General features: G+C 37.7%; 1 protein-coding gene and 1 pseudogene across 1 annotated transcript; one reads left to right on the top strand and one right to left on the bottom strand.

The window, feature by feature from the left end:
* The first annotated feature begins 54,914 nt into the window (after positions 1-54,914).
* Positions 54,915-127,799, top strand: CEP162 (centrosomal protein 162). The gene is made up of 27 exons (XM_033103468.1): positions 54,915-55,336; positions 56,226-56,341; positions 60,605-60,719; positions 63,868-64,014; positions 64,334-64,517; positions 66,512-66,576; positions 69,054-69,169; positions 70,813-70,843; positions 71,788-71,901; positions 76,568-76,759; positions 77,493-77,577; positions 81,610-81,892; positions 82,811-83,072; positions 90,223-90,356; positions 90,626-90,853; positions 91,381-91,521; positions 93,551-93,663; positions 94,825-94,924; positions 99,868-99,994; positions 101,222-101,385; positions 102,130-102,234; positions 105,722-105,937; positions 106,996-107,639; positions 110,240-110,381; positions 112,270-112,368; positions 117,550-117,684; positions 126,319-127,799. The coding sequence occupies exons 2-27, from the start codon at positions 56,285-56,287 to the stop codon at positions 126,526-126,528; spliced, it is 4,209 nt and encodes a 1,402-aa protein (XP_032959359.1). The 5' UTR covers positions 54,915-55,336; positions 56,226-56,284; the 3' UTR covers positions 126,529-127,799.
* A 1,783-nt stretch (positions 127,800-129,582) lies between these two features.
* LOC117020663 (SERTA domain-containing protein 3-like) lies at positions 129,583-130,400 on the bottom strand (annotated as a pseudogene).
* Between the last annotated feature and the right edge of the window lie 13,779 nt (positions 130,401-144,179).

Genomic DNA, 144,179 nt, shown 5'->3' with positions numbered 1-144,179 from the left:
GAGCTGTAGACACAGATTTGAGAATTCGGGGAGATCAAGGCAGCTAGAATTCAGAAGGTAGAGTACTAAAGAGGAGAGAGCTTCATGGAGAGGAGTGAGTTTCATGGAAAGGAGAGAGCTACGCAGAGAGAGAAAGCCAGAGAACTGTACAGAGTTCCCCTGGATTTTTAGCTGAATTTTGATCAGCTCGTGTGAGAAAACTTCCTGATACTGAAGAAAGAACTGCAGGAAAGAAATAGGCAGGAAGAGTTTGTGTTCCCATCAGCCATAGAAAAACTTCATAATGCACAACGAATCAGGCAGAGTACTCAGAAAAGTTTTGCTTCAGTAGTGGGTAAAAATTAGCTCTAGACTAAATGCTATTCCTTTCCCACCTAACAAAGCATAACAGTATGCCTTGAAAGGATTAAACTGTTTCCAAGTAATTTAACTCATCCTTGAGCAAAGCTCAAGAATATTTAAAGAAATAGAAAATATCCAGCACACAATAAGGTAACATTCATAATATCTGGCATGCAATAAAAAATTACCAAAGAAGCAAAAGAATATAGCTCAAAGAAAAATCGGTCAACAAAAATAGACTCAAAAAGTACATAGATGACAGAATTAGTAGGCAAGAAAAATTAATATCATTATTATAAATATATTCTGTATTTTAAAAAAGATAGAGGAAAACATAAACATGATAAGGATAGACATAGACGATTAAAAAAAAAATTGAAATTCCAGAATTGAAAATGACTATATGGGACTAACAGTAAAGTGTACAGTGTAGAAGAAAAGGTCAGTAAACTTGAAAAGAGAGCAATAGAAACTATCCAAAATGGGACTCACAGAGCAGAGAGACAAAAAAAATAAAATAAAATAAAAAATAGAGCATCAGGATGCCAACTTCAAACAGCCTTACATGTAATTGGAGTCCTCAAGGAAGAGGACAGAGAAATATTTGCAATAATAATAGCTGAAATATTTCCAAATTTGATGAAATCTATAAATCACAGATTCAAAAAGCTCAATGAACCCCAAGTATAAGAACAGTGAAGAAAACTATAACAAGGCAAATAATAATCTAATTGCTTAACTAGTAATAAAGAGAACACCGTAAAAGCATCCAGAGGAAAAGTCATGTTATATACAGAGCAACAAAAATGATGGCCAACTTCTCATCAGATGAATTCAAACTAGAAAATAATGGATCAATATCTTTAAAGTGCTAAAAAAAAATGACTGTCAACCGAGAATTCTAGACAGAGCAAAATATCTTTCAGAAATAAAGGTAAAATAAGGATTCTTTTCAGACATACAAGAGCTTAAACAGTTCACCAGAAGACGTTAAACACATTAAAAAATAAAAAAGGAAAAGAAGTCCTTCAGGCAGAGGAAATTGAGAGAAAATGGAAATCTGAGTCTATACAGAGGAATGAAGAACATTGGCAGTGGTAAACATACCAGTAATTTTTTTTTTTTAATTTATAAGATATCAAATATTTGTGACAGTTTAGAATACTTTAATCAGTTATTGGTGAACTTATTCTGCCAGAGACACACAGATAAAAGCTGTGGCTGCTCAGCAATCACCAGTGAGCTTCACTTTATAGGACTGCCTACCTTCCCCTGCGTCTTTGCAATGAAGCAAGTGTATATTGGCTCCACACACCTTCTGTCTCTGGTGTCCTCACCCTCAGTTTTGGTCCTTGTAACCACACATCAGGGAAGGCTGATACTGCAAAAAGACAGGCACACCCTAGGATTCGGGTAATGAGGTCCTTGTAACCCAATGGATCCTATCCTAAATGTGTTAACTCAGCCCATTTCTTGCCCCTTTGTTTCTTTGCTATAGGATTTAAATTGATTCAATATACTATGTGATTTATGAATCTTCATTGGTTGGTCTGTCTGTGTCTGTTTGGTGACTCTACTGTGACTTTAAGGTATTTCTCACTGCAACATGTCAGAGGCTCCTTGGAGGGCGTACATCGAAAGAGCACGGTTTTTCTCCCTTTATTAATTAATTTTGCCTCTGACCCATGAGTATTAAAATCTTTTTCTTTCTTTCTTTTTTTTTTTTTTTTTTTTTTATGTCAAGGTAGTCAACTTCTTTCCAAAGATGTTCTGTGTGCTATGTTGGATGAATTCCTCACTGGGAAGAAATTTTCTGTGAACTGCTTTTCCATGGGCTATACTTAAATCATTGGCTTCGAAAACAGGAATTCTTGGTTCAAATCTTACCTGTTCTTTTGCTCCAATTACTAAAGTTCTCCAAAACTCATTATCTAGAAATCTGTTAGAAATCTAGATTTCTCAGATATGGAAATCAATGGAATGGGAATTAAAATTCCTTCTTGTCAAGTTGTTATGATTAAATGACTTAACATTTTTCTAGTGCCTGGTATGGAGCTTAACACATAATAAGTGTCTAACAAATGCACAGTCTATCTTTCTTCTTTCCCTTTCCCTTGACTTCACAACATTTGTGCTGAGGAGCTATTCCCTCCCTTTCATTGCAGCTCCACAAGTGGGGTACAGCAGCCCCAGCCTGCATGCTATCTATGTCATCTTCTGTCTCCAGTTAGCTCCCTCCTCCACTCTGGAAAACTTCCACTGGTGGGCTACACCCTGAACAGCCTCTGCCCAGGCAAGAAGCCATTTCTGTGGTTCACACATTTGTTTACTAAGAACACTAAGAAAACGCCAAGGCCCACACTCTCTGCTCTTTCTGGCTTCATTCTCATCCTCTTCTCCCTACGGAAACGGTTACAACTTGCCTAAGGCAGGAATCAAAGGTCTGTTACAGGCCCTGGCCAGACGAACAACTGTAAGTAAGAATGATTTCCTGGTAGATTCTAAAACTTCAGGTATCTTGGCCACTCCCATCCGATTTCCATGACAAGAAACTTCTTTCCCTGTTTCCATTTTAGTGAAAGACTTACAAGAAATGTTGTAATCCTATCCAGAGAGGGAAAATGGCTTAGAGAAGGTAAGAGCCACCTTGTGATTCAGTGAGCCAAAACTCAAATTCATGAAGGCTTCCCCGTTTTACCAATTGGACTTGTCACCCCTGGTATGGCATTTTATTTCTCCTGCGTCCATTTAGTCCCACTCTTGCTCCTCTGCAGAAGTGCCTCCCATTTTTTAATTTGGTCTCCTACTTCAGTGAAACAAAGAGCTCATTCGAATCGATTTTTATGTTGAAGTCCTTCACTTCTGTCATTGTACTTTCACACTTGCTTTTGTATTTTACAGGATATTCATTTCTGAGGCAAGCAGACTTATGATGTGTGATGATGCTCTTGGGCCTCAATAGAAAGGAAGTTACAGGAATAATGCTCTTCCCCACAATTCTTACACACCTACCCAGCTCTCTATCCTTCCTTTCCTGAGCAGGGAGGAGGCAGGATTACAGTATGAAAACAAAGATGAGACAAAGCATGGGACCTTTCGCAATTATCTTTACCCATTTTAATGGCGATACGGGACCCCAGCCAGGCTGTATAAATTAGCTGTAGAATCAGATGATTGTCTTGGCAAAGTAAATCGCTTGAACTCCTAATACCGATTTCAGAGAGCCAACCAATTCCAGGCCGTCATGGCAATAATGACATTGTTATCGGTTTTAGCCCATTAGAGCTGATATCTATATGTGTTTTTTAATAGGAAGAGACTGCAGTTTTCAAACTCTTAAAAATTAGTACTCATGACTTTTCTTTTAAGGTGAAGATACATCATTGTTGGAAAGATAGGATTAAAAGTGAGGAATTCATTTTGTAAGTGCGTCCTTTGTGTTTGGTAGCCAGGCCACCAGCGAACTGCTTTTAGTTGCTTATTTGTTTCTTTTTCCTGGGTAAAGTACAGGGAAAGAATAAAGATAAATAAAAGTATGATTGAGGAGCACAAGAATTCATTCTTCTGGTTTGTATTATTAGAAGGAAAAAAATACCAAAAGTGAGAAAACATCTTATAACTGTAAAGCTAAAATAAGATCAAGATTCTTCCTTCATCATTGTGTACACTCCATTTTCCCGTTTTATACACCAGAGCAGCTTTCTCAGCTTCCAAGAATTGAAGGACAAGTTGAGAGAGATGAGTATAGCTCTAGCAAACATGACAAAGGACAGTGAAGTATTTTGAGGGAAAACTCTTATAAGACAAATGAAAAACTGCAATAAGCCTTTCAAAAGTAATTATTTGAATAAGATAATTCAAAGGTTGAAACATGCAAACATGCATGGCTCAGGGGTTTCCTTTTTCCTTTTTCAAAGAATGTTCACTTTCCTTAAGTTCCTTGATATTTGAATAAAATTCTCAAAGCTAAGAAGGACTTATTGGTAGATCCTTGAAAATCATATAAAACGAGTATTCTGGCTGCTTGGAGGTATTTAATGGAAAGATTGAAAACATAAGTCTTTGTTCAACATATTGATTTTTTATTTAGTATGTCTCTATACTACTTGTCAACACAAATGAAAGTACTCTTATGCTTTCTCTTTTCTTTGAGGTAATTCACAGTTTTTAACACTTTAGCTTACTTTTAGGCATATTTTATTTTAAAGCTCAATTTCTACGAGAATTTTAGAGGTTTTAAAATGTTAAGCTTTTTAAAGTTGTTCATGCTTAGAAACAATATTGATGAGAAAAGTAATTTTCACAAAATACAGTTAATCTCAGGCTTCTTTTGAGGGCTTGGAAGAAAGGCATAAGTGTGTAATAGGACTGACAATTTTTTATTATTTCTAACCACTTCTGGGGTCTTATATAGCTAGTAGTATCCATTCTTTCGACACTATTCCAATTCATTTTAAAGAAATTTTGATTTGGAATCCAAGACACATTTCCTGAGGAAAAGGTTCCATTTTGCTCAACATACTGCACATCTCTTCTCTTGGTTTTCATCCTACACTTTTCTGAGCGATTTCTCTCTATTGGGAGCAAGATTATGGTAAATCTAATTACTCAAACAGTGTCTTAAATGGCCTTCTCTTAAAGAATATGTAAATTTTCAAATTTAAAGGAAAACCAAATTCAAGTTTTCAAATTCTACTGTGATATTTCATCTTAAAAGATAAAACGTGGTATTCCTTTTCTTCTAATGAGAAAAAAGTTACTGAAAAAGAACATAAGTAAAAGCAAGACAATTACAGCCACTTAAAAATAACTAACTACACATCTATAATCAACAGAAGTGTCAGCTATACTTGAGTTTATGGGTAGATTTTCATTTTTAACTTGATTCTGATTTCCAAATTGTTTTCAATATGCTTATATTACTTATATAATGAAAAACACCCATAAAGCTTTCAAATAAACATTCACCTAATGAGTCAACTGGTAAACTTCCTTAAGTTTTTGTTATAATCTTTTGTTCATCATTCAGATGCTGTAAAATATACCAATTTATACGAACAAATGTGGAATTCCTTAAAGGTCTTTCAGGCTTTTAAGGCTAAAAACTTTATTTCACAGAAACAGGAATACTAGCCTCTTGATATCATTGAGGAAAGAAAGCACTGTGCTAGGAAGAAAATATCCAGGGGCATCTGCAGAGCAGGGCCAGATACCAGAAATGCTCCCCCAGCTTCCATAGGAACAACATTCTCCCAAGAACATAAGTTGGACAGGCATTGTTACAAGTCACTCTAGCTGCCTCCTAACCTATTATTGTTAGAAATATCAGAAGCAGCCCAGACATTTTCCCCATTTTCCTCAGTGGTCTCCTCTAAGGGGAGGAATACAATATCCCTTGTCCATGAGGACACAAGCTCCATGACTGCTGTGCCTCTAATGACCAGAAGAGCCTGACATTGGTGATACCCTATACATAATGTTTTTAATGGATAAATGATGCTGAATAAACATGCAGTATTTCATTCAGGGTTCTTTGGTTTTTGTTTTATTTGCGTATCTGTTTGTTTTATTTGTTGTCTCTTTGTTCCCATTACAAAGCAAACTCTCCTAGGGGCAAGAACATTATCTTCTTAGTATCTAATAGAGTATTGGTACATAACTACTTTCAAGGAATGTCCAAAGTTCTTATATTACAGGATGACACTATGGAAATACACAGTACAGTATAGTGGTTAAAAGTTTAGACCCAGGGACCCACACTGTCCTCTTTCAAATGCTAGCTCCACCCTTACAAGTTGTCTAACCTTTAGGCAGGTAACTTCTCTTTTAAAATAGAGATAGTAACAGTACCTACCTTACATGGTAGTTGCAAAAATTAAATAAGTTAAAACATCAAAATGCTTAGAACAAACCAAGCACATAGTAAGTATAAGTGTCTTCAATATTATTAATTTTAACATTTCGCCTAGGTTTGAAGTCTTCTAACTAACTCTAAGCTCTAAGTTTTTTTAGTTCATTTTCCCTCAGAAAAACACAACTTCCTGTTCCTCAGGAGGGACAAAAAATCTTTTAAAAGTTATAAAAAGTCTCGAAGCCTTCTTGGACATCAAATAGATCTTACACAACAACATTTTGATGAGTTAAGTGTAAAGGAATCAAAAACATAAGGATTAAATTTCCTTTATAATACAAATGGGCTTAAAATGAAGAGAAAAGTGCTTAGCAAAACACACTTTGGGTTTGCCAAACCCAAAACATTGAAAAACAGTTCAAGACATTCTGCAGGCCTACAACAGAACCAGGTCCCCCTCATCTGCAGTGAAAATCCCCACTTGTCTGGACCACTGAGCTCCAAACTGGTCCACAGCTTCTTATCTTTTGATCCATCTTCTCAAAGGATAACCTTACCCCAATTTATGAGGCACTATGCCACATCTCAGAAGCAGTACAAAAGCAGTTTATAAATTAGAAGACACAAATAGGTTATCGTCAGCATATGATTTTCATTTTAATATTTCATTGAAGATGTTTAACTATGCATGTGAATGAATAATATGTTGAATATACTAAAACAAAGGTGTAGACTGATGTCTCATAATAAGTTGGTATTATATTTTTCTGTTTACAACATAACTATGAGTAAGAGGCAACTTGGATATTTGAAAGTATTATTCAGGATCAAGTAATAGCCTAAAAATTGTTTTCTATATTAAAACAAGTGTTTCTAAGATGATTTTACTTTGAGAGTCTTGATACCAGGCTGTCTGCGTGCTATCAGGATTAGCAAACATGTAATTGCCTGACTTGGACACTCTTTCCCTCATATATTAAGTCTATGAGCTATTCTGTAGCTCTAATTTAAGAAAACAAATGTTTCAGGTTTTAGATTTCTTCTGAAATAAATAATTTTCTACACTAAACCCCTTTACAGTCTTTCATAGAAGAGCAAAGAAAAGCAGACTGAAAAACTGATACCCCAGAAAAGCAGACAGGAATCAAAAACCAATGTTAATATTAATGACCTGGTCACATCTAAAGAAGCAATGTTTTAATAACACAGGCAGATATAATAACCTATTATTTTTTTTCTGTTAAGCCCTGCTACATTTGAGTATTTCCTGTAGTAACTTGGATCCAATATCATAGGACTTAATGCATCAATTAATAAGTCTCTCCGTAAATAAAATATTAGGATAAAACAGCAAAAGAATTTAGTGTTTCTGAATATACCTCAAATTGAGATTAGAGAGAGGCAAAACTAACTTAAAATATATTTCTCCATTTTAAAATGTATTAGTTTTAATTGTTTTTCTTTTTTTTTCTTAATGACTTAAGTAAAAAGATACTTAAAAGTATTTTTCCCTGTTTAAGAGCAATGTGGGTGGCCCCTTCCTTTAGGGACTGTCAAATTCTCTTTGAGTAGGAAGTTTGCCACTAAAAGAACAATCTTAAGAACAAAATGTTGATCTGATATGCATATATAGTCTCATTTTTAGAACAAATTAAAATTTTGATGAATATAAACACTAGTTTGCATTTCATTAATTTTGTAAAAATGTCACCAAAGAAGTCAGTACAGGACTTACTATAAATCCCACCAATCCCTTACCCTACCCACTGTTCAGGTTTGCCTAAATATCTTCCTTCTGATGAATTCAGAATAAGATTTTCTGCAGATAGGTTATCTTGGCTCACGAGAGACTTGGAGGCCCTTGATCAATAACAGAAAGTATTTCAGTTATAAAGCAAAAATAACCACTGTAAAAGTAAATTTTTATGATGACCCATTGTACTATATTTACATTTTGATTTCTCATGATCAAAAAAAAACCTATCTCTGATGGCTACAATTTTTGCTGTAGTAGAATATGTCATAGCTCATGAACTGGATCAGCTTTTAAAATCAACAACTATAAGAACATCTGTGTCTCTGACTACTTATTGTCACTCAGATATGCAAGTATAATGGCTATTTGATCACATAGAGATATTTAAAACGCATAATAGCAGTTGTCAAAATAAAATCTGTGGGTTTAGCCTATGTGTTGACAAAGACTCTAATTAACTTTTTCTCTTGTGGAAGCTGATAAAAAGGACTCTAAGTTCACTTAGTATTCATTAAACATGTACTGAAGATCTGGTAGATGCTAGCCACCCAGGAATCCAAGAAAAGTAACGTACCACAGTTTAACCATAGGTTATAATTTATTTGAAATTAAGACTTAAAGCCTGAAAAATTATAGTCGAAGGAGTCCTTAGAGATCATCTAATCCAACCCTCTCGTTTTAAGCCCCAGAGAGAGGTCGAAAGAGTTGTCCAAATTAAGTGCCATTTGATGTGTTTAAAAATTGAAAAAGAATGATGCATAATTCATGCTCTTGACACGTATGTGAAGTCTAGTGCATTCGTTTATGTAGCCATCATTTATAATTTTAATGCCTCATAGTTATCTATGCCATTCTTTGGATCAAAACTGATTTGTTTGCTTTTTCTCTTAAACAAAAATCTCTGTTTGAGGATCCATTTTGAAATAGTGCTAATTAAATCAAGGCTATTCCTTTTGTGCTGATTCCTTTGTTTTTTACCTATTTTTAGTTTATTTTTTTTATTAATTTCAGGTGTACAAAGCAACGTAATAGTTAGACATTTAAACCCCTCATAAAATGACAACCCACCCCCCAAGCTACTATCCTTCTGACATCTCATATAGCTGTTACAATACTATCGATGATCTTCCCCATGTTGTACCCCACATCCTGTGACTATATACACCTATATATTTAGTTATAGTTGACATTCGATATTATTATACTTCAGCTTCAGGTGTATAGCACATTGGTCAGGCATCTACCCAGTCTATGACGTGATGCCCCTGATAAGTCCAGTGCCCATGTGGCACCTTACGTGATCTTTACAACATTGTTGATTATATTCCCCATACTGTATTAACTATCAATTTATATTTCTTAATGCCTTCACCTTTTTCACCCTGATCCCTACCCCATTCCCATCTATCACCCCGATAGATCTAGTACCTATCTAGCACCATACCTAGTTATTACAATATTATTGAGTCTATTCCTTATGCTGTACCCTACATCCCCAAGATTACTGTATACCAACCAATTTGTACTTCTTAATCCTTTCACCTTTCACCCATCCTTAACCGCCCTCACATCTTAAAGAAGTCCCTCTAAGAGTCCTTATAATACTGGTTTGGTGGTGATGAACTCCTTCAGCTTTTTCTTGTCTAGGAAGCTCCCTTTCTGTCCTTCAATTCTAAATGACAGCCTTGCTGGGTAGAGCAATCTTGGTTGTATGTCGTTGCTTTCAATCACTTGGAATATTTCCTGCCACTCACTTTTTGCCTGCAAAGTTTCTGTTGAGAAACCAGCTGACAGTCTTATGGGGGCTCCCTTGTAGGTAACTAACTGCTTTTCTCTTGCTGCTTTTAAGATTTTCTCTTTATATTTAACCTTGGGAAAGCATCTCCTTATAAAATTATGCCAACTAATAAATGAAAAAAGTGATATAATTAAATATTACCTTTTTGCAACCCTAATAAATTAATACATCTAAGCTTTGAACATCGATTGCTATAAACATTTAAAAAGAGCAAAGATCAGACATTATGTGCCTCCTGATGAAAACCATAGTACTTTCAAAGAGATTGAGCCTGAATCTAATTGAGTGTCTGGATCCAGCTGCCAATCTGCAGAGAATACAAAGGACAGAGGAAATGTTGAACTGTACCATGAGTATGCCGTCAGCCAAATCCAGATTGTTGACTCTGACAGGTCCAATAATCTGGCTTCTTCACAGATATGTTGTAAGAAAAATAAAGGAATGGCTAAGGAACCTATAGACTAAAGGAGGCATAAAGGATGTATCAAGTTTTACAAAATGGGCAAGACTGAACTACAGTGTCTAAAGATTCTCATTAGGTGATAAAATCATTAAAACATGCAAGGCGTTGCTTACTACGTACAGCAGGATCATGGATACTTTTGGAAGAAGGGAGGTACTGTAATTGGGACAGATCCATGAAGGCCTTTCTGGAGAGGCTGCCGTATTAGTCAGGGTTCTCCAGAGAAACAGAACCAGTAGGATATGTAGATAGATAAATACAGATGACAGCTATAGATATAGATAATACAGATATATAGGCTCCTGCAATTATGAAGCCTGAGAAGCCCCACTATCAGCCATCTGCAGGCTGGAGACCTAGGAAAGCCAATAGTGTAATTCAGTCCCAAGTCCAGAGGCCTGAAAACCATGGGAGCTGATGGTGTAAATCCCAGTGGGAGAAGATCATACAAGATGTCCCAGTTCAATCAGTGAGACAGGAGAAAAGGGATAAATATCTCCTTCCTCCGTTTTTGTTCTATTCAGACTCTCAGTAGAATGGATGATGCTCCCCCGCGTTGGAGGAAGCAGTCTACTTTACTGAGACCATAGATTCAAATATAATTTCATTGGAAAACACCCTCGTAGACATGCCCAAAAGTAATGTTTCATCTGGGCACCCTTTGGCCAGTCAAGTTTACACATAAAATTAACCATCTGTGTTCTACTTCTTAAAATGAGTGGTGGTTTCACACTGTTTGCCTTATAATAATTTTCTCAGCTATACATTTTGTGTGTGTGTTTTTCTGTACCTGTGTTTGATTTTACAATAAAAGGTAATAAATTAATAAAATACAAGTCTATCTCCTATCAAATATAAGTTACATATCTACATGAAAAGTATATTTTATGGGCAGGAATATTTTTTAAATGAATCACATGTAATGTTTCAACCTACTGCACAGAGCTCAGGGTTCTCAATATAATAGAGAAAATATTATTAATATTATAGCCTCTTTAAAAAGTAAGCAGTGTCTTAAACATCTTATGTTATCCTATGGGCCTAGCACAATGGTGGGAATAGCTACTATTTATTGAGAGTTCCCCATATGGTGGGCACTATGTCGGTTGCTTTGCATGAATTATCCCATTTCATCCTCCTACAACCTTAACAATAGTGATTGTAATTCTCTTAAAGAATAGTCCACTAGGAGATTGAGGCTTAGAGAGCTTCAGTACCGTGACTGAGGACTCCCAGCTCTAAGTGGCACAACTGGAATTTAAACCCTAGCAGTCTGACTCGAGAGCAAGTTCTACCTCCAAAGCAGATGTTCCACGCATACTTGTCTATTGAATTTTTTACAAAACATTAAGTACATTTTATCTTTCTACTTTCTGTTCATTGCATCATTGTGGACATTTTTTTAAAATCAGATAATTATATTTGTCTTTGCGTTAAATGAATTATACCAAATTGATGTAAACAACACATTATATCAAATTAGTAAAACACAATATATCAAACAATATTTGGTAACTTTCACAAAGCATAGAATTCTATGTACAGTAAGGGTACACGCTTAGTAATTTTTTTAAAAGACAATAAAGAAAAGAAACCCATCCTCGGATTTACAATCCTTAGGAAAATCAATCTCTCAGGATCTGCTTCCTCATTAGTTTTCTTTAATTTCCCAGTGCTTCTCTTAAACAACACTAAATAAGCAAAGTGAAATGGATGCAAAGGGTGCTTATAAGAATCAATGATTGTGTTGATAATTTTTTCAATTTTCTTATCAATGAGCATGTTGATCATTTTTTCAATTTTTTTAAGTGCTTAAAACATTAAAAATAAAATATTGTTCTGTTTTGGCTATCTTGTATACATTGTTTCAGTGTCAATACAAATCTTTGATACAGGTGATTTTCATAACTTTAACTGTCTATTTATGTAAATACAGGAAATCAATATTATATAGAAAAATAATATAATTATTTTTATCAAATTAATAAACATGAAACTTTTGAGTGTGAGCATCTTAAAAAGTTGTTCTACTCAAAACAGCATTTATATCATCCAGTTCACCCTTAGGTGTCCCAAGAGCAAATCATCCAGCTAGATTATTGGATAATGAACTATCCAGAAGAATGAAGATTCTTGAAATATCCTCATTTTGCAGTTGTTTGAAGATGAGGAAAGTTGGTACTTTTACTAAGAAAGGTAACCCAAGGAATTATGAATGTAAATACCTGAATTAACCTCTTCAACTAATAAATATCTGATGCTTTGTTAACAGAGGAAGGGAGAGAGAAAAGGAGAAGACAGTGATAAAAAAAAAAATTCCATTAAAATAGGAGCCACAATTGGAATTTTGAGTTGATGTTGCAATATCTGAATTTCAGTAGGATATGTGATTTTAATAAAATTCTACTTGGAAAACTACATTCCAGAACCTCACAACTTTTAAGGACACTTTTATATTATGCAATTAAGCTTTGGACTTTACGTAAATATCAGATGGTCTTCATTTCACAATGAGGTGGCTATGGTCACATTACATATTTGCTATGACAAATATTATTATTAACCTCATTAGATACAAATTGCTTTCTGTTATCATTTGTATTGGGTTATACCCAGTAACGTTTTGTGTGAATTTTGTTACTGTTGTTATTGCCAGATTCTGGATCAGTTTAAAAATTCACTTACCCTATAATATCTGTCTACCACTCTGTGACACCCTTTTGTTTAAACCAGCTTTCCTTTCTTTCTGTCATGCATTGAACAGATAATTATTGACCAAACCTCATGCTAGACAAATACAGTATGATCTTGCCCTCATGTTGCTTAACCTAAAAGGGTGTATAAACAAATACACCAGTAAATATTGCAAATTGTGATATTTGCAAAATAGAAATAACTAGATTGTTTGGGAGCATAAGGAAGAAGGACTGAGCTCAGACTGGTAAGGGAGGTGGAGAATGACAACCTCTTTAACATCACCACTATCAACAATAAGGGGAACTGTTCAAAAACCAGTAGATAGAATCAAAAATTTTCCCACAGGCTTGTCTGCAACCAGACCCTCTATCTTCCACAGCTCCCCACTCATTGCTCTCTTGAGCTCATCTCCCCTATTTAAAGCACCACTTTAAAAATCTTGCCCTTACAGGTCTAAGACCAGGAAACTGACAGTTCACAAAGCTGTCGGCTGGCACCGAGTCTCAAAAGAACAGCCCCTCAAAGCAGAGGCTCCACTCTTTAGCCCAAACACTAGTTGCTATAATCCCTTCTGCCTTCTGTGCTTATATACTACAGGCCTTCTTCGATTACCAGACACTTTGAAGATCTCACCTTCTCCCATTACTTGTCTTCTACATAAAATGCCCACAGATGTGAGTCTGTTAGAATGTGTGAGAACTGCAGTTGATAATTTATAAACCAATACTCTCTCAGGTTTGAAATTTGTTAGAATCCAATGGCGTTGAAAGAGGGCATGTTGCTGCAGGAGCACCCCCTGCTGGCCGCAAGGAGAGATGTTGTAAAACTGGAAGTGGAAGCTGACAGGCCTGGAAATAATATTCAACACTTCCTATCTAATAACAAGTATTTATGAAGTGATAGTCTGTGATACAAGAGGACTGAGATTATACGTCCTTGGCAAATGGCCAACATGATTATCTTTTTAAAAAATTTTTACAACTAATACATTTAATAATTTGACCTCTTCTAGAACAACAATCACAAAAGGAACTTGTGGTTTATCTAAATTCAAGCATCATGGAGGTGTTTTGTTTTTGTTTTGTTTCTTCTCTAAATGTAGTCAAATCAGGTTATGCACCAACTGAGCAAGAACAGAATGACACAAAGGAACACCTAAATAGACCATGTTCTTGCACAGGGAGATTCAATAGTATGAAATTGCCAATTGTCCCAGATACAGCTACAAATGCAACATCATCTTAACCAGAACCTAAATGGGATTCATTAATAAATGTGACAAATTGCTTCTAAGTCTCATCTCTAAAGTAATAGACAGAGTTTTTTATTGTGACATATCAACTATCAGAACACAACAGAAAGCTATGGTAAATGAAACATTATGGTATTGGCGAAGTCGATGCACCAGAAATAGATCCAGGTGTGGAAAATTTAGAATTTGATAAAGGTAACTTGTAAACTAATTGGAAAAGGATTCAAAGACTAATGTTGAAACAATCAGACACAATGCCTGTCTTAAGACAGATAGAAGAATGTATTAGAGCCCGGTTAACAATCAGAGCAAAAACGATATTTTTATAATACTAGGAGGAGTAAGTTTTTCGTAAACGAAACATAAAGCGAGCTATAACTTTAAGCTCCAAGAAATATGTGTTATCTTAACAACATACACAATATCGAACATATGCATAGTTTATTTTCCCACTTCTCAGTTCCGAGTCCCCTATCCTGATCCTTCCTCTTAACAGGTATTTTGTTGTTGTTACTGATTGAGGACTTTTTCTTTGTTTGTTTGAGGAAGGAAAATGAAGCACAATGGGATGAATTTGATTGGCCAATAAGTGTGGAGTCATGGACATGGTTTCAAGAATTCAAAGGCATTAATTTCAAATACTGGGACTTCTTCAAACTAGTTCAAAACTCATAGATGCTACAGTACCTAGGTGTGTGGGGCTTGTTTTGAATACTCTATTGACCCCCTCCAAAAAAAAAAACTTAAGTCCCAGCCTAGAAAACAAACAAACAAACAAAAAAAGTAAACAGTACATAAATCCTTTTCACTTCTGGAGAGAGAACAGGTGAGAGGTAAAGCATTGGCTGCCAGAACACTCACTGTAAAGCTAATGTGAGTGGGCACAGTAACGACCATGCTAATCTGTGGAAGAAGACCATTTAAAATGCCACTGTCAGAATCTGGGTAAGGAATCTGTTGAAGAAGCCACTACCCGCAATTTAACATTCCAATAATCGCTCCATAAAAGACCCTTGAGCCACTGTGTGAAGGAAATGGTCTAGACAGCCACGCTCCAAGAATGTGCCATTGTGTGTGTAGCAGATTGACTTTACACTCTAGTCCTGATTCACAAAGGGGAACAAGTGTGCCAATGGGCCACGGGCCAGGGCGTGGGTGGTTACATAAGTGCTCTTGGAGAGAGCTATTTCTTCTGGGAACAGCATCAGCATACCAGCTGATCAACTAATGCAGAAGTTTTGAATGAAGTTAGACAACGAGGTAAATTGGATATACTCTTTCCAATGTGTAAAGGGGTGGGGCATCCACCAAATTTCAAAATTTTTCCGGACGATCAAATTTCCAGGCAGTTCTAAGTAAGAATCAATGTTTCTCTGTGAGATTCACATGAGGAAGAGTTATCTATGCCAATTACATATGGGAATTCTATGATTATCTCTGTACTACTATACTTTCAAAACTAACATATAATTTGATTGCACATGCAAAACTATGACTACATTCCACTTACATTCATATCGGAGGATTGAAAATGGGGCAGGAATAAATCTAGATGTTTCTAGTGGATTTGCAATACATTGGAAAGTAACATTTGGCCTCCGCCCAAAACAAATTTGTTCCTTAATTCATTAGGAAAGAACCTAAATCCCATCTCTTTCACGAAGAATTTCATTGCTTAATGAAAAAGAGGTGGTCATTTCTCCAAGACCCTAAGTTGTTCAAATTCATTTCCTGTGATTATCTTAATACATAAAGGAATATGTTATTTGCCTATGATTAACATAAATTATTTTATATTCAAGATGTTCAATCTCATACTATCCCCTGTATTTTTTCATATTGCGGAATGGATTTTAAAGAAGAAAATCATGAAAAAAAAAAGTTTACATAAAAACGTCCTCGCAATGTACCTTTTTTTCAGCTTTGACAAATATAATGCTGCTATCACAGGATTCCCTGATGCAAAGTTCTTTTCCCCATCAAAACAAACACGGGATTAAATAACAGACCTTTATTCCAGGGGGACGCATGTCACACATCTAACATACAGAACTGTAAGATAAATTATTTTAAGCTACTATGTTTGTGGTAATTTGTTACAGTAGTGATGAAAACAAATGCAAGTATCCTCCAGAAACAAGACCCTTTAGTCACAGGGCTAAACACACACACCAGGGCCAGGAGTCAGAGAAGCTAAAGGAGGATCCAAAGGGAGGTTGTTCCATATCAAGGTGAGTCACCAGATCAGCCATCATGTGTTTGAGCTACAGAATAGCGCCTGCTTCCCTTCCACTTCCAAATCTCCCAAGAATCTCCTCTGTGGCTAATGCTATACAAGAAAAAGGATTCTGGGAAATTTGGCCTAACTCAGCCAATTAACACATTACCAAGGCATCATACAGGCAGGCTTTCCATACCATCGACTTTACCTCTCATCTCTGATTTTTCTTCCTACCTTTCCCTTCAGGAAATTAATATCAAACTGATTGATTTTGAAATTTAATCTTAAAATGTCTAAATGCATGCAAGGTGTTTTCTTTTGAAGCAGTAAAATAGCGAAAGAAAAATATTCCCTGTGACTCTAAGGTACCATGAATAAATATTCATATGTGTTTTACATACAGATTTACTTGTTTAATGACTTACAACATAGATCTCCTAATTGAGATCCACGCAGTTTCATAACGAACATTTTATGAAAATGCATGGTTTCCTATATATTGTCACCATTATAATTTTTTTTTAACCAAAGATGCAATACATCTGTATTACATGAGAAAATAAGTAAAGTTATCAAAGGCAAGTATATTTAGGTTCTAGCCCCCACTTCACTCTGTCTGAGCTAGATGGGCTCATAAAAAAATTACCTTATTTCTCTGAAATGTAATTGCCTCATCAATAAACAGAAATGATCTCTTTAGTTGCCTTCAATTCCATGAAACCCAATTTTGAATTATCTATGATTTTCTGGAGTTTAAGGGAATCTAATGGAAAGGGTTATTGCTATGAGGTGGTTCTTCTGAACAGGTTTCTTAACTGCTCGATACATAAGCAGTCTCTATCCATGAAGAAAACAGCAACAAGAGTCACTGGATAGATAGCCATCAAAACCTGTTTTTCGTTGTTTTGTTTTATTTTGTTTTGTTTTTAAAGAACTTAACAGGGAAGAAACAGTAAAATCCCTAGACATGGTAAGGTTGTACCATGTTTCCCCGAAAATAAGACTAGCCGAACAATCAGCTCTAATGCATCAGTTGGAATGAAAATTAATATAAGACTCGGTCTTATTTTACTATAATATAAGACCCGGTCTTATATTAATTTTTGCTCTAAAAGACACATTAGAGCTGATTGTCCGGCTAGGTCTTATTTTCAGGGAAACATGGTAGTCTCTCTATCTGGGGCAATCATAAACCTTTGAAACACATGGGAAGGAAACTGACTTTATCTTACCCTGAGAAACACCTTACTCTATAAAGTAACATAACAGTATTGAAAGAACCACAGGTCCATAATAGATCAAGGGAGTGAACCCTCTGAATCTCCATTGTTTTGCAATGAGCCCTAGCGACCTCAGTCAGGTAGAGGCCTTTTTGATTCACAACTCAGAGAAAATTTTGGCTGTAAAATGTATTAAGAATTTAACTTATTTTCCATATGTGTTATCCGAAAGAGAAAAAAAAACACAAAACCCTGCTGTGAAAACATTAAAACAAAGTTTGACCACATTAAAAGAGTAAAGCACAAAAGGACAAAAGGATAGTGATTTTTTTTTCCCCTAAACTCCTGGCCTGAACATAAGTCCTTCAAAAGTCCTCCTTACCAGATGGTTAACCCAGCAAGGGAAGACAGCCAACTTGATTTCAAATGTGAGAGTGATTTTTTATTTAAATGAAAGATAGAAACTGTCTCAATTTCATTATATCTAAGAGGAGAGCTCAAATGTTCAGCATGTGGGTCTGGTTTGAGTAAAAGTTTGTCCTTTTTTGAATAGAAATCACATGTAATCCCAGGCAGTGGCCTGAGCCATTTGCTAATACTAATTGTTGTTGGTTGAAAGTGGAGTAGGAGATTGCTAAAGTCTTCCCTGGCAGAAACCTGATCTGTGGAAATGCACTTCACAGGAACTGTGATGAGGTTTGCAGCTGGCAGGAGAGTATGACAATGTGGCCACATGCGTCTCCATCTTCCCTTTGGCAACAGAATGGAGACACATGAAACAACTCTGGGAGTTAGCTGATGGCCCGAAAGGCAGACTGTCATTCTTTTCCTCCCCACCCCTCCTCGGCCCATGATTTGACAACAAAAACTGAAGCGGGTGTATGGACCATTTCTAAGAACATATATTTTCAAAAAAAATATTATTTAATGATGTGGCTACTTTGAACTATGATTAATATAAGTACGCTTAAGATATAACATTGGCAAGTTAGAAAACCACCAAGTAAGGCCAGATGTATAAACTGACTTGATATTTTAATTTAAAACACCAGCATCAAGTTGAAAGGTCTTTTATTATATGAGGCAAGTCACAGAGAATTCACACACAAATTAGGCTTACCTGTTATTCTCAGCATCTAGAAATAATTGCCTTAAACTTATAAACTAATGTATACATCAAGATAAGTGGATTTCATTAGTTAAAACATTAATTTATATGTGTGCTCTTTTGATTTTGTGTTAGTCACGACAATATCTGAGAATCCAATTACGTTCTAAAAGCTATAATATAAATTATCTTATGATTTAAATTATTGTGGGACATGTTAAATTGTTGTTATATTACTGTTACATTCTTTTCTGATTTAGCGTTTGGTTCCTCATACCAAAAATTTCTCTCTCTCCGCTGCCCGTTAATATTGTAGTTACTCTGTATGCATCTGTCATTTCAGTGATATTGGACATGATCATGACTTCTTCCAGATAATGGAGAAAGGTACCAAAGCAAAGTTCATTAGGGAGAATCAATACATAATATCAACTCGAAATTCTGAATGTACTTGACATAATAAAGAGTGGCAGATGTCCCCACTCATACATGTATTAGTATTTATTTAATAAGTATAAAAACCTGCATGTGGTTCTTTCACATTCGTTAGAGTTAATACTCTAGGTCAGGGGTGTCCAAACTTTTTTCAACGTTTTTCACCAAGGGCCATATTCAGTAAAATACACAAACAGCCGGGCCACTCACTCGAGGTGAAGTACGTATTGCCTTACCTGGTTTATTTAAGTAAACTAAATATATTTTTGGAATTTGCTGCGGGCCAATTAACAATGGATTGCGGACCGAAGTTGGCCCGCGGGCTGCAGTTTGGACACCCCTGCTCTAGGTTTTCAACCAGACATTTACTATCAGCATTTTACACTCAAGGAAACACAGCCCCAGATCCTGAGCAGAACTGGGGCTCAACACCCACGCTTTTTACATGACATCTACTTATCTAATAAAAAGACAAGAAAGCACAATTATAGATCCTAGTTTGGGAAAGGTCTAGAGTAGTCTAACCCAGGAAGAAAATGTAAAATAAAGAAATAAGAATCAATACGGTTTACCAGTCATTCATCAGATGTTGGTCAAATGTATCTTACTATCTTGGTCATGTTACAGATCATAACCCTTTGAGAATGTTGCCATCGGCTTATAAAATAAAAACCTTGTCCTGCTGCCTGGCAAAAGCTCTTTAGTTCTAAACATGTAAAAGAAAATGGTTGTCTTTTCAGTTAGTGGTGTTTTTTTTTTTATAGTATTTTTAAACAAACTATATTGTATAAATTTTATCTAGAAATGTATTGTTTTTAAACAATTCTACTAAAAAAGCTGCTTGATTTTTAGGGGTGGGGGTTGTTTTTAAATCCTTAGCAGATTCTGGAGTAGACAGGCTAATGTAGCGATCTACTATACACAAGAATGGAAGCCAGTTTCCTTGGCTTCTAATCCCCAAGTAATAGGAAATCTGTCATCTAGTGAGACCTTCTAGATTTATATTCGAGTTTCTCCAGCCACCAAGCATGACTGTTAGCGAATACTTACCATGATGTTCCCTCTTCGTTTCACGGATGCTTGTCTGACAATGTTCCACACCCGGTCTATCGTTCCTCCCCATTTCCCCATCCCCTGGTCCCGCTCGGCCCAGCCTTTCTCCTAGAGCAGGAGGGTCTATGTCTTAGCCCCCAGGACCAAGTTCAGTGTCTGGCACGTGACTGAAATGAATGGAGTTGATTAATTGAAACTTGCTGTTTCCACAGAACAGGTAATCCTAGGCAATAGACCCATGCTTCTCAAACTGGGCTGTGAATTGAAATCACTTGGGGAGTTTAAGAAATGCTGGTGCCTGGGTCCCACTGCCTGAGATTCTGATTTAATTTTTCTGGGGTGTGACCTGAGCATCAGAAGGTCTTAAAGCTCCCAGATGATTCTCATGAGGAGACAAGGGTGAGAATCACTATAATAGCCATATGCTTCACAAACTGAGAAACACTCCCAGTGATCCCATGTTATAGGCTGGCAGTGTCATAGGTTATAATGTACAGACGTTTATTTCCCCTCTCTCTGTGGTCCCATTCACTGCTCTTTTGGAATAAGCAAAGTGACTGCTTCTTAGTTATTGGTTTCTAAACCAGTATTGAAATCAATACAACTTGGAATGCCCCCCAAACTTTCAATGGGATACATTTATATTGCATTTTAAGTTGTTTTGCAGCAACTTTTCTTCTATAAAAAAACAATTTTACAAACTCAGGCCCAGGGAATACAGGAAACATAATTTGCAACTCTCACTTACTGTCTTTGGTATATAGAGGTCTTCCATACCCATAATTTGAAAAATATTAGTATGCTCTAGAAAACACACACACACACACACACACACACACACACACACACTGTGCTAATATAATTTAATAGAGTAAGACCACAGCGAGATGTTTTGGGAAGCCATTTTTACAAATACAGGAGCATGAATCTTGAATCAATAGATAATAGTTTTCTGTGCTGTCATGCAGAGCGGCCTGCGGGTTCTCTGCTGCCACTCCCCACATAACAGCGCAGGACATGGGAAGGCCAAAAAGGAACACCCACAGAGCCACAGATAGGGGAGTCATACTACTATATTCTCCCTGGCGGCTGGGCTGGAGACATAGAAAGCAGGATCCACACAATCTGCAACCCGCCGTTCTAACTGCAATCCACGCTTGCCAGCCACCATCTTCTTGCTAGCTTGCCATCTTTCCATTTTTCTGCTAGCTTAGCCACGGCAGTTATATTAGTGGCCAATGGCTCACTGGTTACAGCTGACGGCCAACTAGCCACAGCTGATGGCCATCCAATCACAGTTGATGGCCATTTACTACCCGAGCCAGCACCTTTCCACGTGAGGCAGAGAGCCTAGAAACTGCACTCCTGGCTCTGTCCCCACAGTGCTCAGCAGGCCTTGTGTACCAGATTGAAAGTAGCCCCTAGTCAGCTATAGGATAACAGCCGGGCCCATTGGGCACGACCTATAAGCTCCTTTGTGTTCTGGCTGCTCGTGCCTACCCTGATCTCTGTTCCCAGCTCCTAACCAACCCCCTCACTTTCCCTTTCTCCCCTCACCCTCCACTCTCAGAACTTCTTGCTCTGCAATGCCCACGAACATGCAACCAGTGCTGCACTAATCCCACTGTGCTGCCATATATTCTTGTCTCCATCACTAGACTGTAAGTCTGTTGTGGGCCGATCGCATGTCCTAGGTACCTCTTTATCTCTAGCACCTGGAACAGTGTAGCGGCCTGGAAACCCTTTGACCTGTTAAAGGGGTGAGACTCCAAAATCCATGTTCTTTCTAGTATTTTTACAAGACCAGAGAAGGTTTGAATGTAGATAACCGTCCTAATCAACCACAGCTATGGGTGTGACTTGAATATCCAGACCTTGAGTCAGCGTGTTACATCATTCAAAAAAAGGAGAAGAACAACATTGAACGGGACTATTTGTGTCTTCAGACAGCACCTGTGTATTAAAATAGCTGACGTTAATTTACATTATTAAGTTGGGTATTGTTTTAAACACTTTCTTGGTGGAGGAACTTTAAAGGGTCATTGTCTTTATGTTTTAATTTACTTTGGAAACTATTTAAGATTGATCTGTTTCATCACTTTCATTTCTTCCAGAGAAGGAAAACTAGCAAACATGTCAAAGTTTACCCCCAAAGTATTCAGGCTTTTATCTTATTCTGATTTCTCTGGTATTCATTCAGTGTGACTTACTCGTCTTGGATTGCAGTCAGGTGTTCTTTTTTTTAACTTATAATTACTCACTTGCAAACAGTTTGTACCAACCAGCAGTTACTTGGTACTCTTACCCCCATCTGTGGCAGAGACTGCTAGCTGACGGTCAAAATTGTCTTCTTCCTGGGCAAGCAGCAAGACTACACTTTCCGATCCTTTGCAGTTGATGTGGTCACATGGCTCTAGCCAATGTTATACGTGAGTGATGTGGGCCCTTTCAGGACTGACCCATAAACATCTCCAACGCACATCCTAAAATGGCACTTTTTCTTTCCAATGCCGCCAGCTTGATGCCAAGTTGTGAAGACAAGCAGAGCCACAAGATGGAAAGAACTTGCATTAGTGAAACACCATTTGGAGGAAAACTGCCTGCAGGGCATCATGTGAGCATGAGTAAGCACTAACATCCACAATGTTAAGTGACTGAGATTTGGGGTATATCAGTTGCAGTGATAAAATACAACCTGGCCCTGGTTCCCCTTCTGATAGAGCTCCACACAATATTGATGCAGAAACAGATGACACAGCTGCCACTGGTGTCTGCGGGAATCAGCACCCTTGAACCCTTACCCTCTGGGAACTGATTACTCACCAGGGTGACACCCCTACCAGAGCCTCTCTCAAGTTCCTGATGCCTGGTCCTGCCCCTTGAGCAGAGCTGGTTGTTGCAGGAACTCGTTACCCATCCCGTTTCAGAGTTTAGTGGTGGTGGGTGGCTGGGGAAGAGGATAAGCAGAACATTTTTGAGCATCCACTGTGTATGAGGTGCTGTGCTGTGTGTATTCCTTCATACATTATCTCAACTTAAACATCACAAATCCCATGAGGTAAGCATCATTATCCCCAGTCTGCCGTCAAAGAAAACTGGACACTCACACAAGGTTATCAGCTGGTAGCAGCAGAATCTAGATGCAAACTGACTCTTCTGATGAGAAAGCCACTGTTGGCTCCCCTAACTACAGAGCCCTCCTGCACTGATATGCACCCATCCTACTTCCCAGTCTTGGGGTCTCCTTTGGAGCCAGTGCCTCTGGGAAGAGCAGTGTGGGAGCCTTTCTGTGGAAGCCAAGTCATTTCACAGACATCAGAGTGGGTGGAGGATGTGTTACTGGCCTCCTCATTTAAAACTTGGAACACATTTTTCCATGGAAAAAAATATTATGCAGAGATGTTCTATTTTTTTAAATGTACGCAAAAGCACTTTGCAAACCATCAAGAAGTATATAATATGCCTATAAGGAATTATTACTCTACAGTACATTAGCACTGTAATTCCAACACTTTGTGGATTAAATAGCCTTTTGTGAAGTAGTTGGAGAATTTAACCACTGACTGTTACATTGTCTCAAAGGAAAAATACATTCCAATAGCCAAACAACTGACTTACAACAGACATTTGGAACCTAACCCATTCATAAACTGAGAACTGCCTGGATTAGCATGAAGAGGACACATCATCACCATCTTCATCAAGTTTTATTTATTAAGAACAGTGCATGGGGTGAAGGCTTCAGGGTAAAGGAAAAAAAGAAAGGAAGTGTTAATCTAATTTTTAATGGCTACAATTTCACATCCCCAGTTGTGAATGAACTCAAGCTGTTCCAAAACAACCTTCTCATCTTTCTCTTCCTTCCCCTCATGTTGCACTTATCTTTTACTTTCCTTTCTTTTTTATTTTCCTCTTGCCTTTCTTCCTTTCTTTGTTTCTTTCTTTGTTTCTTTCTTTTTTCTTTTTCTTTTTCTTTTTTTTTGTCTCTCTTACACATTTGTTCAACGTTTCTTCTTGCACTAAAACTCTTTGCAAGGGCTGACTATACTTTCAGATTCCATGATAGTCTGGAAATATCAAGATGAGTGAAATATGATTCTCAGCAAACTCCCCGACCAGTACGGGAGGTGAGCCTGTAAAGAAATAAAATTTTGTCTAGTGTGATAAATACAAAGAGACATGTAGGTAGTAAAGAATGTTGTCAAGGCAGAAGTTAAAGGAACAATTCCAGTTCCCTTTTTGCTCATCTCACAGCTGCGTGCCCTTTGCCCCTGCCACCCAGTTGAAACCTTCATTACTTCTCTTCTGACCTACAGTCTCCTGGCCTCTGCCTCTCCCCGCTGTAATCCAATGAATATATTGCTGCCAGATTAGCATTCCTTTAGGACAACTCCAATTACGTAGTGCCCCCCTACCCCTACTTACATCACCAATGTTTTTGCTCTCAGAATTTATAATATTCCTCATGTTGCATTTGGAAGCCCTCCATGGCTATATCTGTAACCATCCCTACACAGTGCTTCCTTTTTAGTTAAATTGAACTACATGTTATCCCCCAAATATGCTGCCTTTCTTATGCTATTCTGTCTTCCTACACAGTTCTCTTCAAACCACTGCCATGAGATTCTATGCATCCTTCAGTACTCCACTCAAGTGTGGAGCATTCCTCAATCCCCTCAGCTATGGATCCTTTATTGCTTGTTTGGAGGAAGGATCCAGTGTTTGTTGAGCATCTTTTATATAGCAGGCAGTGCTGGGCAGTTTTCAAGGACTTTCCTATTTAGCATTCACAACATCCCTGGGGAGTAACTGTCAGTTTCCCTACTTCTCAGACAAGGAAACTAAGTCTCTGAGACGTAAAGTAGTGTGTTCTAGGTAAGGAATTGGCAGAGCCAAATTTCAACCCACGTACATTCCGACTGCAAGACCTATGTTTGTCTCTTTCCATCAAGCCTGATTGCCTCCTTCATTATTTCTCTTAGAGCAACAGACTTGAAAAGCGGTATGTGTACTCATCAATGTCTCCATAATATTATGGATAATTTTATGTTAGAAATTTGGTCTTAAAAATCTTTGCATGCCAAACTGCCTATGTCTATGCATAGGATAGTAGTAACTTAAACAATGTGACATTAATGTGAAAGTGCCCCTTAGGTATGACATTGATGGGGTTGGATCAACAAGCCCCTATCTTGTTGCCATAGGCAACTTAACTCATCAGAAAACAACCATGGAATCATATGTCCATAGACACATTAACACAAAGAATCAGATATGGGAATCTCACCACTGTAATTCCCTAAAGAGATTTTGAACAGAACAGCAACTGGAGAAATTAGTGCTTGGTGTTTGCATCTGGCAATATTTGAGAAGGAAAGGATGGTGAGTGTCAGCAAATAATGAAAATGCTTTGTTTATTTGCTTAGATAGTCAAAGTGAGCCATTTGTCAAATTTGCAGACCCAAGTACAAGACTGAGACACAAACAAGTGTTTCTTCTCAGCCAATAATAGCTTCTAATACCATCTGGAAACCTACACCAGTTAAGAAAGAACAAATCTGCCCTTTTTTCTTTCCTTCGAAGACCTCAAAGCTTGTAAATCTGGGATCTGCTGGGAAGGGAAAAGAAGAGAGTTCCAAAAATGGGAGACCTCCATAAAACTCAAGTGCCCTGGCCACCAAGACTTCAGACCATAGAGGCAGTCAGAGATCATGTTTATTCAGATCTCAGTGGCTCATGAACAAAATAGAGGTTGCTGCTATCTCTGTTCACACTAAAAGAGCTTCATTGTGACCCAATTTAGAGTTCAGTCCAACCCTGTAAATTACTACGATATTTTTATTGATACCATGAAAATGTACCCTCATTTCTCTATTGTCACAAAAGCATGTTGTTGAAACACTAAAAACATCTTGGCACACTTTAAAAGTGCTTTTTACAAAAGAGACATGAAATTAATGGTGCATTTCAGTCAACACGTCCCTCACAGGGCTTTCTTTCCCCTTCCTCAAAGCCACAGAATAAAACAAAGTGGGTCCAAACAAGACCTCTGAACATTTTTTTTATGGTAATAACATCTGGGTAGTCAGGAATGGAAATCAGTGTCACAAGCTCTTCTCATACCCTAATGTACACACGAACAGCATTAAGCTGGTTTTATCATCAGATTGCACTTTTCAGTGAAGTTTTAATTACCAACCCTTACAATGTCATTTTTGTAGGGGAGTTTTCTAGTTCACCTCCCATTTTCTTGCTTCCCAAATCTTTCTCTTGGTGGGCTGCAGCTCATTCCGTTCCACGTCCCCATTCAGAAAGCTTCAGATCCAATGTGACTGCTCACCACTTCATCGGCATAATTTTTTTGATCCCTATATTATCCTAACCACACAAGTTCCAGCCAACAGGCACATAATCTTAGTTGTGCATGAGCCTGGAAATGGGCTTTTCCCCCATTTGGTTATCTTATCCACACATGTGCACGTATTACCTCATCTGTCCTTGTGCTGCTTCCAGAGATTAACCCCAGAACTGTCGTGATAAATGTACAATTTAAAAAATAGTCAGTTTCCTCAAACTTTATATTGTCAGTCTTGTTTTAAATTTCATCTCCTGTTATGACGTGGCTACTAGAACTTGTCATCTTCTATACTGTTTCATTTCCAAATGTTGGAGCCAAATATGAGGTCATATGTTCTAGTAGCATAGCACTTATCTTAAGGGAAAAGCATACACCATGCTTTTTCTAATTTTGTATTTGTTATAATAACATACATAGCACAAGTTAGAAAACATATTTTTAAGGGAAACCAATGAGACAAGCTTTAGCCTTTAACCATGAGCAGGATTCCTTAAATATTTCAAAGGAAATACAAATTCTATTCTTTAGACAGATTAGGCATTGACTGGCAGAGTTTTATTATCAGCATTCAATACTAGCAAAATCACTGCACTTATTAATTAGTTAAGCAGCAATTTTGTCGTAAGCATCATGTAGGTGTTATGAAAAACGTTAAGAAGTGAGAGATTGTGTTCATGTCCAAAGGAATTTAGTATTTTTATCTTTTTAAAAAAGGAAAATAAACAACACTAAGATTCTCCCATTTTCTAATTAGCACCAGTGGTGTCCTATTTAAACAGCATCAATGGGAGATGGTGTCATGCCAAACAGAAGACAAGGGCGTGGACCTAGTAAAATGATATTAGGCAAGTCTTTTACTTTTCCTCATTTATTAGAGATATGTTCTATCTCAAAGTGCTTGAGGAAGATTATATGGTATCATCTCTGCCCATTTTTAGTCCCCACTCTCATGTTTTTGAATTATCAGAGTTGACACTCTACTCCACTTGCACATTGTACATCCTTCTCTCCCAGTATTGACGACACCGTACCTGAATCATTTCTATGTGGTTGTTCCTGCTGCTAGCCTACAAGCTTCTTCAATTCATATTTCTAGGTGCCAAGGGCAGTCTTGGTACATGTCTGTTGAATGATTTATTTGCTAAATGAGTACTTTTACAGGGCTCCACATTTTTCATTAATTCATTTTTCGTTTACTTTTTTTCATTAAAACCTAAAACTCTTGTCTTTGCCCCATTAAACAGAATAATGTTAATTTCTGTTCTGCCTCCCAAACGTTCTTCTACTGTCACTTCTCTGTAGAATTTTCTCTGTGGTCAGGAAGAGAGAATCGGTATCATAACTGAAGCCACCACAAGCAAGAAATGTCTTTGAATTTATGGAAATATTTACTGGAAATCCATACTATAACTGAATTTATCTTAGTAAAAATAATATTTTTCTTCTAAATATTTGCGTAAAATTGGTGCTCCAGAAAAATGGGTCTGTTTATTCAAAGAACCAATGGTTCTCAATCTTGGCTGCACAAAGGCACAGGAATAATTTGTATTAAAAGTTTTATTAATATATTAAGATTAAGGAGAAAATTTGATCTCATAAGTAAAAGTAATTTAATTCTGAGATTCTGAGCACCAGTACCATTAAATAAGTTAATTAAAAAGTCCAGAGAACGTAAGTAAGTAAATTGATTTTTTACAAATAACCCAGATAGGTATTTGTGTGTTTGTTTAATAGAATATATAATCCTACTATTGCATTCTCCTTTAATTGGTCTGCTAAGCCTTAAGAAAGTAATTTTTTAAGCATCCAAGCTGTTTCTACTGGGCAGCCAGGGTGGAGAATTTCTGAAATGCACTCAGAATTGAGAAGCACAAGAGACAGTATAACCTAAGAACCGAAGAATAAGGAACAAACACCTCCAAGGAGTTAAACTACAAAATAGGAATCTGAAGTTGCGGAGAGCAGATAGGTCCTCAGATTTCTCACTAATGAAATGAGGATAACAAGGGTTTGGGATGGATTAAATAAAGCAGTAAATATGAAAGTACTTTGCAAACTACAAAGCAGGGTTAGGTTTTGTTTATTCAGTACATTTAAAATACGTATTGTGTGTCTACTACATGCAGTCACTGTTCTAGGCATCACGCAGTAAATGAAACAGAGCTGCCCTTGCCCTCACTCTGATGTGAAGAGACTAATAAAAAACAAATAAGTAGATCATTGTAGTGTGACGATAAAAGTGCTGTGAAGAAAAATGAAGCAAGTTAAGAGGGATATAGAGTGATGAAGTGGGAAGGCTGTGTAAAGAGATCATTGGATCAGGGACTCGGAAGGAGTGAGTCAAGCAGATAACGCAGATAGATAAAGAGTCAAAGGAAAAGGTAAGTGCAAATGCCATGAGGTGTCAGGGAGTACTGGGTGTCAGCATTCTTGTTAATTATGCGTCTTTCTAAGACAAAACTGAAGCAAGATTCACCTATATTCAAGGGAAAAACTGATATAATCTTGAGCATTTTATGGCTGTAGGGCCCTCTAGAAGAGAGCAGGAAGAGGACTGAGAAGGTGATAAGGGGACACATGGGCTCGCAGTGTAGCGATGACACTGGCACTGGGGAAGCAGCCACAGTTGGAGAAGAGATGCACACAGGGCAAAACAACAAGCTTTTATATTAATCTCTCTTTTCCTTTCTTCACATCAATGTCACCCCTGCCCCAGATACCAGTAGATACTAATCCTGGGAGGTCAACACTGGAATGTCAGGAGAGTGGTGCCAGTGGTCTCGGGCAGAAGAGAAGGAGGGAAGGGAGAGCACAAAAGGATGGAAATACCACCTGATGTCACAGAGAGAAAAGAGAATTCTTGGCTAACAGGCTGCACACAGTTGCTGCTCCTGAGTGGATGTTCATTTTATTTTTTTTAATTGGGGAATATTGGGAAACAGTGTGTTTCTTTCCAGGGCTCATCAGCTCCAAGTCTTTGCCCTTCAACCTGGTTGTGGAGGGCACAGCTCAGCTCCAAGTCTAGTCACCATTTTCAATCTTTTAGTTGCAGGGGGCACAGCCCACCATCCCAGGCGGGAATTGAACAGGCAACCTTGTTGTTAAGAGCTCGCGCTTTAACCAACTGAGCCATCCAGCCACCCCCAGATGTTCATTTTTAACACATGTAAGTTGCACACTATCTGAATTATAATTTTTGCAGGTATTTTTTCTGCCAGCCCACATGCCCACTTGTATTAACTCTTTACTTGTCTTATCAACATCCTTATTTTATGTATTGTTTACAGAATTTTGTGTTAACCTTCATACATCAAAAGGAAGTGGACATCTCCATATTGATTACACAACAGCCCCTGAATGCAAAAAGAATAATAAAATTATCCACGAGGAAACATTTTTTTTTAAAGTTGCCTGTATGTGTATTTTTTTTATTGTTGTTTTGTTGTTTTCATCATCTTTCATTCTGACTGAGAGAAAGAAGGTAATGCTAGTGGGATTCCCATGTATCTCTCAGTCAGCCCTTTTGTGGGTCATAAGCCCTTTGTAAACGCTGATGGCCCCTTTGTAAACCTATGGCCCCTTTCTTCCACAATTAACAGATATAAAATTTTGCATTCAGTTTCAGGGGTTTTGAGACCTACTGAAGTCTATCTATGTCTTACAAACCCAAGGTTAAGAACTTATGCTCCAAAAGATTTTAGAATCTGGCCATGATGGGTTCACTACCTCCATCACAGTAGAGCCAGATTCATGACTTAACTTATTTACAGATTCAATTTGTAGATGAAATACATTAATCTCTACCTTGTAAGACAGGGCAGGCTGGGCACTAAAGACATGAACTGATTCCTCCTAAGGAAGACAATTGTGAGCACATACCCTATGGTTCCCATGAGTTTGCAAGATCATGTAAACTAGAAGGAATCACATTGGCACTGTGTACATTTATAGGCACAAAACAATTTGAATACTAGTTCTAATGGGTATGTTATTATATTTTATTATTGTAATCCCCCAAAATGATAGGAAGCCCCATAATATAAAATTAGTACAAGATAGGCAGTTGTTGAAACAATTTCTATATGACTTGAACATAAAGAGCCTAGAATATACTGCCTTTTCTCTTTCACCCACTGCCATAGGAAGAGTGTGATGCTTTCTGCACTGGTCCCTACTTGTAGCCTCTTATCTTATAAGTAGCTAGGTCTGAAGACATATAGTTGGAACTAAAGGAAAGAATATTTCTGAGTGTATGGATTTTTACTTCCTGCCAAGCATTCTATTCTCATACACCCTTGTGACCCTATGGAAATGGGAACCATGAAAATATTTTCTGGCTTGGAGGTTAATCTATAGTTCACTTTTTCCAATGTGCTCCGCCGAAGACCAGATGGGATACTAAAATGAACTAGGTTCTAACTACAAAGCACCCTTGTAGCCTGAGGCAGGGGAAGGCATTACAAATATGTATGCTATGTGGAAGTCCCAGCGGGATTTCCACAAAGAGGCTGTCTGAAGGCGCATGTCCGCTCTGGGAAGCAAACCACTCTAAAATTCCCAATTCACTCTGAGCACTGACCCTGCAGCATGGGTAAGGAGGCCAATTGGAACCATGTGTATGGGCTGCAGCTTTGGGCAGACTGTAGTGTCCTTGCCACGTTATCTTATGGTCAGGGTCCCAGAGCCCTCCTATATACACGCTGGTAGAACAAGCTCTCTAAAGGCGTTGACTTAGCCTTCCAGTAAAAGCATACCTCTTGTGTTAGGGAAACACAAGCTTGGCCATCACTCAGTCCTGGGTTGAATTCTGATTCTACCACTTTCTAGCTGTATGATTTGGGGCAAGTGACTAAATCTCTGAGCTTCATCTATCTATATGTCTGTCTATCTATATCTATCTGTCTATCTATGTATCTATCTAATAATTATGCCTATATTTCAGGTTATTACAAATATTGAGTAAGAGAACAGATTAGTCTAGAGAAGCAAGCTAGCAAAATGGTTAAGAGCTCTACATTCTATCAGTTTCAGTTTCCTTATCTGCAAAATGCAAATAACAAAATGCCTAAGAGGGTTCCTGGTAAGGATTCAGTAAGTTAATATATAAGGCCTTCAGCTAGAGTTTAACACATATTAAATGCTCAGTAAGTGTTCATATTGTTAGGTGATGTGCATATAATAGTTAAAAGAATGCTATGGTAAAGTAGGAGCTCAAAATGACATGATTATAGTCTTATTTTCTCCCTAAACGTAGTATGAAGGGAAACTCATTTTTGTTTCTGTTGCCCTACAGACAAATTTAGTATGCTAATGTCCTCAAAACCACCTCCTTTAAAACTCCCTAAAACTTTGTATATCATATCCAGATTGTGTCTACCAAACTCAGTCTCTGTCAATTCCCCAAATTTTCTGAGAATATAAAGCATAGGCTGAGTTAAATGGATTCAGTGAAAGCTAAAGAAAAATGCACAGGGAAAGAATGTTGGTCTGGGATCAAAGATGTATGACAGAAGAATTTGTTAATCTCTACCAAAAATACTCTGATACTTCTTGAAAATCTCAACAAGAAAAAAAAATGTTGTTTAAAAAAAAAAAATCTCTTTCTGGTGGCCAAATGAAAGATTTGTATAGTATTTTACTCAAAACAGCAATTTTCATTCTGAGGCCAGGATACTTGAAAGAGGAGAAAGCCCAATTGTATGCACTGCCATAAAAATGATTCCAGGTGCAACAAGACCTCAAGATTTATATAACTCAACTCTTAATTTATTTCCTTTAATCCACACGATATTTCCCAGCTTCTCAATTGTCAGCCACATGTTTCTCAATAAAAGCCAAGGTGGCACCAAACTTCCAAGTTAGATGCTGTGTGTTTCCTGAGTGCCCAATATAAAAGTAGTTGGTGTTTTTAATCATTTCTCTTGTGATACTTTCAGAGGGAAAAGTTCATGTTTAATGCCAAACCTTGGTCTTATGCATACCGTGTTTCCCCAAAAATAAGACCTAGCCGGACAATCAACTTTAATGTATCTTTTGGAGCAAAAATTAACATAAGACCAGGTCTTATTTTACTATAAGACCAGGTATAATATAATATAATATAATATAATATAATATAATATAATATAATATAATATAATATAATATAATATAATATTAGTGTAAGACCGGGTCGTATATTAATTTTTGCTCCAAAAGACACATTAGAGCTGATTGTCTGGCTGGGTCTTATTTTCAGGAAAACAGGGTAGTACAGGTCAATGAGCATGTAGTTACTAGAAAACCAGATTTTTCAAACTGATGTTAATTATACTCCCTGAGTTTCAGACCCCAGCAAGGAGCAGCACTGGAATTAATAAGCAGCTATCTCATGGGTATAATGCAGGGAACATGGAAAGAAGGCAGCTAATTAAAATAAAAATCCATTGCAATCTCAATATAGACAGATTCTTTGAAAAAAATTATATTATAGAAATACTACACGATGGGCAGGCAATATGCTCTTATTAGCTGTATAATGAGGGAAAATCATGTAAATCTGTGTCGATAACCACAGAGACAAGAAGGTCTGTAATATAACACGTTTTAGTGAACAGAAGTGCAAACTGTTATTAAAATAAGTCTTCTGACAAATAGAAATAAGCTTTTATCTATCAGAAATTCTGTTTTTACACCTCCCTTCTTGTACTTCTTTGCATGCAAAAACAATTTCTTGCAGCGAATTAAGTAAGTAGAGATGATTATGCAAATAAAAAAAATTCTATTACATTTGTTCTAAACTATATTCCCCCAAAAAACTATCTTAGTTTAATCAGATTGATACTATTAATGCTTTTCTCTATGAGGCCTGAGTAAGAATTTGTTAGATTGGAAAGGTAGTTTCTGAAGGTTTCATATGAAAAACAATGACATAAATTCCCCCATTTAAAATGAAACTTTAATTTATAATATCTGCCTTAAAATAGTGAAATCTATTCTGCGCCATCAGTTACCATTGAAAATTACAAAAGAAGCCATTGTGTTACCTTCTTTGTGGTATGTTAGAGCCTTTGGAAATATAAGCAGCAGTCATTTCTCGTTGTGCAACTTGTGATGATAATTTATTTTTTAGGATGAAACATCCATCTGAGCAACTTTTCACACGCAATGTACGTGGTGATCATGTCAACATCAGGCAGAACAAACATGGCTTATGAGCAGAGGTTAAATGATAGATAAATCATTTCATGAGCAACATACGTAAAACTTTCTACTCTTCGTGTATGTTAGTGCTTTGGTGCTATCTTTATCTTCGCTACAGACTGTGTTCTTTGTTTTTTTTTTTTCTTTTTAATATGATTCCCAGCATTTTGATGTCATATGTTTTGCCTTATTCAACCATTTGGAGTACAGGTGTGCCACTGTGTTTTTGATGGAGTGTTGCTATTCCAGAAAGCTCCATCCAAAACACAACTCCACACATGTAATCCAAACCCGAAGATGAGTCAGCCATTGTGCCTTTGCTCTGGTACTTAAGAGAACTCCTCACATAACTTGACAGGATACAGAATTAGTAACATGCACACTAGCTAAGGAATAATCCTAAACTTTAAAAGACCTCAATTTTCCTCTATGAATTTTCGAGGAAGAAATTTGTTTTTAAATTCTGTGAGCACTCTACGAGAATTACAGTCAATGTTTTCAGATTGCAAAAGTCTTTCCTTAGTAAGTAAACCTCCATATGCTTGCTTATACCACCTCAAAATTGGGAATGTTCCACAACACTGATTAAGTGATATTCCAAATTAGAACGAGAAGCTTAGGAGAATTTCTTCCAATAGAAATATTCCCTGAAGTTCTGGTTAAGCCTCTATGGATCCTGACAAACACATAACCAAATTCTTACTGCTTTGGAAATGTTTCAGTTTCTTATCACATTAAGGAAATGACCACTTTCAAAAAACTTGCAACAACAAAGAGAACAGCTTGTTTTTTAGGCTTAATCTGGGTATTATTTTCAAGACACACTTTGGAGAGAGACTTTGAGTGCTCTGCTGGAGGCTTGTCTCTGCCAGTGTTTATTTCTCATACTGATGCAGTTCAGAGGTGATTAGTGGAAAAGATGCTGAAAGAAAGGGAATCAGCGAGTGGACAGGTGTCATATTCTTTGTGCTCTCATTCAGAGCTTGCATAGCCAATTCCATGGTGGCAAATTTGGCACTATGTGGGTGGCTGCCCGACTTCAAATGCTCAGCTGCTTTGGCTCCCAGGGCACTGACAGACCGTCTCCTCCACTTCAGAAGCCCCAGATGATGAGTCTCTGACCCTTTAAACAAAACGCCTGAGCACCATATGGTGATTTTAAAAAGTGCTATGTAAAGATACGAGGACTTTATGAAGAGTATTCGTAAGTCACTCCACTGCATGGGATCGGTTCATTCTATTGTTTTTCTTGTTAGAAACCACTTTCCAGTCTGTAGCCTTTAATAGAAGTATAGCCACAGACTAATAGAAGTTTAAAGCCAGGGGAGACGTATAAACCATCCAGCCCAAACTTTTTAGAGGATCAAAAAGATAACATGTGTGAAAATACTTGGCAAACTGAATATTTCTCCATAAAAGTAATGCATTTTATTTGGAAGATGGAGAAACCAATCACTAGAAAGTTATGACTTATCTACTATACCTGAGGCTGATAAATAATTGCATAATCAATTTTTACATTTTCATATGAAGTATTCATAACAAAGTTTAAAATTAGGTCATGAGCTCCATGACTTCTATTTTGAACATATATTCTGAATGAGGAATTCTGGACTTTTTAGTACCTATAGTCTATCTTGCAAGCAATACATGTCACTTCAAACAAAGACACTGTCATCCATAGCCAGAGCACTTCTGTAGAGGTGATCAGAGTCTGGCCTAATTAACAGAAGTGCAAGTGAGAAGCCAGATTGTATGTATTTCAGAGGACAGATGGATATACTTTGTCAAGGTGTTTTCTTTGGGTCAAAATGAGAGTATGATATACAGTATTGTGTAATATTTTAATACCCCGTGCCTTTGTCTAGGAGTATTTGCAATCCAAAAAGCAGAAAGGCATAAGTGGATGCCCAGAGAGGTGTCATCAGATTTCTAAGTCAAACTCCAAGGAACCCTAGACTAACAAAGCCACAGTAAGACTGAGAAGCAGGTTCCAGGTACCGTTCCCAATGGCATTGTACAAGGAGGCACAGGAAAGAGACAGACCTGAGCGACATGGTTTCAGACCAAGCAGACCAAATGGTTAATCTCAGACCAAGGGCTCAATGCCATGGTTGCAGGGAATGTAGGAGCCCCTCTACCCCTACACTTTGGGTTTATCAGTGCTGCTCTCAGGTGTGAAGGGATTGAGGTGAATAATTGTTCATTTACTTGTGGATGTCCATAGCATCTGTAACTGTCATGGAACCTGGGACTGTACACGAAAAACCTGTGTGTCTATAGAGAACAGCTCAGAGGCCTAACAGTGGCATCTGGTAGAGCTATGGTCCACTATCCTGTTACGTCACCCTCTTAGATGCCCTGAATGCCTCTCAGCCTCTGCACAGACTGTGGGATTCCCTGCCCGAATACACTCCAGTTCCTCCACTGAAACCCTCTCCGACTCTGCCATGGTGACTCTTAGCTGCTCATACGCATTAAACAAGAATCAGGGTATTAATATGTGAAGAGAGAAGTTGAGAAACATGGAGAGAAAATGGAAGGAAGTGTAGCAGGGTTGACTTTACTCATAGCTAAGAAACAAATCAAATGCCTTACTATAATTTGACTCTTTTTAGCTTCTCCACCATTTTAACCATGGACATCAGCAATATAGAAGGACATGGATATGAATTTGGAGTGATTTTCAAGTCGTCAGATGAATGTGACATGTAAGATTCCCCCATCTTAAACAGTGAGACTGAAATACATCTAAACAGAGTGACTTCCAGAGCCCAGGAGATGCCAGATGTCCACTATCTTGTACTTCAGTACCCAGTCCCCTTTTATTTGTTTTCTTTTACAAAGTGGGGGTGCTGGGGATGGGCACGCAGACGTTGCTTATTCAGTAGGTCTGTCAAAGCTACTGATGACAACTGTCAACACATCAGCCACCCCCAGCTCCCTGGTTGGACTCTGCTTCCTATTCACCAGGCTAAAATCTGGCAAAGCCAGGAATCCAGTAACAGAATTGGGGAGAGAATTTCCACCCACCCTTACTTGGTCCCGTTATTCTCTTCCATTTTAATAACTGAAGGAAAAGTCTGCGTTAAATTACCCCAATATTATATTGGGAAGTTTAAAATAAATGTTCAGTTTTGTAACTTAAGTTGTGTCCTGATTTAGCTTCTAAGTTAGTAAGGGGGACGAAAACTGGTTAATATAGAGCACAAACATTACCAGAGAGCAAATATCTCTCTCAGTGTGGTGCTTAGGATAAACATACATTCACATACTGTTTATTATACTTCAAAAATTAAAAAAAAAAAGTTTAGTATGGGGAAAATTTTTCTAGCTGTATTTAGAGAGTGACCTGAGATGTGGGAAAGTTGTCTATTGCTTATGTTATTTTTTTCACCCACTTTTGAATTCTTTGAGGCTACATTTCCCCTGAGTTAAGCAGAGATTGCCACCCACCTTGGCTCTTCCTGCCTCTGCCCCGACAGAACCTCTTTGTTGTTTTATCTAATCAGATTCAGAGGCCCTGCTATGGTTGGCTCACTTGGATTTTTCAAGGAGGTTATATTTCTTATTTCCCAGGCTTCAGAAGAACTAAAAATAACTGGGTGAAAATCTGAAAGGCAAAGCTGCTCTATCTGCCAGCATTATAAGGAGATAGGATCAGGCTTAACCAAAAGAGAACATATCTTTGTATTTCTGTGACGATTTAAGCAAATGTGTATCTGATAGCAGTTTTGGAGCTAGAACCTCTGGTTTGTTTTTTTGTCTGAGTTTAATAAGTTGTTTTTTTCTTATTTGTCCATTCAAAATATCTATATGAGCACCTATGCTTTCATGACCATCTTAAAATGAAACTGTCTCTAAGGCACGCTTGGCCTTCTCCTTTGTGCTTCTGATATTTAAAAGTCCAGTAAAGTACATTGAAAATGGCACCAGTAGACCATGTTCTATCTGAGCGACCATTTGTATACGTTCAGCCACTTTCTAGATTTTAGTCCCGTGTTAATTCTTTTACCACTCAATGTAGAATCTCATCCAGAAACCTGAATAGTGTGTGGCCCTAAGACTCATTATGAAGGATTTGCTAATCAAGACAAGCAGGCCTCTTTTCATGAGGCTTTACTGGCAGAAACATCCATCTCTATGTTTTCTAAAGACGGATTATGCCCATGAAACATGGGTGAGGGAACATCTGTCATACATGAAAGATAAAATATATCTGGCTTTGCCTTTTCATGTTTTATTTTTTAGAGCCATAAAAAATTAAGAGACTAAGTCAGGGGAAAAAGTTCAAAAAAGGAGTTTGTACCATTAACTCTGCTAGGGCGTCAGAGGAGATATAGGATTTCAGTTCTGAACTTACAAATATGTGAAACTAGAGATTATGAAAATAAATATTTAGCCATATTCCTAGTTGTCTTTTTGTAAAGGTTAACAGTTTCATACTGAATTAAAAGCAAACAAATAGTGGTGAATTAAGAACTTTGTTCAAACTGCTTTCTTTGTCGTGTTCACAGCGATAATCCTTCCTTACAAAACTAAGCAATAGAAAAAGACAAAGACTCTTTAAGATAACCCTAAAAAATAACATTGTTATAAGAAAGCATTTATATGAAACATAGAAATTGTAATAAGTAATTCATCTGAAATATAACATATGATTATGTAACATAAATAGCTAGGTTGAATTATCAGGTTTGCCAGACAGATAGTTTCATGTATCCGAGCTGAGTCCCAATTGATACATCAGAATAACAAAACTGACTTAAGGAGCAGAGAAGGGAGTGATCAGTAAGACCATCAGGATATGAGAACAGGAAGTGTATTGTTCCCAATGTCTTGAGTTTTCCATACTGGCTGGATCCAAAAAATGATTGGAGATTCTGGGATTCTACGTGATTTTTGCCAAAATTTTCCCAATTCTGACTATTTTTAAGCTCTGTTTAAAGCAAGGACGATCTCTACCCCATTTACAGCTCTTTCCTAGTCATTGGTACTCACAAAATATTTGTTGAATAAATGAATATAAGAATGAATGTATGAATAGCTTGAATAGAGATGGCCTCATTTCTGGTGATATATTCTGGAGAAACACACAAAACTTTTTGTTAGCATTGATGATAACGTTTTACTTTCCCTCTCACTCTAAACTATTTCTCCAATCTAAAACTTTGCAAACAATGAAATAGAAAATTTAAGCCATTATCTGCAAAACTGAAGCCTCTGTTACTAAATAGTTATTCCATGTGAGATTTTAAGAGAAAATATGGATGAATCAATTGGCAAGAAGTAGGAAATCTCTTTGAGGAAATTGCTATGTCTGACATAAAGTGGGACAAAGGGAAGAATGTAGGGAGCAAAAAGGCCACAAGCAGATGACAAAATATAATTTTACCAAAATGAAAATGGTCAGCCTCTGCATTAGTTTGCCTTGTCCAATAGCCCTTGTGCTTATTTTCATTCCAAAAGCTTGTTTTGCTGAGAAATGCTTTTAAAACACATATGTTTGTTTCAACCATGCCAGGTGTTTGGAAGCAAAAGGCACAAATGCTTTGGCACAATATTAAAATAGGTCCACCCTTGCTCACAGACTGTTAGTTGGGAATATCTTGAAAATATTTCTGCAGTTCAAGTCATTTTGCACATACAAAGTGTTTTAAAAGAAACATTTTTCTCCATAATAAAGAGAAAATATACTTCCCCATACATATTAAATGATTTCACACATTCAACATCTCTCTCATCTGTGTATAAGTACATATCTCTTCTGTAATACATATGTGCACACATACAGGAGAAGTCAATTTCGAATGAAAAAGACAAAGAGAACAAAGTGGAAGCCCACTTCAAAGGACATATGCTAAGTATATCCATTTTAAATATCTAGGAAAATAGATCAGACCCATTTTCTTAATTATTTGCCAAGCACTTACCAGTGCCAAATATATTACTAAACACTATCGTGTACCTTAACAGTCCTGAGAAATAAGTTTCATTGTTATTCCCATCTTCCTGATAAAGAAATTAATGCTCAAGGAGATGAAGTAATTTAAAACCAAAGCCACACAGCACTAAATAGCATGAATAACATTTTGGCCTTGTTCTGGTGATAAAGCCATTGTTCTTACCAAAATAGTCCAGTGATTTTTAAGCTGTGTTCCATGTGTAGTGGGGCATTTTTGACTGGATGCTGATGGTTTAGACATCCCCCTTACTCTCCCTGCACGCAAACACTCACTCATATGCATATACACACAAGCACTCCTTTATAAACATATCTGTTTGACTTCATGTATTTGCTTTTGTTCTTTATCAAGGTGAGGGAGAATAAAACAAGGTGTAAATGGAAGGGATGGTCAGTATCTGTTCCCATCTGGACCAGCAGACTAGATTTATTTAAAAAGCAATGGCTATAGGTAGATGAAAATGTTCGTATGTGCTTTGGGCTGTGAGAGCATGGGGGAGAAAGCCCTTATGACCACCTGTTTTGGACACTCAGCATTGTTCTGGCACCCACATTACGGAGCTTTGAGAGGTCCCTGAGACGGTACCCTTGTTGTGGGCATTGGTGTTTTCACGGTAGCAGTGACAGTGTGTAGCTCCTCCACATGGCGTTGCAAGAAGTTACCAGAGACAAACAGGAGCCAGGGCAGCAGCAGAGAAGCAAGGCAAGCCCACTGCTGAGCACAGGTAAGGCGCTGAGGGTCACTGCCCGGGGATCTCTACTGTTAGCGATCCACATATATATACATACAGATGTGTGTTACCCTTGGAGCCTTGGGATTCTGAGGAGGTGCCTCAAGGGCCCTCTTGGGGATTGGCGAGGAGGCCCAGCAGCTGGGACTTCTGGTTTCCGTGCCCGTTTCAACCAGAGCCTCTCTATTTTCAAATATTTCATATATTGCGGTTCCATGCAATAAGTCACTTGAAAAAAAATGTGCCGCTGCTTTAAAAATGTAAATTACCAAATTAAATCACAGACCTCTCTTTTTCCAATTAAAATTGAATTTGAATACCCTTTCAAAAGTTATACAACAAAATAACTGGTAACGGATTAAAAAAAACAAAAACAGAAAAACCTTTTAAGACAGCTTTGGAGTGGCTACAGTTGGTATTCCTGAGGTTATTTTCTTTAGACACCTTTTACTTATCTATAGCTCTCAAAGGTACTTCATCTAATCTAACCACCTACTAGGTCATCCGTATTTTTTCATCCCTCTCTTCCCTGCTCAAATTCAGTTCTGCGTGCATACCTGCCTACTAGGTATCTCCAACTGCCCCTTAAATTCAGTAATTCAACATATGCAAAACCTCTTTAGCTTACTTAGTCAATGGCCCGTCGCCTGTGTATCTGTCTACTCATCCAAGCTAGAAGCCTCATATCCATCATCAAAACTTCTCCTTCTACTCCACCCCATAAGTCAACCACACCGATATATTTAGCTTCTGGGAAAATCTCTCAAAAACCTCTTTCTCTCTCTCTTCCTCACTGCCCCCTTCTTTTCAAGTTCTCATTGTCTCTTGCCTGACCATCACAACACTCTTCTGCTGGACTCTGTACTCATTCTCCTCCTTACCAATCTCAACATAGACAACAGAATTATCATTTAAAAACACAAATATAATCAGATCATCCCCCATTTGAAAGCCTTCAATGTAAAGAGAATACTTAGCTTGGAATATGAGACCTTTCACACACTGCCCTCACTTTCTCAACTCAGATATGAACACTCTAGACCTCCACAGGGTCATTAGTTGTAAGAGTTATGGCTGATAAAACAGGAAAGGAATTTATGACAGCATATATTGAATAGCTCACAGATATCTTGGGAAGGTTGAAGAACCAGACAGGAAAGGCAAGGAAGGAGAAAGGCAGGCTAAGCAGAAAACCCACAGCCGAAAGCAGACTGTACCAAGACAGTACTGCCACCACAGAACAACGGTCCTGTGCTTTGTAACACCACTGTCACTCTCTCTGGATGCTGAATGTGGCCCTGGCCCCACAGCCACTGCCCCGGGAAACTGCAGCCCTAATGATGCTGTTAACACAAAAGGATTCTCCATTCAGTGTGTTTTTCTGCTTCCCTTGCTTCGTTCATCTGACTGGCAGAGCCATTCCTTGCCAAGAGAGGGGGAGGTAGTAAAGATTGCAAAAACAGGAGGCAGACTTTTTATCTTCATAGGAAGAGGCTGGCCATAAAACGTGGAATCAGATGCTGGACAACAAAAAGTCGACAGAGGTACAATCTATAATTCAGCTTCTCAGGCTATGCAACATTCTCCAAAGGAGACCTATACTCGCTTTTGCCTCTTTAAAAATGCTGTTCTCAACGCTTCCTATTTTCTAATAAAGAAGCACCTGTCTACCCAAAGTCTAAAGTTATCTCCTCTGTGAAGCATTGGTTGGTGCCTCCAGACAGAGCTGGTGCTTCTTTTGTTTGTGGTCACCATACTCTATTGCAGCACTTCTCACAGGGTGTTGTAATTATGGTGTCATTTCACAGTTCATTTCCCATATGAACAGTGAGTTCCTCTTGGCAGGGATGATGTCTTTTATCTCTGTGCCTTCAGAGCTAGGCATCACGCCTGTGACAAAATATGTCCTCGGTAAAGTGTGTTGAATAACTTTTGTGTTTCCCCTAGGGAGAATGTTTTGGAGTCTATGGGTGACCCCTAGAAGGCACTGGCCTCTACTGTCAGTAGTGGAGGCACCATCTTCCTCTTGCCCAGTGACAGGAAATGACAGTTCCCAGAACTTTGCAAGACAATTGGAAGCTGGGAGGAGCTCCTGGCATGAACACTGGCCATCAGCCTCATAAACAGCACCTCTCAATTCCATTCTCAGTTCTAACACTTACTGTGGTGTGGTCTTTGGCATACTGATAGGGTTACATCTATACCAAAAATTACGTGGGGTTGTTTTTTTTACCTAAACTAGTGATAAGCTGGGAAATATAGAAATCTGGTGACAGTTTTTCATTATTTTATAGATGAAGGTTAAAGCAATTTCAATAGTATTCAAATCCTGATGGGTAATACTCATGCACACTAAAATTTATATCATCCTCTCTGTGCTATGAAGACAGTAAAGAGCCCATTGCCTCTAAGTGCAAATGAGATAAAATCCTTTAAACTCTTTAATGTACAACATGAGTATAACAATATAAAATTTGATAATTTTCAGTATGTGTTATAGTTATGAAATTTCTAAAGGCTTGCTAAGTATTAAATTTTTTTATAACACAATAGAAAACATTCTTTATACTATTAATATTAACTGAGCGGGAATAGAAAGCATTGGTGAATAATGTTTATTTGTTTTAAGGGTGAGATTTTCTTCTTGGTATTCACTGAGATGCTGGCAGAAAAGCAATATGATTCTTCAACAAACACCATTGTCAGTTGTCAGCTGGATGCCTATTGGAGACACAGAGAACTATTGTTCCTCAGGCATGTGAGAGATAGTGGTCAAAAAACATGGTAATCATTCCACCAGCATGCACCAAAACAAACTGAAATAGCTAACTTTGGAAAGAGGAATGATGCAATAGTTGAAACGGGAAAATTGTGTGAGGAATAAATATGCATAAATTCAGGAGAATGTAATTATTTTATTGTTGTAAGAGTCAGTGATATATTGTTTTTACATATATGTAAACTTACTATTTCATTACACAGTTACAGCTTTCATCAGGGTGCCTGGGAGGCTTTGACATGCCAGCAGACCTCAGAAATTTATTCTGATAAAATTTTTTAACCTGGGTTTTTGAGAACTTTCAATTCCATATAGCGTTACTCAGGTTCTGTGATTATATGTTCTGCCAGTGCAAATGTGCACAGTATTTTTATGAAACTATTCAGGTATTATTTGTCCTTCCCCTACTTCTGTCTCTAAATTGCATGCCCATCTTCACCTTGGGCCCTTGCATTTGGTCCAGTATGGCAAGAAATCAAAGAATGCAAGTTTTCAGCCTTAGGAAAAAATATTTTGATTCACCATGACTTAGCGCAGGGGTATCCAAACTGCGGCCCATGGGCCAACTGCGGCCCACAATCCATTTTTAATTGGCCTGCAGCGAATTCCAAAAATATATTTAGTTTACTTAAATAAACCAGGTGAGGCAATACGTACTTCACCTTGAGTGAGTGGCCCGGCTGTTTGTGTATTTTACCGCATATGGCCCTTGGTGAAAAACGTTGAAAAAAGTTTGGACACCCCTGATAGATAAAGAAGAAATAACAATGGGGGTGGCCAGTTAGCTCAGTTGGTTAGAGCGTGGTGCTAATAACACCAAGGTTGCCTGGTTTGATCCCCACATGGGCCACCAGTGAGCTGTGCCCTCCTTAAAAAAAAAAAAAAAATAGAAAAAGAAAAAGAAAGAAAGAAAAAAGAAATAACAATGGAAGGAGGGAGTTTTGTTGCAAGTTTCAACTTGCATATCTATTATTCCTATTTTAGTATTTATTTACTTTATTATTAGAGCATTGTTACTTTAGACCCCTCCCACAACATGAAATATTTGTTATAAATATACAATAACTTACTTTATTTTCATTTAAGCTATAAGTATCCATAAAAGTACACTGATTTTTCTATATTCTGGTGGATTTCTTAAAACATCAAACTGTCACATTAGGAACTGCCCATGAAATAGGCATAATATGTGAAATGCAACCATATTAACAATAACTTCTCAGACAATTAAAGGTTTTATTGCTTTTTTAAAATTATTATAAGTATACTTTTAAATTGAAATAGAGAATTTTAATTTTATCTCTAATTTATTTCTTCCAAAAAAAATCTCAATCAAAAATTTTAAAAACATAAGCTAGGGTAGTACATAATTTCATGTTTCATATATTACTTTGTACTTTCCTTTTTTTCAAACTTCTTAAAAGACTACACGTCTAATGCTGATAATTGGAAAAATATAATAAAGTATAAACAAAATAAAGTAAATAGAGCCCCCCAGGCCCAATAATTTTCATGTATGGCTCATGCAATTTCTTGCTATGAGATTAAACGCGTATGTTTTTAACAAAATTTGAATTACAATTCTTGTACTATTTGAAATTCTACCATGTCCTACTATTTCATTCTTTAAATACTAAGGAACTTTTCAAAATTAAAAAAAAAAATTGAAAAGAAAGTAGTCTTTTGTTCTTGAAGAGATGCTAGAATTAAAAATGTAAAACAAACTCAGATCAGCAGTATATTCTGGTTGTGTAATTCAGACATTAAAAGGCTTTTGATCTAAGCCAAAAGTATACAATTCTCTTCTAATGTTCAGATGTTACCTTCTCAGTACCTGTCCATCATTGTTTTTCATTCCGTGTCCTGCTAGCCCTGGGAGCCCTGCCTCCCTACCCTCATGATTCACAGGGCTATGGATCTACTGCAAAGAGCCGGGAGTTCACAGATGGTCCAACTTAATCTTTCCATGAAGGTCGTTATCTCATCCTTCTGCCATTTTCCTAGTGTCAAAACAAACCCACTCTATGTTTTGGTTCAAACAAACTATATTCGTGATGGTGACATTTCCAAGAAAAGTATGTTTTAAAAGCCCAAGATTAATGTTAATAATATTAATATTTGTATGTGACTTTATTTCTTCTTTATTTCTTGCAGTATTCGTTTTACATATTTTTAAATAAAAAACTCAATTTCAACTAAAATGAAATCAAATTTATCTCCTTTAAGAGAGTATCAAGAACTCAAACAACCTTGAAATTTGGAAGTCATAATCTCATGGGTTTTATTCTCTTTTTTAAGAAAAACAAAGCATTAACACCTTTCTCTTCCCTGGAGGGGAAATGAAGAGGGAGCTTAAATCCTGCATCTTTACCTATGTATTACAAAGTACCTTTTCAGAGTAGGTGAACAGCCTAAATGTGTTTATTGTTATAAAGGAAGGAAATGAAACCACTGAAGAAAGTGACTTTAAGTTATTAATTAATGAGAAAAATGTGGTAAATATAGCAGGGCTTCTTCATGCTTCTCAAAGACTCTAGGACAGGTAACTTATCTCGAAGATCATCACTAAGTCTTTCTCATTCTAACAACCGTGAGGAACCCTCTTCTGGATTAGTAAACAATTAATCAACATATTTTATTTGTTCTGAGCCCTTCAGAATTAAGACACAAAATGAAAGCATTTTATCATTGATGCAATAGTTATTTACATTAAAGGAAGCAATTTATTCCTCCATTTTTACTAGCCCCTGGGAGGGTAGAGAACTTGTGGATTGACTCTGAGCAACTGCTGAGCTGATAGAGGAGATTCTACAACTCCCTGTCTCTCATTACACACTACAGCTAGACCTTTGGTTATCATTGAAATCAGAGCGATAATGGATCACCGCATTTTTATTGTCATTTTAATTAGCTCTGCCTATAATCATGTGCTTGCCCACCCCCAGATCTAAGGATACTCTCTCTAATACACAGGGGTGGGCCATTAGGTGGTGGTGGGGAGTGACCATTACCCCCGTACCTATGGCAACCACTCAGGAAATATTAACACTTAGAAAAGTGTTAAACTATAACTTAAACCATCAGATAATAAAATGGCAGCAAGAGACAATTAAGCCAATATTTTCAACAACCGCTAATTTAACACCTACTTTATGCAAAACATTGGTGTCATACAAATACTAATAACACAACACCCACCTACAAAGAGTTTATGATTTGGTAGGAGAAAGGAGAAAGAGAAAGAGCAGGCATTAAAATAATGAATTAATAAATTCATTAATTAATTAACTTTAAAACATAGATAAATAACTTTTCTGCTAGAGAGATAAGCAAAAAAGAACTGTTTTTTCCAACTTGAAGTATCAGAAGGTCACTGAAGGCTTGGGTGTGAGCATGAAATAAGTCTGAATTCCATGTTCTTTTGCTCCTTATGCAGTTTTCACAAAGTTAAATGGATTTCTTTAATAAGGCAATGGTGTGAGAGAACCAATGTTACTCTTAATATCTTTTATTATTGAATGTGGAATAATGCAGATGGTGGATTTTTCTGCATTTTTCTTTCTTTGGCTTTCACCATGAGAACCAGTTCATTGCTCATTAAAACCTCCTTCAAGGGGCAAACAATTGAGGGGATGGAGATGAAATTCATTTTGGAACTTGTTAGAAGTATTGGTGAAAGGTTTGGTGGAATTGTAGAAAGAGTCTCTTTATATTTTATTTTTCTTTCATAGAAACCTTGTTTTCCATCAATAAGATTTATATGGTGACTAGGAAATGGTATGTGTGCTTTGACTTTCTGGATAAAAAAGTTCTTCAAATAAGGACTTCAAGAAAAATATAGAATTTTTCTCCCATTTCATATCAAATATTAATTTACATTTTCCTTTAAAATTGATTACATTACCGAAAACAAAAAATGAGTAAAATATTTCTCAACTAACAGAACACATCAGTATTTTGCACAGGTAGCAGATCTGTTTTCACATCCAAATGCCTGTTTTCATGTTAAAATTGATGAACCTTAAATTTACTAATTAATCAAGTAGGTGTGAGCAACAAAATGTCTAAAATTAATTTTTGAAAAACCCAAAGAATTACTTTAGAATAGTTACTATTATCAAAAAAGGAAGATGAATTAAAATAATAAAATCTGTGGTGAAGCTTCAGATTAGATCGGTGCTCAGTGGCCTCCTGCCAACCAGCACACACCTGTAAAGAAAGTGATTTGGGGTAGGAGCAGCCTGCACATATGAGCAGCATGGAGGCTTCCAGAACTTGGGAGCCGCTGGAACATTAGATAGTAAATCCGGTAAGATAGAACTGACTCAAAACAGAGGCTAGAAGTAAGGGGAAGGACAATTGCAGGGTCATGAGTGAAGGCTAAGGTTTGGTTGTTTAAATAATCCACAAAAATGGATTCCTCTAGTTAGTCACAGAGTTCTGCTTTCATTATTTTTAAGGCTTTTTGATAGCTGTGATGACTATGGGGCTCCAAGAGATAGAAACAAAATAATGTCTTCTTATATTCTAGATTGGAAAAATTGAACAAATAATAATGATGATAAGAATAGGTATCAAATCACTGTTTACCACATACACTATATGAATGCTCCAAAAATTAAAAACACAATAGTTAACATGGATTGCTATGATGTACAAGTTACCATTCAAAATTTTTATATACTTTTACTCATGTATTCTTCAAAACAGTGTGGTATAGGTGATATCATTGTGCCTGTTGAATCAATGAGGAATTTGGGATGGATGGTGCTACATTCTAATCTAAACTTCTAGTATAAATCAATTATATAATAACTTCTCTCAACCAGGCCCTCGTCATATAGGGGTTCCTTTGCCCATTGATGGCTCCTTTGATTGGCCAGATCCAGATCACACAGGTGACCACAGGTGCTGGTAACATTGGATTCCAGCTTCAGTGGAAAGGATTTTGATTGCCCAATGTCAACTCATGTGCTATAGCACCTTTATATCCCCGTTGTCTATTTTTTTAAATTGTCGTAAAATACACATAACATAAAATTTACCATATTAACCATTTTAAATGTCCAGTTGAATAATGTAAGTACATTCATACTGTTGTGCAACCAAGCTCCAGGACTCTTTTCAAATCCTGCAAAGCTGAAACTCTGTACCCATTAAATAACCTACAAATCCACCATTTTACTTTCTATCTCTATGAATTTAACTACTCCAGATACCTTATATAACTGGAGTCACATAGTATTTGTCCTTTTGTGACTCACTTATTGAACGTGCTACAGAATTTTTGAAAACATAAAACACTATGCTAATACAAAAATATTCACAATCACATTATAAGGAAGATTTTTTTATTATTATTACAAAACAGGGGCAATGACAACTGATAACTTGTGTGTTTTTAAACCCAAATGCAAATTATTTTAACTTATTGGTTTTTTGCATTTCTTTTTTACCTAGAGCCAAAAATGTTTTAAATCAACACACACTATGACAACCAAAATACATATCAATAGTAGATATTTCAAATAAAATGCATTATTGTCCTGAGATAGTTGATATATTTTTCATTGTCAGTTTTTCAGACGCAAAGTTTATGAGACATACTTGACTATGCTTTATGAAGTATATGTTGCATTCACTAAAAAATGTATTCCTGACACTTCTAAATTTTAATTTTACTTACTTCCTTTTTTTATTTCCGTCAGTTATAGACCCCAGAAACTCAAATGAAATGAAATCTTATATATTTCCAAGACAAGTAGTCATCAAACTTTGCATTTAAATTTTATTCTTAAACTAAAAATTGAGAGCACCAAAGTTAGATAATAGCCTGATGCTCTTGTAAGCCACCAGATAATTTTATTCTTAAAAATTATTTTTCTTCCGTTACAAATGACGTTAAGTAGATTATGATTTTTTTTCTTAAAATGCCTTCTCAGAAAGTGACAGTTCAAATTTCAAAGTTATTTTCAGTGAAGCTCAAATTCTCTGTTCTACATTGTCCTTTCATGACCTCTGATGGTGAAAGTGTAAACTGACATTACAAATACCAACAGAAATAATGCCCCAAATTCCATTTACTTTGTTATTGAAGAATCTTCCCCTTCTCTCCACACTTATTTGCCTTGAGAATGTAATAATATCAACTACTCAACAATATAGAAAAAATATTGGACAATTTCATACTACTTTAAAGCACAAAAAAGCCCTCCTTCACAGCCTAAATCTCTAAATATATGTGTACATTTTATATAACATGAACATTTGAATGACATAGCAACTTGCAACTGTGACTACTTGCTCTCAAATGTAAATTGAATAAAGTATAAACTTCAGAAAGTTGAAACAATTATTTTAATTTACAAAATCATCACTCTTCCTAAATCTCTGTACATATAAATAATGAATATATGCATAATTAAAATTATAAATTAAGATTTGAATTATTTGTATTTATTTATTATTTCAACTTCATAAGAGTATTGTCTTGACATTTCATAGAACATCTTTATGGTTTACTATATTGATGGCATCATAGTAATTGTACTTGGTGAGCGGGAAGTATAAATTATTCCTAAATGCCCTACTTAGGTATATGCAAACCATAGGGTGGGAGATAAACCTCATAAAATTTTAAGATACTGCCATATTGGTGAAGTTTTAGGGGACCTATTGTTTGAGACATGGTGGAACCAAAATGATAAAGGTGGAGAACAAATTGTTACACACTGGAACCTACCACCAATAAAGAGGCATAGTGCTTGGTGGGCCTCTTTAGGTTTTAGAGGCAGCATATACTGTACGTAGGAATCCTGTACCAATCCACTTATTGGATTTGAATGTTACCCAGAGCAATAGAAGAGCCTGCAGCAGGTCCAGGCAGTTGTGTAAGCTTGCTGGAAGCTTAAGCCATGTGACCCAGCAGATCTGATGGTGGCTAGAAATATCTGTGCCAACTGATGAAAGAGAAAGAAAACTCTGGCCTCCTTCGCATATGGGTTAGCGTGATATATTGATAGCAGCCATAAATGGACTGTTGTCACACCATTGCTGCACTCAGAGGTATCCCTAAAGGAATGTGGTGAGTTCCTCACAAAAAGGCTTCCTCATAGGTTATTTTTGTAGGAATATGATCCCACAGAGCAGGAATAATGAGCCGGGGAGTAAACACAGGGAAGAAGGAAAAAGTGAAATAAGGATGGTTTATCAAAATGACAATGGCTATGGCCAACTCGTGCTGGATATTATATGCCTTCTGAGAAGCCTTGATGAAATTCATGAAAGAAAAAGGAGAATGATTTTTCTATGGTCTTCCCTCCCCCGTGGGTGGGGGTGGCCCCTTGGACTTTGACTACTGCATACCCATTTGTAGGTTGCTCATGTGAGGCGATGCAATGGTCATCCCACACTTCTATGCCAGAAAATTTCCAGGGAAGGCAGAAAGCAGTGGGGTCCCCAGAGGTTAAGGAGAGAGTATAGCTCACATCCACAGGACAAACTAACCTGTCTACTTGGTTGTTGAGTATTCAGAGAATGCTCTTCCTGTGAGCACTAACATGAGACACAATTACAATGCGCCCACTCCCACAGATCCATCCCCACGGCTCTGTCCCCAGATTTCCTCACCTCTGTTTTTTTTCTCTCTTGCTTTATCAAGGTCCCTGACCAAAAAGTCAACTCACTTGTCACTGCCCAGTAGTCTATGTATATTTATACCTCAGGCTACTTCTACTTCCATATAAAGTAACTGATAAAGTGTTCTGCGTGGAGCTCTGCCCCCTGGGAGGATTTCTCTTCACCACATTCCTTTAGGGATACCTCTGAGTGCAGCAATGGTGTGACAACAGTCCATTTATGGCTGCTATCAATATATCACGCTAACCCATATGCGAAGGAGGCCAGAGTTTTCTTTCTCTTTCATCAGTTGGCACAGATATTTCTAGCCACCATCAGATCTGCTGGGTCACATGGCTTAAGCTTCCAGCAAGCTTACACAACTGCCTGGACCTGCTGCAGGCTCTTCTATTGCTCTGGGTAACATTCAAATCCAATAAGTGGATTGGTACAGGATTCCTACGTACAGTATATGCTGCCTCTAAAACCTAAAGAGGCCCACCAAGCACTATGCCTCTTTATTGGTGGTAGGTTCCAGTGTGTAACAATTTGTTCTCCACCTTTATCATTTTGGTTCCACCATGTCTCAAACAATAGGTCCCCTAAAACTTCATCAATATGGCAGTATCTTAAAATTTTATGAGGTTTATCTCCCACCCTACGGTTTGCATATACCTAAGTAGGGCATTTAGGGATAATTTATACTTCCCGCTCACCAAGTACAATTACTATGATGCCATCAATATAGTAAACCATAATGATGTTCTATGAAATGTCAAGACAATCCAGGTTCCTACAGATTACATTCTGGTAGATTTCATGAGAGTTAGTACAACCTTGGGGGAAACAGTAAATGTCCTCCCTAGGTGCATGCCAACTGCTTTTGATGCTTTTCTTCCTAAGAGAATTTAAATGACCAAATTTGCAAGATAAGTAATGGCATGCCAAATGCTAAGAATTGTATTAATCTCTTCCAGTTAAGAAAATATATCTGACATGGCAGCTGAAATTGGTTTTAGCACTTGATTAAAGTTTACTGTAGTCCATTGTCATCCAAGATCTTTTTTTTCCCCCAAGAGCCAAACAGATTGAAGAGTTATATGCAGTGTTCAGTACTCCCGCATGCTTTAAGTCTTTAAGTAGTGGTCTAATCTTTGCCATTCCTTCCAGGAATTGTTTCTTATTTACTGACTTGGATGGGGGTAAGGTATTTTTAGGGGCTTCCACTTGGCTTTTCCTACCACAATGGCTCCACAGATCAGAGAACCAACATAACAGTTTTTCCAGTTACAAAGTATACTTGGGAATTTTATGTATCCTAATTATTCATTTGGGGACTGGGAAAACAATCACAGGGTGGGCCACAGACCCATTGTACCCTGTGTGACACTTGGGCTGGAGCTCTAACTTTTACCTGGCCTCCATATGCCCCTACTCTAACTGGAAGACCATGATGGCATTTCAGGGCCCCTGGCATCAGTGTCACCTTAAACCTTTTATCCAACAGTCCTTGAAAAGTCTAAGTATCCTCCTTTCTAATTTTCACCTGGCCTCCACATGCCCCTATTCCAACTAGAGGACCATGGTGGCTTTTCTGGTCCTCTAGCATTACCCTTTATCTAAAGTCCCCCAGTAGCCTAACTATTCTTTTTTCTTCAGTGTAATGTTACTCTGGTAAATCCCATAGAGCCCTTTGTGGACGGATAGGGAGAATGCTTACAATTATTCTTGTGATATTACAGAGTCCTTCCTCAAGGGCACTCAGCCTCTCTTTTAATCACTAAGATCTGGGTCTGTGAAATTATATAACTCTAAAAATTGGATGAAGGACCTGGATTTTCCATTAGAACAGCTGATGATAGTGTTCTGCTCACCAGGTCTCTCTCTCTCTCTCTCTCTCTCTCTCTCTCTCTGTCTCTCTGTCTCTCTGTCTCTTTTGGTTACAAACACATACACACACATGCACACACACTCATATATTAGTCAAGTAATCACCCAATCAGCTGTTCATTTGTCTCATTCCTTAAAACATTGTGATTTATTAGCCATTGCCACAGATTCCTGCAGTCAAGGCAAGCTGATTGCTACTACAGCCTTCTGCCCATTTCAATAATCACAACCACCTCATATCTGATAGTTAAGTATTGTTACATGGGCTCTGCATTCAGAAATCCCAAATCCCCACTGATACTAGGGAGACTAGTTCCGTAGCATCCTCTACTCGTAATAACTCCGACCTGTGGAGGACAGACATCGCCAAATTTATTCAAAGATGTTGATGTCCCCCTCACCAGTGAATTCATTATTAACTGACTGAAGGGAATGTCCTATGAATCCTCCCAGGGAACAAAGTCAGATGTTAGGTTCTAGATGTCACATAACAAATCCACTCAAACATTCCCATCTCCATGAGCCTTCTGACATCTTCCTTTATATTATGCCAATGCAATTTCAGCATCCCTACCTATTTTTTCTATTGACGATTATCACATTCAGCAGCTGTGGCTTACAGTAAAATATGAGGCCAAGAAGATCTGAGGCTAATGCAAACGTGTAAATTAATGTGAAGGAAGCCTGATTTGCAAGAAGCTTACTACCCTGTTTCCCCGAAAATAAGACCTAGCTGGACAATCAGCTATTATGCATCTTTTGGAGCAAAAATTAATATAAGACCCGGTCTTATTTTGACATAAGACCGGGTCTTATCTAATGTAATATAAAACCCGGTCTTATATTAATTTTTGTTCCAAAAGATGCATTAGAGCTGATTGTCCGGCTAGGTCTTATTTTCAGGGAAACACAGTAGTAGAGATGGGTGGGAAAGGAAACTACTGGGCTATAGAATTGGAACCTATCATTATCTTGTACCTATGTATATCAACCAAAATATAAACTGAATTGATTTGTAGATTGTAAGGATTAGGTGAAATACTGCATGTGAAGCTCCTATCAACTTAGGTGCTGTGGGAACAGAGTCCCAGAGAGCAGTTTCCAGGCTCTCAGCCTTACGTGTAGGGATGCTGGCTCAGGTAGTAGATGGCCATCAGGTGTGACTGGTTGGCCATCAGCTGTAACCAGTTAGCCAATTAGCCACTAATATAACTGCCGTGGCTGGGTTGGTTGGTTGGCAGGGAGAGAAGCAGGCCACAGATTGCAGATCTTTTTGTGGGTCCTACTTCCTGTGTCTTGCCGGGCTGGCCCCCAGGGAGACTGGGGGTCAGGAAGACCCCTTATTGGGGTACTGGCGGATGTTTGCTTTTGTATCTCCAACCCAGTCGCCAACGAGAATGTAGTGGTATTACTCCGCTATCTATGGCTCCGTTGGTGTTCCTTTTTGGACTCACCATGTCCTGTGTTCTTATGCAGGGAGTGGGACTAGAGTCCAGGCATAACAGGTGCTCAATAAATAGTAGCTTTGAAAAAATCTCTATCATTTAAATCTTTATCTTAGGACTCAGCTCCTGGCATTTATTTGCATTACAATAAACACATGCTGAATTAAAATTTCAGGCTGGAGATGATGAGGTCCTTATCCTGTGTCTGCCGGCAGCAATCCTTTCAACTGCTGTCGATTTTACGTTCACTACCCTAAATGCTGTCCTCTAAAACTCCAATTTGTGTTCTTTTTTTGAGGAAGAAATAGCAAAAGTAAAATAAAATAAAAATCCAATAAAGTAATTGTAAGATGCCACTATAGATGCGGGGTGGAAAAGAGGTGTAGAGAGTTGGTATGTGTATTTTCAATTTCTTGTCCACTAGTTGGGAGAACAGAGTCCCTTATCCTGACAAGTTCTTTCTCACAGGTTTGAGTTTCTCTCACAACGCCTACACGAGACTTTGCACGTGTAGGAAATCCAATAAATTAAAAGTTTTCAAAACTTCCGTTTGGAAAGCTGAGAGTTGAAACGACAAGGGTGAGGAAGGTTAGGAAGAGGGGATAGGAAGTGCGGAAATACATAAACTACGGGAGCTAAACTACATTTCCCAGGAAGCCACGGGCTGGGCCTACAACACCCATCATGCCTATGTTCCTGGTGTCGTGACCGGTTCCTGGATCCACTTTCCCAAGGAGCGCAGAGAAAGCCGCGGAATCTCCACTCGTGCAGCAGCGATGGCTCTTACCTACTAGAGTATCTTGAGCCGCGGCTATTCAAACCTTTGCCTCGCTTTTTGAGGCAAAAAGATAATAACCGGTGTCTCGCCGGACCATGGGCCACATGACCCGTCCCGGTCATGTGACTCCGGAGCCCAGCGGCTGATGTCTGTTACCCTGACAACTGATGGACCTCTGACGGACCTTCCGGCAAAGCGCGGAATTCGGAGACCAAAGTAGGTGAGGCGTGGACACTTGCTTCCAACTCGCCTGCCGAGACTGGCTTCAGAGCTTTAGTTACAGGTCATTGCCTTCCTCCGCCTGGACTGCTCTGCAAGTGCGTCTTTGTCTTCCCGCCAACTCCGGAACCCGTGCTTCCTGGAGCAGGGACCCGGCCGAGCTGAGGACCCTGTCGGTGAGTTCCGGCTCCGAAAGAGAATTTGGGGCCAAGGCCTTAACCGCACACACCCTGTACTGATCAGTGATGCTAATGAGGGGGAGAAGGTGTCAATCCGCAGTTGAGCCAAGTGTTGTCCGGGTCTCCCCACGCACCCTTCCCTTTCTCCCCACCCCGCCTCTGCGAAAGGCGACTGCGGGGTGAGCTGCCTCTAGGAGTTACTGTCCAGAAGCTGGGGCAGATCTGGAGTTGAGTTCTTCAGAGGGACAGGGGAGAGCTTTGCGTTGCTGGTCACTACTGCATCGTTTCTGTTGGCCTTCCCTCGCTCCAGAAGAAACATAATTCGTTCTGATTGATGTGTATACGCCATTAATTTTAGGGAGGTTTTGAATCTTAATAGGTGTAATTTTTCTGCATTTGGAAACGTCCCCATATCTGGAAACAGTCTATTTTGCAACATTGTTAATGTGGATTGATAAGTAACTAGCTGAATGTTAAGACAGCAAAAACTCTACCCTGGATTTTACACCAAAAAAGCGGTCTTTTGGATTTGCTAATTTATAATTTTTAAAAGATTCCTTGAGAAGGCCTGGTTTTTTGTTTTTTGAACACACACACACACACACACACTGATAGGTATAGATTTAAGGGAAAGGTGGAGGCCACCCTTTAACAATTGGATGTTAACAATAAAAATGTATTTCTGGATCCTAAGTACAAGGTAAACTTTGAAAGCTGCTTTTCCAAATCAGTTTTATGAATGAATTAGGAATCTTGTCCAGCTTACTGGTCCATAATTGCGCATATATACTAAATCATAAGATAAATGTCTGAGGTTTAAGTCTGGTTGTTTTCGTGATGTGATATGAATTTCCTTAAAAGATATTTATCATTTTTCGATATTTAGTGTTTCCAATGTTGTAAATACTTTGGAATGTTTACTTTGGGAAGTGAAAATTACTGAGCATGGCTCGCTATTCCAAAGAAGAACTGGATGAAGAGTTTGAACAGTTCATGAAAGAAGTAAGTTTATATTTTTAAAAGCTATGTTGTAAATTTGTCTCATAAGAAACTCATCCTTCAGTGCTCTCTTTCACCTCTAAGATACATTCAGTCCATCACCAAGCTCTCTCAACTCTAGTTCTCTCCCTTTTCATTGCCACCATCCTAGTGCAGGACACCAGTATATCACCGGGGCTACTGCAGCAGTTCCCAAGTACTGCCCAGCATTCCTTCCCCATTCTGGAGCCAACACGATCTGTTACATAAATCAGACTCTATCCCTCCTCTACGTAAAACATACTCTGTTGGCCTCCTATCACGTATAGAATAAAAGTCCGAACTCCTTCCCATCGTTTACAAAGCCCTGGGTGATTTTGATCATGTCTATCTCACTGACTTTACACCACTCTTCCTCCTTACTTAGTTATGCTACAGTGGCCTTTATTCTCCCCTTGACATGCCAAGCTCATGTCACATTAGGAGCTTTGCACTAGCTGTTCCGTCTGCCAATACTTCCCCCTATTCTTCATGTGGCTGGTGAAGATCTCATCTTAAATATCACTGCCTTGGACAGGTTTTTGTTCTGTTTATCCAGGAAAAATGTAGCCACCAAGTCACTTCTTAGTGTGCTGTGTATTTGATTCTCTATGTAGCACTTAGCATCATTTGTTATTTTACTTGTATAGGTCTATTTTCTGCCTCCAATTATAAGAATGTATGGTCTATGATGTGATGGCTATATGTTCATTGCTATACCTGCAGTGCTTAATAGGTGCTTAATAAGTGTTTGTTGAATGAATGAATTAGAGGATTACACCACATCATACGAGTATGTATTTATATAAACGGAGAGGCCTCGTAGAGCATTCAGGAGAGTCACATTTTAAACTATACTAATCTTGTTCATAAAGGGAGCCTGATGTATGATACAGTAGAAAGAATCTTACTTTTATTATCTAATAGGAAAAATAATGCCTATTTGGTGGGATTGTTGTAAGGATTTTTAAAAGCGTGCACCAATTGCCAGGATGTAGTAGATATTCAGGACATGAGTCTCACTTCCCATTTGAAAAACTGATTTTTTTGTTTTTATATCAAAGATGGGCACATTTAAAAAATTAAATTTATGGGAAGTATTTTCATTGCAAAAGATAAAAAGCAATACAGGTCAAATTTTTTTTCTTCTACCCCTCATCTACCACCCCTCCAACACTCCCTTTCTTTCTCCCTTCCTCTGTCCTTGCCTCCTTCTCTTACTTCCTCTCTTTCTCTCATATTCATCCTCAACGTATAAAACCTCTTATCTCATGTTACAGATTTGGGTAAAGCATTGTCTCATTTTTAACAATGAAATCATGATTTTAGAGTCATGCTACCTTCTTTCGTGATTTTGATAAATTATTGTTCAAACAGTTTGTTCAAAGATAAGATTTACATATCTTTGTTTTTAAGGAGATTAGTGGGACCAGCTTTTATTCATACAACTTTATTGAGATATCACATACCATACACTTTACCCATTTAGAATATATAATTCAATGAGTTTTAGTATACTCAGTTTTGCTGCCATCACCACAGTCACTTTTAGAACACTTTCGTCACACCAAAAGAAACCCTGTACCCATTAGCAGTTTACCCCCTTTCCCAGCCTTAGTTACCATTAATCTACTTTCTGCCTCTGAAGATACGTCTATTATAAACATTTCATAGAAATTGAATCATAAAATATGGTGTTTTGTGACTGGTTTCAACTTAGCAATGTTTTCAATGTTGTAGCATATATCAGTACTTCATTCCTTTTTATAGCTGAATAATATTCCATTGTATGGTTTTACAACATTTTGTTTACCCATTTATCGATGGACATTGGAATTCTACTAACTTTTGGCTATTATGAATAATCATGCACAAGTTTTTGTGTGGACGTATGTTTTCATTTTTCTTGTGTATATACCTAGTAGTGGAAATGCTGGGTCATATGATAACTTTATTTTTAAACCTTGTAAGGAACTCAAAAGACTGTTTTCTAAGTGGCTGTGCCATTTTACATTCCCACGAGCAGTATATTAATATATTAGCGTTCCAATTTCTTCATATCCTCACCGGCACTGTTACTATCTGGGGACCAGCTTTTTTGTTTTGTTTTTAATGATAGTAATCTGGAAAGTAGTGTGGAAGGTTGTCAAAAGTGAGAATACCCACTATGTATTAGACAGTAGGATGGGCATTCTCCATTTTTTTTCTGATTTTTGCCACAACCCTTGAAAGTCAGTGCTACTGTGACTATTTTTAACAGATGAATAAACTAAAACTGCTAATTTTCCCTAAGCAACAGAGCTAGCATATTTTAATGTTGAAATTTGAACTCAGGTCTGTCAGGCCCCCAAAACCTATACTCCTTCTTCCATACTTTTATGTGGCCATGGGATTTAGGAGGAGTAGACTGAGTCTGAGGCAGATTCTCAGAATTTGGTGAACAGTGAGATGTAGGGAGGAGAGAGAAATGGAACATTTCAAGGTGATAATGAAGCTTAGACTGCGTGAAAGGTGAGGCGACTGAAATTCAGATGGGATGAGGAATATTTTTTTCCTCCCTTCTCCCTTTTTCTTGTCTGGTTTTCAGGAAAGGCAGTGAGTTCTTTTTGAATATTTTAAAGTTGACGGTCTTAAAAGACATTGAGGTAGAGCTCTTTGGTTGGCAGGTGGAAATGTGTGTTGTCATCTTGGAAGTTTAAAAGGTCACTCTGGTAGCAATGTCTTAGTTGGGGGACTACACAGTGTCCTGGAAATTGGATAGGTTTTCGTTACAGAGACCTCCGTTTGAATCCTAGCTCTGTAACACCAACAGGAGCAACTTGAGCAAGTTGCTTAACCTCTGTGAGCCTGTTTCCCCATCTGTAAATCTCTACGGAATTGCTTAAAGATTGAGATAACCTGTGAGTAGATCATGACAGAGCAAGTATGAAATAAATGTTGGTTTCTTCTCCAGAAAAAGCATAGAATGAGGAAAAAAGGACATCTTGGGGAAGTCTAGTATTAAAGAAATGGGCAAAAGAGCCTAGAGCTATTTAAATAGGTGGGTGGGAAAGTTCATTGATGTGAAGTATAACTTGGAGGAAGTGATAACTGCGACGTCAAAGGAAAGTTTTCAAGAAGGAAGAGTTGGTCACCAATATCCGATTCCATATGATCAGGGAAGATGACTAACAGTGGCCATTTATTAGTGGCATTTAGGAGGCTTTTGGTGCCTGGAGGAGAGCTGTTTCAGATGAGAACCAGTTTTTAAGGGGTTGAGCAGTGAACTCAAGACATTGGTATACAAAGGAAAAGCGATAGATAAGTATAAAAGGGAGGTAGGAATAGGGGAGTTTTCCTGTTTGTTTTTATGTTGCCTTTTTTTTTTTTTTAAGTAGAGTCGACATAGTGTTGATTCTTCAATTCCACAGTTGTGCCAGGTGTGCTAGACCCTGGGGATGCAGTGATGAGCACGTTTATAATCTGAGGGAAGGAAGGGGAGGGGAGAAAGGAGGGAGTGTAGGTACAAAGGTGAAAAGAGATAACCAAGGAAGGAAGGACCTAGACAGGTGGGAAGTGATCACTGCAGGTTCTGCCTGGAGCGGAGGAGAGAGGCAAGCAGTGTCTTAACAGGAGGGTTAACAGTGGGGCAAGGGGAGGGAGGTGGCTTTTTACTGAAGGACTTTATTTTCTCAGTGAAGAGAGAGGCCAAGTTATTGGCTGAGGGTGAGGTGGGTAGATTGGGGTTGGAGCAGAGGAGCTTGTTAGGATTGTAGTAAAATTTGGACTAGAAAAGGACACATAAATGTTTATTCAAGTTTATTAATCATTGTGACAAAATGGTAATTTCTCTGATAAACACCTGAAATTCAGTTCTTCATGGTGTTAGAATTTTGTGTTCTTCTAGAGTAATTTCGGTTATTTGGTTATCAATCGTTATTTATTCTTTGACCCTAGAGAATGTCTGAAAGAGGATTGTATTTTTCTTTTTTTCCTTTTTTGATTGTTTCTTGATCAAGTTTTCTTTATTTCTCTGTTGTTATCTGTGATGTTTTTCTCCCTGGTTAGTTTACTTGTTTAATTCTGGGTATGAAATCGATGTTCCGAGATGTATGCTTAATTTTTATTTTAGCCACATATGTTTAGAAATACGAATTTATACATTGTTGCTGAGAATATTGCTGAACTGTGAGACAACTAAGAGAAACATTTTTAGTGATGAATATGGGATTTTCAAATTTAAAATTCAGTAGCTTATATCTGATTCAGCTTTCAGATGATTCTTTTGAAAATTCAAGCAAAACATATAGACAACCCAAAAGAGAAGTGAAAAAGAAAGATACATTGCCGTGGTGGATAACTGAGGATGATTTTGAAGATGTTGGTAAATATTGCTGATTTCTCATTTCAAATTATTTGACCACAAGGGGTCAGTCAAAGACTTTTAATTCTGGATTTTGTTACTGTACTATAAATGCAGAGGGTACCAAAAAGAATGTATACACATTTTAAGAAAGGAAAAAGCTGTATTAAAATTGTAATACAGTGAATGACACTAGCATTCATTTGATTAATGCCATCTTTTGAGTGAACATCATACTACACATTGTTACTGTAATTCAATTCAACTTCGAAAAGTAATACGTAGATAACATCTCTTAAAATGTGTACATTTTTTTGGCACCCCTGGTATATACAGAAATACTAACAGTGTGAATTTTTGAGGTTTGAATTGGTTTTCATATTACTTTATTATATAGTATACAATTGAGAATCTATGTTTCTGCATTATTAGGTTATTTTACATTGACATAATTTATATTTATTCAAATTAAGATGATAAATAATACAGGTATATTTATATATTTCCCTGTTTAATGGTAAGTTGATTTAATAAAATATTCTGACTATATTAATGTCATTGCATGGGGAAGATTTTAACAAATCTATAGATATTGGTATCGCAATCTATTAATAACAGTAGTAAAAAACATAATTTATTGTCTTAATGGTAGAGAACTCATTGCTGATCCTGTGAGGCACATGTGTAAACCTTTCATAGAACTATCCCTTGTCCCATCTTTACTAATGGAAAATTGCTCTCTGGAATGTTTCTTTGAGGTACTATATATGATATTGCTGTATTTGTAAGGAACCCCAGACTACTTCTGTGAAGTACCTATGGTCACACTATGGGTCATTTTATAAACTGATGAGATTTCTATGTCTCTTCTCCAGGGGAAAAATTTCCCCAGGGCTTTTGTTTTTCCCCATAAAATTGACCTTGAATTCCTTAATCTGACAGTTAAGGCTCTACATAACCTGACTGGAACCCTCCTTGCTAGCCTCATGGGCTCCAGCCACTCTCATTTATTCCATTTCTCCTGGCAACACCATTGGCTCCATGCCTCTGTGCATTAGGTCATGCTTTCTTGCCACCAGAATGCCTTTGCTCTCCTTCTGTTCAGTAAAGCTTGGCATTACCTCTTTTTGTAGTCCTTCCTTAACCCTTCTAGCTCCTGTGTAATTACCGTGTAATTACAAATACTTAACCTCCTCCTTTGTTTCCGTGTCAGAATAGCACCGTAGCACTACACATCCTGTTGACAGTCATAACCTACAGAGCTCCTCCGGGGCTGGGAGCTTTGTGAGGGCAGGAAACACTTCTTTTTCCTTGTATCGCCTGACCCTCAATAATGCATAATAAATGTGTTCAACAAGTGAATGTTAGAGTGGATTTGATAGTCTCTTTTCTTCTTAATAGCGTAAAATAAGTGACTGCCTTATTGAAAAATTCAGTGTTTTCATAAGTCACTCAACCATGCAACAATGCTAAAGCTTGCATGTGAAGAATTCTTTCTTTGAATCTTGCCTCCATTGGTGCTTGCAGAGGGTGTTTTATGATGTAGTACTCCAAATTTGGAATTGTTGGCAAAGATTTGAGACTTAATTAGCATTAAAGTCTCTTTTGTAGAAAGTAATCAATCAGTGATGGACTGTGCAAACGCATCCCAAAAGGAAAGAATAGGTCCTAGACCAACACTTGAATGTAACCTGACTAAAGTGATTAATAATTTAAAAAATAATAATTTATCAATAAGAAATGGATTTGATTAATAAGGGATGTAAACAAGGATACTTAAGAAACAAACTCTGACAATGTTCCTTTAATCACAAGGGAGAGGGTTTCTCTTTCCAAGAGCATAACCTGGTCCCTGGTTCAATCTTTTGAATTCCACAAACTTTTATGGAGTTCATGTTATGTTCTGTAGTCCTGGGCACTAGTATATACTCTTACAAAGAAAAGATATGGTTCCTGCCATCAAGAGTGTAGAAGCTTCTGAGGGAGAAGGGAACACCCTCCTGAGGAGAGGAACACGTTACCCATCTTAGATAGACCCCATTCAGCATCGGCATTGAGCAACTTCAGCCTTATAACTTTGCTTTCTCTTTCGATCACCATAAAGGTAAAATGTTCTGCCTGGGGGGTGCAACTATCCAATCCTCCTGCTGGTTCTACTCTTCACTATAAACAACTAAATTGGATCTCAGTTTTGGTTATAGCAGTCTCTCAGGAGCTCAGTTAGTGTGGGTGCCATCCCTGAGTCCGACTTCGGAGCCAGAGTGAGGCCCTGGATAGACACCACCACAGCACCCCAGCTTGTCACGCACTTTGTCCTTTGAAGTGTCTACATCTTGATTTTCTGCAGCTGTGGAAGTTATTTGATCTATGAAATTATTATTCACACAAAGCCATAAAATAGATCCTTGAACCCTTTCCAAGACGATACTAATTAGGAAGTTGAAGTCAGAATTTGTGACTTGTTAATAAAGCTTCCTTCTAAGCAAAAGGGGTATTTTACTAATCTGAATGTTTATATCACATAATTTTTTACTTTTTGCATATACCAGTTTTTTACAACAAATATGTACTAAGAAATTGTGATACTGCATAACTTTTTCAATGTTTCCTGTAGCATTTGGAATAAAGAGCAGACCCTACCACTGGCCTGTGAGGATGAGCAAGGTCTGACCATTGGCGCCTGCTCCGGGCTGATTTGTACCTGGGCTTACCCTCACCCTCTAGACCCACCTGCCCTGGCCCTTTTGCGTCCTCACATGTGGCCTGCCCCTTCCATTGTTGACTCTTTGTATTTCTTCCCCCTGCCTGGAATTGTCTCCCTTTTCCAGTTCACCTAGTTATTTCCCATCCTTCCTTCACATAGGGCAGAAAACACTCTTTAAAGTGGCATGGTATCCTGTATTAAGTACACTGCTTAAAAATAATTTTTTTAATCTTGTCTCTTGTCACCCTCGTACAAAATTTTGAAATAGTTTACTTAGTAAGATACACTGCAAACAAATAGAATTATAGTTTTTCTTTTGTGAATTTTAGGTCTGATGCATTTTTATTTAATAGACTAGATTTATTTTGGATAACAAAATTAGTATAATAGTATTACTGTATTGTCGTAGTGGTCAAAACAGTTTTCTGAACATAAATATCCAACTGTATTAAACTCCATCCCTAGGACTGCTTGGAACAAATGTAAGCTATTTGAAAACAAAGAAGACTTCTCAGCCTATTATGGAATTAGAAGAGGAAGCTGCTGAAAGGATTCAATTTCTCAAGAGCAGTGGAACCTCTATCATAAGTCTTGACAGCTTAGAAACAAATGGTAAGAAATGTGAAGCATATGAATTGACAGGTTAATTACTATGCTTATAATAAGAATTTTTACAAACATTAACTCACAAATATCTTGGAGCCTCCTTTATGAAGCACATAGATAGATTTAATACCTCTGTAGAAGGTCTAGAATTACACTTCTAGAGCCTTATTACTTTGCATATTGATTATGAATATAAATCTAAATTGGTGGGTGAAAGATTAAGTAAAGTATCTTTTAATTTTACTATGTAATATCAATAAATTCATTATTAAATTTTTATTGAAATTCTGTATGCTAATAAAATGTATTTGTGCTTTCCATGTAGAGATAGTGGTTTCTGAGCTCAATCATAGTCCTCTCGGTTTGGGATTGGACACATTAGAAGAACAAGAGGAAAAAGAGCAGTTTTTTGCCAGACTTGAGAAAGGCTTAACATCTTCCATTGATTATTCAAGATTAAATAAGGAATTGGATTCTAATGACTCCACACATTTTAAAGCTTTACATAGGTAATGTAAATACAACGTAAACTAATCATTGAATGATTCTGTGTTTTTCTCTATTTTTGGAAGGCTGATATATACATGGACTTAAATGGGTAAATAGTATAACAGGCAAAAGTTAAATCTTATTTTTAACTCTACTCTCTGTTCATTATATTGGTCAGGATTTATTTATTTATTTTTATATGAATGGACTACATTGATTAGTATTCGAGAGTCCACTCTGCCTCCTGATACCTACAATTTCATGCCTGAGATATGATTGAGACTGATAGCACATTGCCAAAAGACCTTACTAGGAAAGTAATTTATCAAGTGATTTTCCACTGATAAGGTAAATAAGAGAATCCCGGTAGCTGTTATAAACTCAGGGCATAAAGGAACAAAAATGGAAGGGGGAGCGAGCGAGCAAACACAGGTTTGGTCTGTTTCCTGCCTTTGTGTATATTTGACTCTAATGATTATCAGAAAACCTCATTTATCCTGGAAATCCCACTGGTTGACTGAGTTGGTCCTCTGTAAGTATGGTAGACCTTTGACATTCTCAAGACCTTTGTGAAGGCTGGGATGTTTAATTTTCTCAGTTTCGTTTGTCATTTAATGTTTTAAGTTATAAATGAAAGATTATAATTTTAAGATGTTAAGAACATCAAACTGTGATTATATTAAGGGTCAGGAGACTCTAGTCTCTGGTTATTAGAGCGCCTGGTCTCCGCATGATGCCTAATTTCTTACGGATGGTACACAAAACAGTGCCTGTCATGAACTGGGTAGGGCTTGAGATTTTTACCCTACTGGGAAGCTGCACAAGTTATCCTGCCAGCTTTATGGATGCTGACAGTAGACACAAGATTCCTGGGTCAGAAACAAAGGACTTTATTTCTCAAAGCAGTACCGGAGTGTCAGGTTTATTTGTCTCAGTTCCCCATGCCCCACCAAGGCCCACGCGGGCAACACAAAAGGTCCACGATGGCTGCTTGCACATGCACTGGGTTGCTTTACAGGAGAGGATCACTGAGCATGGGGAATCGATTGCTTCTATAGTAAAGTGGAAACAAGCCTGCTCTTGAGGCAGAAACATTGCTTCATCTCTGAAGGTCGCTCACTTCAAACACAACCCTGAGAAATGACCCAAGAAAGAGTGGTCCATGTCTCGCGTTGTTGGCGTACCCAGCAAGAACATGCGGAGACACTCAGGGCCCATGGTGGTTGCCTCTGCCAACAGTGACAACATAGTTGTCACAAGCTTTTGTTGGTCACAAGTTTTTGACCTTTTGCAATATTTCTTAACTTTTCTCTGATTTCTTAGCAGTCTTCTTAACTACTGATATTTCTGCTCCAAAACTGACTAGTCGGAGTACCCTGTAGTATCGAGTATGCAGTATTGTGTGCTGCTATTTTTATTATAGTTTTATAATTTTGGGGATCCGCTAATGATCTCCCTAAAGACAAGGTTGATGGACTGAAAAAAGAAGAACAGATTTCTGGGTTTGAAAGAAAGCAGTGTCTGAACTAATATAGCCAATATAATTCAAATTTGCTCAAGCTTTTTTGTAGCCTTGCTGAGTTTTTCCTGGCTTAAGGCTCCTGTTCAGCTCCCATCCCAGGATTACATGACCCTGGCATTTTTTTCTGGCCTCCATGTAGATTTCACTGGTTCTCATAGCTTGCAGTCAATTCCTAATCTTTAGTGTTGATGGGATATCTGGATCCTGAGACATGTAAATGCACACATTTATGTATACAACTGTGTATGTGTATAAAATTTTAAAATATGGGAGTTTTTTGCTTTGTATTATCATGGCAGCTACAATTAAGCTTTACGAAATCTTTATTTTCCAAATGTTCTTCTTATAGTTCCCATAATTTTAGCTTTTGATAGAACGAGAGTATTTGAGAAGAAATACATAATGTTCAAGACTTTAAAAAAATGTACATAAAGGATTGCATGGAAATGTACTATTAACATGTCATACTAAATTAAGTAAATATTTTTCCAGTAATCAAGCTAATATAGAACTAACTGAAGATAAGCATGAGAATGAATCGAATGAAGAACTGGCAGGTAATTACATTGGTTTTAAAATTTACATTATTTGAAAAGATAATATAGCTTTTAATAAAGACATTAAAGAGAAAAAATAATTAAAAGGAAAATTATATTGTCCTGGAAACAGCTTTGAACAGGTAGAGTGAGTCGCCTGTGTTACAATCTGAGCTACCAAGAAATTGTTAAAAAGTGCACTGCGGCCTTATTTGTTGGGAGTGGGCAGTGGACCAGTTGGGAAGACAGAAAAAAGGAAATTTGTGGAGCCAAGTCAGATACCTCCAAAGAATGATTAGGGAAGATTTTTTCACATCTTTTGATTTTTAGTATGTCTGTGTTTTTATATTCGAAATGTTTTTTTAATAGATAGAATCTAGCTGGGTTTTGCTTTCTTTATCCAATCTGACAATCTCTGACTTTTAATTGAAGTGTTTCTACTCTTTACAAAAATATATTTATCATCAGAATGGTTATTTATTGTTTTGCCATTTATCTTTTATCTTTCCATCTTTTTGTTGTTTTCATTGCTTTTGTCCCTCATCCTTATGGATTGTTTATAGCAGGGGTGTCCAAACTTTTTTCAACGTTTTTCACCAAGGGCCATATGTGGTAAAATACACAAACAGCCGGGCCACTCACTCGAGGTGAAGTACGTATTGCCTCACCTGGTTTATTTAAGTAAACTAAATATATTTTTGGAATTTGCTGCGGGCCAATAAAAAATGGATCGCGGGCCGCAGTTGGCCTGTGGGCCGCAGTTTGGACACCCCTGGTTTATAGCATTCCATTTTTTCTTTCTTTTGGTTTGTTATACCTCTTTGCTGTATTGTTTTCTTACTTGCCCTATGATTCACAATATGCATCTTTATTTTATTAGAGTTTACTTTCAAATATCATTATACCACTGCTGACAGTTCTATACCTGAAAGTAGCAGAACCAAGTAGTGAATCCCAGCCTTCTGGCTCCTAGTCATGCTCTTAAGCACTAGGCTATATACTACCTGCATTTTTTCTTATACTACCTGTTGGCAGTCGCAGAAGCATTACATCCCCTTCCATTGATTTCAAGTAGTTTCCAAATCCCAAGTGTTGTCTAAGTTCATTGTCATACCCTTCCATATCTACTCTCTCCTTGTTCACCATCTTTTCTTAAGCAAATCGAATTTCTTTGATTACTTAAAATTCAATAATTCCCACCTAGAATATTAGAATCTTAATTTTTTTATATTGGTCCTAGAACCTAGAACGATGTCTAATACAAAGTAATTTTTCAGTGACTGTTTTGTGAATTTAATTGGGTCTACTGATACTTTGAAAATCCCAGTGTTCTTTCTCATATGGAGGAGAAACAAAGGTGAGCTTCTCAGCCTCTGACTATAGATACCCACATAGTTAACCACGTAACCTAGCTTATCTACGTAGGTGGCGATACCCATGCTGTCCCAACCTCGTATTCCTTATGAACTAAAATGGAGATGTTTCTGTAGGCAGATTTCACTAAAAGCATCTGTTTAACTTCTAAGCCCTGTCAAGTTTATTCCCAAACTTCCGTCAAAAATTACATTCAAGTTGTCCCCTCTGTTCTAAGAGAAGACTAAAGGGCAGCCTTTCCAGAAGCAGACTCTCTAGTACCTCATGCAGTCTTTCTCCCATCAGGGCATCCTGTTTCTGAAAGTGACCTAATTTTTGAAATACAAATAATACTGCGTTTCTTTCTAGAATGATTGATTCCACTCTTAAAAGCTCATTCCCCTTTTGCAGCCTGTATATCTCAGTCAACCCCTGGTGAGGACTGTAAACAAGGTAAAAATTGATGAATACATCCTGGCCAAATAGTTCCTGCCCTATCTTCCCCATAAGTAGTCTGACAGCATCATGTTAACATGGACATACCTTTCCCTTCTGCTGCAAAGACATTGAGGTATAATTTGGGCCTTTAGCTGAGAAGTGCCCAGGATTGGGTGATGGTTATATTGGGCCAGTATTTCCTAAGGGAGGTATCGGAGATAAACCTCTCATAAGTACTGTTTCAGGCTTATAGTAGAGATACCTATAGAGACCAAAAAAGTCAGCTTAAAAAAATGAGCAAAATCCAACCTTTTAAGAGTGTCAGGGTTTCACAAAAGTGCTGCCTTTCTATAAGTAAGCAATTTGAGGTTTTTGTCTTTAAAAAACAAATATTAAAGTTTGTTTTAAAGATACAAAATCTTTTGGATAGCTCTAGACATTTTTGGTCAATTAATATAAAAGATTAAAAATATAAAACTTACAACTATTTGAAAGTGCAAAAAATTGAAATAAACCTAAGACATTCTAATGAATTGAATTACTAAATCTTTGCAAAAAAAAAAATCTGTTCTCTAACAGTATTTTGATGTTAACATTTCAATAAATTATTCTTATACAGAATTCTTCCTTTGGAAATCAGTCTTTTCCTGGAATTTGGTTTTTTTTGACAGTGTGATCCTTGTATTTTTTTAAATTATTTTCTTCAGAAAATTACAGTGATGATTTTGAAGATGAGGATATTGATGCACCTTTAACTACTAAAGATGAAGAGACGAAGTCCAAAGAACATTTCAAATCAGAAAAAACAAATGCACCCAAACAGGTATATATCAATTACATATTTGACAGTTTTGGAACTTCTTTCATCACCTTAGCTGTTGTTATTTGAAGAGCTTTAAATATGGGGTTTTTATAGTTTTGTTCCTTGTTATAAAGCTATAGGTCTTGTGATACTCAGACATTTTCTTAACTTGGGATGTCAATTTAGTATAAGTCAATGAAATATCATGGCAATTAATGATTTTTCTAAAGGATTTTCTAAAGGATTCTAAATCCTTTTCTAAAGGATTTCTTATGGCAAGTGATTTCCTTAAGTTAAGCTTTAGAAATTGAGTTGAAAATTTAATTAAAATCTCAAATCTGATTTTAAGCAGGTATATTAAATTACACTTTTCTTAGGTAGGTCTTGTCCCTGTGAACAATAAATGCCCCTCCCTTAGTATTTATGTTAATAGTAACATTACTGTTTCAGATTTACTTAGCTGAGGTCAGGAATTAAATTATTTTCACATTCAGCATTGCTGTACTCTAATTATCTCATTTCTCAGTTCTGACCAAGACCAGCTATGGGTACTACAACATACTGCCTGTCTGATAGAACTTATCCTTGAGCTATCTAATAGTAATAGTAGAACAATTACTATTTGTTATATTGGTCTTGATCTGGATACTGTCTCTTCAGGGACTGCGTGTTAGGACTAGATGTTTTGAACATGTGTGAAACCATAAACTTTCTAAAAAAAAGTTAGGATCACTTCTAAAAAGAAGTAAGGTATTAATAAGTACTCTAAAGAAAACTGTCTTGTTCTTACCTAGTACTTTGTTGTTGGGTACCTGTATCACACAATATGAGTGGAAAAACAAGGTTATTTTAGAAATACACAGAGATTAATGAGACCTGATGAATATCCTTAGAAATTTAATGTGATTTGTACTTGGAATATGGCAGTTACAATATTTTATGAAAAATAAATAGGTCAGTAAAAGACACAATAATATGGTATATTAAAAAAAGATAGCCTGATAACATGTGTTAACCTAAATGTGGGAGCCTAGGAGAGAGTCGTCTGGGTGAGGATCAAAATAGGAAGGAAATAAAGCTCTGTTATAACAGGATAATCCTACATACTGCCTATCCAAGTGGAGAACATAGGCGACACTAATTAGAAAACTTATTCTAAGGGAACCTAAAATATTGATGAATTTCAACTGTATTACTATATGGTGGCCTGCCTTTTTGAAAATTTTGTCTCTCAAAATGTAGATGGACCAATGAGTACAAGTTATAGTTGATCATTAACTTTTTTAAAATAAGGGGAAAATGACTGGTGATATAATAGCAGCAAGGGTCTTATGTGAAGTATACATGTTATCCTAGAGTTCAAAATAAAGAATTTCTGAGTAAAGTAGATGACATCTACTTTACTTTAAACAGGGCTTATAAAAGCCTAAATTAATTACTGGTAATTGCCAAGGTTCTGAAGAGACTTTTAGAAGTTCTTTCACAGCTCCAACCTCTAGTCTGGTAGAATTATTGGTGAATGAGGGTGATAAAGAAACCTAGAAAGAACCATTTCCTGGTCTTTTCATAATGGTGTAAATTTCAAATTTTGTTAATTGTCCATTGTGGCCATGTTATGTAACTTTGGTTTCAAAAGATATGATCATTTTTCTCTTTTAATTTAGGAAGAAGAAAAAACTGGCATGCTGGCTAAAGGTAAATATGTGTATTCATATATTTTAGTTAGCAAAAAATTGTTCAGAATTGTATCTAAATTCTGAATAAATCACTATTTAGTGTATATATGGGCTTTTCATTCATATATACATATACGTATATATACGTGTGTGTGTGTGTGTGTGTGTATATATACACACACACATATACAAAATTCAACTTTAAAGAAGGAAATCCTGTCATTTGCAACAACAAATGAATGTGGAGAACATTATAATAAGTGAAATGAGGCAGACACAGAAAGACAAATACCTCCTGATCTCACTTATATATGGAATCTAAAAATGTCAGACTCACAGAAACAGAGTATAGTGATGGTTACCAGGGGCTGGGGGAGTGGGATATGGGAAGATGTTGGCTAGAGGGTACAAAGTTTCAGTTAATGCAGGATAAATAAGTTCTGGAGATCTAGTGTGCAGTGATGTGACTACAGTCAACAGTAGTGTATTGTGTACTTCACATTTCCTAAGGGGAGATCTTAAGTGTTCTCACCAGGCACAAAGGTAACTATGCAAGGCAGTGGATGTTAAGTTGCTTGATGGTGAATATTTCACAATGTATACGTATAGCAAATTATCAAGTTGTACATTTTAAACATACACAGTTTTTAATTGTCAGCTATACCTTAATAAAGTTGGGGGAAAAATGAGTATTTCTTTTTTTGTTATTTTTCTCAGGCCCTTTGCTTTCCCCATATAAATGTACATTGGACCTGTATATAAGCATAGATACATAAGCTGATATATTCCTACTGTCTTATACATAAGAAAATCATACTTGTTATAGATATATGATTATATACTCTTTATATGCAAACATTTATCTTTGTTTTTATACAGATTGAATATGATTAAAATATTTTCCTAAAGGAACCATAAAAATTCCTCTACATTCCTAATATCTTTTCCTTTATATTGTTCCAGTGGTGCTGCTTGATTCATTAGACTCTGTTGCAGAGGTCAACCTTGAACAGGATAGAGCACCAACTAAGCCAAAGGCCCTGCCAGAAATGACTGATAATGAAATGACAGGAACAGGTACAAATGTTTAAAGAACTCACAATTCTCTAAATATGTAATATTTTATGACTGGTTGACTTCATTTACATATAATATATATAACTACATTGACAATAAAATTTTATATCTCACATTTTTACCATATTTAACAACTTAAACAATCTGCACTTGCTGATGGTGACATAATGCTAGTTGACCAAGTAAAGTGTGTTTTTAAATAAATACTTATTAATAAATGAATCAATGCTATTGACAGAAAGTATAACACTGTACGTGAATATTAACTAGTTTTTTGTACCCCTCCAGAGTATCAGTTAAGATTTGCCATGTGTAGGAAAAATGGAACTTTAGTCTTATTGTGCTTTTCCATAGTTCCCTTCATGTAGGAAAAAGCTGTATCACAACCCCAAATTTTAAAATGCTTAGGACCATCTAGACTTTACTAAAAGTTGTAAAGGTCTTTAGGACAATGCCTTTCAAACGTTTTTAAAGTAGTGGAATCCTTATCTCCAAATAAAAACTTAATGTAGCAAGCTCTATATAGATAAGAATGGTACTTTATTGGTATAAATATAAATGTAAGATTTACTTATAAAGTTAGAGTGATGGTCTTTTGAAATTTTTGAAATCAGAAGTTACAGATACTTGTTATATTCTCATATCACTATCAGACTTCCCATATGTTTGTATATTTTGTTTTTGTTGTATAATATGAAAATATTCTTGATTTACCACATAAATAGTTGCAAATGGGAACTTTTTAATCAGCTTGCTTTGCAAGTCTCAACTAAACCAAATACTAGGGAAAAAAGAGCATTAGAATTGATAAATCACTAATCAAATCTAAACATTGCTTGAATTTTATTTTTTTATATTTACTTTTTTATTGAAGTATAATATACCCATATGAAAGTATAATATACCTATTTCATATATCATAATAGTGTAACCTGATGAATTTTCAAATACTGAACACACCCATGTAACCAGCAACCAGATCAAGAAAACATGCCCCAAACCTCAAAAAGTCCACTCAACTCTCTTTCTAGTCACTGCCATTCTCTTTAAGAGTCACCACTATCTTGATTTGTTTCATCCTTTTCCATTTTAAAACATAAAAGTAAAAAAAATACAACAGAATTTTCCCATCAACACGTGTTTATTACTCATTTACTTATTACTACCCAGCTGAGTATTCAGCTGTGATGAAACTATGTGCAGAGTGCATATCCTCAGTTGAATGTTTTTATTTAAGTACATGTCACTTCTGATCGTCGATCCACTTGCACAGTTTTCAGTAAGCAGACATGCATTCTTTTAAAAGACCAGTGTGGAGCTGTAGTTTTTCTAATCAGTGATACGTTATAGGAAGTTCCTACATGTACAGTATGGCCAGAGAAACTTTATTCTAAGATATGCATGAAAACAAAGCAGAAGGAAAAGATATCACTCTGATGGTCTTCAAAATATTACAGTTACACAAATGGTACATTTGAGTGTGCAGATTAACTTCTGTTACAGGTTTTAAATTTTAAAGCACTATTTGAAATGAAATTTCAGACAAGCATCTGTGGAACCCATGATTTTCTCTGAAACACTATGATTATATGAAATACAGTATGAAAATCACTGCTGTAGGTTATAAGAAAAACTTAGAAATAAAAAAAATGTATTGCTAAAAGTAAAAATTCTTTTAAGATGATCCAAGCACTGACATAAAGCTGTAGTTTTTTTGGTGTCATTTCTTAAATGTTCTGGAACATAGTAGAGTATGAACTTAATATAATATAATATAATACCAGGTATAATATAATATAATATAATATAGTATAGTATAATATAATACCGGATCTTATACTAATTTTTGCTCCAGAAGACGCATTAGAGCTGATTGTCCGGCTAGGTCTTATTTTCGGGGAAACAGGGTAGAACATTGTTAAGATTCAATAAGCAATAGCAACTCTATGGTTGTTACAGTTCCTATCAACCGTCTGTTAATAGTACAAATTATAATAAAGACCTTGAGGGCATACAGTATAAATCTGATTGGCTGTCGGGCATTGAATTTACCTAATTCTTCAGAAATACACTTGAAAATCTTCAAACTTGGTTTAAGAACTGAAAAGATCAGTGTTTTTTTGTTTTATGTTATGTTTTTTTTTAACCATGTTTCTTCTAGGATTAAGCAGACTCGGTTTAGGTGATCCTTGTCAAAGATCTTTTAAAAATAACATTATTTATGAAATTCTCTGTGCCTTATTGTATTTAAAAGATTGGTAATTATAAAAATTCGGTTTTCCTAACACCAGGCCAGATCTAGCCTTTCACTGTTTTCACTTGTCTCCCGGGCACTTTGTGCTATGGCTGCATGCCTGGAGCGGTCACAGGGTGACAGCATTGCTCCACAACCAGACCCTGGCCTCTGCAAAATAGGGTTTGACAGGTTTCAACTTTCTTACGTGGAAAAATATAGGGAGTTTTCTCTTGTAGTAACATATGTAAAATAGCTAAATAGAGTACTCTCTTTCTAATGTGTAAGGCAGAGAAGTCAGGCCTTTACTTTTCATAAAATGCATGAAAAAAGTCGACTTATATGGCTCTGGAATTATTTTAATATCACTTGGATTAATGACTCAAATTAGGAGGAAAGTATCTTTTCCCTGCTCAGTTTCCCAAGCAGCCGCTAATACCTCTCTGTCTTCCAATTCTAATTTCTGACTTTCAGGTCATTTGTTTTTGTACACGTTTGCTTTGCTCTTGCTTTAAGCCTGGAATCTCTTGTTTCTGACACCTCACACCTGATAAATTAGGCATGAGCATTCAGTACTGCTGTGCTACTTAACATTGGGGTCATTTCTTTTGTACGCACTCAGCAGATACTTAAGTATTCTGATATTTCTGTAGAGGAGGAAGAAAACACCTGTGCCTTTTTCTTTTCTTCATAAAGATTAATTCCCTCCTTCAGTCATTACTACTCTGAATTGTGACAGATGGGTTAGGGGAAGGGTTAGGCTTTCCCTAAAGGATCTTATTCCTCAAGACCTCTTGGAAAATCCCTGCCACTTAACTGTTAATGATTCTGCTCTAACGGTATCCCCCACTTTTTTGTTTTTAATTTAAGTAAATCTATTTATTGGGTGTGCTCCAAATAGCAGTGGTGACCTGAAACATTAGATAGGAAGATATCCCATTGTAGGGCATTCTTACACAATCTTACATGTGGCATTTTTTTACTTCTTGCATTCAGAGTTGAAAAGATAGCCCCTGAGAGTGACATACTATACAACTTACAGGTCATATAGAGGAAGATGAGGTTGTTTTGTTTTTAAGCATTAATTATGGGTATCGAGAAAAGACTGATCACTCGGTTTCTCTTTCTTTTTCCACTTTTCTGTGACTCTTATTCTTTTTCCTGATTTTGAAAATTTTTCTTTTAGTAAAGAAAGTTGCAAAATGTGTCAGAAAATACTCATAAAAGTCTTAGATGATTGTTGTCATTAGATTCTTGGAATTCTTTTTTCTACAATTTATCAGTTGGTGGGAGGAGGAGGAAGTTAATAGGGAAGGAAGAGTGAACAATGGCATCAAGTGTTTCTGTTTTGGATGACTAGGTGAGTAGTGAAGCCAGTAGCTAAAATAGGAAATGCTGGAGGTAAAACAGGTTTTGTTGCGAAATATAATAAATTCACTGGGGATATGTTAGATGTGATTTACTTATAGAATAATCTAAATATCTTTAGTCAGAGAAAAATTAAGGACATTCAGGTTTGAGAGTCATGAACATATGGGTAATAGTTGAAGCTAATGGTCTTGATGAAGTTAGGCAAAAAATATATATATATGTATAATATATATGTAATATAATATGTTATATATATTACATATATATAACATATTACAGATATATAACATACATTACACATATATAACATATTACATATATATTACATATATGTGTATGTATATATATATATATATATATATATGGCTTAAAAAAGAGGGCTAAAAATGGAGCCCTGAGATGAGGCCATTTACCATGAGATGGAGAAGTAGCCATGAGAGCTGTGGGGAGAGCAAAGAGAAGAAGGGATGTAGAAGAAACAGTTCCCAAGGAAAGGACAGTGTCAAATTTCTCACAGTGTTGAAGAGAACTAAAAAGGACTAGATTTGGCCATTAGGAACTTGCTTTTCATTATAGCAGCCTTAGCAGGATGTTAGAACACATATTGCATTGCAAAGTTAGAGGAGTGAATTTCAGTTGAAGAAATGCAGCCTACGACATGCTTGGTGGCACAGGGAAAGGGGGGAGAGAAGGTGAGGCGAGACGAGGCGACAGAAGCCTTGAAATGACTGTGTCAGTTTGGGAAACTTAGGATAGTTTTATCCAGTGCGGAGGGATTGATCAAGGGTAGTAGAAAGAGAGGGCAATAAGTAGTCTCGTCACATTTTGTAGTTACCATGTCAGGACACATCTCCACTTGCTGAAAGGAGTTTTTGAGCTTGCTATGATTTCATACTGGTAGGCTATACCTACATATTACCTACTTTTGTATTTAACTCTTATCTTTATAATGTCATCGTTGTCCTATAGCCTTGTTCACCATTTGTAACAGATTAAGAGATAATGTTTTGTAGTTCTCATATATTTGTGTGATTATACTGGAGATTACATTTATTTCAATAGGTGTTTCTTATGGACAAAGCAATAGTGACACTGAAGCTCTACATCAGGCTTATTGTCATATAGCCCATTCTTTGGGAGATGCAGATGAACAAAGAATTGAGAGTACTGCCGTGGAAAATACTGAGAGCCCAGTGAAAGGTCATCCTCAAGAAAATGAAGAGTCCTCCAGAAACATCTCTACTACAGAATCTGGTAAAAGCTTATTTTGAGATGCTCTCTGAACAGTTGAGTGTAATTTAGATACAGTTTGCTGTAGTGAATTTTTCTCAATCTCTGAATTTATTTAAAGGGTTTGTTCAGATAAAATCTGTAAATCATTGGTTTACAGATTTTACATAAAGGTACATAAAGGTAGAGCTGAACATGGGATTAAAATTTCAATTTCTCCTCCAATATACCTTGACCAAATTAAGAAATTACTTAGTGTTTTCACGTTTTTAATCTTTTACATGTACATATACTAAAGTTATTTTTTAAATAGAGAACAGTATTTTGGGATCAACTAAATACACATTTAGCAGATAAGTGTGTGTGTGTGGATGTACCCATGCACATATACTGGAGGTGCCAAGAAAATGTATACACATGACTTGTATTATTCTTTTGTTATTAGTATATATTGAACGTTAGAATTTTAATAGTTTTTTTCCTTTCTTAAAATATGTATACATTTTTTGGCACCCTCTGTATTTGAGATATATATATCTATATATCAGATATATAGATACATATATCTCAAGTATAAATGTCAGTGGAGGTTGTCTTGGTACAAGCAAGTTTACAGTGGGAAATTGGGTTTATTGTAAGTGCCATTTTGAGCAAAATATCATTTTGAGAAAATGATATTTTGCTAGTATTAGACATTAAATTAAGCAACTTACATAACATTTGTTATTGCTATTTTAACTTTTATGCCCCCTCTTAGATCTGCCCACAGTAGAGGAGCTGATGAAACCTATCAGAATAGATTCCTTTGGGATCAGTGGTGGTTTGGATTCACAGCCTATCAGGTATGAATTTTGTAGAATGGATTTTGCAGGCTGTTTGCTTATTTTTGTACTGTTTTATCACTGGAAACTTGTAGGATATGTATAACTTGTGTTCAACTACCTGTGAGTCGCTGCTGTCTTCTTTTTATATTAGTTCTTACGGAAATAGTTCATCAGTATTCTTCTAGTGCTAAAGTAAGGAAAAAACAAATACTACTAAAGTTACTGTCATTAAGCAGTCTTGAATCTTGTCACTGAAAAGTATAATTTCTGCAGCTTCAAATTGCTCAGGGATAGTTGATTTCGAACAAAGAGGGAGCATGAATTTCATTGTGTATATGAGTCATGGATTTGTTTCTTTATAAACCAGTTAGTTGAGCACTTTGCCATAGACTGGCCATCGTCTCACAGAGTGAGTTCTTCGGGCACAAGAGAGATGAGCTTTGTGAAAATGCTCCAGCTTCAGTACAGAAGCTTGTGGGACTTCATTGTCATTCTCCAACAGACAGAGGAGCACCTCTCAGTAACCTTGTTCTGAGACAACTTTGCATTTATGTAGCACTTAGAGTGTCACATCCATTATCTCATGTGATTTCCGTAACAACTAGGAAGGCATCCTTAATCCCCATCATTCAAGTGAGGAAACTATAATAAACTCATGTAGTTGTGGGGCTCTCATAAGAACCAGGCGATGGTGTTGATAACAGGTAGCTGTGGGCCAATTACGATGCAAAGTTCTTTACACTATTTTATTTAATCTTACAGCAACTCCGTGAAGTATATTCCATTACCCTCGTTTCGTAGATAAGAAAACTGAGCCCAAAGAGGTTAAATAAATTGGCCAAGGTCATACAACTGTGATGAGGCAACACAGGAAGTCCCTATAATTAGCCACTTACACTTTCAGATCTTTGATGTCCATGAAATATTTTGTGAAAAGCCTATCATCCATTCGTGTACTATTCACTTGTTCGTTTATGTTTTCAACAGACACATTTTGAGCTCCTTCTTTTACTACATCCTCGTCATGTAAATCCGCTTGTAGTGACTTCTTGGCCTTATGTCTACATTTGTACTAGTTGAGCAAAAATGATTTAGTGCAGCTTGCACTTAAACCCATCTACCTGAATGCTAAGTGTGATGTTCTCCCACTGATCTGCAGTGCTAGTTACTATTTTAAAGGGCAGACTGTGCTCACTCACCATTGCTGTTTGGGGATCTGTTAGTGTTACTGAAGAGATTTTTCCATAGCATCTTGTGTCTTAGTTGGCATAAGTGAAACCATTTTAGTAATATGAATTCCAAAACACAGATTATTAATTTGTGTTTAAAAGTTGAAAACAAGTATTGCTTACATTAAAGGTGTAACAGTAATTATAGAAATGTCAGTAGTATAAACTTTAGTACACATATCCAAAAATTCTGTAGCAAATAATCCTAGCTGCTATAAGAGATAATCATTGAAATCATAACCATATTTCGTATCTTAATATCATCAAAAATTAATGTCTTGCCCACATCATAATCTCATGTGTGTCATTGGGGTTAGGGTGGGATCTACACATTTAGGGACTCAGGCTTCCTCTGCCATGAACACATAGTTTTAAGGTGTCGTGGCCTTAACCAAGCAGCCAATGAGGAAAGGAAAAGGATGGTTTAGCATGTTTTAACTTCCTTAACACAGAAGTACTACATCACTTCTGCTCCCATTCTGTTGGTAAGAACCAGCACATCTGGCTAACAAGATCCAAGAGGGCTGGCAAATACGGTTTGCTTGTGGCCCACAAAGGAAAACAAGTGAGTGTGGTAGGTACTTAGCCATTCTCAAGCAGAATATACCCTTCTAATAGCAAATTTCCATTTTACGCTTTTTCATACATCTCCTCCCCAAAGTCCTGTTCAGGGCTGTATCCATCTGAAAAAGCAGGATTTCCAGGTGAAGTGCCATCCTCTCCATCATGTTTGAATGTGGCTCCTCATGAGCTACTAAGCAGTGAATTAAAAAGGCGAGTTATGTACTGCCTCACCGCCACCCAGTATATAATGGAACTGCAACAGATACTCCCATTCAGAAAGAGAAAGTATAAGGAAAATACAGAAATCAGTATTGCTACTTGAAATCCTCTGGGAGAGACCTTTTAAAGATGACCCCTTCCCCCCACCTTGCAAATAGGGATTTTTATTAGTTAGGCTGTTATTCTGCTTTTAAGGAGGAACTACCTTATAAATGGGTTCTATATAGCTCCTGGTTCCATTCCCTGGAGTATTTGTCTGTTTTTTTGTGGGTTTTTTTTTTTTTTACCATTGCCCACAACTGAAGTCTGTTTTGCGGGGAGGATGCCCTCTTTTCTCCATCCATTTGCTGCCTTCAGGTGATTTTAAGACTCCCAGTCACTGACTTTTGTTGTTCAAATAAGGTTGTGATTTCTTTGGCATTACATTTCCTTCAGAAAGTTTAGTGGGATTCTGATCTTTTTGCTTCAGGTCAGTCCCATATTCCAGTAACTACACTTAAAGCTCTTTGCTAGATGTAAGGTTTAAATGTTGCTTTGTGTCTTTGCTTCCTTGTCTCTGTTTCTTTCTCTCTAATTAATTGCAGCTCTCTCGATGTTACTGGGAGCAAGAAGCATAGGTGTGAAGATGACACTGTCAATATGGTCTTTGCCAAGGGACTGAGTCAGTCATTTCAACTGAGAAATCTCATCAAATCTTGCTTTTTCACAGCATTTTTCAATGCCAAATCTTACTGTTTGATTTTAGACAATGATAGTAAACCCAGGAGGCCCTGAGTTTCTCTGTTCCCTTTGATTTCTTTTTACAAACCAGCCCATTCTATTTGGAGTTCATCTCTTTCTTATAATATGTTGTCAAAGTAGCCAGCACTTAAAAACTCCCTGTTTTCTCTTAGTACCCCAGACTCAATAAGCATGAGGTCTGCCTTATAAACTAGTAATCGTTTATAGTTATGGTAACAGTTTGGCAAATGTTTTTGTCACTGTAAAACATGGGTTGCCACCTCTTCAGCCTTTAATATCAGTTTCCTTGCCTCCCAAAACCTCACCACTAAGCCAGTGACACATATTTTAGGTTCTTGTTACCATAACACTCGCATTCTAAAGGCAAGAACTAGTAAATGGCCACATCTAGATGCAAGGTGGCAAGGAAATGTAATTTAGTTTGCATGCAGCAAAAATGGAAAACGGTTTTGGTGAACATCTATCTAGGTTCTACCTAGAACCTAGAAAGAACTGTTATATTTTCTGGTCATTCCATCTACTTTAGAAGCTTCTAACAATTACTGAGAAGCCAATCTACCTTATATGAAAATGGTAGTCTCTTAAACTTTCCTTTAATCTTATTGTATACATTACAAAATTAAATGACCTAATTGACCATGATTAAGTAATTTGAAAATAACAATATCCATATTCTTAAAACATTTCCTTCAGCGATATTTTCCATGTTTTTCAGATCTAATGGTCTGAAATGTTAGTTTGCATTTAAGTCTTTAAAACTACAGATACTTTATTTAGAAATCCTTTTGATTTTTATTTTGCTTTACAATTTTTCCTATACTGTGATGAGATTTATGCTTTTTGTTATTTACATTCTGTGCCTCATTGGCGTAAATTAGGGTTACTTCTTCAGTTTCTTCTAGAAATGTAGACAATGTTTTTTCTGCCTCAAATGGATATTGACTTTATAAGATATGGATAAAAGATACAAAAGGTTCATTTAGAAATTCATATTTAATTTTTTCCTTTACAAAGCAATCTTAGTCTTGTTTGGTTTGGCTTTCCATTGAAGTAGGCCTCAAAGTCATTCATGTAATCTCTTATACTGCATTAAAATTATTATCTGAAATTCAAAAACATGATACTTTGTGAGTATACCCTGTTAACTAGAATTGTAAATAATGTATTTAACATTAATGACCTGATTTGAATAGTTACAAGTATTTAATACATAATATGTGTGTATACATCTGTTTGTAAAACTGATATTTGAGGAGTCATATGGGGTTTATTCTCTGTGTCCTGTTTTGTTTTACAGCCATAAGGAACTGACTGTTAGTAAAGAAACTGAAATTTTAAGTCCTTTACCCTTTAAGGTGAAGCCAAATGTCATGTCTCAAGAGCCACAAAATGTGAACCAATTTTTTGACAAAAATGAAGAAAATGTGGTTTTACAAAAGACAACAAATGAGGGTATAGAAAATAACTGTGCCAGAGTAAACACTACGGAAGAACATATAGATAAAATGTACCTTGATATTTTGAGGAAAAAACGATCTGTTGGTCGTTCATTATTACCTCCGGATGACAAAATACATAAAGTAAGTGTTTATAATCTAAATTGATTTGACATACTGATAAATGATGTTATGTAAGTATTGTTGATAAGTAAGTACTTCTTGAGATAGTGGGACTGCTTACATACTAACCTCCACCTAGATCCTGGATATTTGTGAACAATATTTATTACTACACCCTGCAGTCCCCAAGTTCAAAAATACCTCTATAGGATTGGCTTTTTTTTAGAAGCCGTTCTTTATATTAAAACAATTTTTGTGTTTTTTTTGTTTGTTTTTAGTAAACATAGTTGAGAATTTGAGTAGCATAAGAAAATAAAGTTTATTTATCATTCTAGTGCTTTTCGATCAGTTGTTCCAGTAGTCTGGGTTCTGCAAAAGTAGCTTAAGTTGGATTTCATATAAAAGCTATTAACACCTGTTGAGAAACTTATGTTTCACCGTTCCTTTTTCCTGTTCTTGATCTATTCTGATTTATAGTTTCATGATCCTAATATTTTATTTTTGTTTTACAATTTTGATGATGTGTTTACCATCACGTAAACCATCACCTGTTCTTTGTGGAATAAGGCAGGGTATTAAAATTTTTTTTATCTTGAGAAACCTGGAGGAAAACGAAGATAAAATTTTACGTCATTTCAAAATATGTTTTTTCCATTCTACTCCATGTTCATTCTAATAATTATACATGTTGCTCTCTGGCAAGCTTATTTTGTTTTATTATTTTGCTTTATTTTGTTTTGTTTTACTCCTGATTTTGAAGATGTTCTTCAAAATACTAAAATTCCAATGAATCAGACATAGAGAACTTGAGTCTAGTGGTGTGCTTTACAAACTGTGTTATTTAGTAATCACTATAGTTTTGCAATCTGTTAAATCTTCACTTACAACTGTAGTTGAAATTCATTTAAGTTCTAAAGAGTTTGTGCTTGTTGTACACAGACTTTTAGATCTCAGCTCAGTTCTGGAGAAGAAGGGGCTATAATTGGTAAACAGGTACCATACAAGAAGCCCAGAAGTGCACCTTCTTTACTTAAAAGCAAACCCCAGGGTGGATTATATGCATCAGTTAGGAGCTCAGGCTATGGAAAACCCAGTTCACCGTTCCAGACATTTTCTACTCTTGCAAAGAAATCTTCAAAGGACATTATGCAAAGCAAAAACTTGAAGTCCATTTCCACCTCAAATCAAGCTAGGAAAAAAGGTAATCATGTAATCTTTTCATAATAAAATTCTGTGTATATACAGTTGACTCTTGAACAACATGGGTTTGAACTGCGTGGGTCCACTTATATGCCGATTTTTTCAGTAAATACTGTAGTAAATGTATTTCCTTATGATTGTCTTAAAATTTTCTTCTCTAGTTTTATTCTAAGAATACAATATATAATACATACAAAATATGTGTTGACTGTTTATGTTATTGGTAAGGCTTCTGGGCAACAGTAGGCTATCAGTAGTTAAATTTTGGGGGAGTCAAGGTATACATGGATTTTTGACAGCATGGGGGTGGTTAGTGCCTCTGAACCCCACATTGTTCAAGGGCCAACTGTAGTGTATTATTTTACTTGTTGCCTACTTTCCCTATCGACTTTACTTATTCATAGAAAGAATTAACCTTAAAGTATGCGTTCCGTTTTCTGAATGATTCAGTTTACAGGAGGTTTTTTATTGTCATTATTTCCTGAATGAGACCCAAAAAGTATGGGAAGTGAATATAAGGTAGGAGAGTCAAACCCTTCCTCATCTAGTTGGCTGTGTAATATCCAAACTGTTTATGAGAGAAGAGCTATATATTCAAAATGCAAATGACAACCTACAAATAAAGGTTGACAGAGAGATTTGATATTAGTTCAGTATAGAGTTGGAGAGGCAGGATGTTTTATGTATCACATAATGCGTATTTTTAATACATCACATAAAATAGTCATTTATGTTGACAATAGGAAGGGTAATTTGCAACTTAGAGCCCATGCAGTTATGAAAAGAAATGGAAATGTTCAGGTCAGACCAGCATTTCTGCTGCCTTTAGACTCCACTGGGAAGGGAGAGCAATAATAGAGCCAGAAACATTTTGTCCTTCTCTTTGTGATTAAATTGAATAGGTGACCAATTTCATCATTGTTATATGATGATGGTTGTCAGAGGAGAACTGTCGTCATTCGAAAATTCATTTCTAGCTTAAAGTGTCTTCCCTTGCCTTTCCCTACACCTGTCGGTTCCAGGACCACTTTAATTATATAGGCATACCTCGTTTTATTGTGAACTGATTTATTGCACTCCACAGGTGTTATGTTTTTTACAAGTGGAAGGCAAGACCCTCCACTAGCAAAAAGATTATGATTCAATTTATTGTATTGTCATACTCATTTTATTATTACGGTGGTCTGGAACCAAACCCACAGTATCTCTGAGGAATGCTTGTACTTAAAATTCTTTAGGCATTAAAGACTCTCTCTTTCTGTCGGTGTGGGTGTGTTTTCACTGCAGCAACCTGTGCACGTAAGATGCAAGGGCTAGGGCTGACCTATGTCATTGTGAAGGAGAACAGCATTAGGGGTTGGTTGTTCTGGAGAGGCAGGAATATGCTTCTGTTGGATTAATACAAGCATCCTTTCCTCCTGCTCTTAACCCCGGACCTCTAATCCCTTCCCCTAAGAAGTCTTTTATATTACCTTATTTTCTCTCACTTTTCTATGGAACATTTGTTTATGATATTGTCATATACTCAGTTATTAATAATTAAATCACTCATTGCGTCTAATTCTTAATGTTAACCAAAAACACTTGGAACATTTCTCAAATTTTAGAGTCAAAGAGGAGTGAAAATTTTTCATAAATAAGGAGTATTCGTTTTGTATTTTTGGGAGCAAGGAAATGAAATTTTGTTTTTAATATTTACTCTGTATATTTATTTTAGATAAATTAACCACCAACACTTTTGAAGTTTAATTTATCCAAATTCATTCATTTTACAAATATGTTTTGAGCACCTACCTTAGTCCAGGCACTAGGAGAGGCTTCTTTAGATACATCAGTAAACAAAATAGGCAAAGAAATCTCCCCTCCCCCATTTTGTGGAACTTTTCTTCTGATGAGGAGAGAGCTGTTTAATTATAAGCAAAATAAATAAGTAAATTATGTTACATGCTGAGGAAAAACAGGAAGCAGAGCAAGAGTTCCAGTGGTGGGATGTGACAGGTCGCAATTTTAAACAGGATACAATAGGCCTCCTTGAGAAAGAGTTATTTGAACAAAGACTTGTAGGAGGTGAGGGAATTGGTTGTGTGACTGTTTGGAGGTAGTGTATTCCAGAAAGATGAAACAGCCAGTGCTGAAGTCCTAAAGTGGGGGAAGAATGCCTCGCATGTTCAAGGAACAGCACAGCAGCCCCTGTGGCGAGGGCACAGTGAGCAAAGACGGTGTAGGAGGTGCGATCAGAGAGTCAAAAGGACAGGTGTACGCGGATATAGGTTTTTCTAAGGCATTTTAAAGACTTGGGCTTTTACTCTGAGTGAAAAGGTGAGCCCCTGAAAAGTTTTGAACATGAACTCATCTGACTTACCCTTTAGATGGATTTCTCTGGCTGCTGTGTAATAGACCACATACATATAAATATTACACATACCATAGGGAACATAGGAAGACACACAGAGACCAGTTAGAAGGGGATTTTAGGAATCCAGGCTGCAAGTAATGGGGCTTGAACCAGGCTGGTGACAGCGGAGTTAATGAGAAGTGGTTGGATAAGGATATATTTAGAAGGCAGAAGCAAAAATCTAAAAACTTGGTTTGGGGTTATGAAATAGGAATCATGGATGATACCACAGTTTTTGGCTTAAGAAACAGGAAGAACGGAGTTACTATCCAGCTGCAGTGGGACGGCTGAGGTAGAGTAGATTTCGGGGTAGAGAGAAGATCAGGAATCTAGCTGTTGATCAGGATCTAGCTGTTTTGAGATGTCTGTTCTATATGCAAGCAAAGATGACAAGGAGGCAGTTAGATATAAAACTCTCGAGTTCAAGAGGGAGGTGTGAACTCTAGATACCATTTGGGAGATGTTAAAAACTAATTTTTAAGCCATGGTTTTTTAAACCATGCGACTGATGAAAACTATCAAGAAAGGGAGCATAGCTAGAGAAAAAAGCAAGCCAAGGCCTGAGTCTTGGGCTTGCCTGACCTTAAGAGGTCAGGGCGAAGAAGAGTACCCGCAAAGAAGACGGAGTGAGGCTGGAGGAAACCTGAGTGTGCGGGATACAAGTGAAGAATGTGTGTAAAGTAGAACAGATCTGCTCTCTCAGCAGCCGCCAGGAGATAAAGAAAGATGAACCCTGACAACTGCCCTGTGGGTTTAGCAAGGAGGTCATTGGTCTATTAGGCAAGCAGTTCCCGTGGATACATGGCTGTAAATGGAAAACTGAGTGGGAACAGGAGGGAAAAGGAGGAGTAGAATTGGATACTTCAAGTTATAGACAAAAAATAAAAAAATGGGCAGGAGCTGATATGGAAGTGGAGTCACGAGAAGCCTTTAGTTTTGCTTTGTTTTGCCTTTAGTGGGAGAAATAATAGTATAAACTGTAGTATGTTTATGCTTTTTAGAAAGATTCAGTAGGCAGGAAACAATTCATGATGGAGAGGGGGAAGGATTACTAGAGCACTGTCCTTCAGTAGAGGAACTGTAATGGGGTCTAGTGTACATTGGAAGGGTTGGCTTTAGATAGGAATGTGGACAGGTCAGCTGTGGAAGCAGATAGGAAGCGGGAGGTTGTGGGTACAGATACTGGTAGGTGGGTAGAAGTGGTGAAAGAATGTGGAGGATTTATTCTGCTTGCTTCTGTTTTCTCAGAAATAAAACACGATATCATTAGCTGGCAGTGAGGATGGGGCAGGGGTATTAGAGGAGAGAAGAGAAGATGTGAAATAGTTATCCTAGAGGATTAGACTGCCAGCAGCAGGAAGAGTCTGCTTGAAGTTAGTGATCATGAATTTAAATTGAGACCAGGCAGTGTGTGTGTGTGTGTGTGTGTGTGTGTGTGTGTGTGTGTGTGTACACACACGGTCACATTTCGCTGCATGATTGCAGGTATTGGGTAGTTGTGTAGCTGAATTTGTCAAGAGGAGTATTTTTTTTGCCCAATGAGTACAATGAACTGTGGACGTTAAGGTGAGTAACGAAGAAAGAAAAGACATCAAGGAGTGTGGTACAGTTTGAAATAGGTAGGATCAGCAAACTGGGAGTCCCAGTGGTGCGGGAGATGGGAGATAGGATTGATAGAGAGAGCAAATGCCTAAGACTGAGATTCGGGAGTGATTGCCTTACTGGTAATAGAAAAAGTCCTAGAGTACGCCAGGTGGGAGTAGGTGGTGGAGGTGGAGAGAAGTGTAAGGAACCAAAAGCCAGGAGTTGGTGAGTATATTGAAATAACTAAGGATGTAGACAGAAGTAATGTCACAGTAGATGGAAAAGAAATGAGGGGTGATGTAGAGATTGATAGATGAAGGCAACAATATTTTTGTGAGTATTTTTTTCCTATTTCAAAATTTTATGGTATTTATGAATTACCAAAATTAAAATAAAACACATCACTAAAATTTTTATTAAAGTACAGTGATAAACTACGGCTGTCTATTTTTATACTGATCTGCTTTTTGTTCATTAGACTATTACGATTTTTTTTCAATCTGTCTTTTTCTTGAAAAGTTGCCCAAAGCAATTTTAGTTTTATTCAGAACAACCTTTGGAGTGGTTGTTACAGGTTGAGTTCTCTGAGAAGCAGACTCTGAAGTGGAGATTCGTGTACAGAAAGTCTAGAGAATGCACTTGGGATCAACCTTGTGTAAGATGAGAAAGAAGCCCAATTACTGTGGCTTACCCAAATAAGAGGCTTCTCTTTTTCGTGTAACACAGAGGCCAGAGATAGGCAGTTCAGAGCTGGTGCAACCGTGCAAGGGACCAGATCCCTTCTTTGCTGCTGCAAAATTCTTAGTTTGTGACTTTTGTTTTCATTGTCATAAGATGGTTACTCAACCTCCGTCCAGGCCCTGTCATGAGGAAAGGTGAAAGGTAAAAGGTACACGCCAGTTAAATCATCAACTTCTTAATCAGGAAAGTAGTCACTTTCCTGGAAGCCCTGTGTAGGAAAATTTTGCTTTCAACTTATTGGCCAGATCTTGGATTCTGTGGCCACCCCCAGTTGCATGGAGTCCAGGGAGATGACTGTTTTTAACTGGGCACATTGCTGCTATGGACAAAATTAGGTTTTTGTTATTAGAGAGGAAGAGGAGATTGATACCTGCTCTGTGGTTGTTTATCTTTTTATTCTGTATTAATTTTCTGTGGCTCTTAACTCTTGTTTTTTTTTATTTTGAGACTAAGAATTTTATTATGAAAGAAATAGTTGCTCATTATTTAAATTCAAAAATACAAAAAAGTAAAAAGAAGAATGCAATTTAGCCAGAAAAAACTGGTGTCAAACTGCGTGAGCATCATGGATGAGTAGGCAAGATGAGAGGCAGACATAGGGATAAACGGAGAAAACATTTTATGAGAATGGGATCACAATTTACAAGTTCTTTTTAAATAAAATATTAGATTTAGATTTAGTTTTGCTTAAATCTGTAAGAAGAAGAAGTTTATCCGATGATATGTCATATCCCAAAAGATGCCTGTAAGAAAATAGATTATGAAAACTCCTCAAAGCTTCTCAAAACAGCGTTGTTTTTAATTGCATTTTCCAATATTAATACGTTTTCAGTTTTCCCTTCTATGAGATATAAGATAGTAAAACTCTTACATCCTACCACTCACATGCCTCCTACCCATTTTTGCTGGTTTGATTTTTACTTGTTTGGAATATATTTGTTATATTCTCTCCTGCAACTGTAATTTCCCTCAGCTTTCGAATCTATAGCTTCTTCATTCTGCAATTATTGACTGGTTTATTTGCCTGAATTTTCTTAATCCATTGTTTTTTCAAGAAGGGCTTATGGGTTCCGAATTCTGCACCGTTTTCATGTTTGAATTTTATATCCAAGCAAATTTTCTTTCATGTGAAAAGGGAAAAAATGCTGTTCATGTACCATTATTGAAAATAGTTACTTAGCGAAATCAAAATTAAGAACTTAGGAAGGGAAACTCTGGTCTCAAAGCTGTGACTGACTACAGCTTGAACAAGAAGCACCTGCCACCCTTGGCTGCTGTGTCCTGGGCAGAATCACAGCACAGCAGAGCCAGCCCATTCACTGACCACATTCATGGATCTCTAGTGATGTGGGAGGATTAACGCCTGCTTTTCAGTGACTCACACTATTACTTAATGAATACTTAAATTTCTCCAGAAAACCTACATCAAACAGTCCATTTAAATGTGGTTATTACTCTATACAGAAAACCTCTGCATGCTTGGGAGAAAGATTAAAATCTTGGGTGAGGTCCGGTTGGTGACTTGTTTCTTCTTTTGACTTTTCCTTATTTGCCAAATCTTCAATAGTCATGTATTTCACTTACAATGAAAAAGTAAACTTTACATTTAAAAATTGAGCATCTTGACGAAATTACATTAAAAATGTAAATTTCAAATTCTTCATTTACCTCTAAGGCAGTTGGATAAATGTTTACTGAGTGTTCAGCTCAGAACCTGGTCAGCTCAGAATATGGGCCTCAAGATCTCTTCTAGGTATTTCCCTTAAACATTTTTTTATTAACTGGATTTATTGACTAAAATTATTTCTGCTGTTTGGGGTTTACAAGGTACTTTAAAAGCTGAAAGTTTGACGAGAATATACAGTAATCACATTATTTTCTAATTTAATATCTATTATCAGGGTATTAAAGCAGCGTTGTAATTTTATCTTATAAATCAAATTTAAACTAGCTGTTTTAAAATTTCCATGCAATTTATATCATTCCACTGATACTATACTATCTTGATATACTAATTATAAAAGAGTGCTTTGAAAGCATACTTCCTCTCAACTAAAATGCTTCATGTTATCAGCTGCTCTTTCATTCATCATTTAAATTTTCCTTCTTGTTATTGCTGTGAACTTTAAAAGAATAATTTATTTAAAAATAATAAAGTTATCCCAATCCACATTCTCACATTTATTTAGCTTCATTTGACATGAATCTCAGGTCAATTAGCATTCTGTGTCTAATTGAGTAGTATGTTGATTATGGGCAAAGTTCTGAGTTTAGTGAAACAGCTGTATTCTAGTATTATACATCAGCCTATTTTGAAATCATTTATTTTACTATTTCTATTGTAGTCATACTTACTGTTTCATAATTACTGAATAGACATTCAACTTTGTTTACATTTGCGATGTTTTTATCTACTGTTTACAATATTTAGAGATCTTATCTGAAACAAAGCTCATCAAGCCTGCAGCGTTGGGTAAACCAGCTCCCCAAACTGACAGTTACCAGGCTACTCCTAAGAGGTCTGAAGACCCTAGAGAAACTGATTCCTGTCTTCAGTTACAGAATGTAAGTGTTGAATTTCAAACTAATAATCGTAATGTTTTTTATGTTCTAAAGTCATATGAAAGCTAAATCATAAATAAGAAATATATGAAATTTCCTTTGCTTCTAGGGTAATATTCTAATCACTCGTATTGAACACTTAGTCTTTTTTTATTTATTTAGTAGACCTTGTTAACCTTGTCATTTTTATTGTTTGCGTGTATGGCTTTTTTAAACCACCTGTTTTTGAGTCATACATAAATCTGTAATGAAGTAATGCTTTTCCTTAAAAGGATTCTTTAGGATGCCAAGGTGGGAACACGGAGACAGAATTAATTATGTTTAAAAGAGTTCAGGAAGCAGAGGAAAAATGGAGGGGTGCACAAGCCCTGATAGAGCAAATTCAAGTCACATTCTCAGAAAAAGAGAAAGAGCTGGAAAATAAGATGGAAGAACTAAAGAGACAACAGGAAAAGGAACTCTTCAAACTGAATCAAGACAATTATATTCTTCAAGTCAAGGTACTAGGCACATTGCCCCAGTTTTCCTTTTATTGATTAAAAAAGAACTTGTACTCCCTGCTAAATGCATTGTCATCCTTGGTTCCTGGGGCTGTTTGGCTTGATGTATTTACTGTATAAAACATGAACAAGGTTCCTGAGAGTGTCTCCTTACAGAAGAGCCTAAATCCAACACTCTGGGGGGAAAAACTGAAATTTAAATTGGCTCATTTTAATAGTTTTCTTCTGTTAGCAGTCATTTTTAAAACAAATCCCTTAGTTCACTATAATCTTCAAAGACAGTTCAGAAAGAACTGCTATAGAAGGTCTAGATTCAGAGAATGACACTATGTAGCATTTCTGAGTTACTTCCATCATCAGTACTATCGGCACAAAACACTGTAATGATTAACTGTAGTTGGTATTAATTCCAGTGTGGTTATAAGACAGTTTTAGGTCTATGCACCTTGGGTTTTCTGTTATTTTTCCTCACTTCCCACTTTTTCATGTCCTTCCCCAAATAAAATAATTTCTGTATTTTCTCAAAGTTAAATAGCTTTGAAGAAACAAACAAAAAACAAAGGTGGTTACAGTTTGGAGAAACAACTGATCCTGTCACTGAGGAAAAATTGAAGCAAATACAAAAGGAAATACAAGAACAAGAGACACTTCTTCAAGGATATCAACAGGTATGGTAATTCTTCAGCACATAGGGAGTTTGTTCTTGAAATCCTTCAATTATAAAAATCAGGCATATTAAAATATTTATGTGCTCATGTAACAGGTAAGGGAATTTCTCGCAAATGTGAGGAAGTAATACTTTGACTAGTTTGCATATTTCTCCTGGGCAGGATTAAAGTGGTTAAAAGCATGGGCTCTGGATTCAAAGAATCTGGTTTTAGATTTAGCTTCACAACTTGCTGTGCAGCCTTGAGCGAATCGCTTCACCTCTCTAAGCCAATCTCCTTATCTGTGAAATGGTGATAATAATAGTACCTGTCTCATAAGACGAGATGAAAATAACAGTGCAAAGCATCCTCTAGTGCCTGGTACAGAGTAACCAATCAATGCATGTTGCCTGTTGCTATTTTCAGTGCTATTTTCATCTTCCTTAGAAGCTTTCCTATTTGTCTCTAGCTTCCTGTAATGTTTTTCAGTAGATAATATGGGCTAGTTTTGATATTATGTTCAAAGATACGAATCTGAAATCAATTGAGAGTGAAAAAAAATTGAATTACATGGGAGAAAGTCTGAATGTCCCCCGAGACAGACGTTTGTGATATGTGGTAGAATCTTGGTGATGTTTACTTGACAGGCAGCCAGGACAGATTTAGTGATCTTCAGCATGAGACTTCATCTTAGTTTCTTCTCCCCTCGCACCCACATTACCTTTTTTCCTTTGGACAACCACAGCCTAAGCATTGAGCCTACCAGTAACAAGCAAATCCAGGGACAATGAAAGGATGACCACATCAGAGATTACAGCATTTGTGATCAGTGAAGTAGTACTGATTTTGCAGGACACATTGCCGTAGTGTCAGTGAGACCCTTCCAAACCCTTTGCCTGCCATTCTGGTCATACAGGATAGAGCGTGGGTTTTAAGGAGGATCTCATAGACCTGTAAGTTTGCCAGCCCTCCCTCCCACAAAGATAATACAAAATTTATGTATCAATGTACTGTTTCCCAAAAATAAGACCTAGCCAGATCATCAGCTCTAATGCGTCTTTTGGAGCAAAAATTAATATAAAACCCAGTCTTATATTATAGTGAAATAAGACCGGGTCTTATATTATAGGAAAATAAGATCGGGTCTTATGTTGTAGGAAAATAAGACCGGGTCTTATATTATTTTTTGCTCCAAAAGACGCATTAGACCTGATGGTCTAGCTAGGTCTTATTTTTGGGGAAACACGGTACATATTTATGTATTTTTCTGGGTTTCATTAATTCTGCAGGTATTTAAGCACAGGCCATCTGCCAGGCACTAGGCCAGATACAGTGAGATGGTTCCTAGTTTTCATTAGGTCCTCGAAGGTCCTTGGTGTTCCTCAGATTTTTAATTTTAAAGAGTACAGATTGGTACTTTCTTCTTTTGACCTCAATGTTTGAGTCACTCTTTAGCTCAAGCCTTGTGGTGAATTAGAAACCTTGTGGTAGTCTAGAAACTGCTCTGCTTTGTCCCGATCTTTCGGAAACACCCAATCTCTAACTCCCTGCTCACAGAAAGTTCCAGAAACAAGCATGGACACCGATTGTGGCTACATCGCATTACCTCAGCATGGGAAGCCAAGCCAAAAACAGAAAATAGCGAGTGCAAACAGCCCTACTGGCCTTTCCATTCTGGAGCACAGTTATGATGTGGTTATTCTGTATTCACTCACCTGTTTACTCCTGTGAAATGCAGCACCTTAAACTGACATTAGGCCCTTTGGCTTTGGGAATTTTTGCAACTTTTTTTTTTCAAGTGAGCTTTTTGGAAAGAATTCTTTTTAGCTAATAAGTTTTCTTCTGAGATAATACGAGGTCTGACAGTTAAGTTCGCAAACTTAATTGTCAGAATGCATATAAAGAATTTGAAAAAGATTTTGCTTACTCAAAAACTGAAGAAATTTTAAAAACCTTTAAAATGTTTAAAGGCTATATCTATTATGAGTATATATACTTATTTAAGTACTACTGACTTTTAACTAAAATGTAATTTGCTATTTATAAAAAGGAAAATGAAAGATTGTATAATCAAGTGAAAGATCTCCAAGAACAAAACAAAAAAAATGAGGAACGAATGTTCAAGGAAAACCAGAGTTTATTCAGTGAGTTAGCATCCTTAAAGTAAGTCCTTTTTAAATCTTAAAATCAAACGTACTTAGACTGTTTCTAAGCATTTTATTGTTATGTTAATAATACATTTAATTATACTTAGAAATGACAAAATTGTCATTCAAAATTGATTTACAGTTTTGTAACCTTTGTATTTTTTTATATTCAGTAGATTTTTCTTTTGGTGTTGGATCACTACTACATACTGTAGTATTTTCAGCATATTCATATTTGAGTTTGAGATCAGTTTCAGAAAATTGAACATGTAGTCTTCCTCTTGATCGATCATTAAGCCTGAGATGCTTATGTTAATGTTAGTAATGATGCTTTTAGTAATAATGTTTAAAAAAAGATACCATATATTTTTCAAAATATCACATCTTACACTGCCTGGCTTTTAAAAGAGAAAAATCTATTCCAGGATCCAAAACTGAAATTCTAAATGCCTTACACCAGGGTGTCCAAACTTTTTTCAACGTTTTTCACCAAGCGCCATATGCGGTACAATACACAAATAGCCGGGCCACTCACTCAAGGTGAAGTACGTATTGCCTCACCTGGTTTATTTAAGTAAACTAAATATATTTTTGGAATTTGCTGCGGGCCAATAAAAAATGGATCTGCGGCCCGCGGCCCGCAGTTTGGACACCCCTGCCTTACACAATGAAATAAATGGTTTCTTTAGTACATTAGGGTACATAATGTTTCTGGAAAAACAGAAAAATTGGTTGTAAGATACAAATAGTAGACCGTGTTTGATTTTGTTTGTTAGTTTCCACGTGTATGATTGACAATTTGTGTTTCTCAGAAAGGAACCTAGAATAATGTGACCCAGGATTACACTGTACCACAGGAAAAATGTAGCCTATCTTCGTAAGACATTATTTTTTTCCTCTGAGAATGGGGGGAATTATTTTTATAGTTACATTATTTAACTATATATCAAATAAATCATTATAATCTTAAGGCTTCAATTCCTTTAAACATAAACATTTCCCTTAAAGTATACTTTAATTTAAATGGTATTTTATTCTTCAGATTAAATAAACTTTTTATTTTCAGTGATTCACATAGTTCCGACATCCAATAGCGTTTTTAATTTTTAAAAATAAAATATTTTGTATTGAAAAGAGTATCTTGTAAAAACATGTTTTTATTTTCAAAATAAATCAGAGAACAGATGCAGCAAAGTCGTTTCCTGTCTCAAGTAGTTGAAGAGCCCACTGGAAACCAGAATTTTACAGATCTGTTAGCAGAACTACGGTTGGCACAGGTAAGTTGCATAAGGATTTTAACTATTAGTGATAGTAAAGATTATTATAAAAATGCCTATATGTGTAAAAAAAAATCTGCTTTTGTAATTTATGAATAAATAAGATCTATGTATAAATTTCATACCATTTAAAAATTAAAAAATACCAAAGAGTAGTGTTTAGTATACACCTGACTTTAAAATATCGGAAACAGTGTAATACTGGTTTTAGATGACATCTGCTTTGTAATCCAACGTCTTTTCAGGCACTTATCACATGGAGCCATATTGGAGGCATAACCTTATTCAAGGCATATATACCTTTTTTCAAACAAATTCCTCATTGAAAATGTACATCTAAAATAGGAAAATAATTTGAAGATATTGTTCACCTTAAAAAGTTAGTTGGCATTTTACCTGTTTTCCTAAGTGGACTGTGCACTTCTAGGGGCCAGAGACTGCATCTACAAATATTTGTATTTGACGTGCCTAACACAAAGGTAAAATGCAATAACTGCTCCCTAAGTTTTCTCTATTTTTATTTATTGTATTAGAAAGAATGTGCCCTAGAATTTTCTAGAGCAATATTTATCAATGGGAGATGATTGGGAATTTTGGGCAGGTTAATTCTATTTTAAGCAGAACAGTTCCATGTATTGCATGATTTTTATCATCTCTGTCCCCAGGAACCATGTGCTCATAGCACTCACCAGTCATGGTAACAGTCAAAACCACTGCCACATTTCCAAACATTCCCCTGTGGGAGGGCGGTTAAATCTCCCCATTCCCTCCCATTAAGATCCATAGCACTAAACTAAAAAGCCATTCCAGTCTATTTCAATGATTGTGTAAATTAGAAAAATTCCAATTATGTACCACTTTTTAATTAGAAATTTTTTATAGAAAATTAGGTTACATAGAAATTTAAACATACCATCGTTTAATAAGTGATCTTTAACAGGTTTTTGTAGTCTATAAGATGCAGCTTCAAATATGAATCTACTAGAGAACTTTCTTCAGATGCATGTTTGTACAGAATGATTAGATAGGTAGATAGGTAGGCGGAAAGGTAGAAAGAAAGAATATGTGATTGAACACTGCTCCTTATCAGTAAGCCTCAAAATTAGCAAGTTAAAAGAGAAACTACTATTGCCATATTTTATGAAGACTTCGAAAAACATGGTAAGATTTCAAGCATAGCATTATCTTCATTTGAAGGCAGTTATTAGTGACCTTTTAAAAATGCTGTTTGGAACATATTTTTCTCACAAATAGTAAACTAGAACTGCCACAAAATTCACTGGAAAATGCTGGAATTAAATATAATAAACATCTTGTAAATGCATAACCAAGTTCTCCAGAAAGCAAGGGAAATCTGTAGGAGTCAGACATGAACAGGGATAAAAACAGCAGGAAACGTCTGCTCCTAGGCTGTCAGTTCCATAACCATGGGACTTGAGCTTTAACAGCTAAGTGGAGACCAGGCACAAGGAGGTCAAAGGGCCATATTCTTCAGTGAAAGAGTGAACTAGGAAAAAACCACCCACCTTCATAAGGGGCTGAGCTATCGAGAAAGCTTTTCTGGCTTAATCTCCAGATAAGGAGGGGGAAAAAAGTCTCATCTGCTTGGTAACCATGCTTTTGTTGGTTGTTCAATATAAATGTCATCCCTTCTGTTTTTATTTGTGTTTTAGTATTTGAATTGACATTACCTGCAAGTGTTGATCGTGCTCTAACTTAAAAATGAAAACATAAATTGTGGTCCTGAGTCAGTAACAACCTTTAGTGAGTATAGAAGAAATAAATACAAAACAACTCTTAGAGAGGTATGCACCCTTAATGCAATTCTCAAAGTATCTGCACAGATAAAATCATGCTGATATTATGCTCACAATGCAGTTACAAAACCCAGAGAAACATTCCACCGTGAACAGGCATGGTACAATTAATAAATAGCAAGATTAGAACCCCAATAGAATTAATGAATAGACTTAAAATAAATTGACTTAGAATGATTAAATATACAAAAGAAATGAGAAAGTATGAGAAAAGAAGAAAACAGACTAGGCAAATTCAGAGAAAAACAGCTCTGGAAATATATTTCTGGAAATTAAAAAATAAGTAGAAAAGTTAAATAGGTGATCATATACAACTAAGAAAAAAATTAGTAAACTAAATGATAGATTTAAGGAACTTAAAGTGAGACAAAAATAGAGAAATGGAAAATATCAGAAATATGAGATGCTATAATATATATTTAAATATTTTTGAAAGGTAATGGCTGAGGATATTTTAGAAATGATGAAGGAGATTTCTCAAATTCAGGAAGCACAGTGAGTGCTATTCAGGATAAATAAGTAAAAATGTACATCTAACCCCATCATGGTGAACTACCAAAGGCAGAGAAAACCTTAAAAGAAATTTTAAAAAGATGTGTTAAAGATAAAAATTAGTAAAAATTATTTAGGGATTTGTTTATTTGTGCAAATACTGAAAAGATGGAATGTAAATACACCTTTATTCACTTTGCTATTCTGAGTTTAAATAATTTTAGAGCAAAAATTATTCATACTAGGGTAAATCTACAATATAATATTCCTATCAAGTATACTTATGTACAGTCTAATTTGTACCATAAAAAGTAACACAACTTAGTTTAGTCTTAAAGTGTGAGTTGGTTCTTTATAATCTATGGATGGACACATACTAAAAGCAAAGGTCCTGAGCCCTTGCCCTTTGGTGCCTCACCCCGCGTGGGGAGGAGACAAGGCCGAGCACCGCATTCATTTGGTCAGCCTTTATCAAGCACCTGCCAGGTGCCAGGCACGCATCCTGGCATTGGAAAAACAGTAAGTAAACAAGACAGGTGTGGACCTTGCTCACTGGGAACGTACGTTCTAGAGGGGGCAGGCTGGCAATAAGTAAACAAATGACATAATTACACACAGTGGTCACTTCTTTGGAGAAAATTTAGAGGATAATGGTGGGCAGGGCAGGGGTCGGGCAGCATTCAGTACTGAGGTCACGGTGGCCCTCTGAGCAAGTGATGTCTTAAGTTGAGAGCTGAAGAGAAGCAGCAGCTAACTGTGCAGAAAAAATCAATTCTTCCAGCCACGGGGAAAGCACAAGCCCTGAATCAGGAATGAGCTTGCTGCTTTCCAGGAGCAGAGGCCTCTGAGGCAGAAGTGGGTGAGTGAGGACAAGAGGTAGAAGATAAAGTCAGAGAGCCAGGCAGAGACTCGCTCTGAATGTCTTCACGGTAACTTACAAGGGAGGGAAAGTATTTGCCAGCCAAAACCCTTGTGCCCACAGGACTGACGTGGGACATCCTGGTTTTCTTAAAGGTGGGAAGTCTTCATCCCTGGGCAGATGCAAGAATAAAGTGAACGTCCATTTAAGCAGTGATTACGTGTTTGAACTCAAGATATTTCAAGTTCCTTTGAATTCTAAAATTCTGTAATTCTGTGAAGTACACACTGCTAGAGAACATTTCTAAATTGATTGAACTAATTAAACAAAAGGTATTTGCAGAAAGATACATGAGCATTCACACACTCAGTGCTCTCCTGAAAAGACATCTACAGAGGATAAAACAAAAAAATGATGCAGTTAAATCTGTGATGCAGCTAGTAACCAAGATTATACAGTAATTTATGAATGGATTGTTTTCCTAGACTGGATTTTAAATTGTAAGGCAGTATAAAAATAATTTGTAAGAATTATTATTTTGAAACTTAATTATACTAAGTGTACTGCCATGTGTTCATGGGTTTCTTCAGCAGTTACAAGTTCATTTCAATGTACGAGTACATTTATTGACTATCTCCCATGTGCTTAGTCTCAAAAACATACAGGTAATAAATCATTTTTGATCCCCATAGAGCTTTCAGCCTTATAAAGAGAAGAGGCATGTACACAAATCGATGTTATATGAAACAAAGTAACAAATGCTGTACTAGAGGTACAGTGAGTTTGTGGGGGCACAGAGGAGGGGATTATCAGGAATAGCCTCATTTGTACTAAGCTTTGAAGGACAAGTATGATTTTGCCAAGCTGCAAAATGTAGGCCACTGAGAGAGTAGTGTGGAATATAGGGCATATTGTGAATTCATTCAACATATTTTTGATGTGCCAAGCATTTTTTATGCATTTATGAAGGGTTAGCAAAATAAAGTCCTGCTTTCAAGTAAATATATAATATGTGAAGTGGGGATGAGTGTTGTGAGAAGAAAATAAAGCAACATACCTGGGGGCCAGGATGGAGGTTGCTGTTTCAGAAAGTGAACAAGAAACATCTTCCTGGGGCTTTATTTGAGCAGAAATCCTGATGAAGTGAAGGAACAAGCCACCTGGCTACCTGGGGGTAGAATGCTGTGCGCAGGAGAAATAAGTGCAAACATGCTGGGGTAGGAGAGTATGCTGGGCGTGTTCAAAGAATAGCTAGGCGATCTCTGCGGCTGGAGTGGAGTGGGAGGGCAAAGATTTGTAGTAGATGCAGCCAGAGACGCGGGCAAGGCTGATTATGTGACACTGAAGGTCATGGTAAGGACTTTGGGTTTACCTTGAGAAGGATGGGAGTCACCAGAAAGTTTCAAACAAAGGAATGATGTTAACTGACTCTTTAAAACAATTCCTCTGACTACTGTGAGAATAGACTGACTGTAGGTGCTGAAGGTGGGGGAGACGGACCAGTTAGGAGGCTATTACAATAATCCAGGAGAAGTTAGAACAGTAAATTTGAAGGTCTTCCAGGCTATGCTCAGTTAGAGCATTAGAACTGATTCTAGTAGGCTATGAGTAGCCATTAGCAGGAGGCTAATTTGGAGGAGTAATGAAATCATAGCTAAAATTTAGGAAAAATAATTAGCAGCAGTATTTATGATGGACTGGGTTAAAGAAAAACTATACCACAATTTATTGTGGTTAGAAATAATTTGTTTTTTTTTATTTCTATGAATATCAAGAAAGAAAAGAACAGTCTATTGGAAGACATTAAAAGACTGAAGCAAGACAAACAGGCCCTTGAAGTAGACTTGGAAAAAATGAAGAAAGAGAGAGATCAAGCCAAAGAACAGATAGCTCATGCCACAGGTAAAACATTGAGCTAAAATAGTTTATATTTATACCTCTTCTAATCTTGCATTTAAGTAATACAGTAGCAATTGGATAGTATAATCAAAATGCTGTTCCTTTAAGTGTATTGTAATTTTAGGAACATTGTTTTAAACATTTGTTACTAATAGGTATGTCCATTCGATTAATTGTAGCAGGAATAATTGCAAGATCAAAGCAAAGAAAATCAAGGATTATTTTGTATTTATGGCATTTTATATTAGTTGCTTACATGTCTGTCATCCCAGCTAGACTCTGACCTTCCTGGGAATGTGGTCTGTCTTTTTATATCTGGGTCTGAAATGTAACTCTCAAGTGTTTGCCAAATGAACAAATAACACGGCGCTCTGTAGAAAACACAGGGATCAATATGACATTTCCCACCAGGGAAAACAAAGGAGAAAAAGAATACAGAAAAGTTTAATATATAAAAAAATTACAAATACACATGAGACAGGGTGCTAAGTAAGTGTTTCAGGGAGGAGTGGTGTTTGAGCTGAGTCCTGACAAACGGTGAGATTCAGAGGTGAAGGAATAGAGGGTGGCTGCCCAGTGTGTTTCACGCGCGTTTTACTGAGTGCGCCGCCCATGGACGGGAGCATAGGACAGCAGAACACAGGCCTGGAAGGTAGGTCAGAGTTCTTGTTTCCCAAAGTGAAGACTGACACTCTGTAATGTTACCATCTTCCATGTAAGATATGTACAATAAAAATCCACTTACCTGTTTGGAAGAAAATTACTTTTACTTTCCTCATCTGTAAAATAGAATAACAATACTAGTACCCATCATATAAACTTGTTGTATTTAAATAAAATCGTGCTGGTAAACACTTACTTATGGTTGCTATTGTTACCTTTTATTGTAATTCTAGGAATTCTTTATTATCTCTTGAATCCAATATTTATTTTTCCATGGAAACAAGTTTACTTTTGTAATGAAAGTCAGTGGGAAAACAATTTGAAGTATCAAAACTGCTACATAGCAAGGTTTGCTATGAGTTTGAGCATCTGGATTGCAGCATACCTTGTTTCCCTCCTAATAAATTAAACTAGACACTACCTTGCATATATCAATTGTTTTTTACCTCTTACGTTTTCAGTGCCTCTTATGCTTTTTGTTAGATAGGCATTGTTTTTCATTTAAAATCTTTTATTTCTTTATTTTGAAAAATTACAATTAAGTTACTAAGTTACTTTATCTTACAGGTGAAAAATTATATGAGATAAAAATTTTAGAAGAAACACATAAACAAGAAATCAGTCGTCTGCAAAACAGATTACAATGGTATGCTGAAAATCAGGAACTTCTGGATAAAGATGCAGTTCGGCTTAAAGAAGCAAATGAAGAAATTGAGAAGCTCAAACTTGAGGTAATAGATGATTTTAGAACGTATTCCTGTAGATGAACTCTGTTCTCTTCAGCAGGCATTTCTTCTTAGCTTGAATCAGTACTAAGCTCTATTAATTAAAATACCTGGTTTTGGTTTTGGTTTTGGTTTGCTTTCAGATGTGTGGTTTATTTTAGATTAAACTGCGAATAAATCCAAGCTCCTTTTCACGACCTGTCAGGCCCCCATGTGTTCTGAACCCTCGCCACCTCAGCTCTCCACACTCCCAAGTCACTCCCCTCCAGCCACACCACACCCTCCCCGCTGATTCTTGAACATGCCAAGTTCATTCTGCTTGTTGCCTTGGCCTGCGTTACTCTGGCCTTGCTGCTTCCCTTGGCTCACTCCTCATTCAAGGCTCAGCTCTAATTTCTACTCCCCAGACGAACCTTCGCTGACCTTCTTATCTAATGCAGAAGCCAGTCCCTCCCCCTTTGACTCTCTCTTCCATTCCTTCACTCTTTTATTTTCTTCATAGCACTTGTCACTATCTGAGGTTATTTTATTTACTTACTGATTTACTTATTAGCTTATAACTGTCTCCTTCCACTACAGCATAAGCTTTGAAAGCAGGGACCAGTCTCAGCTTGTTTGCCCTCCATAGCCAGCACGGTGCCGTATCCGGGAATTAATAAACGAATGAATGAATTACCATTATGCTTCCCTCCTGGTGTTTCTCTGGTAGGTTTTACGTATACTTCTTAACATGTTTTTACTTATCGATAGGTTGAGAAACTGAAAGCTGAATCTGGAAATCCATCTATTCAGCAGAAGATACGCTTAAAAGATAGAGCAGCTGATGCCAAAAGAATTCAGGATCTAGAGCGACAAGTACGTGTTCAGGGTAAATTTTCATTAAGATATTTTATATACAGTGCATGTGTATTTTCAGGAGTTCCTATAAAATATAGTCAATCTGGAAATTCTTATCTTTATTCATTTATTTTAATATAGAACTGCCCCTACTTTAAACATACTTGATGTTCTGTATTTAAAGTAACATTAATAAAAGTAGCACATACCACCATTTTATATAATCTATAGCTTAAAATGTTTAATGCATAAAAAATGTTTAGACTAATGTGTCTCATTAGATGGTAGACCTATTGATGAAAGGTTATTTTGCATCACAGCTCTATTAGACATCTAGGAAGAAGGAAGCAGAATTTTGAAACTGGGTATAGAGTTAGTATTTCTTCTCCTGATGAAAGATAAGTGAGAGAGGAGTACAGGAAAGGAGATCCTTGAGTAGGAAATACATTAGTAATGATTGGGAAGTATTGCAAAACATCCTGGAAACAACATTCAGCCTTCCAAAGAGCTAGCCGTAATTTTGAGCTCTTAGAGTATTTAAGCTTATAGATACTCATTTCATAGTCAAGGTGGCTGGGAGACCCTTTTCAAAAATCCTGTTATGACACTTATTAGGATAAAACTATTTTTACCTTGAAGTAATTTTTTTGTGGGATGGAATATTAACTTTTTCTTGCTGTTTTAAAACTTTCTATAATGTAGCATTGTATTTATAATGGAATACTAAAACAAAAGAAGAATTTCCAGCCCTATTCATAAGGGAGCGTGATTCTGTAGTCAAGTTGTGACACTTTAAATGTACAGCCATTATTCCATCACAAACCCAAAACTGTGAGGTCATCACTGGACTGAATATTATCCCAGTTTTATGAGAAGGAAAACTAAGGAAAAAGATAACTTTGTTACTTTTACAGGACCCGTTTTTATATGAAAAGGTATTTTAATTCAGTGGTCAGGAAAAGAGATTACAAAGGGGACTTGAAGAGCTAGAAATATTCTGAAGTAACTATAGTCCAGGATTGCTTGGCGTTTTTTCAGTGCTTAAGATTTAGATTAGTCAACATAGAAGAAGCCATCCAGAATTGTGAGAGAAAAAAACACCAAAGGCACTACTTCTTTAACAGATGATTTTAAGAGAAATAATGTAGAACTGATGTGTGAGAATACCACGTTTCCCCAAAAATAAGACCTAGCTCTAATGCATCCATCAGCTCTAATGCGTCTTTTGGAGCAAAAATTAATATAAGACCCAGTCTTATTTTAATATAATTATATTTAATGTAATTTATTATATTTATAATTATATTAAATAATTATATTTAATATAATTATATTAAAATAAGACTGGGTCTTATATAAGATGGGGTATAATATAATATAATATAATATAATATAATATAATATAATATAATATAAATACTGGGTCTAATATAATATAATATGACCGGATCTTACATTAATTTTTGCTCCAAAAGACGCATTAGAGCTGATGGTCCGGCGAGGTCTTATTTTCGGGGAAACACAGTAATAATAGGCTTAATAGCAAAATTAAGATGTAAAGTGGTGATTAATATTGACCATAAATACAACACTTTATAAAAGTAATCTTTCTTTTATGAACACTTTCATTGAAATTTTTTGGTTTATCATCTTAGATTATATCTTTCTAGAATATTATTCATTAACAGTATTTTGTGTAGTTTGCTGCATGAACATTTCAGATCTATTTAATTCTATTCCCACGAACATTTCTGACCTAATCATTTAATATATATTTTATAATCAAGGTATATTCAGAATATAATATATAATCATAATATATTCAGAATCATTTTGGAGCCATATTCTGAAATAGATAAATTATAGAATAAAATACCTCCTTTTCTAAATATCACGTAAGTAAAAATGGGGCTAATTAGATGCATGTTATGAAAATTTCAGATTATATGCATTTGTTCATGCTGTTATTTAATAGAATATTCCATAGTTTGATTTCCATTGAGAATTAAAAAAAAAAACAACACACACACATTTATTTATATGACAGCCACACTGGTATCAAAGAATAACATTAAAAATCAAAATTAAAGAAGACACAAATGAAATCTAATTTTCCCCAAAAAATATGTAAGTTTCAAGATACCAAAATTAGATTGAAAGTATTTCTTAAAATTTTAAATGAATGCATTAATTGGGAATATGTTAAATCCATTTTTAAAAATTATCTGTGGTGTATATGTATATACCTCTATGTACATCTAATTCAAATAACTAGATTTTAAATACCCAGAGGAAGCAAAGCTTTGAAAATTTTGCAGATGACATAAGTTACTAATATTCGTATCTGGATATATCCCAGTTTATGGTATACCTGTGAATGTGCAAGCAGTCTTTATGAATGGAAATGTTTGCTATTAACTTTGCAAGTGATGTGACCCTTAAATACCCAATATGAACAGTGTTCAGTATAAACAGGATTTTGAGTACCAGCCACCCATCTTGTGTTAGGAAAGGTAGTTTCTGAGACCTGATCACTATCTGCTGGGCACTGTGCTAAGCACTCTACCAAGATGAATGTCATTTGATCCTCACTTAATTGTATCAACACCATGAAATTGTTATCATCCCCATTTTACGGATGAGGAAAAAGAGATTTTGATTGAGGAGTTGACACAGGTCATAAAGCTGGTGCCACAGTCTAACTCCAAATGTGTTCTAACCACTGCGCTAGACTGCCTCTCAGAGGCTAGAAAACTGTTTGACAAAGGAACGCAATGTTTTCATTTATGTTTTTCAAAGCTATCTTAACCATGATACCTTTACAAAGCAGCTTTTCACACATATGCATACATAATATCAAGCTCTAATTTCTGTGGACCCTGATACGGTTCTTTCTTACAGAAAGACCATGTATAATATGTTATTGTTTTACAGACTAAATGAAAATTAGTCTTTGTCACCTAATCCTCTTTCCTCATTGAAAGAAGTCATTTCAAAATACATTAAACATCATTTGGAGGGTGACGTTTGGAGGGAGGTTGAAATAGGGTGGAGATTGTTGCAGGCAGGGCAGGTGTTTAGGCAGCTGTATGTTCATTGCAATAAATTTGCACATTACTGTGCACGTAAGTAATTTTTCAGTCAGTAGGTAGTACACGCACTATCTATCTAGGGGGGTCTATGGGAAAAAGGGAGGTGGAAGAGCTTTGTCCTCAGAAAGAATGGTTATAACTAGTGAAATTGTACCAAGATCTATTTCAAATAAAAGAGGATTTCTGTAAATTAACCAGTACTTAGACATTATACTGTAGGGTTTTTTAAATTATATAATCTAAGCATATAAAATTTGAAATTAATTCGGACTTCTGTACATTCGATTCAGTCCTTATATATGATATAAACATCTCTTTGAAATCTAGATATAATTAATACAGCATAATCTATATGAAACTGCTTAATTTTAACATATTTGTGACCTTACATATATATAAAAATATTTTAATAGGTTAAGGAAATGGAAGGAATTTTAAAGAGAAGATATCCTAATTCTTTACCTGCTTTAATATTGGCTGCATCAGCAGCTGGTGGTGATACAGTGGATAGAAATACAGTGGAATTTATGGAAAGAAGGATAAAAAAACTAGAAGTTGATCTGGAGGGCAAAGATGAAGAAGCAAAGAAAAGCCTCCGTACCATGGAACAGCAGTTTCAGAAAATGAAAGTAAGTGCCGGGTAGCCATGGAGATGGAGCTCAGAGATAGACTGTAGGGGCTGGGACTTCTTAGATCTCATTTTAACAAATAGCTCTAACCATCCTTTCCCACAAAACCTTTACCATGAGTATCAGATGCAAAGGGAACCTAGATTTATCCTATCTTTTTGTCTTTCTTTAGTAACTTCTTATTTCAAACATAGAATAATCAAGCACAGGATAATCTTTACATAAGCCCTTCTCAGTGACGTCAGAATTAGTGAAAATTAAGTAATGAAAAGGCAGAGTACAGCATCTCTGATATATGTTCAATATAAAATGTTTTTTTTAATTACCATGGTTGAAAATATTTTCACTGAAATGTACATGTTCATAGGCCCATTATCACAGCTGTCATAGGATATTGAAACTTGCCATGTTGCTCTCCTCACCAGGCTGTGAACTCTTTGAAGTCAAGAACTGAGTTTCTTTATCCGTGAATCTGGCCCAGTGCCTGGCACTCAGTCATAGCTAAATAAGTATTCATTGAATGAATGAACAGACACTATTGGTGATTCTTTCCACAGAGTAAAATAAACTAGGTTATTTCATTTATAATACTAAATCTCCAGGATATAAATTCCAAGCTGACTTGTTCCCTGTGAGATCTCTAAATTGATGTTACAAAGTTGAAAATGTGCTATTTCTTAAAGACTTCAGTAACCCCAGTTGCTTTCCCTATTTATCTGCAAAGAGTATATAGTTTGTCAGTTTGTATAGAGAAGGTTATACGATAACAGGTTTGATAATGAGGCTTAAAAATAAGTTTTGGGGTATACAAAAATGTGTAAATTAATGTTTATGAGCACCATGTTAATTATGAAATTATATAACGTATATTGAGAATATATAATGTTCTGCCCTTCAAAGGCTAGGACTTCACTATTCTGACACAGAGTTGGAGCATCCGAATATGTAATGAGTGCCTGAACGAAGGAGTAGGTAGGACCTGGTAGAATGCAGGGCTTCATTAACAGTGTTAGCTTTGTTAGCAGCTGTTTTGGCATTACATGGATTCTTTTCTTCAGATTCAGTACGAACAGAGACTAGAGGAGCAGGAGCAGCTACTTGCCTACAAATTGAAGGAAGCACCTCAGAACCAACATGACAGGGTTAAAGCACTAGAGAAGGAACTCGACGACACTAAGGAAGCCCATCAAATCACTGTAAGAAAACTTGAAGCTGAAATTGACACTCTTAAACATCAGAATGCTGAATTGGAACTCAAGAAGAATGATAAAGATGATAAAGATTTCCAGTCTATCGAATTCCAGGTGGAACAGGCTCATACTAAAGCTAAACTGGTGAGACTCAATGAGGAACTGGCTGCAAAGGGAAGAGAAATACAGGACCTTTTGAAAACTGTGGAGAGGCTTCAGAGGGAGAGAAGAACGATGCTATCTAATCAGAACTCTAAGGGTAGGGAGGAAGTGACTGCGAAAAGGATGAAGAAAGATGCTTTGCATCCAGGTAAAGGAGATGTTGTCTCCTTCCCTGGAACCTTGGGTGGCAAGCTTTACCATCCACATACTTTTACTGATTCCCATATTTCAGAAGTTTCACAAGAAAACTACAGATTGAAAAACGAACTGGAAAGATTAATTGTGGAGAGGAATGAGCTGAAGATGAAATCTGAAGTAGCTATGAACCAATTTGAGAATTCCATCAAAAGGTAAAGTGTGAATCTGTAAATATATGGGGAGATAAAAAGAAAAAAGTTTAAAGATTACAAGATGTATTTCTTCTGTTTAATTAGTTTGACCCTGAACTGAAGTCATAACCAAATTTTAAGAAATTGTATTATATCGCTGAGCATAGATCTGTTTTAGGATTCTCTAGCTGTTGGAAGCCCAGATTCTGATGAACCTAAATCTCCATGTCAACCCAAGCTATGTCCTTGGTTTGACCAGTCTTGTTTATCTGCATGTACCCAAAGGTGTTAATAAGCTGATCCAGTGGGCCTCCTTGCAAATTAGTTTCGATTGCCATAGACAGATTGCTGTCAGAAAACAGCTATTTTGAATACTAGTTGACATTATAAGAAGGGGTCCTTTCTTCCAATATACCTCTTCAAATTAACCTGTTAATCATATCCCTTCATGCCTTGAACTTTTAAAGTCATCCTTTTCCTTCTCAGAATCTCCAAGTACTATCTACTGTCTCTTTTCCTCTGAGCCTTCTAACATGCTTTTTCACCTGATCAAACCAGTTCTGGTTCTCTTTCTCCGTCTTTCTGTACTTTTTCCACAATTAGCCTCTTCTTTTTTTTCCATCTTACTTTCTCTTAAATATGGCTGTCATCCTCACTATTCTTTTAAACCTGCTCTCAGTAATGACCTTTCCCGGTCCAGTGGAGTTTTCTCCATCCCCATTTTTCTTGACATCATTGATAATACTGCCTTCCTTAAGTAGTTTCCTCCCTAACGTCCATGTCTTGGCAGCTCTGACTAGTAAACTTTATTTCTGTTCCTTTTAACTGACTCCTGACTCCTCTTCATTCTCCCTTCTCAAAAATCTGACTTGCTGTGCCTAACTTGCCAAATTTCTTCACTGCCTTTTACTCATTCATGTTTTAAGTCCTACCACAAAATACTTCCTAGAGCTTCCCAGGAAGTTTCCTGTTTCTACCTCCAACTCCTATATAATTTATGTACCAAGAAAGCACTAATCATAACACTGCCTTGCAGCTCCTTGAGAACTGATGTTAAGATTATATTTCTTTTGCAACCTGCAAACAATTGTAGGTTTGATTGTGAGGTTTAAAATATCTTGGGGTGTATAAAAACATGTGTAAGTTAATGTTTGTGAGGCAACATATTAATTATGAAATGATATAACATATATTGAGAATATATAACGTTCTGCCTGTCAAAGGCTAAGATAAGACTTCAGTATATTTGACTAACTAAAGGAACACAGAGTTGGAGCCATCAGAATACTACATAATGAGTGCCTGAAGGAAGGAATAGGTAGGACCTGGTAGAGCTTCTACTAGAAGAGTGAGTATAGGAAGCACCTAACAAATGTTTATTGATTGGCTGGCAGCACGTCTCATTGAGTCACCATGGGAACCATATTGCTTCCAAATTGAAACTTTGTTTCTTTAGTCCTGAATGTGATAGATAGAAGCAGTAAAGCTATTTGGAAAGAATGACATTCACTCCTAAAAATAATTTGAAATTCAGGTTTTTCCTATACATTTTTCTGTACATAATTTTTTAGTATTATTAATCTTTTTCTCTGCGTCTGAGAAGTGAGTAATAGCCTTTGCTAGTCCCAGGATTTAGGCTGTTTTTTTTATTTATTATGGTTCAGTTATATCATGGGTGCTTTAGATCTTTATGCTTGTTTTTAGGACCCTAATCACACTATTTCCGTGAATATTCATAGTCAAATAAGCAGCTAACATATTTGTTTCTAGTTTGGGAATTGTATTAATAAGTATCAACAGTGATTTACTAAATATCTGTTTTGATTAAAATTCTGTCATTTTAAAATTCTCCAATAAGACAGGAAATACCTATAACAAATGTATCAACTCTTTAGTCATAACTTTATCATTTACTAAACTGCCTTTGAATGTATAAATTTTGTCACAGAGACAAATGAATAGTCTGTCAATGCCCCAAATTAATTAGGTTCAGTTACCCTGTGTCCTAAGAACTACTGGAAAGATCATTTTATTCTCACAACCTGCAGCTAGCCTGGAGTCATATGGACCAAAAACTGGAGAATGTTGCCTAGAGACAAAGCATTAGAGATTCTAAAGGGAACAACTTTGATTATCCAAATAAGAATCTGGGCAAGAAATCTGAGTTTACCTTAAAAGATAAAATGACAGGCCCTTTGCTTTAAATCCAAGTAATAGAACATTTAGAACCTTTGATTCCCTCAGGAAGTGCAGGCCCAGTCTAGAGGTAGAGAGGAAGGCCCTGCCTAGACTCTGTGGTTCAACTTGTCTGGGCTCAAACCCCAGCTCTGCAACTTACTGATCTGAAACCCTGGGTACATCACTAGCTCCTGAACTGACGTTTGCCCTTATAAAATTCAATCAATAGTGAGCTCATGGAGTGGTTATAAGAACTCACAGGCAATAATGTAAAAGCCCTAGCTCAGTGCGGTAGATAGATAATGGTCCTGTCCCTCCCTTCTTTATAATGGTCCTGTCCCTCCCTTCTTTAATTTCCAGGCTTCTTACACTATGTTTGTGCTCACTGTGAATTCAAAGTTGAAAAACCGCGTATATCTGGTTTTCTTTTGTTTGCTCTAAAGGATCAAGGAAGATACTACAGCACACATCACATCTCTCAAAGAATCTCATCAGAGGGAAGTAGAGAAACTCCTTTGCCAAAACGCAGTAGAAAATTCTTCTTCCAAAGTAGCTGAACTAAATCGTAAAATAGCAACTCAAGAGGTAGATGCCTTGAATGTGATTTTTTTTTTCAGTTACTGCTAACACAACATTTGGAAATATTTTAACTTCACTTTTTTGAAGTTGGTGATAGAAATAGTAAATTATTGTTGCCTTGATTTTGCTTTTATATGAGAAGATGCCATCATATGTTTAACTATTCTACTTTAAATTATACCTCTAAATTAAGTGTTTCCACAGGTTTGTCCCTACATTTCTCAAATAGATTTTCACCTAAATAGGTTGTAATGGATGGCTGAGAGGTATGTCTACTGTGATTGGGACCTTAGTACTTGAATGTTGAACCGTCTCCCTCCAACCCAAGTCCCAAATGCCAAGTAATTAACCTAGTCATTCTTGCCTCCTTACCTCTTATTCATTAAACAAAGAATGATTTGTACCTATAGACAGTCAGGCACTGGGGATAAAATAATGACAGAGAGATAGAAATACACATCGCGAGCCATTATGAAGCATAATCTTTTAAAAATTATGACCGGGTATGCTGACAGCTCATCTGCATTTCCTCATGTGTCTTTCTTGGATGCTATGTATGTCCCTCGGAATATCTGTGAATATTTACTGTGTGACCCATCTATGGTGGTTGTAAGTTGAACAAACAGCATTGAAATAGAACTTGCACCTTACTTTCAAAAGGTATGTCCAAGAAAAAAGATAAAGCAAATATGGCAAAATATTAACAGTTGGTAATTCAAGTTGAAGAATATATGAATGTTCTTTTTGCTCTTCATCTTTTCTATAGGTTTTAATTTTACAAACAAGCTGAGGGGTAAAAACTTCAAGAAATAATTATCTCATCACCACTTCTCCTACCTATAATTATTTAATCGCATCTTAATTAAAAACAAATCCTTCAGTTGCGGTAGTTTGAATATGGACTGCACATTAGAAATTATAAACTTTCTTAGGTATAAAATGTTACTATGGTTTTGTGAGAAAATGCCCTTATTATTTGGGTTGCTTAAGTGTGAAATGTAATGAGGTCTGTAATTTAATCTCAGATAGCTCAGAAACAAAGAATTTTGACTATTTTTAATACTTCAATGAAAAAGATTTGTGCTTTTCAAAAGTAACCATTATACGGCCTTCCAGATAACCTCTCTAGACTTCTTCCCCAGTAGCAGTGGAGTGTCAGTGGGCAATGTAAACATTATATCAAGTGATTATATAGTAAGGAGCAGTCTAGGAGAGGTGGGAAAAGTGGTATCATGTCATAGTGCCATAAATATGTTATTTTTCCCAGAATTCTAAATGTCATATTGGAAATTAAATTAAATGGAAGTCAGTATAGTCTGATCATAAAAGCAATAAAAGTAAAATATTAGAGATAAAAGATGTGAATTTTTCCTAAGTTTTTGCAGTTCCTTCATGGAAGTATTTATGTATTTCAGTTTCTTTGTCTAAAAATATGAGACTGACATTGCACAGATATTAGGCTTGTGTTATCTTTACTTAGTCAATAGTCTTTAATAAAAACTATTCTACTTAATGACAAAATGTAAAGATAATATTGACCACTTTCTTCAAAATGCTTTGACTTTATAGAGGTTTATTTTAAAAGATGATTTTTAGGCCTTCAGAAGAAAAGTACTAAAGAAGCCAAGTAGTTACATAGTCATTAATTTGTAATATGTATGATACTTTATATTAAATGTTGAAAGAAATAAAACAGTGTATTTATTCAATAAGTTTAATTCATTCAATGAACTTAATTCCTATGGGAATTTATGTTAGAAGTTTGTGATTTTAAAATATTAGGATCTTTTATTTTTTAGTACAAACAAAAGTTATTAGCTGGCTTTCTTATAGTTTTCAAATAATATTCAAGGAAGAGATTTATTAACTCAGTACTTCTAACATAATTTCCTAGGTACTTATAAAACATTTCCAAAATCAAGTTAATGAACTGCAGGGTAAACAAGAGTCTCTTGTTGTTTCTCAAGTTCGAGAAGAAATCCTACAGAAAGAGGTAAGAAATAACGAAAACGTTGGGCTAAAATAAACTTATCTTAGCCATTTCAATCATATTCATATTTCATAAATTTTTTAAGTGAAATGTACAAGTAGACATGAAAATATATCACATGTCAAGACAATATTAACTTATTTATGGAAAATCTACTTTTCCCAGATGAAGCTCAGATATTACATTATTTATATGTTTGTATTTGTTGTTAGTACTTGCCGGGCAGTGGGGAAATGGGATTGTTTGGTTCTTCTGTTTAATTTTTTTGTCAGTAAAATTGGATAGTTAAAGCCATTTCTACATTAAGTACTAAGACTTTTGATTAGGTAAACCAATCATGACATTAATGCTGGATCACCAATAATAATATTATATGAAATAGATCTTTCTGGAAACTCACCATTTTTATTACTCTAAGATCCTTTTAATTTGATCCAGGTATCAAAAGTATTTTAGAGTAATCCTTTCCACACCAGGTGTTTCAGTTCATACAAAGTCTTCCAAACCCAAGTAGTTTTACCAATTGGGGCATTGTTACCACAAGCAGTGTGCCTGGTACACAGACATCCATCTTTATTGAGAGAACAGAGCTAGAAAGTTAACTGAATCAAAGTCAGCCTCTCATGCAGAAGGAAGAATATTTACCCTTTACCCATATCCACTAACTTGCTGCTGTTTTTAAACTTGCTCAGCCTCAGGGTTTTTTTAAAGCTATTAAATGGAATATGCTCCACTTCCTAGCATTCTTCGTTTACTTTTTTAAGTACTCAGTGAACAGGTGTTGGTCACTATTACAGGCTTTTGGGATATAGTAATGAATAAAATACCTGAAGACCTTATGCTCAAGGAGCTTGCTTTCTAGTGGGTGGAACAGAAAAACAGTCAAATTATTCTTGTTAGTGTTACTCATTTCTATTCCTGTTGAGCGTGTATTCAATATTCAGTATATTCTTTTGCATATTAACATTAATACATATTAACATAGAAAAATTAGAAGGTATAAAATTACCTCTGATCCCACCACCTAGATGTTTATTATGCTATATTCCCTGCCAGGTTTTTTCTATTTATACATATATAGAGATATAGAAATAGTGTGAGGGTGTGTGCTCATGCATGCACACATGCAAAATACATGTGTATTTGTGTATGTCTGTATGCATATATGATTTTAAAGCATATTGTATGTATAAATATTTCAATGTCAGTATTTTTTTCATTTTTTCATATTGAAATTTAATTGACATATAGCACTCTAAAAATTTAAGTGTACAGCACAGTGATTTGAGTTACATGTATCATGAAATGATTACTTCAGTAAGTTTAGTTAGTATCCATCATGTTACAGATAGGAAAAAAAAACCCAGTAAAAGTAGTGCTATTTTCCTTGTCACGAGAACTGTTAGGATGTGCTCACTTAACAGCTTCACTTTTAACTGTGGTCATCATGTTGTACATTACTGATCTCAATAACCGGAAGTTGGTGGTTTTTGACCACCTTCATCCAGTTTCCCCTCCCTCCACCTCATCCCCAGTAACCACAGTCTGATGTCTATTTCTGAGTGTGGGGGGGGGGGGTGCTGTTTGTTTTCTGTTTTTGGATTCTACATATCAGATCATCAAGTATTCATCTCTGTCAGCTTTGTTTCACTTAGCATAATGTCCTCAAGGTCTATCCATGTTGTCACAAATGCCAGGATTTTCTCCTTTCTTGTGGATGAGTATTATTCCATTAGTCTGGTAGTGCCTTTTTCTGGCTGTTCTCAGGATAATGCTGGCCTTGTAAAAGCCAGGCTGTAGGATGGGGGCTCCATGGTGGCCTGGGTTCTTTGATCGGGCTTACTAGTTACTCAGGACTGGATATTACACTCAGCAGTAGATGGGCCTACAAATTAGCTTCTCTTCCCTGGCAGGCCAGCAGGACAGGCCCCAGGGCCTGCTCAGCTTTTTGTTTGGGGACCCAAATCAGACAAGACTGCGCACTGAATCCTCTGGCCAGATGGAGCCACTATTTTACTGTGTAGGCAGGGAGACCCACAGGCTGTGCTCTCTGTTCAGTTGCCAGTGCTCTGGTTAGATTTCCTGGTCAGAGGGACTGAGAGCTGTTTTATTCAGCAGTGGGAGGGGCTGCGAATTAGTATACCTGCCTAGGCACAATGGGAGAACCAGCTCCAGTGCTGCTAAAACTTTTTGTGGTGTTGACTTAGCCAGTCAGTACACCAAACTCCCTGGCCAAACAGGCCACTGACTTTGCTCTGTGGACCATCAGCTCTGCCTGCCAGACTATCTGCCCTATGGCTGGGCTACACAGGTTTCCGGGTGTTCTAGTCAGGCTTTCTGGTTAGGTGGGGCTGCGAGCTTCACCTAACGGTATGGCAGCCTAGACTCAGCTCTCCTGCCTGGGCAGGTACAGACCAGGCTCCCGGGCTGGCAGACCTCTTGATTTGAGGCTCTCCATCAAGCAGACTCCACCAGGTTCCCTCGTCAGACCTGGTCTGCATATGAGCAGAACTGCTGGCTGGGTTTCCTACCTGGGCTGGGCAGGTAGGAACTGTATCTGCCAAGTCTGAATGCTGGTTGTGACATGCCCTGTCCTGCTTCTTTGTCTCAATCAGATTCCCAGTGTCCAAGCCCCACACAGTCCCCTACGATCCCTGTGGGGCGAGACTGGAGTGGAGACTCCCAAGAAGTGACTTACCGTGCTGGGGTAGCTGGATGTCCACCCTGAGCTCTCTTGTTCCACGAGAGGAACCGTAGGCTCAGTCAGGGAGTCCTTTAGGTGTGGTGCTGCACCAGCCTGGGGGAGTGGCGGTGCCAACATGTAGCTATTCTCATACCCTCCTAATGCTGTCTGTGTTGGTCTCTGTGGTTGGGGGTGGAGGGTGCTTTAGCCTCACCTTGGCATTCTGCGATTCTCTCAGTGGTTTCTTGTCCATGAAGAGTTGGTGGTGGTGGTTCTCAGGAGGAGGAGCGAAGTCAGGAACCACCTCTCACTAGGTTGGTGACGTCACTCTTTCTGTGTCAGTATATATCTTTATTAGCACTTTTGTTACACCATTTTATAATTAAGTGAAAATAAATGATAACTTATTATTATTAAGTGTTTAGTATGTACAAGGCACTGTAATATGTGCTCTGTGTGGCTGTCATCATAGCCCCAAGGGGTCGGTACTATTTTTCCCATTTTATAGATGAAAAAATTGATGTGAAGAAAAATGAAATACTTGCCTGAGTTTACCAAGCCCCTATCATTGGACACTCAGGTTGTTACGATTTTTTTCTGTAGTATTCAAGAAATGGGAAGCGTTATTGATCATGCATCATTGCTTAGGTATCCAGTTGCCTTCGTAGGATAAATTCACTAAAATACAAGAATTTTTAAAAAAATAGTTATTTAACTTTAATTATACTCTTAAAGGTGCTATTAAATAAATACAAATGAAGGGAAGTTCTCTTTATTCTTTGTCTAGAACCAAATTTCTGAATTTATGTAATTTACAAATGAATGTTTAATCATTGAAAGGTGAATTCATTAATTAATTGATGAATAAAACTCCTACTCTGTTGTGCTCAGCTCTAGGTGCTAGGAATAGTGAGTAGAACAAAGTAGACAAATCCCTGCCCTTATGGAGCTTACATTTTATTTGGGGAAGCAGACAGTAAGTAAATATAATGATTGATAAATAAAATTAATTAAGACAACATCTATAAAGTACTTAATAGTGCTTAGTACATGATAACGTCATGACTCACTACTACTTGTACTTCAAGACTGATTCAAATACACATGTCTCAGGTTAAGAATCCTGTGGCCCAGCTCTTTTTTAAGTTATGTGTCTCTCACTTATCACTGTTTCTTGGGCGTCTCTCCATCGTAGCACATAATCCTGGAATTCTAATTCACTCAGCTCCTTCATTCACTTGAACAAAACCTTCCCAGGCAGTGTACCAGAAAAGGGTTACCTGGGGATCACAAGATAGTTATGCTGGTATGTTGTGAAACTCAAAATGATTTTTCAGTCATTAGAAAGTTGACAGAAGTTGAAGTGACATTTGACCATTACACGTATGACAATGCCTTTGGCAACTTCTGTAGTTCAGAACCATTTTTGTTTGTTTGTTTACAATGTTTAGTAATCATTGTTGTGATACAAGATTTTTATGTCCAGCACCCATCACCACAGCATTTTCTCTAACGCTCTCCCTACCTTTCTACAAATCATCCAATTAAAGTTTGCATATTTTTTTTTGTCAAGGATGTTCCACATTTAAAATATTTAAGCCTCTGACTTAAAAATAGACAAATTATCTAATTTAGGAAGAGTGTGTGTGTGTGTGTGTGTGTGTGTGTGTGTGTGTGTGTGTGTATACATATATTTAGTATTTTCAGTTATTAGGTACTGGGTGTTTCCATGTAAAACATTATTGAATTTGTTAATTTTATCCATTTTCATTTGCTTTTAAGTTATTTTGCCTTTTGATGTTAACAGTTTGCAAATTATATGGTATAAGGAAGATACAATTAAGTGTTTCATCAAGCCCAATATAAAGATCCCTCACATCCGCTCCATTTAACTCCCTGGTGACATAAAAATATTACCATGTTCTCTGTGGGCCATGGTATGAAAAAGGAGGGACTATGCTAGATGCAACCTCAGTGAAGACGACTGTGTCTCTCACCTCTGCAACCTCAGGAGCTGTGTCAGCAGCAAGCACAGGAAGAGTTCATGACTTCACTGTGTCTATTTTATATGCATACATTTGTGTAATAAATTATAATGTGATAAGAGCCAGAAGATTACAAATAGAATTATAGTGAACTGACAAAATGTATTTTGAGTCCTAAAAATAATCACCCTATTAAATACTTTGTAGCAAAGCTGAATACACCAAAGAAAAGTGCCCAGCTTAATTTTGAGGGCCATAAACCAGCCTGACATATACGGGAGGGAGGAGGTGATCCAATTATCTGAAATCCTTTGGAATGTGAGGTCAGTTCAGAACTAAGATGAGCCTTTACTTCCTGAACCTAGGGCATGAAAGCTATTAATTATTCTAAAAACTCAAGATATGCTTGTTAGCAAGAGCCTCTTATATAGAGGTTCTTATCTAATGTGTTAAACGTTCTTAAATGAATGAATTCCTTGCTATCATAGTTTCTCATACTTTATACCTCAATTTTAGATTACAAAACTCTTAGAAGAATTGAGAGAGGCCAAAGAAAACCATACACCAGAGATGAAACATTTCATGGGCTTAGAAAAGAAAATTAAACAGATGGAAATGAGACATAAACAAAGAGAGCAGGAACTTCAACAGGTAAGGTGGTAGACATTTGTATTGTTCTTCACATTTTAAGTACCTCCAGATTGCTACAGTTTTGTCATCCCTAGTAAAACTTACTTCTTAAAGTAAATATTCATATGAAATAAATTTACATTAAAATGTGATCATTTAAATTATGTGCCTAGCACTAGTACTAGTAATATGATTACTATATTTAATTACAAACAGATAAATTAATAGAAATTTAAAATGGCAGAAGGGCATGATGTGTTTTAGGCATTAGCCTTGGTGCTGATGTCTAACTGCTTGAAAATTGTATTAGTTGACTTGGACTGGCACAACAAAGTATCATAAACTTGGTGTTCTGAAAAACAGAAATTAATTTTCTCACAGTTCTGACATCTAGTATTCCAAGATCAAGGATCCAGTTGATTCATTTTCTCGTGAGAGCTCTCTTCCTGGCTTGTAGATGGCCTTTCGTGGGTATGTGCACTGTGGGCTAGGGCACGGGAAGTAGAGCGACAGAGATCTCAGATGCTTCGTCTTATGAGGACACTAATCTTATCATAATCTAATCATGTTTGGGGTTGCACCCTTGGTACCTCATTTACCTTAATTAGTTCCTTACTCCAAATACAGCCACACTACGATTAGGGCTTCAACATATGATGAGGGGGCATATAAGCATTCAGTCTACAACAATGTAAATTTATATATTCTTTGAAAACAAAAAGTACTACATACAAGCGAAGCTTTATGGTAAACTTCAGTTCCACAAAGAAACCCTAGCTCAATTTAATCATATCAAGATTCCAGCTTTTTATCATTATAGGAACTACAAAATGAAATGGAGAACAAAGAGATTAATGAATTTTTTCTCATTTTTACTTATAGAACTTTATTTGTGGACTTCTCTTAAAAACACATTGTATATTGAGATACCATCATCCATAGAATTAAGACATCACAATGTGTCACTATTTCACCAGAGCCTACCTTTATGTCACTTTATAATAACTATTTTAGAAAAAGCTTGTAAATTGTTGATAAATATGCTTAATATTCACTTCCTTACTTGTTATAGGTTCATACTATATTATGCCTTATGACAAATGATGGTGTGTTATAAATAAGTGTGATTAATAAGACGTGTGTGTGTTTATGTAAATCATGTATATATTATTTCAATTTGACTGTTTTATTTGGCAAAGCAAAAGTATATGACTTTTAGGGCATCCTTGATTTATAGAGAAGGTGATGGGTTTCACTTCCATACACAGCATGGTAAAATGCTAAATTAGGAAGTCATCAAGATGGTGACATAGGCCATTCCAACTTCAGTTCCTTTCACAAGACCAACTAGCAACCATCCATAAACAAGACAATTATAAAAAATCTCGGAACACAGAGGTGAGGCTAAAGTACCCATTTGGACCACAGAGACCAAGAAGGACTGCATTAAGAACGGTAACTTGCCCACCATTGTAGGTTGCTTAACCAGAGTCACACTCGGGTCTCACATCATGGGGATTTTAGGGTGAATCTGTAGGGCTCAACCACTGAAGATCAAATTGTGACAGAAAAAGGGTGGTGGGGCTTGCAGCAACCAGCACTGAGATCTTGGAAAACAGTTTTTCCTTGAACAAGTGTCCAAGTAGAGATACCACCCAGGAGCTGTGTCCATCTGTAGAATCAAACTGTGAGGTCAGCACATCACCCAAAAAAGAGACCCCCTACAGTGAGCCCTACCTGGCAAGGATGCTACCTGCTGACCTGTACAAAACTCCAAGCTTAGCTGACTGACAAAGAACTGTCTCTGCCAAAGTAAAACTGAAGAAGAGACCATTTACCAATGCACAGATACCAACACACAAAAAAATGAAGGATCATGAAAAATCAGATCGACATGACACCACCAACAGAAACTAATAAGGCTGTAGTAACTGACCCTAAAGAAATAGAGATCTGTGAACTCTCAGACAAAAAATTCAGAATAATCCTCTTAAAGAAATTCAGTGAACTACAGAACACACAGAAAGGCAAACTAACAAAATAGGGGAAAAAATGCATTAGCAGAATAAGAAGCTCAACAAAGAAATAGAAATCATCAAAACAAATTCTAGTTCCACATGGTCATGCCAAGCTAGTGCCCAGGCCTGAATTCTGGCCACAGCCTCAGCCACGCCTGCCGCTTCCCGCAGCTTCCCGACCATGAACCTTTCCTGAAAACGTGTAAGCAAGATCTGAGTGTTCTGCATATCGAGGCAATGTGTTTCCTGAGTGAGTGGAGAGCAGGGGGTGGGGGTTGGGGAGTAAAAAAGCACCTGGTACTCGTAAAACTAAATCAGAAGAAAATATCAAGGAAGAAAAAGCAGATAGTAAGAAGGCAGAGGAAAACATAAAGACAGATGAACCATCAAATGAGGAAAGAGATGTAGAAATTGACACTAAAGGTGTGATTGAACCAGACATTGATACCCCTCAAGAAATAGGAGATGAAAATATAGAGATAACCGAGGAGATGATGGATCAGGCGAATGGTAAAAAAGTGGCTGCCACTGATGCCCTAAATGATGGTGACCTATAGAAAGCCATTGACTTGTTCACAGATGCCATCAAGCTGAATCCTCGTTTGGCCATCCTGCATGCCAAGAGAGCCAGAGTCTTCATCAAATTACAGAAGCCAAATGCTCCTATCCGAGACTGTGACAGAGCTATTGAAATAAATCCTGATTCAGCTCAGCCCTACAGGTGGTGAGGGAAAGCACATAGACTCCTGGGTCTTTGGGAAGAAGCAGCCCATGATTTTTCCCTTGCATGTACATTGGATTATGATGAAGATGCCAGTGCAGTGCTGAAGTTCAACCAAGGGCCCAGAAAATTGCAGAACATTGGAGAAAATATGAGTGGAAACGTGAAGAGCAAGAGATCAAAGAAAGAATGGAAAGAGTTAAGAAGGCTCGGGAAGAACATGAGAGCGCCCAGAGGGAAGAAGAAGCCAGATGACAAACAGGAGCTCAGTATGGCTGTTTTCCGGGTGGCTTTCCTGGGGGAATGCCTACTAATTTTCCTGGAGGAATGCCTGGAATGGGAGGGGGCATGCCTGGAATGGCAGGAATGCCTGGGTTCAATGAAATTCTTAGTGATCCTGAGGTTCTTGCAGCCATGCAGGATCCAAAAGTTATGGTGGCCTTCCAGGATGTGGCCCAGAACCCGTCAAAATATCAGAGCAAACCAAAGGTTATGAATCTCATCCGTAAATTGTCAGCCAAATTTGGAGGTCAAGCATAATGCCCTTCTGACAAATAAAGCCCTTGCTGAAGGAAAAGCAACGTAGATCACTCAGTGGGTGTCGCAGTAATACAAACCAGTGTACCTCTGACCCTCTCATGAAGAAAGCTGGGGTGCTTTGAAGAGAATCCTTACCCCCCCTTCCCCAAATGCAGCTGTAACGTTTTACAGTGGTTTGCCACAGGGTGTTTGTTCAGATAATGTTTTCCTACTAGGAATTACAAACTTTAAACACTTTTAAACCTTAAAAATATTTAAAAACAAAAGGGCATGCAAAACTCTACATTTAACTTTGCTAAAAAAAAAAAAAAAAAAAAAATCCGCACCTGAAGAATACAAAGACAGAACTGAAGAATTCAATAGAGAGGTTCAACAGGAGGCTTGACCTAGAAGGAGAATGAATCAGTGAGCTAGAAAATAGGTCATTTGAAATTATCTAGCCAGAGGAGAAAAAAGAATGAAAAAGTGAAGAAATTCTACTGAACTTACGGGACAGCATCAGAAGAAACAGTATCTCCATTATGGAAATCCCAGAAGAAAAAGAAAAATGGAAAGTATATTTAAAGCAATGGCTGAAACTTTAAAAACTTGGGGAGAGATATGGATATCCAGATTCATGAGACCCAAAGGACCCCATATAGAACCCAAAAAGGGCTACACCAAGACACACTGTGATTAAATCATCAAAAGTCAAAGACAGGTTCCATTTCAAGGTTGCAACATAAGAAATTTCTGAAATCACCTCCTCCCATGGACACACCAAATCAAATCTACAGCCACATATGGAACAGTTTCCTCTGGGGGAAAATAAAACTAGCTGAACAACTCCTACACATCAGGTAAACAAGGAAAAACCCACATCAAAATGGGTAAGAGAGACTGAGACACAATCTTACCATAATTCTCCACCTCTAGTGCACTGGACGCACAATCAATAGGGAGCTCAAATCCCCGAGCTTTTCTCTGAGCAGAATTTAAATTCCACATTGGGTACTTTAACTTCTAAGACCTGCAGCTGAGAGATTAGCCCCCCCAAAACATCTAGCTTTGAAAAGCAATGGGGCTGGTATCCACAAGACCCTCAAGGCTACAGTGAACTGAGAAACAGTTCTTAAAAGGCTAGTTTATATACCTACCCCAGGGTTCAGTGCAGAGGCCACTGACTAGAAAGTGCCCACATTTTCTGTGAAAGAGGTTTATTTGCTTATCTTAAAGCATTTGCCTGAGGGGCAGGCATTTAATATAACACACATCTAGGGGCTTACTGAAAATTTCTCTGGGGATGGAGGATAGCAGGAGCCATCTTTGCACTCTCCCTCTTACCTTCACTACAGCTTGCCAGTATCTCTCAGAAAGGAGCTTGTACCCTCATTTGGCACCTCAATTTTTGTGTCTGACACCCAAAAGACACCTCTACATCACTTGGCTCTGGTGGCCAGTGGGGCTTACGTTTGAGGTCCCACAGGACAATATATATTTGCATGCTTTAAAATCTGCTACCTGAGGGTCTGGCTTCCAATAAACCTAAATCTAGGTTCTGACTGAGATCCTCCCCTTTGAGACTCACACAGGTCTTGCTTGACAAACCCCCAGAGCCACTAAAAATAAAATAGGCTGCTCAGGCTATTACAAAGTTTAAGATAGAACCAAGAACTAGAGAAGATAGGACAGGGTTCATCTACTACACAACACTTTCTTTCAAGACTGAGAGAGGTAGCTGTTTTATCTAATGCATAGAAATTAACACAGAGAGTCAAAAAAAATGAAGAAACAATGAAATATATTCCAAAAGAAAAAACAAGATGAAACCTCAAGAAAAGATCTTCATGAAATAGAGTCTTAAGGGGCTTACATATGGACTCGCTGGCTCACAAACTCACTCACTCTGGTCTCCAGCACAGACGGAGCAGCTCAAAAAATGTTGGACATACAGCCAGGAACTGAATTGACTAGCTTCAGGGCAAGGACTGGAGGGGGAGGGGCTAGGGCAGCTCTATCTGGGGACAGAAGTTCTGGCAAACACTATTGCTCCTTTGTTGAGCCCTCATCGCACCCAGCTGGCAGGCTTCAGTGGGCACCAAATTTAACTCTCCATCAACCTGGCTAACACTGTTCACCCACCCTAGTGATTCCCTGAGGTTCCACCCCACCCAACTGTTGCACCCAGCCCGAGACACTTCCAGCAGCTTTTCCACCCAAGCAACCTGCATCAGCTCATGCTTAAAGTCTTTTCTAAAATCTCTCAAAGGTCCACAAATCCTAAACAAGCAGCAGCTGGCCGCAGCATACCCTATACCTCTTGCTGAGCACTCCCAAGCCCAGCACAAGCATCAACCAGCCTCAGCTTGCATTCTAACTCCCGTCAGGTGATCCCAAGCCTGGCATAAGCTGTGGCCAGTGTTGGCTTAGAACACACCTTCAACTAAGCAGTCACAAGCCAAACACAATTGGTGGCTGGCCTCAGCTCACATTGTGGTGCCCACTAAAGGGTTCCAAGCCTGGCACTAGGGGCAACTGGGTTTGATTCACAGCATAGCCTCTCCCAAGCGCCTCGAAGACCAAAGCAGCACAGATCACTTTGTAGCTCCTACCAGGTGGCCTCAAGCTAGGCACATATGGCAGCTGACCTTGGCCTACACCACAGTCTCTCCTAAGAGGCTCCAGAATGAACTGGAGACATACTGTGTTTCCCCGAAAATAAGACTAGCTGGAGCATCAGCTCTAATGCGTTTTTTGGAGCAAAAGTTAATATAAGACCCAGTATTATATATATTATATTACAATTATATTACATATTATTGTATGTTACGTATTATGCATTATAAATATATATTACATATAAGGTGTTGTATACAATATATATTAATTATGTTATATTATTATATTATACCTGGTCTTATATTACAGTGGTACCTCGGTTTTCAAACATAATCCATTCCAGAAGACGGTTCAAGTTCTGAAACATTCGAAAACCAAGGCATGGCTTCCCCATAGAAAGTAATGCCAAATGGACTAATCTGTTCCAGACCTTTAAAACCAACCCCTAAAACTGCAAATTTAGCATGAATTTTACTATCTAATGATACCATACATCCATAAAATTTACAGTGCTCGGAAACCGAAATGTTCATCAACGGAAACATTCAAAAACCGAGGTACCACTGTATATTACAATAAGACCGGGTTCTATATTAATTTTTGCTCCAAAAGATACATTCGGGCTCATGGTCCAGTTAGGTCTTATTTTCGGGAAACACGGTAGATGTACCCAACACATAGAAACAAACACTGGGAGTCAGCCATAATGAGATGAAACATGTCCCAAAAGAGAGAACAGGACAAAGCTCCAAAAAAAGAACTAAATGAAAGGGAGACAAGCAATCTACTAGATACAGAGTTCAAAACACTGGTTATACTGATGCTCAATGAAGTTAAGGGAAGAATAGATGAACTCAGTGAGAACCTCAACAGAGTAATACAACCATAAAAAAGAACCAGTCAGAAATGAAAAATACTGTTAACCGAAATGAAGAATGTTTTAGAGGGAATCGATAGCAGATTAGATGAAGCAGAAGACTGAATGAGTCAGCAATGTGGAAGACAAGGTAGCAGAAAACGTTCAATCAGAACAGCAAAAAGGAAAAAGAATTTTTAAAAATGAAGATAGTTTAAGGGGCCTCTGGGACAACATGAAGCCATACCAACATTCACATCACACTGGTACTAGAAGGAGAAGACAGAGAACAAGGGATTGAAAACCTATTTTAAGAAATAATGACTGAAATCTTACCTAACCTTATGAAGGAAATAGTCCAGAAAGCACCAAAAGTCCCAAACAAGATGATCCAAAGAGGCCGACAAGATACACCATAATTAAAATGCCAATGGTTAACAATAAAGAATCCTAAAAGCATGACAATAGTAGTTAGTTATGTACAAGGGAAGTCCCATGAGACTGTCAGCTGGCTTCTCAACAGAAACTTTGCAAGCCAGAAGGAATTGGCACAAAAGATTCAAAAGTAATGAAAAGCAAGGACCTACAAACAAGATGACTCTGCCCATCAAGGTTATCATATAGAATTGAAGGGTAGATAAAGAGTTTCCCAGACAAGAAAAAGCTAAAGGAGTTCACTACAAAATCAATATTTCAGGATATGTTAAAGGGACTTCTTTAAATAGAAAAGATTAAAAATATGAGTAAGGAAATAAAAGAAAAACATTCTCATTAACAAAGAGGCAAACAGTAAAAGCAGTGGGTCAACCATCTATATAAAACAATACAAAGGTCAAAAGGCAAAAGTAGGAAGATCATGTGTAGTTACAATAAATTATGGAATAAAAACACACACAAACAAGTAAAAAATAATGACAAAAACATAAATGTGGACAGGGGATTTAGAATGTGTTTGAACTTAAGCCACCATCCACTTAAAATAGACTGCTGTAAACATAGCTTGGTATATGTGAAGCACATGGCAACCACAAACCAGAATCTACAGGAGGTATACAAGAAATAGAATGGATCCAAGCACACTATAGAAATGTCATGAACATAGAAGGAAATAAGAGAAACAGAGAACTATAAAAACAATTAGAAAACAATTAATAAAATGGCAATAACTACATACCTATCAATAATTACTTTAAATGTAAATGGACTAAATGCTCCAAACAAAAGACTTACAGTGACTGGATTTAAAAACAAACAAACAAACACACATATACTGCCTACAGGAGACCCGACTTCAGATCAAAAGACATACAGAAAGTAATGGAAAAATATTTCAGACAAATGGAAATGAAAAAAGAGCTGCGATAGCAATATTATGTCAGACAAAATAAAAATAGACTCTAAAACAAAGGCTGTAACAAGAGACAGAGGAGGGCATTTCATAATGATAAAGGGATCAGTCCAACAAGAAGATAGAACTCATTTCTAGTGCTATAATGTAGTAACATGGGCTGTATATTAAAACTGTCTCGATTGCATTTCAAGTGCTGTGCTTAAAAGGAACAGCATTTTGAGGATGTTTGGATTCATACTAAGGTATTAGAAATGTCTGATGCTTTAAATGGTACTCTTATTATTCAGTTTTTAAAAAAAAAAAAAAAAAAAAAAAGACTGTAAAACTCCCTAACTCCCTATCAGAATTAGATACCAAATTTCCCACTTTTTACCCTCTTCACCTGCAGGCATGTTCATTGACAATGGAGACGGTTAGGTAGGGTTCCGCCTTCCCTCTCTCCCCGCTGACATATATAGGTCACTGGTTTACCATAGTCAGCATCATCCCACTTTAGCTCTTTGAGATTGTTAAATATTCTTCACCCCCACTATGAACTGTAACAATAATAATGCAATTATTATATTTACAGATAATACAGCAAACACACCAAGTAGTAGAAACTGAGCAAAACAAAGAAATTGAGAAATGGAAGAGACTAGCACAGTTGAAGAATCATGAGCTGGACAAGTTCCGCACGGAATTAGACTCAATACTAGATGTTCTCCGAGAGCTGCACCGGCAGGGGGTGGTTGTACCTGTTGCTTTAGCAGATGAAATGAATGCACCAGAGTCTTACTAGAAACTCACGTTTCATGAGACCTCCGGGAAAGGCCTGAAGGTGGATGATGGCTGGGATTGTGCCACTGTCAGAAGGAGGCTTTTGAAAACAAGTGTTCCAGTATGTTTCCAGAAAGCAAACAACACAAAACAACATTTCAAAATAAATTGCCCTTAGCCAATAAGAAAGAAACCAAAAACATTATAGTGTATTTTACTGAACAGCATTAACCAGTCACATTTTAAATAACTTATGGACAAGTCTCTTTATGTCAGGTGATTAGAATTAGTGAGACTTATTGTAAAATTCTCACTACGGAAAGAAGAGAGAATTGCATAGTCTGCCACTGGTGACTAAGTGTATTCTTCATCCTTGGTGCCAGAAAAACAGCTCCTCTTACAGAGACACAGAAAGGAATTTGAGCCCAGAGGCTTGGAAAATCACATTGACAGTCACATTGACACCCGAGTAGGAGAGCTTTCACAATAATTTCAGTGAGAATTTGTACTTTCTGTACAGGTAGACGGTGAACTCTTGTTTCCCAGATTTCTATTCCTACCTCTAGGTGCCTCATTTTCGCACCTGATGTAGGTGCGAAATATATTTCATAAGTTGTAGGGGGATTTGATTTATTCATTGTTTTAATCTTTTATGCTACATGTCTTAAATGCCAGTTTTTTGGCATATAACTAAGATTATAAACAATATAACATTTTTACTTTCTCTATTTGAAAAGTAACATGTTCATTAGAAAAAATTAAAAGCGTGCATAAAAGTAGCCTGGTTATTTTATTTTACAATTCCCATTTCCAAAAGCAGAGAGTGAGTATGTAAGATGCTGGTAAGTTAAAGCTGTAGCCACTTTGTTTCCAAATGTTCTAGCTCAATGCTATCCAACAGAAGTATAATGTGAGCCACATTAATTTTTAATTTTATTGTAGCCACATTTTAAAAGATTAAAAAAAGCAAAGTAAATTAATTTTGGTAATTTATATAATCTCATACATCCAAAATATAAAAATTGAGCTCTTACATTCCTTTTTTCATACTAAGTCTCCAAATTCTGATGTATTTTATATTTATAGCACATTTCAATTTGGACTAACCACATTGCAAGTGCTCAGTAACCACATGCTAATAAATGCAATTCTAGAATAATATAAAGTGAAATACTTTATAAAGGACAGGTGACAGAGCTCAGTGAAATTATAAGTGGCAAATGTGAACTGTAGAAATTAAATATAAGAAATGCAATGTCTTAATGTCCAGCATTTTATGGTGTCCTTTTCTTAAGAGGGTAGAAAAAGTACTAGTTAATTATAGTTTGCTATTTTTTTATGTGAAAAATCTTATTTAAGTTATAAACTATTTTGGTTATTATTTTGAGTGTGCTTTGTGTATTTTTAATCTGCAAGCCTATTAATTTATAGCTACACCCATCCCTCCTTTTGTCCTTTTGGCTATTCCTGGGCTGTTCTCTCCAGGCACAAACATGGCACTGCAAGCATCAGATAGACGATTATTTATAGCAAAAGTGCATTCTGTTTTGATGAGGATTCTATATTGTTTTGGAATAAGCTGTGCACATGGCAGCTCTTCAGTTGTATTTACAGATTAAAGATGCATAAGTACTATCCAAACTATCAGTTACAACTGAAAACCTCAGGAACCATACTTCATTAGTCATCACTCTAAGGGTCCAGGATGAGAACACAGACGATAGACACATTTAGACTATCTTGAATAGGAATGCTTTTGGGAAGATTTAAACTCCAGAAAATATCAATCCTCTCCTACCAGTTCCATCCCCTCAGTGTCATATGACACCTGTATCCACAGGCCTTCCTGACAGGAACCTTATCAGAATATATGGTTTGCAGCCAACACCACTGCTTTTGTGCAGAGAGATTTCTGACCAGATCTACTACCAGTAAGCGTATAGCATTCTATAGCTAGTATCTACCTATCAACCCTTGGAAATCCATGGTTTAGTATTAGGGTCCCATTCCATATTGAAACATCCTAAATTTCTGATTATAGGCCTGGAAGGTGAAAACATTCCACTTTCCCACCCATACCTACTAAGGACTAATTAGGTACATTCAAGATCTGCAGGCACATTAAATAACAGGTAATCTTCCTCAGAGTAAGACACTTTGTAGTTACATAGCTATTCAGGGGCCATCCTGCTTTGAAGAGCTCCTTAGTGAATGGGGAAGAGTGAAGTTCTGAGTATTTTCTAATCCTTCCAAGTTACTGATAATTCTGTTTTAATATTTGAACCATTATAGCCTTCCGGTTCAGTTTCGATAGAAGTCTTTTTCTTTTCCTCAAAAAATACTTTTATTTAAAAAATAATTACAATTAAAAAAAACACCACAAAACCCATCTTTCTTTTAAATAGTGCCGCATGGAGCAGTTTGGTTTCCACCCTATTGCACATGTTCCGGCCTGGTTATGAATCAGGAGGCTGCTGGGACTGTGGTCCTGCCAAGGAGGTGGGGTTCAGCTGGTGGGGAGGAGGCAGCTCCTCCTACCGTGGAGCAAAAATTTTACCATTAGACCGGGTCTTATATTAATTGTTGCTCCAAAAGACACATTAGAGCTGGTGGTACGGCTAGGTCTTATTTTTGGGGAAACAGGTATACCCTAGAGGTAGAAGAGGCAGAGCCTGGGTTTCCATAGCAACCAGGCAGCCCATCCCTGTCATCCTTTGACAGGCCGAGCTTATCTTCCTTGAGGCCCCAGTGGTCACAAGGGGAGTAGGAACTGAAGCGCAAAGCAGAAGAAATGTGGCAGTACGAAATCAGACTCCCAGAAACAGTCTCATTACGGCATTTGGAAAAGATAAATTAATTCAGGAAGACCCACCTTCACAGAAGTCTGCAGTAACACGGGCGCGCGCACCAGACAGTTTGGGGAACCCTGAAATGGGAAGAAAGGCCATAGTCACTGCTTAGAGCATCCCCCCAAAACGCGCGTGCACACCCGCGCACACACACGGTTGTATCCAGGGACCCAGCCCACTGACGCTGAGATGTGGAGGAAGCATAACCACCAGCCCCCATCAAAGCTTTAGGATCCCAGAATGATTTCCAGGATGGGATCTACCTGTAGTGCATTCCGCTTCCAGCACCCTGGGACACAGAAGAGGTGATGAGAAGGCTCCAGTGGGGCCAGTGCAGATTCCTTCTGCACTGCGGATGTGTCCGTGTCCAGAAAAAAGTCATCCAGGCCCGAGTCCCCCCGGTATCGGGAGCTCAGAGGTTCTGGGAAGGTTGGATCGCCTAGGGCAGCCCTTCATTCTGGGGATGAGGGGAGCCACTGGATTCTGAGGAGGGCTCGGTCTCATCCATGGAATTCCTGCTCCCTGAGAACAGAGCTGATTGTGGGCGACAGGGAGAAGTCCTCACCCAGGAAAAGGAGCTCAGGCAGCAGGGCAGTTGCTGGAGCTAAGCAAAGCGCGGCCTGGAGCTGCTGGAGGGTGTTGTGGATGAGCACATGCCTGCGGAGGCTGGGTGCTCCGGGGATCCAGGCTTCGCTGGACTTTGTCTAGGGAGATGCGGGGCAGGGCTTGCTGGTAGCTTCGCAGGCCTGCCGGACCCCACTCCCACTTCTCATCCTCTTCCTCCCCCAAGTCTGAGTGTTTTCAAGCCTCCTCCCATGATCCCCTCAGCTGAGAGGCTCACGAGGACTACCTGCTGGAACCTCAGCCGCTTTGCCACCCTCCAGTGCTGGGTAGGCGCCTTGCCAGCCTCCCACTGCCTCCTTCTGGCCTCTGACTCACCCAGCTCCGCCCCCAAGCCGAGCCGCGAGCTGCGATTGGCTGGAGTCCTGCCCTCTGCGGGGTGAGGATTCTCTATATAGAATCCTTTAATCAAAAGCTTATACATTCCTTATCAGCACCACTTGCACCTCGGTGAGGGTAGGTCCTAGCCCTAATTAACCTATTTCCTCCTCTCTAGTTTAAACCATAGTAGCTTCATTTATCTCTCCAGGTTTGCTGAAAGCTTCAATCACAGCCACCTAAATAGTACGAATAGGAGGAACCATTCTTTCCCACCTACACCTTGTTCTAAGAAATAGGTTGGAAGGACAATATTAATCAGAGAGGAACTCTATTCTGTAGCAGGAAGAAAGGCATAGGGCTTCATTACTAGAATAAAATGAGTTGTTAGTAAATTTAAGAACAAGAGAAATGGACTAGACTTTGTGGAGAAGCAGACAAAAAAAAAAAAGCAATTGTACCGGGTTTGCATCCTTGGAGCACAGAAGTGAACACAACAGGCGTCTGGCCCAGTGGAGCTGGTGTCAGTAAGCCTGCCCTGCACTTGAACCCCTCCTCGTCGCCTGCCGATGGGACCCCACCTTAGGGTATTTATATTGCAGTGAAAAAGTTCTAATGCAGAGGACAGATAAGAAGTAGAACTTCACACGGTCTGTGTAACTCCTTGGAGAAAAGTCTGGAAGGGATTTGGGGGAAGGATTTGTGAGGAAGGCAAAAGAAGTCATGGGAGAAAGAATATTTATAAAAGAGTTAAATTGAGCACTGAGTGAAATGACGCGTCTTTTTTTTTTTTACTCCCACCAGCTGCAGGCACTGTAAATAATCACACATATGCATGGCCTTGTCTTAGCTGTTTTGCTCATTATCATGGCCATATGCAAGGAACCCGAATGGAAAGCCAGGTGCTCACTCTCCTGCTTGGGGTTGGAGCCTTCACAGCAGACCAGTCGCTCCCACAGAGGAGGGGTTTAGTAAACATATCACCTTCTTTTGTCCCTTGATCTCCATCTACAAAAACAACTCTCTCCTCCCTCCAATCCCCAGAGATCATATCTACTCTCATACTTGGCACAACTACCACTACCAGCAGGATAACAGGGTAACATTGGATTTGTTATCTGTAATTCAGGGTCTCTGGTCCCGCTCCCACTCTCAGCGGGTGGACACAGAGTATGATGAGGCCAAAAAGGAACACCAATGGAGCCATAGAAAGGGGAGTCATACCGCTATAGTCTCACTGGCGGCTGGGTTGGAGACACAGGAAACAGGAGCCACAATATCTGCAATGTAATCCGCTTGCTAGCAGTAATCTGCCGTCTGCTTTTCTGCCAATCAACCAACCAACCAACCAACACAGCCACAGCAGTTATATTAGTGGCTAATGGCTAACTGGTTACAGCTGACGGCCAACTAATCACAGCTGATGGCCATCTACTACCCAAGCCAGCACCTTTCCACGTGAGGCTGAGAGCCTGGAAACTGCTCTCTGGGACTCTGTCCCCACACTCCATCCCCCAGGGTCTCACCTCACAATCTACGTGACAAGCATCTTCCGTGAGGGGCCCTGTGTCATATTAGCCTATAGGCACCTATGGACAGAAAAAAATAGTAGTCATAGGAACCAACAATGGCAAATCCCTTCCATCTGGGAGGATACACGCTAGCTTTTTGTCCTGGGAAAGGAGGGTGCTGCCACTGGCACCTTTCCCGGTTTGTGGCACCAGACCTTTATGGCAGTGCTTGGGTCCCTTTCAACATGTTACAGTGCTTGGGGTCCCATAATAGGCCACACAGCGAGAGCACATAGGTTCCCCGCAAAATCATCCCGGCATTGAGAGTGTCATGCAGGGGATTCTAGTCCTGCTCCCTGCACCAGAACACAGGATATGGTGAAGCTAAAAAGGAACACCCACGAAGCCATAGATGGGGGAGTCATACTGTTATAGTCTCGCTGGCGGCTGGGTGGGAGACACAGGAAGCAGGAGCCACACAATCTGCAGCCTGCCGCCCGCTTCTCTGCCAACCAAACAAGGCCTACTGTAGCCGCGGAAGTTATATCAGTGGCTAATTGGCTAACTGGTTACAGCTGATGGCCAACTAGTCACAGCTGATGGCCATCTACTACCTGAGCCAGCATCTTAGGCCAAGAGCCTGGAAATTGCTCTCTGGGACTCTGGCCCCACAATCCACCCCCCAGGGTCTAGTCTCACAATCTACACGATAAGCGTCTTCCACGAGGGGCCCTGTGCCGTATTAGCCTATAGGTACCTACGGGCGGAAAGAAATAGTCTTAGGAACCAACAATGGCAAATCCCTTCCATCTGGAAGGATGCATGCCAGCTTTTTGTCCTGGGAAAGGAGGGTTGTTGCCACCGGCACCTTTCCTGGTGTGTGGTACCAGACCTTTATGGCAGTGCTTGGGGTCCCTTGCATAGTGTCAACATGTAGCAGAACAGGGGGACTCTATAATAGGCCATAGTGAGAGCACATAGGTTCCCTGCAAATTCATCCTGGCGTCAGGACCTCCGTATACCACAGTCATTTGTGGTGGCCACTCGGCCACCACCTCTGGTGTCACTTGTAACTCATGGGTCAAACCAGCCCCCCATGGGGCTATCAGGTCCAACCACCGACAGTGGGGGCTTTTGACCCACCAGGGCGAAATCCATTGCTGCCGTTGCCCTGCTTTCAAGCATGTAGGTGCTGGCAGCAAAATGTTTCCATTTCTGCTGTAGCCTGGCTTTCACAGAGTCTCACTTGTGGTAACTTGTCATTCAATGTAGCACAGCTTCTACTGGTGTGGGCCTTCCCTTCCGTGGTCTCTCATTCAGGATTCTCAAGACGTCCCACAGATGTGAGACCCAGTCGCGCATCATGGGAGGGTGTTTCGACACCCAGGGGCCTTGCTTCACATGGCTGTTGTAGCGTTCAATCATGCCAGCTGCTTGTGGATTGTATCGGGTGTGAAACAACCATTGTATGTCCATCCTGGCAGCCCAGCGCTGCACTTCTTGCCCCATAAAATGAGTACCCCTGTCACTTTCAATTACTTGGGGGCGCATAGTCATGTAAGAATGACCACTGTATGCCATTGATCCACAGCCGGACACGGCCAAGCAAACAATAACCGTGTAGTGGCATCTACTGCTGTGAATGCATATGTGGCATTCTGAGTTTTGGGCAAGGGTCCTATATATTCTACTTGCCAGTGAGTGAGGGGTACAGCGAGCTGCTGTGTCTCCCAAGGGAGTTTTTGCCGTTGAGGGCTGTCCTGGGCACAGACAGCAGTCATAGCAGGCATCAGCTATCTCCTGCCATTTCAAGGGCAGCCCCCAGCGTCTGCTCACCTGCCACATGGTTCGGCTTCCAGTGTGCTGCAACTTCCTTTGCAGCCAATGGACCACATCAGTGGCAGGGGCCCGTTCTAACCACCGGACCCGTGCCAGGGCATCTCTTTCATCATTACCTGGGGATGTTAAGGGGGAGTGATCCCTGACATGCATCAGGGTCACTTCCTTTCCTTGCCCTCGATCCCAGAGATCTTGCCACATGGGCTGGCCCCACAGCGGACGGTGTCCTACCAACCAGTTTTGGTGTTTCCATACAGGAGCCACAATGTCAGGCCCTGAAACACCTTCCAGTTGTCTTTGCAAATAACCAGGGCCCAGGCTCATGGCTGATTATCATCCACACAGTCTGCAGCTCAGCCCACTGGCTACTCTGACCAACCCCAGTATCAAACCAAATGGTGTCTGTTTTGGGCTGAACTCCAATAGCCGTCCAAACGGCAGCGACCCCCCGACTAGAGCCATCAGTAAACCAGGCATCTTCAGGTACTGGGGGCTGTCCTTCTCTGTAGGGCGGGGGCTCCAATTCCTCCCCAGTGGGTGGAGTGCTTGGCGTGGCCTGGGCTACAAGTTCAATAGGCCCCAGGACTTGTGCTCAGAGGGCTTGAATTGAGGGTGCCATGTTGCTTCAAGTAGGCCCCCCCACTTGGCGAGGGGGTGGTCTGTGCCACCTCCGTTTTGGGTCCCTGGGTCCACGTACAGACCCACCTTGGACAGGATATGTTGTGTGAAATAACACCCATGCCATTCCTGTGACGGCTTCTGTGGCCACCAAAACCGTGTACACAGCAGCCAACTGTTTATTAGGGAGTAACAGACTTCCACTCCTTTCCACAATTGGGAACAGAACCCCACTGGCGACTGGAGACGCTCCTGCCATTGCCAGGGTTACGTGAACATCAAGTTCAAACAGGTGACCAGGGTCTACTACTTGTAGAACCTGTGCCTGCTGCACTGCCTGCTTTGTGGCAACAAAGCCTTGCTCTATAGCCTCTGTCCAATCCCGTGGGGCATCCTTCTTCACCATGGAATATAAGGGTCTTGCCCTCTGTGCTAAATGGGGTATAAACACCTGCCAATACCCAAGCAGACCCAAATACGTTTGTAGTTGGAAGACTTTGGCCGGTGGGGAAAATGCCTGTATTTTATCAATAACAGCATCTGGTATATCCTTTGTCTTACCCGACCACACAACACCCAAAAACTTGACAGATAAGCCAGGGCCCTGGACCTTTTTCCTGGTTTACCACCCAGCCACGTGACTTCAGGTGGCGGAGAAGAGAGGGAGTTGCTTGCTGGAAATCTGAAAGAGACTCAGATGTTAGCAATACATCATCAACATAGTGAAACACCCACCACAGAGGATGGGTGGTCCCATTGTGACAAGTCCTGGGCTACAAGCCCCCGGCAAACAGTGGGGTTATGCAAATATCCTTGCAGGAGGATTTGAAAAGTACATTGCTGCCCGTCCCAGGTGAAGGCAAACTGCTCTTGACTCTCAGGTGCAATATCAAAGAGAAGAAGACATTTGCCAGATCCATTACATAGTGATATGTTCCCAAGCGAACAGTCAAGTCATCCATCAAATCATGGACTGAAGGCACTGCAGCGTGCAAAGGTGGTGTCACCTTGTTTAACTCTCTGCAGTCCACAGTCATTCGCCAGGTCCCATCTGGCTTCTTCACTGGCTATACTGGGGAGTTAAAGGGACTGTGCGTTGGTCTCACAATGTGTGCTTTCCCCAGTTCCAATATTGTACAGCCAATCTCCTCATGTTCTCCTGGCAGGCGGCACTGTCGCACTGTGACCACACGCCAGGGCTGAGGCAACACTTGAGGGAAGTGGTGAGCATGTCTGCGAATCACCTCCTACATCACCTGAACCCGGAGGTGGAACTGTCCAACCGAAGTCTGCAACCTGAGGCCACGTCCACTCCTAGAATATATTCCAGATGGGGGAGACATACACCGTGTGAGTACGGCAGGAGGGGCGGGGGGCATGGGGGCCTTCCTATACCCAGTGGTAAGGAAACAGCTTTCACCTTCACAGTGTATTCCCCTGTAGCTGTCAATGCAGATTGCTGGTCGGGGGAACAGTTCTGGATTCCCATAAATAAGACTTCAGTCTGCGCCAGTGTCAACTAGAGCCAAAACCCTCTGCACATTAGAAGGAGACCAGTGTATGGACAGTTCCACATGGGGCCTCCTGTCCCTGCTCATCCCCTCTGACCTGGTACCTTGGCCCCTCTGCTAATCGAACTGGAAGGAGCTGGCCTCAGGCAGCCACATAAAATCTTGGAGAGCCATGGGTTGCACCTTCCCGGACTTCCCCTTGGGGTTTTGCCGGAATTGCTATTCCAGATGTAACTATTTCCAAAGTTCCAACAAGACCGCATTGGGTTGTCGGTCTATTTTTACCTGATCACACCCCGCTGCTACAAGATCCCTCCACATCTGCATGCGTGTCACCTTTTGGGGCCCTCTGGCTCGTCCCGTACTTCTACTTTGGACTTCCTTGTCTTGATTTCTTCGATTTTGTGCCCTAAATTCCCCCGCCACCGGCCTTCCACATCTCCCAGGTGGCCATGGTAGTTGCAACTTCGTGGATCCACCACCCCACATAGGGCACAAAGATAACAACCAAGGACCCAAAGGCATTTGCAGGGGTGGTACCAAAACCAAACCTCTCATGCTAGCTGTAAAACACTCATCATCCGGCCCCCATGTATTAGGGTCAAACATAGCACGTCTTATACCCATTCAACAGATGATTTGCACAAGTTTGGCATATGATTGCCATTCGTTTACAGTCTCAGGCAGCTCGCCTGCATTTTCCCACACTGTGCGAACCATAGCAGTGAGCCACTCCACCAGGGAGTGGTTGCCTTGGCCTTGAGCCAACCTTTGGCAGTTCTGCAGCTGCTGCCATAGAGACGGATGCACCCTCTCAGAGGCTAGCTTTTCCCTTTCACCTGGAGAGCAGAGAATGGTGTTTGCTCCCTCTTCCCACAAGTGCAGCAACCAAGCCGGGAGCAGTTCTCCGGGGCGTTGCTGGCACTGCTTCCCCAAGTCTCACAACTCCGTGGGAGAATAGGGAGTGTAAGTTGTGAACTCAGTCACTGCTGGGTTGTTGGCAGCAACACCCCCAGGCCACAAAGGTTGTTCATGTTTTACCTCCTGCTGCACAATGGGCTGAACGTGGGGGTGTGGGACGTCTTTGGCTTCCCCAATATCCTCCGTCGGGAACTCTGGGGTGGCATCTGCTTTAGACCCCCTACTGCGGAGGTACTCCTCTGGCTGGCGGACTCGGGTCTCCAGCGTTTCCTCCTGAGACTGCAGGTCCCACACTTGGGCCACTTGGGGAGGGAGAATCAGGCACTCGGGCCACTTCAGCGTGCACTTCCTCTCTGGTGCGAAGGAGCACGGTGAGGAACAGCCAGCCCACACAGTCGGCAGCAACATTTGCTTTTTCGGATAACTGCTTAGTTAAACGGGCAAGGCCTTTTCTATGCTGGCCAGAGAACCATCTATGTCTTCCCACCCCTCCACGGAGCCCAGCTCATGAGAACAGCGGACACCGGGTACCACACACTGGATGGGAGCCACATGTTCTCCTGCCCAGGGATGGACAGCTCTGTTACCTGGCCGGGACTCTGTTCACTGAGCCAGGTGTCTGAGTGGGTGGAGGTCCCGGGGTAAGGTGTCTGTGACTCAGAGGGCTGGAAGAAAATGCGTGCAGCCAAAGGCAGAGTAGATATACTTTATTCACAGGCTTATGGGGCACAATCAGCCAGCAGCCTCCTTCTGAGCAACGCCCCATGTCTCAGCAGCCTGCCTCGTAAAATGGCTGGACCCCTTTATGCCGTACAGAGACAATAGTGGCACACAGCCAGGGTGCTTCCATAAGGGTATTTATAGTATATCTTCAGGATGAATGGGGCCTGCGCTACATTCCATCTTATCGGGCCGGCAGGTCACCGGTCAGGGCCAGGAGAGGCCAGGGAGGGAGGCTGACCAATTCTATTTTCCCTATACCTACTCATCTCTTTTTTGCCCTGAGATCTTCTAGAGGAATCAATTCCATTATGATGACAATCATGACATTGGCAATGACGACACAGGCCTGTCAAGTATCCCAATAAAGAACGAATCATTGCAAAGTTGTCACAGAAACAGGCTTAAAGATAAATAACTGCTATAGTGTTTCTACAATTAACTAATAGTTAATCGAGTTTTAAATTTTGTCACTGTATTTAAGATTTGAATGTGAATTGTCTTTAACCACTAATCAAGATTCTACTTTAGGACAAAAATCTAACAGGATTTCTAACTTCTGACAAAGAAGTTAGAAATCTACTACTAGAAGTTAGAAATCTGCTACTAACCTTTTAAACACACGATGCTTTAATAAAAATCAGTGTTGTGCTACACAAACAAGATTCGTACAATCTCATCAGATATAATGAGTGTGAAAGACTAAGGAAGGAAAACAAAAAACTATTCATAAGCGTCTTGAACCATAAATTGCTCACAGGAGAAACCATTACCCAAGGTGAGTGTCACATGACATAATGCCTGAGTGTAATGAGAAAGCTGATTTTCCTACTCATATATTTAGGCTGCTAATTTGTTGGGTGCTAAAACAATTTCCTCATTGTATTTGTTCCTAATAAGTCTGGAACTGTTTAGACTCTACAAAAGCAGCCTAAACACATTCATTCCCATGCTGCCAGAACACGGGGCTGAATTTCTCTCATAGGAAGGAAGTGATTATACTCTATACAAAAATTCTTCCTCAGAATATAGGCTTTTAGAGGGCAAGAGCATAATAGCCCAGTGGAGGGCTAAAGTAGGGCTGGAAGCGACAAGCAGAAAGGAAATATACTAGGTCTGACTCCAGGTACCTATGCCCTGGTAGCCAAAGATATCATTGATATGTTAAAAGATATGACATTCGCCCAAGAGTTCAATGATGAGGGAGTATGTAAACAATAAATAAACTAAGACACAACTGCATATAATTATCATCACAAGCAATTAGAGTATATTTTGATATTTGGAAAATAATTACCCCACAATTCTTTGAAAGTGAAATAATAGCAATAATACAGGCTGAGAGATCTTGAAACAGAATAAACCATTCTAAATCTCTTTATTCTTTGACAATATGCATAAAAAATCAGCTAGATGTCTTCCGCAGACCTGTCTTAATTCAGGACTAACTCCTTCAAAATACAAAGCAAGTTTTTTCAGCACACAGAGGGAACAAGTCAAGTTTCCTGATCTGGAGAGGTTTACTGTATGGCAGAAAAGATCAAACAAGTAGATATAGCCGAATATGAATAAATACAATAACAGAGTGTTATGAAGTATGAACGGAGCACAGAAGAAAGAGAAATTCCTTTTGCCTGGGATCTGAAGAGATTTTTTTAGAAAATGGGGTTTTGGAGATGAATCTTAAGAAATGGGCAGAATTGGGGCAAAACAGGATATAAGGAAGGGAATTTAAAAACTGATTCTAAAATTCCTATAGAAATGGAAAAAACGCAAATAGCCAAAACAACTTCAAACAAGAAGAACAAAGTTAGAGGACTTACACTACCTGATTTCAAGACTTACTATAAAGCTCAGTAAACAGGAAGTATGACATTGGCATAAAATAGACAAATACAACATTGGAACAGAATAGAATATCAGAAATAAACCAACACATATATGGACAACTGATGATGTTCAATAAAGGCACAAAGGCAATTCAGTGGAGAAAGGATCTTTTCAACAGATAGTGCTAGACCAATTAGATATCCATGAGCAAAGAGATGAATTTTGATCCACATCTCACAACACACATAAAAATTAACTCAAAATGCATCATAGAACTTCATAGGAAACAAAACTATAAAAATTCTAGAAAAAATACCTTTATGATCTGGAGTTTGGCAAAGATTTCTTTAACACCAAAAGTATAATCTATTTCTTTTTAAATTGGTAAATTGGACTTGATCATAATGAAGAACTTCCACTCTTCAGAGACAATTAAGCAAATGAAAAGACAAGCCATGGACTGAAATACACTATTTGCATATCATATATCTGATGTATTTATATCCAGAACAAAGAACTCTCAAAACTCGATAATAATACAAACACCCCCAGTAAAAAAAAAGAGCCAGAGACTTGAACAAACACTTCACCAAAGATATCCAGATGGAAAGAAGGATATGAGAAGGTGCTGAATAGCATTAGTCATTAAATGAAATGCAACTGAAATCCACAATGAGATACTACTACACACACATATTAGAATTGATAAAATTAAAGACTGACTTTACAAAGTGTTGACAAGGAAGGAGAGCAACCAGAATTCATATACACTGTGAAGAATTTAAAATGATACAACAACCATTTGGGGAAAAATGTTAAGCAATTTTTTAAAAAGGTAAACACTATAGCACCATGTGACTCAGACATTCCTCTTCTAGGCACTTAAGAAAATTAAAAGGATTATGTCCATGCAAAGACTTCTAAACAAACATTTGCACCAGTTCTATTTTTAATAGCCAAATTGCGAATAACCTAAATGTCCACCAACAAGTAAATGGATCAACAAAGTATTGTATATTGATAAAAATAAACATTACTCCGCAATAAAATGGTATGAACTATTGATACAATAACCTGATGAATCTCAAAATAATTATACTGAATGAAAGAAGCCCGACAAAACAGAGTAGATACTGCATGATTGCATTCATACAATCATCTTGTAAATGCAGAACAATATATAGTGACAGAAAGCAGATCAATAGTTTCCAGGGGAAGGCATGGGGAGGGAGGAATTACAAAAGGGCATGATCAAAATTTTGTGGGTGATGGATATGTTCATTATCTTGATTATAATGATTTCTTGGGTGTATATATATGTCAAAATATATTAAATTGTACACCTTAAGTATATAAAGATTATTTTGTCAAGTATACCTCAAGGCTGTTTAAAAAAAATACAATTAAATTCTGACTTACCTCAATGCCGGACTGGAATGAGATCAGCTCCTCACCCTATCTGCTTAACAAGAAGGGGACAAACTTCTCTCATGGAAGTTGACACCATAGGTAGTGTCAATAGATATTGCATTCACAATGTCTGCCAAATAATAAAAAATTTCTAGACATGCAAATTGTCAAGACTGTATGATTGATCGTATGAGAATAAGAAACACTAGACAAATGCAAACCCAGAGATGATCCAGGTATTAGGGTTAGCAAATAAAGATTATAAGTAATTACTTTTAATATGTTCAATAAAATAGAGGAAATGATGGACAAAATAGATGAAAGTATAAAGATTTTCACCAGAAAAATATATTGGGATGTATTTTTAAGAAGAATCTAACAAATACTCTAGAACTGAAGTTTTCAGTCTGTAAACATGGTGAACTGAGCTAATTTGGGTCCCTTTTAAAAGTAAAACTTTTAGTAATACTGGATAAAATACAACAACAGCAAAAATAATATGGAGCTAATCATGAAGAAAATAGAAGTCCCCAGGTGACAAAAATAAACAAGAAACTTAAAGCCAGAATGGGAAGCTTGTGGGCTGAGGGGTTTTAATCTGCATGGTGAATGGCATCATAATATCCACTCAGAAAAAAACGTGTTCATTCCAGATATAGAGATTCTCTTGCTTTACTGAGACCTCCTGCATGAAAGTTATTGGGAAGGTTGCCTCTTCAATGAAAGGGAGACTCAACGAACTCCATACACTGACACAAAAAAGGGGTGAGGAAAAGTGGTGTATCAGGGTCTCGAGGAAAATAATAGTTTCCTTTAGGAAATCTAAACTCCAGGCATGTTCTTCATGTGGACGTGGGATCCAAATTTGTACTCCACTTATGATACAGAAATCCTCAAGCGAAAAACAAACAACGACGACGAAATACAACTCATATAATTCCAGGCCCCACATAATTCACTTGGAGCCTAAGGATAAGAGCACAAATTTGTTCTCTAGGGAAACTTTATAAACCAGGGTGCATGGGACAATCATAGGGAAAAAAAAGTTGCTGAAGAGAAGCTCACACAATACACACACACACACACACACACACACACACACACACACACACTTAGAAGACTAAGAACAATGGAAAATAATTAGCTGGGAGTAGAAGTAGCAAACGCCAAAACCCAAGGATGATTAGTATGGCAGAACCAAAAATTATGAAACAATTAAAAGATAGTATAAAGCAAGTACAGATGAATCATTTGAAAAATAAAATTAATCATAGAAAATGTAACTAAAAAACTAGAACATCAAGATAAAAGTACAGATCAATGTTTTTTTAACAGAACCAAACAGAACTTATGGGAAAATATATATATATATACACATATATATATACATATATATATATATATATATATGTGTATATATATATATATATATATAAAACTATTGATATATAAAATTCAATGGTGTGTTAAACAATAGACTTTAACTTTCAATATCTACTACGTTCATTAAAATTCAAGAATAATCTCTAAAAAAACTTGTTTAAAAAGAGAATAAAAATAAAGGCACTAAAATGGAGCATGTAGAATAAGCCAGTCCCTATTCTAAATGCTTTATATATTTTATCACTTAATGCTCACAAACTGTAAGGTGGATATTATCCCTTTTTGTATATAAGGAAGCTGAATCTCAAAGAGATTAGATATTCTGGTTAAGACTGCATGGTTAGCAAGTGATGGATCCAAGCCCAGATAGACTATCTCGAGATCCCACGCTCTTGACCATGACTGCATGGTATAAAACAGGAAAAAAAAAAAGCAAAGTAAATTAAAAAAAAAAAAAAAAATCACAAAATAAAATGCTAGAAATGACACATCAGTAATCACAATATGTTAAGATGGAATAAACTAGCAGGTTGAAAGATAGATTTACAGATTTCATTTGTTTACCTGAAACAAAGCAAAATTAAAACTTAAAATAGGTTGAAAATTCAAAGGAATGACATACACAGGTCAAAAGTTCCAGATAGAAAAAAGATCTACCAGATAAATACTAACCAAACCAACAGAAGGAATTTTTTAAGCCTTCCACGGGTTCCCTATTTACTTTAAACCCAGCTTGATCTGACACTTACTACCTCTGTGTTGAGCAAAATACTGAATATCCCAGAGCTTTAGTTCTCTCACCTGTGAAATATGATTAGATATAGTGGGTCCTCAAATAAAGTCATTTTGTTCAACATTGTTTAGTTCAAAGACTGATGAAAATAAAAAAATCAATTCCTGGCCAGGGCCACTGTGTGTAGTTTGCATGTTCTCCACTTGTCTGTGTGGGTTTTCTCTGGGTGCTCCACATATTTGGGGACACTTTGTTTTCTAGTTTTACAGGTCCACAAATGGAAAATTTTTCTCCAAGGTGGATCATACCCAGGGTCTTACCCATACCTGACTTAGATGATTAAGATGATGAGATTTGGGACTTTTGAGCTGATATGATTTAAACTATACATTGGACATTGAGTTGATACTGTAATAATTGAGACTTTGAAAGATGTTAGAATGGGATAAGTGTATTTTGCATGTGGAACGGATGTGAATCTTTGGGACCAAAGGAAAGACTGTGAAAGTGAATGGCTTCTGAAACGTGTCCATGTCCTTCTCCCCAGGATCTGTGAATGTTATCTTACGTGGCCAAAGACACTTGGGGAAATATGATTAACGATCTTGAGATGGGAAATAATTCTGTGTAGTCCAATGTAATCACAACCGTCCTTATAAGGAGGCAGGATGGTCAGAGACAGAGATGTGAAGTAGAAGTAGAGGTTGCAGTGACACAAGGCCATTATTCAAGGAGTGTGAGCAGCTTCTAGATTGGAAAATGCAAGGGAATGGATTCTTCCCTACGCTCTCCTGATGGAACGCAGCCTGGACCACACTTTGATTTTAGCCCACTACGACTGATTTTGGACTTCTGCACTCTCGAATTCTAAGAGAATAAATATGCTTTGCTTTAAGCCACAAAATTTGTGGTACTTTTTTTTACAACAGCAATACGAAATAAATTCAGGAACCAATATGAACATGAAGCACATACTGCCTCTTGTGCTCTAATGAAGTTCTTTGTCTCTGACCCAGGAGTCTGGTGTCTTCTGCCAGCACCCATGAAACTGTGCCAGGCTCACTTATTAGCTTACCAACAGGGATAAAATCCTAGGCCCTTCAGGTTTGGATATTTAGTTCATAAAAATGATAATAATAGGTATTTTCCCAACTTTTAAATATCCTTCAGTCTCCTAATAAATCTACTTCTAAACAAAATACCATTTAAATCGCTTTAAATCTTAATAATAGTCCAAGGTTTATGTTTGGTTAAGTAAATTATGAACAGTATTCATGTTAGAAGTCAATAAAATCATCATTCTTCACTACTCTTGCTCTCTTTCCTGAAAATATCCATTAAAATGGCAAGTATCTATTTGCAAGAAAGAGTTAAAGCAGCTTTAATTACAAGAAATATTCCACTCCTTG

The sequence above is a fragment of the Rhinolophus ferrumequinum genome, chromosome 3, assembly GCF_004115265.2.
Source record: "Rhinolophus ferrumequinum isolate MPI-CBG mRhiFer1 chromosome 3, mRhiFer1_v1.p, whole genome shotgun sequence".
In the NCBI taxonomy this organism is placed as follows: domain Eukaryota; kingdom Metazoa; phylum Chordata; class Mammalia; order Chiroptera; family Rhinolophidae; genus Rhinolophus; species Rhinolophus ferrumequinum.
This window is presented reverse-complemented; position numbering and strand designations above follow the sequence as displayed.

Bases quoted from the DNA above. Each gene is read 5' to 3' on its own strand.
- CEP162 (XM_033103468.1), top strand. From the start codon at position 56,285: ATGGCTCGCTATTCCAAAGAAGAACTGGATGAAGAGTTTGAACAGTTC. The intron at 90,854-91,380 runs GTACTAGGCACA...ATTTTCTCAAAG, and splicing joins ATTATATTCTTCAAGTCAAG to TTAAATAGCTTTGAAGAAAC. The intron at 112,369-117,549 runs GTAAGAAATAAC...CCTCAATTTTAG, and splicing joins AAGAAATCCTACAGAAAGAG to ATTACAAAACTCTTAGAAGA.